This window comes from Epinephelus fuscoguttatus, linkage group LG10 (genome assembly GCF_011397635.1).
Source record: "Epinephelus fuscoguttatus linkage group LG10, E.fuscoguttatus.final_Chr_v1".
In the NCBI taxonomy this organism is placed as follows: Eukaryota; Metazoa; Chordata; class Actinopteri; order Perciformes; family Serranidae; genus Epinephelus; species Epinephelus fuscoguttatus.
In genome coordinates this window covers 7,400,430-7,544,608 of record NC_064761.1, presented here as the reverse complement: position 1 = coordinate 7,544,608, position 144,179 = coordinate 7,400,430, and the positions used below count along the sequence as shown (strand labels likewise).

General features: G+C 40.1%; 7 protein-coding genes across 9 annotated transcripts in view; 4 read left to right on the top strand and 3 right to left on the bottom strand.

Moving 5' to 3' along the window:
- Positions 1-26,995: 26,995 nt before the first annotated feature.
- On the top strand, positions 26,996-38,773 carry LOC125895342 (uncharacterized protein C1orf87). Its single transcript, XM_049587095.1, has 7 exons — positions 26,996-27,107; positions 27,223-27,349; positions 28,502-28,661; positions 31,461-31,580; positions 33,470-33,715; positions 37,883-37,954; positions 38,058-38,773. Exons 2-7 carry the CDS (start codon positions 27,249-27,251, stop codon positions 38,064-38,066), a joined length of 708 nt encoding a protein of 235 aa, XP_049443052.1. The 5' UTR covers positions 26,996-27,107; positions 27,223-27,248; the 3' UTR covers positions 38,067-38,773.
- Positions 38,774-38,909: 136 nt separating this feature from the next.
- Positions 38,910-63,326, bottom strand: tut4 (terminal uridylyl transferase 4). Of its 3 annotated transcripts, XM_049587062.1 has the most exons (31): positions 63,184-63,321; positions 62,930-63,091; positions 60,659-61,221; positions 60,427-60,569; positions 58,293-58,409; positions 57,991-58,168; positions 57,708-57,796; positions 57,520-57,571; positions 57,092-57,161; positions 56,430-56,556; positions 56,132-56,251; positions 51,631-51,813; positions 51,317-51,491; positions 50,707-51,224; positions 49,236-49,386; positions 48,623-48,709; positions 47,579-47,682; positions 47,365-47,422; positions 47,175-47,278; positions 46,981-47,070; positions 46,052-46,165; positions 45,858-45,935; positions 45,559-45,736; positions 45,413-45,460; positions 45,160-45,242; positions 44,935-45,050; positions 43,405-43,559; positions 42,462-42,559; positions 41,019-41,586; positions 39,376-39,546; positions 38,910-39,262 (listed from the first exon to the last, which is right to left on the bottom strand). In XM_049587062.1, the coding sequence occupies exons 3-31, from the start codon at positions 61,140-61,142 to the stop codon at positions 39,174-39,176; spliced, it is 4,548 nt and encodes a 1,515-aa protein (XP_049443019.1). In that variant the 5' UTR covers positions 61,143-61,221; positions 62,930-63,091; positions 63,184-63,321; the 3' UTR covers positions 38,910-39,173. The 3 variants fall into 3 exon arrangements, with proteins under 3 accessions (XP_049443019.1, XP_049443017.1, XP_049443018.1); XM_049587060.1 differs by having other exon boundaries at positions 62,930-63,326; XM_049587061.1 differs by lacking the exon at positions 62,930-63,091 and having other exon boundaries at positions 63,184-63,323.
- Positions 63,327-67,093: 3,767 nt separating this feature from the next.
- gpx7 (glutathione peroxidase 7) lies at positions 67,094-74,826 on the top strand. Its single transcript, XM_049587099.1, has 3 exons — positions 67,094-67,302; positions 71,673-71,934; positions 74,323-74,826. Exons 1-3 carry the CDS (start codon positions 67,171-67,173, stop codon positions 74,484-74,486), a joined length of 558 nt encoding a protein of 185 aa, XP_049443056.1. The 5' UTR covers positions 67,094-67,170; the 3' UTR covers positions 74,487-74,826.
- Positions 74,827-84,492: 9,666 nt separating this feature from the next.
- LOC125895344 (urokinase plasminogen activator surface receptor-like) lies at positions 84,493-86,784 on the top strand. Its single transcript, XM_049587098.1, has 5 exons — positions 84,493-84,573; positions 85,434-85,520; positions 85,649-85,801; positions 85,904-86,008; positions 86,141-86,784. Exons 1-5 carry the CDS (start codon positions 84,522-84,524, stop codon positions 86,347-86,349), a joined length of 606 nt encoding a protein of 201 aa, XP_049443055.1. The 5' UTR covers positions 84,493-84,521; the 3' UTR covers positions 86,350-86,784.
- Positions 86,785-89,707: 2,923 nt separating this feature from the next.
- Positions 89,708-92,519, bottom strand: LOC125895332 (interferon-induced protein with tetratricopeptide repeats 5-like). The gene is made up of 2 exons (XM_049587084.1): positions 92,392-92,519; positions 89,708-91,592 (listed from the first exon to the last, which is right to left on the bottom strand). The coding sequence occupies exons 1-2, from the start codon at positions 92,397-92,399 to the stop codon at positions 90,293-90,295; spliced, it is 1,308 nt and encodes a 435-aa protein (XP_049443041.1). The 5' UTR covers positions 92,400-92,519; the 3' UTR covers positions 89,708-90,292.
- A 1,960-nt stretch (positions 92,520-94,479) lies between these two features.
- pomgnt1 (protein O-linked mannose N-acetylglucosaminyltransferase 1 (beta 1,2-)) lies at positions 94,480-123,925 on the top strand. The gene is made up of 22 exons (XM_049587077.1): positions 94,480-94,606; positions 94,796-95,032; positions 96,168-96,270; positions 99,244-99,359; positions 99,442-99,507; positions 99,834-99,947; positions 100,060-100,177; positions 102,637-102,735; positions 102,886-103,013; positions 103,506-103,576; positions 103,918-103,993; positions 105,688-105,771; positions 106,809-106,850; positions 107,168-107,226; positions 112,275-112,347; positions 113,024-113,152; positions 113,580-113,705; positions 114,052-114,116; positions 114,238-114,282; positions 114,384-114,519; positions 117,550-117,659; positions 119,847-123,925. Exons 2-22 carry the CDS (start codon positions 94,913-94,915, stop codon positions 119,926-119,928), a joined length of 1,962 nt encoding a protein of 653 aa, XP_049443034.1. The 5' UTR covers positions 94,480-94,606; positions 94,796-94,912; the 3' UTR covers positions 119,929-123,925.
- A 13,821-nt stretch (positions 123,926-137,746) lies between these two features.
- Positions 137,747-144,179, bottom strand: part of LOC125895340 (tetraspanin-1) — a 24,428-nt gene continuing 17,995 nt past the window's right edge. Inside the window, exons 5-8 of the mRNA XM_049587093.1 lie at positions 142,254-142,352; positions 139,923-140,066; positions 138,215-138,298; positions 137,747-138,022 (exon numbers count right to left, since the gene is read on the bottom strand). Coding sequence (XP_049443050.1) covers positions 137,963-138,022; positions 138,215-138,298; positions 139,923-140,066; positions 142,254-142,352 — 387 coding nt within the window. The 3' untranslated portion in view covers positions 137,747-137,962. The remainder of the gene's footprint in view (positions 138,023-138,214; positions 138,299-139,922; positions 140,067-142,253; positions 142,353-144,179) is intronic.

Genomic DNA, 144,179 nt, shown 5'->3' with positions numbered 1-144,179 from the left:
AAAAGTCAGTGGCCTGGGCTGAATGAATTTAACCCAGCTGGACAGTAAATCAAGGGGGCTGGTCACGACACCTGTCACTCACGATGTGACAGTAATGATTGGAAGCTGATTCTAGGAGTGTGGGCTGTAAAAAATCAGCCCATTTAGATAAATCCTGTGTTTTTGTGACTATTTCAGTGCTGTTGCTGCTATAGGTTCCACCAAAAACAATCAGTTCTAAGGTTCAGTAACTAATATTTTAATATTTTCTGTAATTTAATAATTTTCTTGTCTTTATAGTAAAAGATAGGCAGGGCTTAGCCCTGCTCGCCCATTTATACCAGCTGTCTCTGGTTACTTCTATATGCTAAAAGAGGGACAAATTTGAGGGCTTTGTTATTATGTAATGGTTTTACTGGTCTGGCCCATTTGAGATCATATTGGAGGCCACGAACTAAAATGAGTTCGACACCCCTGGTCTACACTATTTACAGACACACAAATGTTAAGTGCATAATTGTATGCAGTCCTCTTCTACTGGGAAACAAACAGCAGATATTCCATGTTTTTAGTTTCAAAGCTTTTTTCCCCCTCAACTTATTTGAATTGATCTGCACATTGTTTGATTGGTGAACGTTTTTCACTAAAATTGAAACATTTTAAAATGTTGTCCAATTTCATGACCTCCTGAGGGAACCCATCTTTGGATCTTTCCGTTGACTTTGTATGAAGTGGCCTAAAAAGTGTACTTTGCATCAGTTTGAACTTACCTTGACAAAAAGGAGGTCGAAGTCTGCAGAAATATCTGTTTCCCTCATCTCCTTGTTTTGTTTTAAAGGGAACGCTGCTGTGAGTAAGAGGGAGGATATTGAGAGTGATGGAGTTCGCCGTCAGGGTTTGGCAGGGCCGGGGAGTCCTATCTCACTCTGACAAGGCCTTAAATGTCTGCTTGTCCAAAGGTTGTGGTTTCAATTTTCCTCCTCTCCAATCATACAGGGGACAAAGTACAGCCGCCACAGATTCCAATCTAAACTCTAATGAACTGAGGGACTCTAACCATCACTCTGTGTGTGTGTGTGTGTGTGTGTGTGTGTGTGTGTGTGTGTGTGTGTGTGTGCGCGCGCGCGCGTGCATGCATGCAAGCGTGCGTGTGTGTGTGAGGGAGAGTGGTAAGGGCTATGAATTTATAAAAAGTAAAACAAATAAAAACAACTGAAAATGTTGAGTCAAAAATAGACAGTCATGCTCTGTCTCATTTTTTCTTAAACCATTATGTGTATTATTATTCTAAAATTATTCTGATGGCAGGTTTTATCTTTTGAAAAATGAGACAATTCCAGTGAAAACTAGTGTGTTTTGATGGATTTGGTCTATAAAATGTTCTAAAACATAAACAAAATGCCCATCACATGTTCAGAGCCAAATGTGTTGTCTTCTGATTGTTTGATTTGTTCGAGTGTAATTAGTTTACAATGATATAAAACAGGGAAAGCAGTAAACGCCCATAATTTAACAGAAACAGCAACTGTTCAATTTAGAACCCACAGATGACTCAAATTAGGATCTGCTGATCTAACTTTTCTCCTGATACCTGAATTCATGGTATTTACTATTGCAGGATGATCACATCATGACATCAAGAGGTCATGACAGGCAAGCAATAAGCCATAAAAAAAAGCTAAGGTCATACAAAGGCAGAAATCTGCAAAGCTAGGTTAGGTAGAACAATAGGAAGGAGCAGGTAATTATACTGAGGGGTTGATGAATGGTTCAGGAGCAGGTGCACAGGTGGGTGTGGAGGTCAGGTGATGATGAGAGGCAGGAAACACTGAGGACAACAGCAGTGCAGGTAGGGAATAGCAGACTGTTGATGACAGCAGGGTTAACAGAGGTCAAAGGGGCAGAAAAACTGACTGTCCTGTGTGTAGGATTTAGGGGCATCTATTGGCAGAGATGGTTTATAATATTCATGATTTTTAATTTGTTTTTTATCATTTCAAAATAAGAATTGTTTTGTTTTCGTTATCTTATAGTCCACCATGTTATACAGTGGCCTAGAAAGGACACATCAAACACTGACTCTAGATAGATGTTTTCACAACAGCCACCATATTCTCCCACACACTTGGCACCAGTGTTGGGCAGTAACATGTTACAGTAATAATATTGTTTTTTTTTCAGTAATGGGTAGTATAACTAATTACTGATAAAATTTCAGTAGTCATATCACAGTTACCTCAAAACTAAACAACTCATTACAACGTTATTTTTATCACATCACTACTGACTTGAAATAGAACAATCACATCAGCGGATTTATTTTCGTAATTGCCGCACTGCACAGGCACGTTACAAAGCAGCAAGCTACTTGGAAATGCTTATTCAAGCAACACAAGTGGCTGGAATATTCCCATCGCTTTGATTTTGTTGGGAGGAAAGATGACAAGAACACTGTTGCTGCAAGTAGTCATACTAAAACTTTTTCCTCTGCAAAAAACACGTCTTCAAACCTCCGTTCTGAAACACCTCAGTGACTACAACCAACAACACAACAACATGAAGCGCCAGGAAATACACCCCATCAAAGGTGAGCCCTCCATGGCCGAGGAGGTCAGCTGTAGCCCTACACTGACTTAACAATCAAAACTGGACTTTAATCGTGGATGGCTGCAGGCTACAAGGAAGTATATCAATATCCAAAGTGTATCCAAAGTGTTTTTATTCAGTTTATGAATTTAAAAAGTTTAAAAAAAAATCAGCATTATTGACATATTTGCCATTAGAAAATGATAAAACTACAAGTCTTCAGCCATGTGAGCAGTTCTGTGGGGCTGTACTTAAGCACAGCCTTGAGCTGAATGTGTATGTCACTGTGCTAACCTGCTGATGTTTGGCAGGTGTAAAGTTTACCATGATTGCCAGCTTAGCTATGCATGTTCACATGCTAAGATAAACTAATTAGCACTAAGCACAAAGTATAGCTGAGGCTGATGGGAATGTCATTGGTTTTCCAGGTTCACAAATCAAAGTGTTAGAAAATTAAAGTTCTGTGCTGGCCTGATGGCGCTGGATGAAAAGGTAAGTGATCACCAGAGTTACAAGTCATCCTAAAGTGAATTTGAATTTATGAACAAAAGTTGATGCCAGTCCATCCAAAAGTTAGAGAATGGACATTACCATTCCTAGAGCCATACTGCCAGTGTTACAAACAATGACCTCCAAAACTTATAACATTATTACGATATTAAACCCTTAAAAAAAGACATTATGGCACCAAAATGAGTAATACTTCATCCACAGCCCCGATATTTTCACTATATAAAGTGTCACAATCCAATACTTGTGTATACTTACTTGTGTTTTTGTTATTTATGTAGAGAAATGTGGATATCGGAGGGGTAACACCAGATAAAAATGTGCTTCTGATGACTATCAGTTCTTCCAAGGAAGGCGAGCAATCTTGTCATACTGACAGTGTTGAAGGAGAAATAGAGGCGCAGCTCTTCCTGCCTTGCTCACAGCTCTGGAGTGCAGTAAAAGAGAGTTATAATGTTATTGAGGACCTCCACTCATGTGCTTCATTGACTCTCACCTCCAACGCAGTCGTAAAAGTCACTTCCGCTGAGGTAAATCACAAAGTGCCAAGGTGCAGAAGTGAACAAAATGTTATAAATGAATGTCTCTTTTACGTGATTATTCAGCCAGAGAACATCAGCGCATCAATTTCAGGAAATTGGTTTGGAAACAGACATTAAATAAGATGTCAAAGCACAAACAGACATCCACACACAGGTTTTCACATAAAAAATGAGCCATAAACTAACATCAGTTGTCTGTAAACAGGAACCGGACCCCCCAAAGTCACAAATATATTTGTTATCCCATGAGAATAAAATGTGAATATATGAACGCAAGATCTGTTGATAGTCGGAGCGTTCCCACAATATACAAGTCTTATCTCTATAAGATAAAAACTATACCCCACAAGTTACGATCTTATTTTCGCAAAATAAAAAAATAAAAAATAAAAAGACATCGGGACTTCAGTGGCCCCATAAAAAAAGAGCTAAACTGGGATAAAACAGAACTCCTCCAGCTCAATTAAAAAGTAAGCGATGTGACTCAGACATGAAAGGGCAAAGGAATATAGTGCGAAACAAAAACACAGATGTGGCTGAGTTCATCCATTTGATAGCAGCAAATTAAATGAAAAAGCTTTATTAGAAATGATCAGGTACTTTAAAGATCAAATAATTGTTTTTAATGGCATACTGAAAGTAAATTCTTTGGCTATGAACTCACTGGCTAACTTAATGTCTTCTTGCATAAGAGAAACACTGACATTCATCAATCAGTCCCACCAGAAAAGAGCATCATGGTCCTTATAGTGTTCCTTAAAAATGTATTCATAAGCTTTTTCCTGCAGAAATCACACCTAAATCCATTAATATTTGAAATCCTCTGTGTTTGTGCTTTGTATTTATGACATATGGGGACACAGTTTACACAGTCACTTTGTGGGGACATGCAGCTGGTACCTGCATGGCTGAACTTAAATTTTAACGTTAAAACTCAGTTTTAGAGATAGAATTACTGAAATCAGTCCTAAATATGGGCATGCAGTGGTTATTATTAAATTTAGGCTAAGGGTTTGGTCACACCAGCATTTATAACAGCAAAAAATCAGGCCACGCATGGGACACGATGGATATAAATGTAAATCAATACTATTTTCTCACCAAGGTAGTTGAGGTAAAAGGCAAAAATAACATTGTATGGATCTTCTGAGCTACATGGATATAACAACACTTGGAGGAAACTACTGGGACTCTTGTTTAAATTAAAAAAAAAAAAAAGGATTTAGGTCTAGATTGGGCAACTTCCCTGGTGTCACTAAAAGTCATACAGTATGTTATAATACAATACAACACTAACTGACAGGAGAAAGGCATGAGCTGGAGGTCTCATAGAGGGGTCTGGTGTCCAAAACTAGACTTAAATATTTCAGCTTGAATTGGCCTAACATTGTGCCATACCTACCAACATTTAGGTTTCAAAATGAGGGAGTTTTTTGATGGGAGTCTGTCAGCCCATTCTCATTCCAAACTTGTCAAATACCGCCGCTCTGTTAGTGATTTTGGCGTTAGCAACCAGTGCAAAAAAGCACTTTTCATGGCAGTATGATACACCGCCGGGTGGTGTCAGTTTGAAACATCACTGGTAACAATGTAATATAAAGACCTGGAAAGTCCCTATAAGGTGGGCACGAGGGGAGGTGGATAGGTGCAGCAAATGGGACTCTTACCCAGGAGGCTACTGTTCGCTTCTTGTGTGAATGTTGAGCAAATTCATGATGTTCTCTTCTTTATGTGACCAAATGCTTTTGTTCCCTAAACCTAACCACGTGCTTTTGTTGCACAAGGTAATAAACGTAAATACGAAGAGTTTTATCTTTGTAAGAATATTTTGAAAAAGACTGTATGCATCTAACAAGCAGAAACTGTACATTTCCAGTGAAAACTGAAGTGTATTTTGAAAAGACACAATGCATATAATAAGCATAAATTGACATAGCATCCTGGAAAATCAACAACAGATGCAGGATGATATCTGGTGCGTCAAATGTAGACATGAAAGTCTTTTGACTTAGTGGTGATATTTGATGAGTTGGGTTTGAGAATATGTTGATCTGTCCCTTAGTGATGAAGGTCAGTATTGCCAATGTAGCTTTTTGTGCCTCAATGGCATGCTTGTACCATTGAGAGCTGATATGTTGGTTTGCGTCATTACAATCAACCCAACACACTTTGCAAAAGGCATGGCCATTATCCTAGTGGCTAGCAGATGTAAACTAAAACTCGTCAGTCTGTATTTAGATTTTTTTAAGCAGAATGCTGTCCTGCTCTGACATTTTCACAACTGCTAAGCTCAGCTAAGTTAGGTTAGCTGGCTGTCTGCAGTGACAGATGGGTTGAAACTGTATGTAGTGTGTTGACTGTGTGTGTAGATCGTGTTTCATAGACAATGTGGCAACCTGGGTGACACTGACAAACATACAAAAGTATGGATCCATGGGAGTGCTGGGAGATGGCCTTGAAAAAGGGTGAAACCTGGGAATAAAGGGAGTGTTGGCAGGTGTGCATGGTAAACATGCCTGAATTAATGTATTAAATCAATACATGGAATGATTAACCGTCTTCTAGGATTGTCTCAGATAAAGTAAACAAGCATTTTTCTGTGTATGCATCTTGCTTGTGAATGCCATTTTTAATGTCATAAAAGAAATTGAATACAGTTTTTAACCAAGATAAGGTTAGGCTAGGAAAGTTAGGTAACGATTTGAGGTTAGCCGTGGAAAAAGTGATGTAAGCCTCCAGATAATTAATATGGGTCAACAGTGTCCTCAAAAGTACAGTGATGCTAATGTGTTGACAACGATAAGAGGTGTAAGGTATAAACTGCTCCTGTTCTTACTCTACTCGTGATGCAGCCCCCATTTTGATAACGTACATCAGACCTGAGTGTTATTAATCCATTTTTAAACTCACTGGTCCAATTAATAAATACATGACATCAGATCGCTGAAGTGATGAGTGGACTGACACTTATTGCGCTGATAACTGACAAAAGACAAGAATATATGTGGGATAGATGAGGACACAGCATCTGGCCCTTTCACGCCTCATTGAGTTGATGGAATACTAATAAAAGCCATATGACAACAGCATACTAAGTGTGCAATTAATATTCTAAAATATTCCTGCGCTGCATGTGGCAGAGACCTGTTCGAAGCTCCCTCGCAGGCAAAGTGACGGCGCTGTCTCTCCAGTAAAGAGGAGGTGACCTTATTAACCTCTTTCCCTGAGCTGTGCCTCCGACAAAACTGCAGGCTCTGCTGGATGCTCCGAGTACACACGGCTGCTGTTTGTTGTCCTGCCACCTGACAACCATGCTGACAGCAGATACATAATCTCTTCTGGAGCCTTTTCTTCTCTGGGCTAAATGGCCAGAGGGACCTAATTGATTGATTTGGAGATGAATCAAAGTCCAGAGTGGCAAGGTGTTGTTCCACAGCTAAACAAATATTAATTTTTTAACAACCTGGGTCTGAGGGTGAAGATGAGCTCTTGAAGTTTTATACACTTGTTTTGAGCGACAATCATTGAAGACAGAGCTGGATGTCAAGACTGTCCATCTCTGAACGTCATATGTTTGTGTTTGGTAAAAATGGAAGCAGCATGAGGTTCAAAGTTTAGGATGGACATACAGAATGACTGCAACACTGGAGACTGTGGTTTGTGCCTTATTTCAGTTATACATGATGTAATTATTTGATCACCTTTAATGAATGGTTTCAGTTGCCAAAATGTAATCTGACATTAACCACAGGAGTGGCAATGCAAAAAACAGATTACGTTATGCAGGTATGACAGATTGTTGGGTTCTTATTTTGAGGAAGATTAGAGAAGTTTCTTTTCTGGGTAGCGGCACTTAAACATCTCTAAATAAATTGAACTCTTTAAGAAAAAGTGCCATCCACCAGTCCAACCTCCTCTTTATGTGCTACATTGGTATACTGTTGCTTTTTAATTGTGAAAAGACATAGTTTAAAAAAAAATTGAATACTTGTTAATTGTTAAATGCAGACCACAGAAGCGCAAGGAGACGCAGTAAGGGGCGAAGCGCTTGTTTCAGCTGGGATGCTTTGGTTGCATCTGGTTGCGTTGATACAGAATACAGTAAATATACTGGCACAAGGTTGAGTAGCCTGCATGCTCTGAATGAAGGGAAGAGAGGACGGACCTGCCGATCTGTGTGGGTATTCATTCATTCAGTATTCATTTCTCCTCCATTGTTGTTGTTCAGCCATGTGATGGTTGGTCATTCTAGTAAGCTATTGGTTTGCCCCTTCTCCACTGTGATTAGACATTCATTCACGTAACCACTTATCCTCTTGAGGGTTGTGGGGTGGCTGGAGTCTATCCCAGCTGACATTGGGCAAGAGGTGGGGTACACCCAGGACAGGTCATCACAGGGCTAACACATAGAAACAGACAACCATTCACGCTCACATTCACACCTACGGACAATTTAGAGACACCAGTGAACCTAACCTGCATGTCTTTGGACTGTGGGAGGAAGCTGGAGTACCTACAGAAAACCCACACTGACAAGCGGAGAATATGCTAACTCCACACAGAGGGGCTCCCCTACCCTGGGTTCGAACCAGGAACCCTCTTACTGTGAGGTGACAATTCTAACCACTGCACCACCGTGCCGCATGTAATTAGACAGCTGGGTAGGAAGTGATAGTGAAGTGCGGCCCAATGACCAAAATTAAAAACAGGTAACGTGCAGAATAGACGCTCAGCGCCTTGTCATGCAGCTGGTGTTTGTTATTGTAAATACGCAATACTCCCATGCAAAAACATGAATGTAGTGGTGACTTGCATCCCCTGCAGTTGGATTGTATTGCAATATTGCCATCATCGGAAACAGTCCTAATTACAAGTGGACAGCTCTACGTCTGTCTGTTCACACCTGGCATCCACATGCATGTCGAGTGACCACTTACAATCGGATCTCACATTCCTCCTCTAATTGCAAATAAATATACATCATTTACATTTGCAAAGATGAAATGCATTGCTGTTTCTAACCAGTGGGAGGTTGTCAGCTATATGCACTCTTCAGAGCTAATTTACTAGTTTGCTTTTAGAGTATAGACTGTAGGAGATTGTGTTACTGCTGTGAGAGTGTGAGCTCTGTGCTGGGGAGTATTGGTGGGAGGCTGGTTATTGATGGGTTTACCAACAGAGTCGAGCCATTTTGGTGTCTGTGTGAGTTCCTTGGGACCATTCAACAGTTCCTGCTGCTGTGTTAGCTTGTGCTAACTGGGCAGTCATTGAACTGACTGTTTGTAGCGCTACGTTTAACCTGTGTAACAGCAGCAACAGAAAGTCTGCTTTATAGTGGGAGTCAAATAAGCAAAGATGTCAGCTGAGTAGGCCGTCCTTCAGTGTGGCCAGGATACATTAGTGTAAACACTGCTGAAAGAATGTGGCCATTTACTGCCCTGATCACCTCCAAATGTGGCCTGTGCAATCGAATTTGAAGATGCATTGAGGACAACTTGGGTCCATTCACACCATTACTTAGAGCAGTCCATTTGTGATTTGATCACCCAGGATGCATGTTAATACCAGGTGTAAACAGGGCACTCAAAGGCACTCCCCTTAAAAAGAAGATCCTTGTCCACCAAATCTAATTCATAACCATTTGCTTTACTTCTTGAAGTAACGTCTCTGACTCAAGTGGCCCTTAATCTTGTAATTCTCACTGACACGCCAATCAAGAACAAAATGTTTCTCACCAACTTTACTTTTGAGTCTCAGAATGAACAGGATAATAATGCAACCAGGTTTACTGTTTAACATTGTGGCCTGAACAAAGTCTTTGGAGGTGAAATTAATGTGAACTTTCTATTTATTGGCCAAGATTTCTTTAAAAACATTTGACCGACAAGGAAAATGGCAGAGCATCCTTTGTGGGCATCAGGAACTGAATGATGTCAAGAAACAATTAGCAATACATGAGCAGAAGATCACAATGACAGCGTCCTAACAGAGGACTGTGTCACGTTTCTGAATTCAGGCTTTCCCTCTTTTATAACTCTTCTCTGCAACATCTGAGTATAGAATATAGAAATAGTTTCTGGAGACACACACACACACACACACACACACACACACACACACACACACACACACACCCCACACTCACACATTTATTACGTGTCTGTCTCCTGGGTATCCTCCAGCAGACAGATAAGAGGCAGTGGAAGCCCAGAAAAGCCCTCTGCTGTAGATGATTGTCAGCTCCAGAAATTTAGAGCACATTTATGTCAGTGTGCTCTGGGCTCACCCCACTAATATGTTGTGTTAGTTTAATATCTCATTGTGCTAGCTGCACCGTATCCATCCGAGGAAGGTGACTTTATCAGTGCAGCAACTGGTGGAAAAATTAGTCTGCAGATATACAGTTTGATCCTGCACCTCATTACAGAATGCCTGGTAAGCTCTTAACACCGTGGAGTCTGGGGTCAGTTTGCAATTATTCTGTATGTTGATATGGAAATAAAACATCAGAAATCATACTATAAAAAACAAAAGGTGGAGTGTGCTTGAAAAAAGCAATTTTAAGGGGTAAAACAAATTTTTAATAGATCAAAACGTTTGTTAAACATATGCAAGATTTAACAACTTCATTTAAGGTTTCCAAAACTGCAAATCAAGGGAAAGTTTGAGCATTACAGTTACATTTAGCTTAGAATAAAGACAGGAAACATGGAAACAGCTAGCATGGCTCTCTTTAAACACAAAACAACTGCCATCACCTCTGAAGCTCACTAATTAACACGTTATTTCTTGTTTGTTTAATCCATGCATAAACCAAAGGCTAAAAACAACAGTTTTCCGTTTTACAGGGGACTATGTACAAAAATACAGTATTTCGTAGATCTGGACAGATGTCAGGCAAAACCTTTGGGAAATAACCTCTGTAAAAAACTGCAAATTGACATTTTCATATGTCAGTTTTCAAATGGATTGAAGAAGATATGATATGTACATTGGTGAGCTTTTCAGGTGCTTACAGATTACTTTTGTAGTCTTCGGACAGAGCCTGGCTAGCTGTTCCCCATTTCCAATATCTGTGCTAAGCTAAGCTAACCGGCTGCTGGCTGTAGCTTCATAATTACTGCAAAACTGGTGTCAATAATGAATATAACTATCAACAAGAAAGCGAAAAAATGTATTTCTCAAAATGTCGACCTTTTTGTTAGCAGTTTTATGAACTAACTATTTTACGAACTACACCCTCCAACTGTATCACTGCGCACCTGTGCACCTATTCATGGATGAGAGGCTTGTGCTAGTGACAGTGCAAGATATAAACAATCATGGCGTCCTCTTTGGCTGAGCTGTAGCTAGCTTTGTGGTGCTAGGTGAGCTAGCAGTAGATACACACTCCTTTTTGCATAGGTGTCGGTAAAATATTCTATGTGAAATCGCTCACAAAAAGTCTGTGGGTTATCTTGAATAACTGGGCCATCGTTTTCTGGAAAGAGACATTGCTGTTGGGTTTTTCAGATGTATACTTTGGCGTGTTAAGCACTACAAGCTGAGTCATGCCATGTAGTTCTATTGTACTGGAGAGAAGGCAGACATGGCCAATATCTCCAACAATGTCTGATAAATAGCACTACTAAAATGTTGTATTTTTTTATTTTATGGTGAACTGTCCCTTTAAGGATCCTCTAAGTGTTTTGTCTGCTATTGCTGAGGTTCACATTTGTTTATCTTTTTAAAAATGTTTTGATCACTAGTAATTGACTGTTCTGGGGCCAGCAGAGCGCTGAAGGGCCTCTCAGCAGGTCAACAAGACTACAAAACCTCCATATGAAAAGCTTTAATTACCTGCTTTCATCTCCTGTTTGTGAGACGCTCCTAGAATACCCAGCTTGTTTCCAGGCCTTTGATGATAAATCTATAAAAGTGGTTAAGAATGAGTAAAGATAAGCAATACAAACAAAGCAACCTTTGAACATCATCCATTAAAGGGGGACTATGCCCATTTTCAAAATGCATACATGTTCCTATGGTCTAAGACAGTCCAAAAACACTAGTAAACATGAACAACTGTCTACCAAATCCAAAAACTAGTGCGCTAAAAATCATGATGTCATCAAGTATAAAGTCTGCAGCTGTTTCGTAGACAATGCATTGGGAAAGAAGTATATGAATATGAATAACCCGATTTCTCTGGGTTCATGTAAACAAATCCTGCTTATGATTATAATGGCGATAAGCTTCATAATCGGGTTATTCGTGTCAACATCTGTTTCAGAACTGAGATCACTGCAGTAGAATACAATTCATTTGGGTATAAAAAAAGAAAACAAACATTCTGTGGGTTCACAAAATCAGGCTCTCATTCACTTTATACTTAATGACATCACAAGTTTGGGACTTACTTCTCTGGTTTATGGCTTTAAGAGAGAGTAGCTGATGTTAATAAGTATTGACTGAACTTTCAGAAGGAATGGAAACTGAACGTTTTAAAAATTCTTTGTTTTGTTGTGTTTGCAATTTATGCTTTATTTGATAGAGACAGGGAAAACATACCTTTCATACTGTGCTGCTGCTTATTATTATTAATATTGTTTATATAATTGATTTAGCCATGGAGAAATAGGGTGAGATGGGGGACCAGCAGACTGTTTATTATATTAAAAAATCCTAAGAAATGTGTTATAACTGTCAATTCATACTGTTGGACACAAAAATCAAAGAAAAGAAACAACAACAAAAAAACAAAGTAAGTGCCCTCTTTAGAAATCATCCTTGAGGGTCACAGGATGCTGGAGCCAATCCTGGCTGACATTGGGCAAGAGGCGGGGTACACCTTGGACAGGTCGCCAGTCAATCACAAGGCTGAGACAGACAGCCATTTATGCTCACATCACACTTCACCCATTAACCTAACCTGTGTGTGTCTGGACTGAAGGAGAAGCAGCAGTTCTTCATAGCTGCTTGTTAAATCTTAAAAAACATAATTAGAAGTTTCCATCAGTTGTTATAAGGAACAGAGAAGCCTTTCAACAGAAAGCTTTCTGATGACATTAAAACTGATTTGCTCCTTTTAAGAGACCCAGTAAACCATCAGTGAACCAGCAGGTGCAATAACAGAGCCGAAACATCCAGCGTGAGAAATAGGATTTTAAAACCTTTGATCATGAATGTAAGCAGAGTAACATTTATGACTTCACTCTGGTCTTTCAAGGATCAAATTTAATAATTTGACCCCATAAAGTTACTGACTGCATCCTGTTTCCATCCCATTATTTACAGCTTAAATTGCAATCATCACCTCAGGCTGCACAGGGCAACAGATATGCCATGTGGGATCATATTTTTGGCGTTTTTGTCTGGTTTGCCGGCTGCTCTGTTGCCATGGACGATATTATCTGCTAAGCTGCCTCGCCCTGTCAGCACCTGCCTGCCTGCTGCATCATAGTGTGCGGCCTTTTGAAGCAAAAAGCAGGTCACTTTGAAAGCTACAGACCCTCCCTGTCCACTGCAGAGGGGTCAGGAAAAAGCAATTTGCATCTTAACACAGGGAGCAGTGTGAGTGGAGTGTCGCTGCTGCTCGAGCTCCCTGAAGGGCGGAGCAGAGTCCTCCTATCACGTTTGACACCTCCTTAATAGAGAGGCATTGCCACGCTGCAGCCTGCCAACGAAAAACTAGATTTATAATCCTGCACTGATACATGCCTTTGATTTATTACATTTCACTGTTTATTTTTCTTTATCTTTAGGCTTTATCTGCCTGAATGTGGGGTCCATTCATTCTACTCAGTGAAAGTTCAGAATCTAGCTCCTGACATTTTAAAATTTTTAACTTAAATTTGACCAGAATATATCGGGGATATATTCCACTTTGACCTCCGGTGACATATAGCTCTCTGCAGCTCCACTGAAGGCTCAGTTCCTGCTGCATCAGAGGATTTGTGTCCAGGTCAGGAACGAGATTGTAATCGGATGACAACTGCCGCTTGCGAAGGGTGCACAAAATGTTGTTGAGGTTCAACCACCAGTGCCTTGATTCATGTTACCTGCAATAGCAAGGAACATCGTATTGTCTAGAACACAATCATTTTCATATATGAAACAATAATCGGAGGTATTTTTGTTATTTTCTTCATAATTTTAATGAGATTCTTGGAGATTGTCTGTGTCCAAGGATTGCAAAATCAGTCCAACATTCTTGTCTACAATAAAATATCTTGACAACTATTGGAAAGATTGCTGTGGGGTTTTGTGCAGACATTGATGTCCCCAACAAGAGGGATCCTTATGACTGTGGTAATACCCTCACTTTTCATCTAACACCACCAGCACTAGGCCAAACAAACAAAAATGCTCTCACACTGAATGTCTGCATGGCTCTTATGATTTAAGGTTTGCAAATTTTATTCAGACACCTAAACAGCAGGACACGACCTGCACCAATTTATATTACTCATTTAGGGATGAAAAGAAAAGCAGGTCATGCTCATTACGCAAATCAAAAATATAACAAAGCTTATCTGTCAGGTTTAGCGTAGAGTTTTGTGTATTTAGTGTCACAATGTTGTTGGGTTTTTTTTAGAATATTTTTCATTTTGTTTTTAGCTTTCAAAGGAGAACATGACAGAAAAGTTTTTTAAAGGTATACCATGCATGATTGTTGGTTACCGTTTGTAAATACGCTTGCCAGCTAAAGTGAAAGTAATAACCAACCCCAGATTCCAACACATTCTCACTCCAACCTCATTACATATTGACGTTTGGTCATGGACTTTCCACAATGAGATATGACGTGCAAGGTACCCTGAGTGCATTGGCTGCTGACATTCTGGGATACCATGTCAACTTCAGCCTGCTACATGCATTGTCTGTTTTCAAAATACACTGGACATGCACTACGTCGGTACAGCACTGCAAACTGACATACTTTCCTTCAACATGAAAATGCATGTGGTTATGTTTAGCCAACACACGTGGCTGGTTTTAGGAAAAAAGAACGGAGTTTGGCTTTACAGTCTTATGGGAAGCGAACACTCCCTGGTGAAAGTCATGGTGAAAGGACAATTTTTTTTGTTGGTGTCCGATGCAGGAAGTCATTGCCCAAGTGCCAGTATGTGACAACTTCGCAGTGAGACTGGGTTGCAGATTGACGCTTGTTTGGTATTTTTTGTATTTGAGTTTTTCTGGGCACTGTGTCTGTTGGATGCATGCTGCTTATGGTCTAGTACCTAGTCGCTTCCTTTTTATGAAGCCCCAGCCTAACCTGAGCGCTGTGGGGGTACACGCCATAAATGTCCAAAACACAGAAATTAAAAAAACAAAACAAGAAAACACAGGCAGAGGGCAGAGTCTCTGCAGTTAAATACACCACCACACACTGAGAGTGAGAGAGAGGAATAGGCCTTTCTCACAGCAGACATTTTGACTTGTTTTAGTAGGAAAAGCACAGGTGTTAGTAATACTCACAATGGCTCTATTCTATTCAGGTGTTCCAGTGAAGAGTGACAGTGAGCAAGGATGCATAAGACCAGGAACCTGGGGGGGAAAAGCAGCTAAATGGTATTCAGCCATATTAATTTCATCATTTACACCTGTGCTTGTCCTACCATGGCATGTCAAAATGCCCTCAGTGAAAAAGGCCTATTACTTGTCTATGAGCCTTTACATTGTTTTTTAGGAAAATCCTGCAAAATATTCCATGTTAATATGCAATCCATACACATGGTGCTTTGAGTGTCACTAATATAAATATCTACAACTTGATGAGTAAAATTTCTAAAAGCTCAGAGTTTAGTGCTCAAGCAAGTAAACGTTTTTGTTTTTTGAAACATAGATTTTTGTAAAAAAAAAAAAAACTGCTGCGTGATGAACAAGGTGATGTAATTTTTTAATAATTTTTTTTCAGTTGGTTTGCAAAATGTTTTCATGACGCATGCTAAACTAAGGACTGACATACCACGTCGTAGATAATATCTTGAGTTCCATATGAAGTAGGGCTGTAATGGTTTGTGCATTCATATCAATCCATCATGACACAGGGGGACGGGGTTTGATGCACGCAGCTTCACACAAAATACATCATATGTAGACTGATCCGAATGAACATATTAGCATTTTAGACAGCTAATAAATTAAAGATTTAAATGTCATGCTAGCGGGCGGCACGGTGGTGTGGTGGTTAGCACTCTCGCCTCACAGCAAGAGGGTTGCCGGTTCGATCCCGGGTGTGGGAGCCCTTCTGTGTGGAGTTTGCATGTTCTCCCCGTGTCAGCGTGGGTTCTCTCCGGGCACTCCGGCTTCCTCCCACAGTCCAAAGACATGCAGATTTGGGGACTAGGTTAATTGGAGACTCTAAATTGTCCGTAGGTGTGAATGTGAGCGTGAATGGTTGTTTGTCTCTATGTGTCAGCCCTGCGATAGTCTGGCGACCTGTCCAGGGTGTACCCTGCCTCTCGCCCGATGTCAGCTGGGATAGGCTCCAGCCCCCCCGCGACCCTCAAGAGGATGAAGCGGTTAGAAGATGAATGAATGAATGTCATGCTAGCATTCAAGAGTTAACATGCATGTATTGAAACTCAAAGTACACCTCAAATAATTTTTTACCACAGATTGTTTCTGTCCTTATTAGTGGTATAAATCACCAGTTTCATCACGATACAATATTATATCAATTCTTTGGGCAACAATACGATATCTGCTGATATCACAAAGATTTGATGCGATTTAGGGGTCTGGGATCGATATGAAACGATAGTTGGGTTGGAATGATGTTTGAACATGTTTGACTCAGCACTGCAGAAGTCGCTACTGCACAGACTCTGCCTCCAAATGACATCACCAGCGCAAGATGACAGCAAGCGTATCTGGGATATTTTTGGCTTAATTTTTGTAGTGGGAGGAAGTGGAGACACGCTTACCATTTTTATACGCATTCTGTGGTGTGCACCTGGATGGAGAGGAATGGCAGGTTAACAACGGTGATACGTTTTGGTCATTTTGCTAACAAGGGGGATGGCATCCCCTCTCACCCCCCTTAGACTGTCTACTGTTAACATCAGAGCTATAAGTATGTTTACATGCAAATATTAACAAGTATCAGCTCAAAGCATAGCTGAGCCTGAAAGAGTACAAGTTATACTCAGGTTCCACCATCAGGACAAGCTTTTTTCTTCGCCACCAGTGGTCATGATCTAAAGAAAACAAAGTTGTCTGTCTTTCTTTCATCCATCCAGCAAATGTGTTTTCTGAAGTGTAACAGCCTCAAAAGTTTGCAAGCGTGGCCGCAGACTTTCAGTGTTTTCTGTCCTTTGGCATCTCAAACATGTGACCATTGGACTGTTGAAGGACATTATAATGTCACATATTTCCTGTGCAGGTATGGCGAGCAGAGGGCATTTGTAAAAATGTTAAACGACACTGCCATCTGAGTCAGAGGAGGGACTGGTGATGGATGGCTCAGAGCACAGCAGGAGTGCTGGAGATCCTGGACGTGACGCTTTGATCAATGTGTCTCTCCACAAAGCCTGTCAGGAGATGTAGTGCCTGCCATGTTCAGACCCCATTGTTTAATCCAACACATCATTTGCACGCAGGCGAAGGTTAACGAGACAGAGATAACCCATTAAATGATCAATTTATCATCCTCAATTTTATCTCCAATTTTGTCCTTTTCTCACATCCACTCCTACACAGAGAAACACGGAGGTGCAGTCACCTACAAGCACATCCACAAACACAAAACTTCTGATAAAACCCTTTAGGAGCTGTTCTTTTTTTTTATTCCTTGTACTTTCCTCCTCTTGTAATTTGTCTGCTTTATCTCAGCTGAGGGATTGAGCTGGCTTTTGGGTGCATGTTTAGATAGCCCCGACATCCATTATCAGTCCGAGGCAAACCCGATTTAGAACCTTGGTAAAAGAATTACTCAGGGGGGAGAGGAGAGTGCCGTGATTCTGTCACCTTCTCTTCCAGCCTCGGCCCCCGTCGCTGCTCTTTAATTGGGCTGCTAATCAATTAAGGCCTGTGTGCGAAAAGATCGCCTCAGCCAAGTGCATAAATGAGGCTGACAGTCGGAGCTGTGAGACACACAGAGGTGACTAAACAGGACACGCTCTGCCTCACTGTTTCCTGCTCGTCAGAAGTTACACCAAACAAACACATGCACAGGCTTGAGTCTTTTCTAAATGACTGCAGAAGTTTATCTTGAACTTGTTTCACTGAGACCTTGGAGGTTTATACATGTAGGCCCAGGTTAATGATCTTGGATCACCACTGGGTCCACATACTGACACTAATGTGTTGTGGAAAATGAAGTGTGAAAAGACGTTTGATCTGTCTGTAGTGCACAATTTAGGTTAGTGACCTTGCCAGACTACATCTTATAAGTTCAGTGATCTCGTTAGAAGCTACTCATCACCTTCTCAAACTTCTTAACTTTCTTAAAATAAACTGTAATGAAGCATTACAGATATAAAATGTAGCATGAAGGTGGGGTGTTCTCACAACTAGTTTTGCAGCGTGACATCCAGGCATGTTGGAAAGCACAAATGTTTACAGCTGATCAGGATGGCCACACCAGAGATTCAGACCGAAAAATGAAAAGCAATGCATGGGGTGTTTTCTAAGGTACTGATGAGATGATGACACACAATCCAGGAAGTTCAGTCTGAGTAACATAATGTGTTTAATCCAGGCCCCCAGGAAGTGCACTAGGCTTTGAAGCCAGTTTCTTGTAGTGGCCAAAGAGTGAAATTACAACCTCTGAGTTTGTCACCTTGGGGACCCAAAAAAAGCCTTTTCCCCCTAGACTTACACGGCAAAATTGACATCAGATCAGTGGATACACTTCTTTGAGTGTCACACCCCCACAAAATCACTCCTGTCACTATCGCGACTTGATCAATTGACATTGACATTGGAAAGTCCACAAGAGCCACACAACTGAAAACTTTTATCCCTATTCAAGCTAGCAGAGGCTAAGTCAGAAGTAGTTCAGCCTGCGGAAGTATCTAGTGCACCTGCTCTATGGGCCCAATGATGCAGTAGCAGTGCAGGTCAGCTGGGTAATTCTATACGGGGCAGTTGAACATTTTTGGCTTCATGCACCACTGAGCAACTTTCATAGGAATGAATGGGATCCCGCCTCCAACGCTGTATCCAGGTCTCTTTGTACAACCATAGTTTCAACCTGCAGTAATATATATTTGTCTATTTATTGTCTATTGGCTCAGCTAGAGCTTTTCTCTGAATCAACGCTTTGAGAGTAAACCAAAACAGTGAAGTTGTGACCAGAAAGCTAAACAGTGTGTTGCAGCTCAAGTCAGTCTGAACACAATCCTGAGGTAAGTGAAAAGGGGGTTGTCATAGCCATTCAAATGGGGATAGCGGCGGACAGTCTCTCCTCATAGACTTAGCAAATGTAGCAAAGTGAAACCCTGCATACTTTCTTCCCTCTGATACAGCTGTAAACACTGGGCTAACAGGTTTCTGGGCCAGGGATGTAAATCCTAACCCATCACTCACATGATAGCACAAAAATATAAAACCCACTTACATTAAGTGGATCTCATCACATGCGCAGGGATGTTAACAGGCTTTCAATGCGGTCAGTCCACAGGACCCACAGGTGGTTATTTAAATGTGTGCTTTTTGACAAATAGTAGTGTTTAACTTGTGTTTGATGTTTGTAACATCTAGTCCCTGAGTATAGTTATGTTTTGCTGTCTTTGTGCATTTTTGGTTACTTCCTGTTTTATTTTGTATTTTCCTCTCATTCCAGATCCTCACCTCCTGTCCTCCTGTGTTTCCCGCCTTGTGTGATTACCTGCCCCGCCCTGATTAGTGTCACCTGTGTCTCATTATCCCACCTTCCCTTGTGTTTTTAGTCTGTGTGCATCCCTTTGTCTCTGCCAGTTCGTTTTTTCAGTTCTCTGTAAGCCTCCCAGCCTTTTTCCCAGTGTTAGTCTCGTGAGTGTATGATCTAGCTCTGTTTTTTGGACCCTGCCTCTGCCTTAGCGTTTTTTGGATACCTCTGCCTTGTCTGACTGCCTTTCTGTGTACCGAACCGGCCTTATTCATTAAAGACTTTTGATTTGAACTGAACCTGAGTTGAGTCCTGCTCTTGAGTCCTATCAGTTCAACTTTAACAATGTTGTATGGTAAGAAGTAGGGTTATATTGATAATGTATCATTAAATTAAACATAGAAAATCCCAAATCTGAAAACTTTATCTACAATACATTATACAAATGTCACATCTTGAGTATAGAGAGCACAAAATCTATCTACTCAGTATCAAGCAAATCAAATATAAGTGATAACAGAATTTATTCAAATTATATGAAACATACGAGACTTGATTAAGACAGTAGTAATAAGCTGTGATGCATTATGAGCGAGTCAGTGCTAACATTTAGCAGGAAGTCACTGTCCTATAGAGAATTATAAAACTATGAAGAGAAAAGTCTGAGTCATCCACCACAAAAATGATTCTTGTGTTTGAAGTTCTATGTTTATTTCAGTAGTTTTTAGGGGGTCACTTTCCCCTCTAGTCCCTCACATGTTTTTAACCAGATCAGAATATTAATAATTTTTTCAAAGAATAACTTTTTCTTGTGTTCAAATCAACAATTTGTATTGTAGATTTGTTTTTTTTCTCTCCAGAATCTAAATAGAACATTTTACACAATCCATAAAAATGTAAATGAGCTCCTGTACACACTTAATAGTTCAACACTTGAAATATGCTGATTGTCTTTCTTTATAGAAAAGGTTTTTACATTTTCCTTTAACTCTGTGAGAGTGTGACCATAATGGGATCTTGTCTTGGGTGAGATATATGCACCAACAATAAGAAAATATTTTTCACCTCTAAATAGTAAAGCATTATCAGGTCATGGACATGGGTCACTATAGCATCAATCAACATGGATGGATCCCATGGACACACTGATAGTGAGTTTACTGCATCTTTTCAGATTACAAGTCTGGAGATATGTGTTTTTTAACCTCATCTTAACAGAGAACAAGCTACATCATGAATACATTTGTCCACATACTTGCCTATGTATAACGTGTTACTGGAGGATTCCACTAGAGGGCACACCAGAGATTTCAGACTGTAATGAACTTCCAGATTTGCATGTAGCCTGTAGCCTAATCAGTAAACATGGCGACATTCAATAAGGTATTGTTAATTGTGAGATCATGGCAGCAGCAACAGTGACAGCACCATTGCCATCACAGATGGTACACACAAGCATATTTGTCACTGTGCAGCAGCAATGACACCTTGTACATAATTGCAGCCTTGGTCTATTAGCTTGTCTTCAAAACTTTCCACCACTGTTGTCACTCATGACATGCCTTCTGACCCCTGACCCCATCATATCACCATAATGCCCCTACACTGCCTCTACTGTTCATGTGAGTATTGCAGCTTTTAGACACGCAGTGTTAATTTCTGAAGACGTGCACACTCCAAATGGACACAGGATAAGTGAGGCAGCTTTATGTGTTAGAGAAGCAGGACATATACCTCACAACATCACTGTGTACATTTTTTAAAAAGGTTCATTGTAATTCTTGGTGCTCCTGCCTACCTGGACTGCTGTTAATATGACTGCACAGCATGTGAGCTCACACACAGTGACCATAATTTTACAGAAGCAGCAGATGGACCTTTGAGGATTCTTCTGTCAGCAAACTGCCTCTCTCCTCACAGCAGCAGACATCCCACAGCTGTTTTGTTGCTGCTCGTTTGATCATTAAGATCTAGACTCTGTGTTTGACTTTCACACTTCAGCCGCAGCAGGACATTTAAGCAGGTCTGTGACGTGGAGGGACTGACAATGCCATGAAGAATGAGCGGCCATTTCCACAGTTATTAAGACCGTTTAATAACTTAATTCTTGCAAATCAAAGGGAGAGAGGCTGAGCTCCAGTGGCTGTGCCTGGCAGTGTGCCAGCATCGGGCTAAAGCCGTACAGCGGTCCACCTCCTGCTTTATTCTATGAAAAGATTAGAGGGCTGCAGAACTTATTGACTCAGATTTCTCCTCCAGGTATAGAGTAATTAATGTAATTAGGCCCTCTATCTCTGCTCAGGCCTCTTATCAAAGCTGTTTCCTTATCGCTTCTGGAAATTTAATTAGAAAAATCTTTCCAATTAATGATTTTGCAAAATTAAAGTTAACTTCAACCAGTTGATTCCCTTGTTAATCGTTGGCTAGAGGCATATGAAGAGAAGAGTTGGACAGCTGGACAGAGCTAGAAAGGAACAACAGTATGTACATTACATAAGCTCCACTAATCAATATATTCTGCCCTGGTGGCCAGAACTGTATTAATGCAGCTTCATGTACAGCATTAAAGTTATCGTTCTTTTACTTGAGACTTTCCACCTTTGAAACAGAAATAGTTTACGTTTTACTAGAGGCCCAGAGTTTTGACCCAGGTCCAAAGGGGACACAGGAAAAAGCAACCTGAAACTGAGACCCTGAGTCCACTTGGTTACAGCTACAAAGAACTGTGTAAACAGTTAAAGACCTCCACTGTTAACTCCCCTTTTTGATGCCTGATGTTTTGAGTGACTTTCAGATTTTACATTCAGCATGAGATGGGCTCATAAATTATGGCTGTTGCCCAGTAAAAATCTATATTTTTAGCCATACTCTGCAGCATGGCCCTGTGGATGGCAACGTCGATTTGTCTGTCAGTGCACCGCTCTGGTCTTTTGAAATATATCAGCTACTGGATGGACTGCCATGAATTATGCTACAGATATTCAAGGTCCTTTAAAAATAAATAATTACAGCTTTTGAGATCTGCTGACTTTTCCTCTAGCACCACCGGCACGTCATAGTTTTAATTTGTCCAATACTTTAAAACAAACTAATGACATTCACATCGTCCTCAGCTGTACTTTGTGTGAAGCCCCTAATTGACCTATGGCTAAGCCACGCCCCCCTCCACTCACTGGGACAAAATATCAACATTCAGTGACCGGCGCTATGGCAGGTGTCACAGTACACGGCATTTCGCAGGATGGAATTTATGATTTTTGAGACATGGTGATCAAATTTTGGTGCATCAAAGTGCCACTGACGTTAAGGTTTTTGGCTCAGAGTATGAGAAAAGGATAACAGCCATTTTACCATCTTTACCAAGAGTGTCTCTCCGTTAGTTTGGTGCTACAGTATTTACACTGAATCATTCAGCATAACGTTTACCAACCTTTGTTATCTCTGCCATTACAGATAAGTTAATGAAGCTAAGTTTCAGAAGTTAACGTTAGCTTAACTAGAGCCCTTTGGACAACAGCTAACAATGATATACGATCACCAAAGTACAAAACTAGAACAACACAGGCTAATGAACTCCAGCAAACAAGGTGACATGATGAACAACGCAGCTAGGAGCTAACGTCAGGCTAACTTTAGCTAACGTTAGCTAGAGATGTTAAAGATAACTTTATATTTCTTTCCAGCAAAGTGACAATATGTTGCCTCAAACACGATGTTGACTTACCTTAGAACAGATGTAGACATCCTTGTTAATCTTATTCACGTTGAGTTGATGTGGTCTAGTACACTACTACACAACTTTATCCAAAGGAGACACTTTTCTTGGTTGAGATGTGGTTTAGGAGAGGGTAACAAATACACCCTTGTGTCAGAGTTGCATGTACCCCATGCACACCGTTTGATCATTTTTAAACTTCAAATCTCGGAAAAAGCTCATAAAACCAAACGAAACTGACTTTCTGTAATGCATTTCAATGGACGTCCAGGAGAATGTCCAAGTGTATGGGAATGGCCATATGCACTGTGATTGGCTCATCGCGTTTGAGGGCGGGGCTTAGCCATAGGTCAGTTGGTAAATGTAAGCATGCTAACATGCTAAACTAAGATAATGAGCATGGTAAACATTTTATCTGCAAAACATCAACATGCTAGCATTGTCATTGGTAGCAGGTTAGCAGAATGTAACTAAGTACATTATTTGAGTACTGTACTTACGTACAATTTTGACATATTTGTACTTTACTTGAGTATTTACATGACATGCTACTTCTTACTTCTACTCCATTATATCCCAGAGGCTACTTTTTATATCCACTATATTTGACACTTACAGTATAGTGACTTTTAAAATAAAAACACATGATCTTATGTGAAATGATGCAGTATTATACCGCTAATCTACCCTGTAGCATGCAAAAAATTTAAAACTGGCTCCACATCATGAACTACTGCGTTTACTCTTATAGCCTGTAATAACAGAATCATATAAATTTCTATAAGAACCTAAGGAGCTCATGTTACGATACCTGAAAGGAGCCGTTCTACATAAAGAGTACTTTTACTTTTGGAGCTTATGGCAAATTTTGCAGATAATACTTTGTTCTTTTACTTAAAGGTCCAGTGTAGGATTTAGGGGGATATTTTGTTAGAAACTGAATATAAGATGATAAGCATGTTTCTTTGGTGTATGATGACCTGGAAACCCTGTGTGTTTTATTGCCTTATAATCAGCCGTTTATATCTACATAGGGAGCAGATTCTCATCTGTGGAAGTCCCCATGTTGCACAGCCATGTTTCTACAATAGCCCAGAATGGACAAACCAAACACAGGCTCCAGATAGGACCCTCTACATTTTTGCATCGGCCACTGTAGTAAGAAGCATGAGTGATGAATGTGTCAGAAAACCCAGATTTTTAATGTAAAACTGTTTTATTAAGCGTTTTACAGATTTTAATCACCAGGTTCCTTTGTTTTGGAGAGAATGAGACTAATGTGGATAATTTGGTTCCTGGTAAAAACTTCCTCCACTTCCTCCTCCTATTTTTCTGCTCTCTATTATTGTTATGACCTGTAGGCATTTAAATTCAAGATACTCAGTCTGATTGTTGACTGATGACTGCAGGGGGAGTTGACAGTCTTTTAAAGTGCAAAAATGATGCAAAAAGGTACTTGAGTATTTCTATTTCATGCTACTCTCTGCTTTCTTCACTTCATCTCAGAGACAACAACTGTACTTTGTACTACACTAAATTTATCTGATAGCTATAGTTACTTTCAGATCGTTTACATACAAAATATATGCTTAGTTTATAAAATATTATATCATTATAAATTAATTATAGATCCAATGTTACAGATTAAACTACCCAACTGTATTTAAAAGTAAAATGTCAGACTGAAAGGGGTCTGCTGCCTAATGAGTAATTTTACATTTTGCTGCTAGTACTTCTTAACTAGTACTTAAGTAAGATTTTGAGTGCATTAATTTCACTTAAACTGGAGTAAATTTACTTTGAGGTACTGCTACTTTTATGATACATAAACGATCTGAATATTTCTACCAGCACTATATAATCTCATGAATTGTTAACCTTTAAGTATATACTGTTAACTGCCATCACTAATTAAAACTTTATTTTTTAAATATTGTATTTTGGAACAATCCCACTTTTTAACAGATTGCATTCCACTGAGTTCTATATGATTTTTTCCCTCTTTGTGGATAATTCGGTTCCTGGTAAAAACCTCCTGAATATCTGGATCTTGAGTTATCAAAGAAAAAAGGTGAGCACACATTAGCATGTGCTGAGCTAGCATCTCATCTCCATGCCAAACAGCGTCAGAAAACACTGATCTGTAACATAAAAATGCTTTCATTCATGTTTTTATGTTTATGTAAAGAGCCAAGTGTGACTGTAATCTGTGTGTTGATGTGAGACACCGGTACTTTTTTTCGTATGCCAAAGATGAATTTCTCTTGAGAGATAATAAAGATCAATCTTATCCTATCCATTTTTATCACCTGAGCCATTATTTTTTGAGAGGAGGGCCCTCTGCAGATAATTCTGCCCTCGGTAAAAACCTCCTGAACATCTGGATCACAAATAAGAAACTCTAATTTGTAATGTGAAACTGCTTTGTTCAGTGCTTTATAACCAGTTTTAATCTGGGTCCATTTGTTTTGGAGAGGAAGAGACCTCTGCAGATAATTGGGCTCTGGGTAAAACTTCCTGGACAATGAACACTGAAGGGATTCTTACCAGGACAAGTTACAGCTGGTTGCAATCTGCAATCCTTACTGCCACTAAATCCTCCTAAATCTCACACACCGTTCCTTTAATGTAACATTTTGAGTTTAGGACTTTTACTTGTAATAGAGTATTAAACTCTGGCATTTCTACTTTTAGTCAAATAAACTAGTACTAGTACTTCTTTCACCTCTGCATATTAGCATGCTGACGTTAGCATTTTAGAATTTAGATTAAAGCACTGCTGTACCACAAGTGCAGCCTCAAATAGCTGCTATCACGGCTGTAGTCTCGTTAAAATGTCAGCTGTTTAAAGTTTCTGTAAATCAGCCTTGTTTTAACTTTTAACAGACATTTATGTGAGGAGGTTTAGGAGTCTCCGCTCTGTTGGGGAGCATAAAGTCCTTCTGAATCCATAAAATCTGGGGTAGGAAACCCATTTACTCCTGTGTCAGGGATTTTCATTGTTGATGCATTAAGGTGATAATTTAGCACTGAGAGGGACCACTCTTCAAAATGAGTAGCTGCTACTTGGGTAGACTTACATTTTACTTTTGATATACTTAATAAATTAATACATTTTAATGCAGGGTTCCATTTTTCTGTTATGATAAAACTATGAGTACCATTACTTTAGATCAGTGGTTCCCAAATGGTCCAGCCACCAATTCCAGATTTCTCCTTCATCATTAGTTCAAGGTCCATGCAGTTAAATACATTTAGCGTCATACTTGTACTGGGCCATGTCATTGAGCTAGTTCGCCATCTCCGTCAAGTGTCTCTTAGCCACTCAATCTACAGTAGGAATCGGCACTTCAAAATAAAAGCTCTGTGCTGGAAATTCACTCTATTTTAAAATAATAATAATAGTGTGTTTTGAAAAACTTTAATTGTTTGCGAGTCACCTGTGGTCCATTCAGAATGGACCTGTGACCCACTTTTGGACCGCGACCCACCAGTTGGGAACCACTGCTTTAGATGATGGATTTTAAGTACCTCTCCTATCACTGCAGCCTGATAAATTCACACCAGACATAAACACATATGTACAACAGAGATAAAAAAGAAAAAGAGATAGCAATTGGTTATAAACTGAATGTCATATTTCTCCATCTGGCATTTTGTTTCACCTTTACCTGCTGGCCACTTCTCTGCATTTACAAGATTTTTTATAATGCCAGCTGACTCCAATGCAAAACACACACTCATAAATCACAAGTGTGTGTGCAAAAGTGACTCCCAGTCCTGTAAGGCAGAGCTGTAAGGTGTTGGGCATGGCATCTCAAGTGGGAACAGAGTGGTAGCCATGGTGCAGAATAAAGCAAACAAGAAGCCTGACACCTCAGGAAACTGGTTTTCAGACGAAAGAAACAAGATCCACTCGGCCATGGAGAAGTAAACTGGAAATGAGCAGAAACTGCAAAACGAAAATTGAATAACTTTACATGTAAGTAAAGGATCTTTGTCGCAAATTAAAGAGAATCTTTTTTTCATGCTATGCTTCTCTGTAATGGCCTCCATCAGCTGTGTGATTGATGCCTCTCTTGTGTGGTGTTCTCCAGGGAATCCCGATCACATCACCTGCATCATGTCTCAGAAAAAGCTGTCTGGAGCAAATTCAGCCCCCAGGCTTGTTGTCAAGATTATAGGCAGCAAACAAGTCAAGCAGTTTATTGAGGAGCCCAAAGAGTGAGTATAATTACAAGACTGGCTGTTTATTTAGCGTCTTTCAAAATGCTTAAGCTGCTGAACAAACATTGCCCAAATTATGATGCTTGCTTACAGTAGTTTTATTTTTGACCTTTTCTTCCTATTTTACCTTGTGTTTTCTATCATCTCCTATATGTCCATATTCTGCTCTGCTTGTTTGCTCTGTAAGGCTTTAGAGCTGTTGTTTTAAAGTTTCTTCTTCCTCCTCCTATTTTTCTGCTCTCTATTATTGTTATGACCTGTAGGCATTTAAATTCAAGATACTCAGTCTGATTGTTGACTGATGACTGCAGGGGGAGTTGACAGTCTTTTAAAGTGCAAAAATGATGCAAAAAGGTACTTGAGTATTTCTATTTCATGCTACTCTCTGCTTTCTTCACTTCATCTCAGAGACAACAACTGTACTTTGTACTACACTAAATTTGTACTATACTAAATTTATCTGATAGCTATAGTTACTTTCAGATTGTTTACATACAAAATATATGCTTAGTTTATAAAATATTATATCATTATAAATTAATTATAGATCCAATGTTACAGATTAAACTACCCAACTGTATTTAAAAGTAGTTTAAATTTGCTTACTTTTGACCAGCTACAACATGCTGCTTACACAATAATGCAGACATAGCATGAAGCAATAATATAATGTCAGACTGAAAAGGGTCTACTGCCTAATGAGTAATTTTACATTTTGCTGCTAGTACTTCTTAACTATTACTTAAGTAAGATTTTGAGTGCATTAATTTCACTTAAACTGGAGTAAATTTACTTTGAGGTACTGCTACTTTTACGATACATAAACGATCTGAATATTTCTACCAGCACTATATAATCTCATGAATTGTTAACCTTTAAGTATATACTGTTAACTGCCATCACTAATTAAAACTTTATTTTTTAAATATTGTATTTTGGAACAATCCCACTTTTTATGATTTTTTCCCTCTTTATCACATAATTATTATTATTTACTGTGTAGTTTTGTTGATTGTGTCATTGTGAAGCCCTTTGGTGCTTTATCTGTGATTGCTGGATGCGCAGATGGAGTTGACTTGATTTAATATGGCTTGCACTTCAGGATCATTTGTGTTTTTGTAAGTGCTTTACATGTTTTGTCCCAAACAGAGATTCTGGGGAGATGGCACAGAAAGAAACAAATCCTCCAGCTGAAGCTGCACTTGGTGATTTCAAGAAAACTCCAGAAAACCAAGATGTGACGGTGTCCAGGTCTCACAGGCAGGTGCAGCACCGAGTGGACTCCGCACTATGGGCTGTGATCAACCAGGTAGATGTGTGATAGTTCACTGATATCCACAGGAAGTAGAAATAATTATATAGCACCGTTCAAAACCTACAAAATAACAGTCATGAATTAATCATCTTGGGTCAAGCCCTGAGTGTTCATACATCCAAGTAATCTAGAGATGTGCATGCATATACCTGACCTGCGCGGGGCTACTGTGACTGGCTGCACAGGGCTACTGCAACTAGCCTCTAGCGTCATGTCAGTAGATTTGAGTTATTAAACATGATAACACAAAAAAGTAGAAGTAGTCATGTTTACTTATATTTTTAGACTGTCGTAGACTATGGGAATTGCAGGTATGAATTTTGTAGATGGGTGTAGTTCCCCTTTGATGGCAAATCCAGCTGTTGATTTTTTTTACTGTGAACCTCATCGTGGAATGAGAGGAAAAGTCATACAATCAACAAAGTCAGTAGGATTCATCTACAGGAGAACATGAATATCTGTACCAAATTTCAATCCGTCTTGGAATTGCTGAGATACAGTAAGTCATTTTGTACCACAGTGGTAGATATTGCCATCCTACAACTCATGCTACTAACATGGCTTTATAGAATGTAAATGGGTAAGTAATGTAAAAATTCACCCCTTGTGCAGTTGTCAATAATGTTGAAAGTAGCTGTGTGTGCTTTGTACCAGGGTGTAAACATGTTTATTTCTGCTTTCAAGTTGGGCATTTTAACATGGGGGTCTATGGAGACTGATTCACTTCTAGAGCCAGCCTCAAGTGGACATTAGAGGAACTGCAGTTTTCGGCACTTCCGTGTTGGCCTTATTTTTCAGCTTTTAGGTTGCTGCTTGATAAAAATGTAGCAACCAGGTTACACCTGTCCGACGTGCCACTTCATCAGTCACCTTTTACAGTACGTGCGTCTGCTGTTGACATTCTGGGATGCCAATGCCAGATTGTCAGTAACAGCTTATGGTTATGTTCAGGCAACAAAAGTCTGTGGTTCATTTTAGGCAATAAAAGCGCGTGGTTAGGTTGAGAAAAAAACATCATGGGTTGGCTCTTCATCATAACACTGGGAAGCAAACACTGGGCTCCTGGGTGAAAGGCCTATCCACCACCACTCCGGCTTGTCCTACTGCAACTTTCCAGCTCCTTATATTACATTTTAACCTGACAAACCACCATGACAGGTGCCGTCCGGCTGTCTCATAAACTGACACTGCCTGTCTGCATATCATATCATAACCTTGCGAAAGGTTACTGCCAACCACCTTACAAACTGATTCTGTGCGGCGGCGTATCATACAAAGATGGCTTTTGGCGTCAGGAGTCTGAAACTAAAATCACCAACAAACTGGCAGTTTTTGATGATTCAGGAATGAGAACAGGCTGCTCTGTCTCATCTCTGCTCTTTAGATGCAAGCTGCAGGTCTGTGTGTCTGTTCGATCAAGGGTGAGGTTGAGCTACACACACAGAACAGAGAAGCCAAGTGGACAGGATGAATCATGCACTTCAGCTGAATTCACACAAAATCTGGCGATGCAGTACCTTCCTGCAGGGTTGTGCGGAGATGTGGGTGTGCTCAGTTGTGCTATACAACATAACGGCCATGAAACAATCAGACAACAACTTTGTATTTCTCTGACGTACTGTTTTGTTCTTGTAAAGGGCGCTCCCTCACTCTTAAGCTCACTTGACTACCGCTGCATGCAATATTTCTGAGCTGAGGAGGAGGCACCAAGTTTGAATGTCGTGTTTACAAACAGTAAACAACAAATTCTATGTTGTAGGCCTTTAAATGGAGAACCCAGATGAAGCATCATATCGGACTACCGCCGCAAAAAGTATGAAAGCAGTGTGTTTGCCTAGAGCACCTATTTACTTTCTACCATTATTTTTGAGTGTCTTGTGCTCTATACAGTGCCTTCAAAAACCAGAGCCACCCCAAGAAATCTTTCATAGCGGTGGCCAGATGAGGTCACTGAAAATCTTGGGGTTGCACACCAAAAGACATAACTTTTTTTTGAGTTCCACAGCAATCATTTATTAATGTGTTAATGTATCTGTTTATGCATGTGTTAGGTGATTCATTGTGATTCAGGCTAGCTTTTCTTTTTCTGAAAAAGACAAATACACATTTTTAATTTGAAGGAATACATTGATTGTAAGAGACAAAACATTTACTGGTGAAAGCCTTCTTAACTTTAGGGGAGACACGTGGGTACCCATCAAACCCATTTTCACTCAGATGTCTTGAGGTGAGAGTTCAAGGGATCCCTCGTGGCTTTCAACAAGAAATTGAAATTTGGGTTACAAAAAAAGAAAAGCAAGTAGGAGAGAAAGGAAAAGAAAGCAAACTGACTTTGAAAAAATACAATTTAAACAGTGAGAGAGACATGGATCAAGAGAGGACTGACAGGGGGCCCGAAGAAAGCCTTAGCTTATGCATAATAATGGCCAGAATTTGGTGCTACACCCCTGCCTCAAGTAAATCCCTAGAATGCAGTGAAGAAAAAGTAGACAGTGTCACAAACTGAAATCCTTCACTAAAGCAGCAGAACTTCAAACACTCAATTAAAACACATTTTATTTGTTAATGGTGTAAATGTGGAACCTGGAGAATAAGCAGTAGGCTAACTCTAGCTGCCAGATGTAGTCTAGATCAAAGAAGTAAAAGTAAGGAAGAGCTTCTGAACTGTATATACAGAGTAACGGCACTTAATCTTGCCTGTGATGTTTTTAGGTCACTTCCAGGAGAGTAAACACAGCAGACATGTTCATGGAGGCTTTACTTCACTGGTGGTGGTGTTTTTTTCCTCCTCAGGTTCCTGACAGGCTGTGTGTAACAGCGCCCTCTGGTGATCGCTCCAGGTCCTACATTCACCCAAGGACTCCTCACAGCTCTGATCCCAGTGCAGCTGAAGGGCCGCAGACAACAGAACAGGTTCTCCTGTAAAATATAACCTTAAATACAGCTTTTAATAACACTTTCTTACAGTAAAATTGTCATGTATGACTCATGACTCATAACATGTAGAAATAAGCAGCCAGAAAGGCTCCTGTGTATATTTAAAACAAAGCACTGTTTTGCTGTTTTAATTAAAAAAGGGAGAATGTAAAAATATTTAAAAGGGATGGATGTGGAGTCTCTGCTAAAATGATAAAACAGAAAAAATGCAATCACATTATCAGAAAAAATATTGGTTTCGTACATTTCTGCAAATTACAGATATGCATGGTATTATGTAGTGGGTAAGTTACGCTGTGGTAAAAGAGCAGTGTGTGAGGATTGCGCACAAACTGAAACTTCTCATATTTAGAATTTCTTCAGTGTTAATTGTTCGAGAGGATTTTACCAGGAGCCAAATCATCCACAGAGGTCTCTTCTTCTTCAAATCAAATCAACCTGGTGGATTAAAACCGATGGAAAAAACTTAATAAAGCTGTTTCACATTACAAATCAGTGTTTCTCCTATAATAGCCCAGCACTTGCTAATGTGTGCTTACCTTTTTTTCTGATTGAGACAAAAGGAGGATTTTACCATGAACCGATTTCACATTAAAAGAATCTGCATTTTTATAACACTCTCGTCATGGAAGATCTCGAACTATGGTGGCCAACATGAAAAATGGAATGGCCCTATCTAGATCCAGTGTTTGGTTTGTCCGTTCCATGGTGGAGCAAAATTGCTCCAAAATGCCTATGTAGTAGATGTAAATGGATCATTCTATGCTAAGGAAAACAGAACAATCCTTCTTTTCAGATGACTATACACTGCAGAAAACATTCTTATTATATTTTGTTACTTTTCTCCCAGTTTATCCCAACAAATCCTACATCTGAACACTGGACATTTAATGTGTAGTTGCATTTAGGCACAAAAAACACTTGTTTAGGAAAAGATCATGTTTTGGTATAAAAGACAGTTTTAGGGGACAATCCCCACCACAAACACAGCAATGTCTCAGTAAAAAACAATGCTTTTCATGGCACTAAAACAGCCATGGGTCACTTAAAAACACCCACATTTGGGCGCTAAATAGCTGCAGGAAACACAGCAATGGGTACTAAAATACACCCATCATTAAAAAGACAATCAGTTTTGTTGTTGGTTGTTCTTTAACAATGGTCTGCAGCTTGGCAGGCGTATTATTGCCCAGGTGTCACACCATCCACTATCCCCTCCACCTCCAGATGACAAAGTCAGCTCATGCACTATGTCACTTTAGAAACGTTGATGATACATATGATACATATGAAACATGCAAATGTAATGTATTTGTGGTTTGCAGAAATGCAAAACGTCACCATTTTCTGGGCTGAAAAAATGGCGTACAGTGATAAAAAAGGATCTATGGGGGTATTAAATACTTGCCAGAAACAATCACTTGCAGAGAGGTTTTCATTTAAAATACTCAAAAATAGATTCCCTCCCTTAATATAAACCCATGCTTCCCTGAATCTTTTAATTTAATCCTTCATGTTGGATTTGATTGACAAGATTAGGGGCAGGCTGCTTAAATAAACTATGAATTAAGTTCTTAAAACTCTTTATGTAGAAGCTGATTGAGGAACACAGCCTCACTTTGGTGTGTTAGGGATTCATTGCAATTAAAGTTTACAATTCCAAGCACATCCCATCTTAATGAAAACTTTAAGAGGCTTTTAAGATATGAAATAAAGTGGTTGTTTCCTGATGAATGCTTCATCGGGTCTTCTGTGCTGCAGCGTTCAGCTCTGTGATCCACATCACAGATTCATAGTGTAGCGCTGCTGTTTAACTGGACCGTTGGCACCATGACTGAAGATAAACTCTCATATTTTTCTCCCAGACAGCTGCGTCTGAGGACAGAGATAAGGCTGAGCTTTCCTCGGCTGTCAGAGAGGAGCTGTCTGATTGGCGGCTCTCCTGTCTGAGATCAACAGAGGACGAAGTGGCAGCTCTTGATCTCACCTGCAGTGGGACGCTGAATCGATCTGAGATCACTCACCTGTTTCTGAGAAATGACATTCCGCTGAAATTACCAACGTTTTCTCTGCTTCTGCAAATGTTCTCTGATAAAAATGATACAGTCCAGGTAAGGCAGCACTAGCAATTAGACATGCATACAAAACTGTTCTTACAGTTGCTTTTTTGGTTTTAATTACTGACCCTATAAATGTTATATATTACTGGGTGGCTGTTGCAAATATGAACTCAGATGAACTCAGTGGATGGGAGAAAATCTTCTTTGCAACTGTTAAGATAGAAAAACAAAAAAAAATGCTGACTAACAAAAATGTCAACAGGAGGAGGGGTCCTCTGTGAATGTCAAACCATGGATGTATAAAAAGCTCAGGACAAAGCGTTGGTGGTGGTACCCCATTCATTCCTATGAAAGTTGCTCAGCGATGGGTGAGGCCAACAAAGTTTGACTTTCTGTGTATAATATTGCATAGACATAGTTGTAGTTACACAGTTTGACTGACTGCAGCACTCCTCAGCAGCAGTGACATCTGTGCTGCCACCAGTGTAAATTCATTATGGAAACGCATTGCATTCGAAAAAGAGATAACAATTTTTAGACATCTTAGTGCTTAATATTAAGTTACTATATCGCATAGCCGTTTCTAGCCCATTTTTGGGGGTGCTGAAGCACCCCTAAATTGAATCCCAGCACCCCCAAAATTTGAGAGATTTTTTAACAACAAAAACACAGCAGCAGTTAATATTAACACTATGGGCCCAAACAACGCATAGTGCGTCTAAATTCACACCTGTTCTTCTCTATAGTTTTTCTCCGCGACCGTGCGTCATAGCAAGAAGCCACGCATATCACACGAAACAGCAGAACTGTAGCTTTCCGAGGCTTAGTCTTAGGCTTGCGTGTGTTTCTTCCTGTTTATCCACATTTGTAGTCCGGCTTTCAAGATGCAAATATCTCCATATTGTCCAGTTGTCACTCCATCAAACTTTGTATGACAAGACCAGCCACTTCACCTTTGCGCACCCAGACAACTGTAGCCTAATTATGCATGCAGGACAGGGCCGTAGTCACCATATACACTGAGGGGGACACATACAGTGCCCTCCAAAAGTATTGGAACAGTGAGGTCAATTCCTTTATTTTTGTTGTAGACTGAAAATATTTGGGTTTGACATCAAAAGATGAATATGGGACAAGAGATCAACATTTCAGCTTTTATTTCCACATACACAACTTAGCTTAGATAGCACCTTTTGTTTGAACCCACCCATTTTTCATGAGAGCAAAAGTATTGGAACATGTCACTGACAGGTGTGTTTTGTTGCCCAGGTGTCTCCCAGTTACATTGATTATTCAAACAATAAATAGCACTGAATGTCTGAGCTCAGTTTGAGATTGGGTACGATAGATTTTGCCTGTGCAGACTGCATTTAGAGGTGGAACCAACATGAAAACCAGAGAGCTGTCTATGGGTGAAAAAGAAGCAATTGTGAATCTGAGAGAAGATGGACAATCAATCAGAGCCATTGCACAAACATTGGCCATAGCCAGTACAACCATTTGGAATGTCCTGAAGAAGAAAGAAACCACTGGTGTACTAAGCAACAGACGTCGAACAGGTAGACCAAGGAAAACATCAGCAGTTGATGACAGAAACATTGTGAGAGCTGTAAAGAAAGACCCTAAAACAACTGTTAGTGACATCAGCAACAACCTCCAGAGGGCAGGAGTGAAGGTATCACAATCTACTGTTCGCAGAAGACTTCATGAACAAAAGTACAGAGGCTACACCAGAAGATGCAAACCACTCATTAGCAAGAAGAATAGGAAGGCCAGGCTGGAATTTGCCAAAAGGTACAGAGATGAGCCTCAAAAATTCTGGGAAAACGTTTTATGGACTGATGAGACAAAGATGAACTTTTTCCAAAGTGACGGAAAGGCGAAAGTTTGGAGAAAGAAAGGATCTGCTCATGATCCCAAACATACAAGCTCATCTGTGAAACACGGTGGAGGTAATGTCATGGCTTGGGCTTGCATGGCTTCTTCTGGGACGGGCTCTTTCATCTTCATTGATGATGTAACACATGATGGCAGCAGCAAAATGAACTCAGAAGTCTACAGAAACATTTTGTCTGCTAATTTAAAGAAAGATGCAACCAAACTGATTGGGAGATCCTTCATCATGCAGCAAGATAATGACCCAAAACACACTGCCAAAACAACAAAGGAGTTCATCAGGGGCAAGAAGTGGAAGGTTTTAGACTGGCCAAGTCAGTCTCCAGACTTAAACCCAATAGAGCATGCATTTTACCTGCTGAAGAGCAGACTGAAGGGAGTAACCCCCCAAAACAAACAACAACTGAAAGAGGCTGCGGTGAAAGCCTAGAAAAGCATCACAAAAGAAGAATGCAAAAGTTTGGTGATGTCAGTGGGTCACAGGCTTGATGCAGTTATTGAAAGCAAAGGATTTGCAACTAAATATTAAGTCGCATTCACTTTAATCTATTTTAAGTTTATATGTTCCAATACTTTTGCTCACCTAAAAATTTTGTGTTCCATTACAAATAATGCTATCTTCTAAGTTGTGTATCAGATCCAGATGTAAATACCTGGAAATAAAAGCTGAAATGTTGATCTCTTGTCTCATATTCATCTTTGGATGTCAAACCCAAATGTTTTCAGTCTACAACAAAAGTAAACGAATTGGACTCACTGTTCCAATACTTTTGGAGGGCACTGTATGAGCTCAAAAGTAAAGGTAGGAAAAATACCCCCAAAAAGGCCTAGGGCCCATAGTGTGTGTGTGTGCACGTGTGTACAGACAGACAGACAGCCTCATCATAGATATAAGATTGTTTTTTCGAAAAAAAGAGCCAGGTTCAGGTAAGAGTGTAAGATCAAATGGTCTATCTATCTAGAATGATGTTGTAAGTTGGATCAGTGTATCAGTTTATTAGATATAAAAAGCATTGTTTGGTTATTTGCCTTTTTTGCCCCAGAAAGTGTTGTGCTTTTCTTTCACAAATGTGGGAATGAAATTGTGTTAAAATGTACAAAACAGTGAAATTTATCTTGCCTGGCCGGGCAGCTCTCTGGGTGCTCAGCACCCCTAAACCTCTGATCCTAGAATCGCCCCTGCTATATCGTAATTACAATAAAAGATGTAATTACTAGATCAGCGTCCTTTAATTATGAGAGAAAGTTCAGGTCAATCATTGCTAACCCATTGCTAGCCCAGTCTGACCTGCTGGAAGTTGCTTGCTTCCTGAAGGAGTAATTATACCAATATGGGATGCTTTAGGGATATAAATTGAAGCATTTTCTTTTTTGTCATGATTATGAGATCAGGATCTTGTGATTATATGGTATTTTCTGATCATTAGAGGATCCTGATCTCGTAGTTACTGTGACTTTCTCGTCTTTTCTTTTTTTTCTTTTTTGAATACAATGCTCTTCTGTAACACATTGCATTACAGATTAAAATGGTTGACTGTATTCATGCTAATATGCTAACATGCTAATCAAGTGCTAATGGTAAATAACTGGGCCTTTAACTGTCAACAAACTAATGTTAGCATTTTAAATTCTAAAAAGTACATTATTGTTAAAGTCACGTGAGCTTGTGAACATACCAACCTTCAGCTTTAAAGGGATAGTGCACCCAAAAATGACAATTCAGCCATTATCTACTCACCCATATGCCGACGGAGGCTCAGATGAAGTTTTAGCGTCCTCACATCACTTGCGGAGAGCCCAGGGGAGAGTGGGTAGCAGCACAACTCCACCTAATGCAGGCTGACGGCGCCCCAGATTCAAACGTCCAAAAACACATAACTGAAACCACAAAATATCTCCATACTGCTCGTCCATAGTGATCCAAGCAAGCATAAAAAATTCATTCTGCACAACTCAGCTCCACCTACTAGCTTTTCCCGGAGCCTTCAACCAAGTCTCAACATCTTTCTCAGCAGATCAAATTTGCCTTTGACCTTTGTAACTTGGGGCATGTGATTACAGATGGTTGTAAAGTGCCAGCATGTTAACGTCTTGTATTTAAGTTGGATTTTAACAGCCTTGAGCAGCTGGTGGACTGTAGGACTCCAAAGGCTTTATGTGATTGATTTTCAGAGTAACTGAACCTCAACCCTTGTGTGGGATGTGTCAGAAACCTATTCCCATAAACTGAAATAGTAACATCAAACAATATCTCATTACGTTTTGTTTTTAACTGTCGTACATGGCATTAATCTCAGTGTTTCTCTTTGTGTGTCGTTACAGATTCATTACAGAGATCTCCTGCAGTTCATAATAAGTTCTGCTTTCCCTGAGGAACTCCACAATGACAGTGAGGTAAGAGGCCGTTTCCGGGTGCAAAATGAACGTATCAGATTCTGTATCTGCTCTCCACAAACAAACTGAAGATGCAACATGTTCTCCTTTCACCTCTCTACAGCTTCAGTGAAGCTGAACCAGAGGGGCAAAGCTTCCTCACAACGCTGACATCACGAATCTGAGGCAACACACAGCCAGGAACCATCTGACCACGGCTCTGTGAAATGTCAACTGCAATTGACACCCACCATGTTGCAAAGCGTTGCGCTATTTCATGTGCAATAACTGACAACCATAGGGCAAACTAGATGTATCATACAGACTGAAGCAGTTAGTTCTGATCTGGGGAGCCAATGTAGTAAATGGGATTGGTAAGAAGGACAACCGTGGCCTGATTCAAGACCATCCACATCTCCGATTTGTTCGGCCACTCAAATAATGTTGTTAAACTAATTGCTGATCACACAATCAAAGCTTCACTTCATCGTCTTCCTATGAAGCTAGCTAGCTACCTCCCTACTTACATACATGCAAAATGGTGACAGGAAAATGCCATGCCGAGCATGAATGAGTTTGTTTAAGATGCACAGGTTGTGTAAAGCGGACATAACTCCCAAATCGGCACATATCTTCAGTCATCATGAAACATAAGTTCTATCTGTGCATGTATAATCAGACCTCAAGTAAGTGTCTATTTTAGCAGAATGAAAATTGCTAGACACACACACACACACACACACACACACACACACACACAAAACTGAAGAGATGAACCCACACGACACGTGAAGTTGTTTGCTTTTTTCTTTATTTTTTTTGTAGCGTTTTTTTTTATGTTTAAGATTTTTTCCCTTTTTTCTTGCTATCCCTGCTTTTGGCACTACTTACTTAGGGTGACATGTTAGATTGTTTTTAAAACAAACGCCTATTCAAAGCCTTCATCTTGTGGCAAGCAAAGTATGAATACAGCTAATAAAAATAAAGGTTTATATTTTTCCTCCTTACTTTACACATAAAATAAAAACACTTTTTTGGACCCCCTCAAAAATGGGGGTATTAAAATATTTGACATTTGTATCACAAATCAATGTAATGAGACAGAAAATAAAACATAAAAACTGTACAAAAATGAGAAAAAATTCTTTTTAAAAATTCTCGTGATCAAATGATGCAAAGAGTACATAAATTTGCTTTGTTATGTTACTGACCATAAATCTAATTAAAAGGAGATGCAAGTTCACTTCTTCTGTTGGATGAAATTCAGATTGACTTGATGTCGGACATGAGGGACCAGTGGGAAGTTCGGATTTGGATGCACCACAGACCCTGATGAAAGAAGAGAGAATTTAAAAGAAACAGAAATAAAGTCAGTACAAATGGAGATCTTGTGATCATATATTTTTATCAGAAGCATATACGAAATGTTTATAATGTCTGACCTTGGGCCACGAAGGGTTTGCCAGGCTGGTAGCCTCCGTTGCCCTGCTGGATGAAGTTCTGGGGCATCCGGTAGGGCCAGGATGGAGACAGTGTGTACTGCGGAGTTTTATTGTGCTCCCATAACCGAGAGCCTTGGCTCGCGTTTACAAACTGGGCTGGGTGGCCTGACTCTGTAGAGACAAGATCAGAACACACATAAATAAAATCTAATAATAAAAGGTCAGTAATATCCCAGTCTGTGTACACCCAACAGTGACACTTCACCAGTGATATAATCAACCATTATCCACATCCTAACCAACTACATTTAGCCCCATTTAACCCTTTACTGTACAAAATGATCGAGAAAATGAGCAACTTGACACCTGTTTTAGCTCGATAATGCACCTTTCACATATTCCAAATACGCATCAGAGCTGTCACTTTTTATGAGACAGTCAAACTACTGTTTGAATGTGTACTATGTAAAAGTGAAACAGACTGGGGGACTAGAGCTTCGGCACTGTATTTTCATTAAATGACTTAAAGTGCAAGTGTGCCTTGTAACGTTTAAGTCACTGCAAATGAACTGAGTCCAAAATCTTATCCAACATTGTTAGCTGAAACTGAGTCACAAAAAGCAAGTCGAGACAAAAGAGCTGAACAAGCTGAAAAAACACCATGTCTTAAAGAAATAAATAGGGATTTTTAGAATAAGAGAAAACCCAACTCAGCATTCAAGCCTGAGACGCAAACCCCTTCCCAGCTCTATATTCGTTACCCCACAACCTCTGACAATCTTGAACCCCTCACAGCTCTGACAGAGTGCTGCTCTGTTATCCCTCTTTCTTATCAGTTGCTACACTTGATGCATTTCAGCCTTGTATTTATTTCACAGTTTCAGTTTTCAGCTATCTACACTGATGCAAATGGCTCAGGTTTCACTCACATGTTACTGTGACCTACCCTCTGTCTGTCTTACGCTCAATCTCTTTCTCCAAATCTAACGTGTAACTACAACTGATAAAACACCTATCACTACAAGATCCATTTAGTAGCTGCTCTGAAGCTTTTGGTTGTATGTAGTTCACACAGTAGTCACGGAATTGTAAATGTTCAAATATCCATTTTTGGAGCACTTTAAAACTTGAGATTGAGCGCAGATTCATCTTGAAAGCAGCAGCTGCCAAATACAATTCTATAACTTCTGGATGACTGCAGGAGATGTATGTAATACTTTATATGTTAAGAAAAAAAGATCTCTCTTTCTCTTTCTCTCTTTCATTCTCTCTTTCTCTCTCTCTCTCTCTCTCTGTACGTGCTTATTCAATCATCTACATATGATTGAATATGTATCCATTCGGAGATGTGTGTAGGGACTGAATAGTTTAGTGGTTTTATAATGATGAGGATTTCTTTGTTTCTCTAACACCAAAGAGAATAAATACAACAATAACAAAAAAAAGAAATTTAAAAATGACAACATTGGCATTAACTATCGGCCAAATTGTTATTTCAAACATCAGTTTTGTACTTGCCTTAAATTTCACAATCATTGCGTCACTAATAATTTACTAAATTTGTAGTCAAAGATACAGGAGGAGGAAGACACAAAGACAGAATCACACACAGACAGTGCCACCAAAGTTCACCCAGTGAATACCTGACTTGACCACAGTGCCATTTCCCATGAGTGACCCAGGTTGTGCCAAGTGGTTGTGCCAGTGTCCTTCCCGTCCTGGCCCGCCCATGCCCAGCTGTCTCCCCGCCGGCTGGGCGAAGATGATGCTGGGGTCGTTCAGGTTCATGGGGTTGGGGTTGCCCCCTGACCCTGTGGGACTCCCGTTCCCTGACGCTGAACGCAGGGCAAATTTCAGGCCGGGCGGGGAGGGGGCACTGGGGGAGGACGTAGTGAGGACTGGTCCGTGTATGGGCCAGGACGTGGAAGGGATGTGGACTGGGTGATGAGGCTGCCCCTGGGACTGGTGTGACTGGTGCTGGTGAGAAGGAAGAAGCCCCAGTGCGGTCAGTGCCCCTGGGTGGTACTGGCCTGGATGGGAGGTAGGGAAGCTGAACAGAGACAAGGGGACCTGGGGGTGAACAGGCTGCTTCTGGGGACCAGTAGAACTGGTCTTAATATGGGAGGGCTGAGGGGAACTGGAGGACTGGGAGGAACTCTGAGGGACAGCTGTAGGCTGCGGGGAGTAGGGCGGAGTCTGCCGACTATCTGACTGTTGAGAAGAGGAAAGAAACAACGTATTAGATATCAGATAAAAGTCACACTTTCAGCTACATAATTACAAATGTATTCTTTCAGCTGGGAATTATGAGCACTTTTGCAGCATACAAAGAGATTTAAAAGTTGAGTTCACCTCAATAAGCTTTGATTTAAACAGCCCAAAGTTCAAGACTACTAAGGGACTATTAATTATGAAAAAGTAAGGTAAGTAAAATTTTAAAAAAGGAAGGAAACAAAAAAAAACTCAGTGCCAAGCACTTGTACTCACAATATCAGTAACAAATAATTGTCTGTGGACTGAAAGATAATAAATGAGGTGAGTAGAAGTGAATGACAGACTCTTCATAGACACTATGAAAAAATTAGGGCTGCATAATATGCAAAAAAAATAAAAATAAATAAAAAAAAAAAATCACATTGCGATAATTTTGAAAGATACTGCAATCGCAAATTATGGTTAAACAAGTGTGTTCCCGTACATCTGTATATGATCTGAAGGCTGTGGCATTTCTGTAGCACCACAATGCTTCATTTCTAACAGCCTGTTGTGGCATATTTTACCTTCATCAAAACATTGCGACTCCTGCAATCTGGATATTGCACTTGGCCATATTGCAATTTCAATAATAATTTGATTGATTAAGTGTGCAGCCCTTAAAAAAAAAAACAAAACAAAAACTAACAACTAAGAGTAACTCTCTTACCTTTTTAACGTTTTTTTTCTATTTTAATGGGCCTAACAAATTAAATGCCATTTATTTCCTTTGTATTTGGGCGGAGGCAGAAATTTCACAGGTGAGAAAATATTTTCATTCATTTTTTGTAATGTGGGTGAACTGACCTCAGAGTCTTCACTGTTGTACTTACACATTCAGAGGCCTGTCTGGTCCTTCCTGGACCATCTGCAGCTGTCTGAGGAATGGGGATGGACTGGGAGCTCACCACTGTTCGTACCATGTGAGCAGCTGTGGAAGAATAAGATGCCATATAAGCAGCTGTATTTTTATCCCCTACTGGTTTGATTATTAGCTGTCATATTTTATCTGACAGTTAATCTTAGTTTAACAAGCCCCTCTAAAATAGGGCCCTTACAGATCTACCTCATTTTGTCCCGACTTTTAGACTTTTTAGTTTGATCTGAACCAAAATTACAGGTGTGAAATCTTCCCTGGACAATGGTCCTGACCAAACAGCCAAACCTCGGTCTCCATCCGGATCCAACTGAACCATGCTTCAGTTAGTTTCTGGTGTGAAAACACTTTTTGGATGGTTCTGACTTTCAGACCAATTACAGGAAGTTTTGGCTGGCCATCACTGAGTTATAAAAAAGCAATGCAGCACCTCAGTGGGTAGTTTGTGTGTGTGGTTTAGCGACAAGAGAGTGACGGTAGCTGTGCTCAGAGCAGACAAGTGTTGGCAATCGTGCAGAGGAGACATTAGCAGTTAAGTTGTCAGGTGGTAGTAAATGTACAGTGTATGCTTCAGTTTGTCCGTGAACAACGCAGCATAACAAAATGAACACTGGTAGCAAATGGGGAGAGGAGATGACTTTATAAAGAGACTGTTGGTAAAACTGACAAATGCTGCAACACTTTTAATTATTTTCTGAGAGGATGAGAGAGGAAATGAGAGGATGGGAGAGCTTGTCTGCAAACCAATTAATGTCAAGTACAGGGAGACAGCTTATGTAGGTGATGAGGTATGACATGTATAGTTCTTTAGTGCGCTCGCATAATTACAATATGAATATCGTAAAGAAATATATTTTGTGTGGTTGTTGTCACTCTTGAGGTTAAGACTTTGTGGATACCTGGTGCTCCGGTGGTCCTCTGTTTGAGGTGGCGGTACTCAGGACAGTCTCTCCGTACGTGACCCATGTCTCCGCACTGGAAACAACGTCTGTCCTTGGGCTCTCGCTCCTCCTCTTTTATGTCCTCGTCTTTGTCGTTTTCCTTCTTCTTCATCCTGGCAGAGAAAGAAGTTCACACACAAGACGGGATGAATAAATCTCACACATTCATTACAAACACACATACATGTGCAGACACACACACAAACAAAATACAATTGTACAGCCTCTCCTAAAAACCAGTTAGACTTCCAATTCTACAATAATTACAAAATTCTTCCAACAAAAAAGATAATACGATTTTAACTAAAATGGAAATGGTTCCAACAAAATGTTTATACAACCAAGGATTTTCTTTAAGCACCCAACAGTTATATATTCACGGTCTTGGCAAACCTTGGGCTAGACTCAGTCAGTATTATCCTCTCCAGAAAGTTTAAAACAACACTTGAAGAAGAAAGTGTACTTTAACAAACACCACCTACTAAACAGCTTCACCTTACTGTATTAGCCTAACTTAACCTACCATTGTGTCACTCAGCTGGAGCATCTGGAAAAAGTCATTCCCTTGCTGTTGCTGCTCTGAAGTCTTTTCTCCTCCACTGCTCCTTTGTCTCTCCGATTAACTCTCCGCTGCCACCTGCTCTTCATTCTCACTGATTGCTACGAGATTATTTAAGTATACATATTGCTTTTTCCATATCTCATATATCTTTCTCAAGGTGTTGCTGATACCGAACAGCCTCTTTTATGCTAATCTCTATTTTTGGGTTGTTGTGTGGGTGTCTATCAGCAAGTAATAATGTTGACAGATTAAAATAAAAATCACCTGCTGATGTTCGAGGATGCTACTCTGGAAGATTGTACGTGCTTATTCAAAATAACACATTCTCTATTATGCCTAAGAGTGAAAGCCTAATTATGATTTTAAGGAAGAAGGGGAAATTAACTAAAGAGTAGTTTTCACCATCACTAACTGTGTTTCACTTCACAGCTACTGCATGATGGATATCAAAACACTTCATTGTCTCAGACCTGAAAAAATGACTGGAAATCTACCATGGTGCAGTATACTTTAAATAGAGATTATTAAATGGAAACTGTCTATTTCTTAAGTACCGCATTGGTGATTGGTGATGACACTTAATCTCCTCTTCACTCATAAAAACATCTATCTTAACATGACTTATATTTCTAGACATCAAAATGTCACTGTTGCTATAGCAGCCACACTTTTACCCTCTCATTTCTATGGCAAGATCGAAACTCTATTGCTGTGTATATGTTTGATGAATAAAACAGCAGTACTTTGGACAGTGAAGCTTAAAACATGTTTCATTTCAACTATACTTTTTTAAAAATTGTGAGAAAACATGAACTAGAAGTTAAATGACTTCATAACATGTTTATTACTTCTTGTAGTTTCTTTTAGTTTATCTTGGAACTATACTGCGAGGGAAACATTGCCATGAACAATGGCAGGGGGACAACCTGCGTCTCTTTGGACAGTCCTTCATGTAATGTCCGATCTTCCCGCAGATCCTGCAGCACCTGTCATTAGGCGCCAACTCGCCGTCTGTCAGGACCTTTGAGTCAAAGAAGTAATCCTGCAGCAGAACACAACGGTAACGACAGGTATTTTAGACAGATTCCTTAGGTTCACAGCAGACAGCACTCAAATTCTTATTTCCAATTTAGCAGTCATGTGTGATGTACCACTTCAGAGCCAGGGACGGGGTAGAATGGAGTCCCGAACAACTTTCTCCCATTTATGAAGGCCTTCATGATGAAGTTTGTCACTAGAGGAAGCAAGTTTCAAACAGTCATGAACTGGCAGAAAAGCTGAACTGACAGAGATCTGATGTCCGTGACAAGAGAACATATCAACAGTCCTAAACCTTTTTATGTTCTTTTGCAAAACATAACAAATTTCGAATTTAATACCAGAAATATCTGAATCATAACTTACTTTTGCGAGAAACTCCAGCACCAAGATTATGATTCAAATCAAAGGGATCTGAGGAGAAGAATAATAGAGTGAGTAGAAAAGAAGATCCTGTCTGTGATGTTAAGAAGAAGGTGAATACAGAGGGATATGCAGATCTGTGTGAGCACCTTCAATAGCTATGCATTTACTGGTCCACTGTTTTTCAAAGGTGGTGAGGCGTTTCCTTTGACGGATGCTGATGACATGCTCTTTGAAGTCAAATTCTTCAGTGTAGAAGCGCAGGAGTCCCAACCACAGCTCTCCCACTGACTCTGTGTTCGGCTGCAGCTCGGACAGAAGCCGACGCTGTGCAGAAAGAAGAAACACATGACATGAGATATGTGACAGGAGCAAAAGCAGATTTGGACTACATTTAGATAATGTCAAAAAATGAAATACCATCCCAAGTTTAAGAAGTTGAACTCACCAAATCCTCAAGGTCATCACAAAAGAAAGCATTCCAGCCATCTACCATCCGCTGGGGAACAGTCTTCCCATCAAAGATCTAAAAAGACATCAAAGAGATATTTATCTTGTATTCAAAGCTTAGCCCTTTATGTTTTTTGTATAGCTCATTTCTTCTGAGCTTTCAGAGTAAGGTCATTAATTAGTGACTAGTACCTCCTGCAGGACGGGAATGACTGGCGGCTGCCTTTGCTGCAGGAAGTAAAGCACCATCAAGATGTAAGCATAAGATGAGAGGCTTCCTCTGGACGCATCCCCAATGTCGCAGCGCTGTGAAAAAAAAGGGACATTAGTTACACAGCAAGAGCTGACATAGTAACACTTCAAGTGCTCCTCAGAAATATCCTTTCTGGCGGTTAGTAAATGAGATATCTGCTCATCATCAATTTTTATTAGAAAAAAGACTGCTGTTTGCATAAGTTGTTCTGAAAGGGAAAATGTAGATTTTCAACCAGCTCCGTGTCACTGCAGTGTGGGCGGTGTTTGGCTCCCCCCCTGTGCTGTGAGCGCCTGGAACTGCCAGCAGACTTTGATGATGCATTTTGTGTCAACCAATGGACCAATGGTCGGCAGAGAAACAGGGAGCCTGGTGCACATGTCACAGGAGAAATCCAAACACTGTTCATCTGCACACATTGCCCCGACTGCAATGACACAAAGCTGGTTGGAAATCTGCAAGTTTCCCTTTAAAGAGCAACTTAACACTTTGTTGCACCTGTTACCAAACCCAACAGTGATGTGATGGTGTTCTGGAGTATGCCTGTACATCACTGTAGCAAGGTGATAAGTTAAACCACTGGGGGTCAGCAAAGACCAGATTTTGGGGGTGTTAAGTTACTCTTCAAAGTTCAAACTCAGTCAAATTAGTGTTGATACCAGTCAGTGTTTGCAAACTGAAGATCAAACATTACATCAAAATGCTTTATACACACAAATACGTTCCTACATATCAAACATTATGTGCTACTAGACAACTATTCATATACTATTCACCATAACTACTCATGAGGGAGACAGATAGTGCAAACTGAACTGTCTAAAAGCAATCAGTTCACAGCTACTGTATCAGTTCAACTTTGACATACCTTTGCAAAAACCTTCATTGTGTATCCCAGGTATTGGACACGTGGATCCAGGGCTGCATACGTCGCTAGCATCCTGGTGTTGTGTTGAGCCTACAGGGATGACCCGTCCAAATTGATTCATACAGCACTTTCAATACATAAAGCCATGAATAAGCAGTTTATATACCAGTGAAAGATAGTTCTGGTTCACTCACCAAGGTGTTATAAAGGCTAATATCTCCCTCCAAACCACTCTGTCTGTGTTCGAACTTCACAATAGGCACTTTAGCTGTTGTGATAGGCAAAATGTTCCTCAAACCTGTGATGTCAGAAAAATGAGTACGATTCAGTGCTTGACAAATACAAATATCACAGACTTATAAAGAGATAATTAGGAAAATTCACCTGTATGCTTCTTTAGCACCTTTGCAAGGCCTTCAATGATCTCCTTGCAATTCAGCCTCTGTTGAGACAGATCAGAATTCAAATGTAACAGTGAGAGAATATAAGGGTCACAACTGTAATCCCACTGAGGAAGCGTGAGCTGCATTAAATGGCTGTGTGTGTGTGTGTGTGTGTGTGTGTGTGTGTGTGTGTGTGTGTGTGTGTGTCCGCCTACCTCTGCAGTCTCATGGCCCTCCAGAGTCATGCAGATGTCAAGGTCACTGTCGCGGAAGCCAAAGCCGTTCTTAGAGGAGCCGAACAAGCAGAGCTGAGCTTTATCTGTGGATTCACACACAGGAAGAGATGCTAGTTTCTATCCAAATGTAAAAGACACACTATGTATCATTATCAGAAATTCTCACATAAAAACAGGTTTCTCAAATTATAGCCAGTCTGATTAAAATCTCTTTTCACAGATATACGATTCTCACCATCTGATGTATTAATTCAGATTGATTCTATTCTATTGATTTACTAAACTCTTACAGTGTTAAGCTGTTGTTACTGAACCTCTCACCTACTTTACATTTTTTCCAATTTCCTACCTCAAGACCTAGTAACACTTAAGGGAAAATGCCTGAATGGCTGTGTTGTGACTGACAGCAGTACAAGAACACCAGCACAGGACAAAAATCAGCTCCTTGCTGCCATGTTACCGAAGGTATTAGAGGACATCTTCCCCCACATACAGGTACACCCAACTATGCCCCATCTTCTCCCTCTGTTGAGTTTTATGACTGTTGGCATCCATAAGTGTTGCGTTACCGCCATCTGCTGGACTGTGCCTTGCCCCATCTATTCTGACATTGCCATGGCATGTGTGAAAAGGTGCAAGATGGAAATGTTCCTCAATTTTGTGCATGTGTGAGTAGTGAAAACTAGGCGTGCCTAAAAGTTATCCCAGTAACAGGAACTATGAGTGAAAGAGGCTTTAGTCTCATCAACAGCTGAAAGGCCTTTTAACTTGAAATGTACAGAGGAAGCATCAAGTTTGCAGTTACAAGCAACAAAAGCAAACTAAAATGGCAAGAAGAGAGGAAACAGTAAAGCTTACCAATAAAATATGTAAAAAAAAAAAACCCCAAATAAACAAACAAAAAACAAATACATAAACTGTGGACATTAGAGAAAAGGCCTGCTCTTCTCTTCACTGGAAAAATATACATAAAGACTCTGGTCAATACTTGAGAATTTGTTACTTGTGGTGGTTTATACTCACCATTGTACTCCTTCCTTATAAACCTCTCCAAGCTGCCGAGGATTTGCTCCCTCTTCTGCTGTTCAGCATGTGTGGGTGAAAGTTCATCTACAAAGCAGCAGAAATTTAATCACACCAAGCTGCGGCAACAAATTGATGTAGTTGCTCAAAATAAAATTAATCTGCAACTTTTTAAGATGGATTCATTGTTTAAATCATTTTTCAAGCAAACATGCCAAAAATGGTTCCAGGTTCAGAAATGTTTGAGTTTGCTACTTTTGTTGGTCTTTCCTCTTCTCAACTATAGCAAATTGAATATTCAGGGATTTTGGAAAATTGGTCACACAAAAACATTTTTAATGTCAGTAAGAAAAACAATAACTAGTAAGCCATATACTCATATAATAGTGATTATGCAATACTGATCCACTGATGTAGAACAGGTTTACTAGTGGTGGGTAAGATTACACCTATTAAATCCTATTTCCCATCATATTATGGTTGGGGGTAAATGTAATGGAGTTTCTTTCTTTAAAGGGTTCAACTCTTCACTATCTGTGATACCTTCATGTAACTACCCTAAACAAAAGACTTAAGTGAAAGAAAAGTTGGCAGTACACCATTGCATACATACAGTAGCACAATTTGCAGAGCCCATCGAGGATATCTCTGAAGCGGTCGTTCATGGGAGGCAGAGGCTTCAGCTCAATCTTCTTAAAGTCTTCAGGACACTCGTCCTTCAGGTGACCATCTCGCTTGCAGATGCTGCACACAACTGTTGGAGGCTGGAACAAAAAAAGTTTAAAGACCATAAATGAAATGGCTTGTTACACACGATGGCCTTTAACAACACAAAGTGAATGCAAGATAATGGCATGAATTCCAAAATGTGTAACCATCCTGCACTTGTTACATATAATCATTTTAACTGTGAGGGGCGATGTCCCATGTTGCAGAGCTTGAAATTAAAATGTCTTAAGCGTTGCATAATGCTCTAAAACAACCTCTGGAACTAGTGTTTGGACTGTGTCACACATACAATCAGTATTTATGGGAACACCAAAAAAAACATCAAATCCTTTCATGCCAAGACGGAACAAAGCATTCACTACCATGCTGAAGAGTTGCTGTGTTGCTTTCTGCACTTCAAATGAACTTAAGAGTTAAAGAGTATTTTTCAACCTGGACCCTATTTTCCTATTTTCAAGGCCAAGTGTCCAAGTGAGTAATGAAGACAACACTTTCTGAAAGTGGTCCAGTATTGATAGAGAGCAGCAGCCAGGCTGCAATATAAACACACTCAGGGCATGTTCACACTGTCAATTTAAGTCCACACGTTTGTGTTTGCCACTGACAGGATTAGCTTGTTATTATGTGTCGGACAAAATTATTAAAAAGTATCCCAACAGAGATAGACCGTTTTGTTAAAGAGTAAGATCCCATTTGTTTAATCAGAAACAGCCCCAAAATCACTATCATCAAACCCACAAGACTCAATTGAATTGAACAGTAATTTTGTCACTGTCAAACTCACTTCATTCACAGTCAACAGAAACAAAGTAAAATGCACAGAAAACATCTTGGTTTGTCTTTCCGTTTTAACAATCTCTAACTCTGGTCTGATTGAAATAAATCCTTAATTTACCCAGTTAGATGTGAAAATATGGCAGCCTTATTGACGCTAAAATGAAGTCTAGTGGGTTGTGATGGTGATTACAGGGCTGTTTCTAGCTGAACACTTTATCCAAAAAGTGTTTGAAAGTGATTGTTTGGCCACTGGAAGAAAGTTGTGAGCCTCCAAGGACCTGAGGTTCTTGAGGCTGCTAATCCCTGCGTGATAACGTTAAAGCACATCATCAAATCCAAAGCTAATGGTGTCTCTTTTTTCAAATTAGCTCTATCACAAAGAGTTCAGGAGCAATATAGAATAGGATTACATGTAGTATTTAGTGTTTTGTCAGTACAAAGTTAAGATATTTTACCATTGTAAAAGTAAAAATACAATATATATCCATATATATCTCATTCACATTGACTCTTGATTGTATGCTATGAACTTTATAAGAACACGTGTACAAAGAGTGAGTGGTGTTCATCATAAATACCTTCCCACCAGTGAAAATCATCTTATCAAACACATAGTGAAGATCCTCTGGTGTAACAGGTCCATCCTTATCTGAAGCACTGCTTTCTTCCTCCTCTTCCTCCTCCTCCTCCTCCTCCCCCTCCTTGTCACTGTCCAGCAGGCCGTTAGGGGAGAAGGGGGTTTTGTTCCCCTCATTAAGAACCATGTCCATGAGGCTGGCATCTATAGTCTTCTCATCTTTCTTTTGGGACGGATCCGATCCATCTTCATCATCGCTGTCAGGCTCTTCGTCGTCCTTAAACCTCTGGTGCCCCCTCTGAGCACTCAGACTTTTTTCGCCTTTCCCGTTGTCTTCTTCCTTCTTCTCAACCTTCTCACCTTGCTTGCTTGCCTTCTTGCTCCTCTGGCGCCCCCCTGTGCCCCTTCTCTGAGGGCAAGCAAAGTATTTGTACGCCGTACGGAAGCGCTCCTGGATGTACTCAAACACCATTTGACTGTTCAAACTTCGTGCAACATTCCTCTTCAAGGCAAAAGGATCTATAAAATAAAAAGAATAAAAAAACACACAGTGAACTTCTGTTGTTTCTCCAGACCTGTAAGATGAGTTTTTCAATAGAGTGGTCTCTCACCTTCAATAGCAAGCCTGCGTCGAGGCCAGTTCTTTACTTCCCTGGAGAGGAGCTCCTTTAGGCGAATGCTTATGATGTATTCTTCAAGAGCAAACTCCAGTGTGTAGAAATGTAAGAGCTCCAACCACAACTGGCCCAGCGACACGCTTTTACCCTGGTCCAAGGTTAAGCGGACCTTTAAGGGACATCAATAGAGGGATGAGCAGGGTGACAAAGCAACAACATCAACACTGCCCTCCATAAAAGCACAGTTTGAAGTCTGAATCAAATTCAGTCTCTCTTATAATATGAATGTGTGCTGTAGTGAGACTCACTATGCCTTCTGAGTAATGAGCATCATCAGGTTTTTTCTGCTCTGGTTTGGGTCTGCTTTCTCCTCTGGTCTCGTTTCGGTTGTCCGTGGAGCTCGGAGGTCTGCGCTCCCACCGGACAAACATGTCCAACGTGATTCCAGTTAGATGATACTCGTCCACACGTTTCACATCAAAGCCTTCAATCTGAAAGAGGACAATAAGGTCAAACACAGAAGAAAACTAGCATTAAGAAAAAATGTGACTTTTTAAAAAGCTCCTCTGTGGCAGAGAAGTTTTTATGTTGTATCATCATTTTATTGGTGATGACTTGGGGGAGGTGCGACACCACCCTCCTTGTAGTCATCTCACAGCATGTATCAGCATTTTACTTGGTAAGTAAATGATTTCATAGCCAATTTTATTACAGTTAGTTCCAGGTACATTGAACAAAAATATGAATGTTGTGAAGTAAGATTAAACTTTGAGATAAATCATTTATAACGCCCTTACATGAGGAATATTCGCCTCAGTATATACTTAAACTACTTCCACATGAATTTCCAAACTTATTACATTTACAAATGTGCAGTCCAAGGACATCATCAATCACAGCAGAATCTAGACTACAAATTCCCATGTTTGTTCTCATCTTAACACAGTGGTGGACAGTAATGAAGTACATTTACTTAAGTACTGTACTTATGTACAGTTTTTGAGTATCTGTACTTTACTTGAGTAGTATTGTTCTTTTTGGAAACGTATTACTTTGACTCCACTACATTTGAAAGACAAATATTGTACTTCTGACTGGACTACATTTTTATGAAGGCTCTATTACTTGTTACATTTGCTTTAAAGTCAGCAGATGAACTTTCTGTCTTTTCTAAAATGTGAAAGTCCATAAACTGTGTTCATGCCATTCTGCATGTGGTTTGTGTATCAAAAACCCCTTTTCCGCCAATGCAGTTCCAGTGCTGGTGCTGAGCTGGTGCTGGTTCTCATTTGGTTCAACTTGCGAACCAGCTGAGAACCAATTTGCTTTTCCACGGCTCGAGGTGGTTAGGGTGTCACGTCATTGCGTCACTGTATACGTCAGTTATGTTGTTGCTTTCCCACTGGCGCCAAGCTCAAAGGAACAACAACGATGGCACACCATGTATTTGTGCAGCTGACACATGCCGACGACCATAAGGCAACGAGACAGCTTGTTTCCTCAATGGACCACTGTTGCTTCGATGTGTCCATGGCCTCACTCTTCGCTGTTTTTTTAAAAATGGCGTTTCGCGCAGTCTCATTTATCGTTGTTGGTCTCAATAACCCCACCCCCTTCCCTGTGACGTATGTGGTTCGTTCTTCTAGTCCAGCAAAGAACTGGTGCCACTCTGGAACTGTTTTTTCTGGCCCAGAGCCAGTTCTTTTGTCTGTCGAAAGAGGAAAACCGGTTCCAAATTAAGCACTGGCCCTGAACCAGCACTGGAACTGCTTAGGTGGAAAAGGGGTAAAAGTGGTGTTCCTGTACCTCTACCTCGCACATTTTGGTTGGTTGTACTTGGTTATGCGGTATTACTATGGCTACTGAAACTTTGAAGTTTAAGAGATGAAGAATGAATGTATCGGTTCAAATGTTTACTTTGTTAACTGCGCACAAACGTCATTACGGCCTACAAGAATTCAGAAAGCATGTCGAGGTATCTTAACATTTGTTTAAAATGTTCATCTGGAATTGAGCAAAGTTGTCTTTGCTGTAGTAGTTGCAGCTGTTGTGCAGTGTTTGGTGAACTGACTATTTATCGATTTGCTGGCGAAGCTGTTGTACACTGAAATATTTTCACTCAGTGCTTTCACTTTAGTCATGGATTAACAAAGGACCCAGTGTTGTGTGTGTGTGTTTGCACTGAGATTAAAAAAAGCACCAGTACTTTAACTCAAGTAATTTGGGAAAGCAGTGCAGCTCTGTGCCTTTAGCTGTGACTTCTGGGGCTCTGGTTTATACTTTGTCAATTGTTTTAAAGCTTATGATTCAAACTAACTATCACAGTATAGGTGTGGGAATTTTTTTTTATATATAAACCTGTCGATGTCACAGTTGGGTGTGGTTACAGGTGCAAGAGCACATACCACACCCAGGGTGTGGAATGTACTGAATGAAGGCTTGAAACTTTCAAATAGGTGGAGCAGCAAAACACCTTTTTCAGCCTGGTGTTAAAGTTACTCTTAAACTTGCAGCTTCAGAAAACCTTTGTTAATTCTAATGACATTTTTAAGCATCCCACAATCATGATCATCCCTCTATGAGCACCTCATGGCACAAATAGATTGATGATCTGCAGACAAAGCATGCTCACCCCAAGGAGAACTAAAAGAAGAAAAGGTTTCCACCTACACTTATTTTAATATTACAGAGGAGTTCTTCCTGGAGATAAATGGTGAAAATAAAACTTGTACTTCATCTGACAACAACAGAGATGCAAGAAATGATAAATGCAACCATAGTTCAATGGGTCGTTTTATATTTTTAACATAATTACAAATAATAATTTTACATGTTGAAGAAATTAATGATTTTTAGCAGCATCAAATTGGTTTTCCTCAATTTTATGCAAATGTGCGCAGCATAGTGGGAGGATGATTTTTCAGCCATGTATTTCTCATGGGGTAAATCTGCCTGCTCAAAATAACACAGACACATTTTTATTACATCAACATCTAGTGTTCAACCTGTGTTTCCAAACACAGAGACAGTAGATGTATACAAGAACTGGATCCAATACTGCTCAGCCTTGCTTACAATTTGTGACATCATCACAATGTAAAGTCCATGAGCCGAGCAGGACCTCCCACGCGAGGCAAGCAGGAGAAAAACTACTACTGCATATATTCAGCAGGCTGCATACCCCATGAAAGTAAACCCGGAAGCCAGATACTTTTTTGGCATATGTGCCAGGCGAGCACTTCTCATTGGACTAAAGAGCCGCCATCTTGGGGTCCGGTATCCAGATCTAATAATACATCCATGCCTGAGTCATTCCACAAAACATGACACAAGACGCAGACGAAGAATGTGGGTCATCCTGTGCAGACTCTGTCTACGTTACACCAGGCTGTGACACCTACACAATTAATTGGGCTCTCTGAGACATGTTTAAGCAATATCACACTCGAGCTCGTGATGTTATACTCGTATATCGTCACGGCTGTGATTCGGGCAAAGACAATCCCGCTCGAGAGCTCGCGTGTGATATTGCTTTTATACAACAGTTCAACAGTTAAATAAGCAAGGCTGATTAAGAAATGTTTAAAAATGAGGACAAAATAGATAATTTAAGCATTTTATTTGTCTTCCGCCAACAAAAATAGTTCCGTCAGGACTCCGCTGTTACCGTTGCTATGTAACGCAGACATGGTGCACCAGGCACTTACTCTTTATACACATTTATCTGCACATGTCCATTAATTGTGCAGCCGGTGAAATAAGTCTGTGGTGACTGCATGGTGGACTGTCGCTTCACAGGCACAGCCGACTCTGCCTTCTGATCTGACAGTATGTTGCTTTTCTCCAAGTCATTGAGCTCCGCTGATGAAACACTGACAAACCTGGATGTGTGCTCAGATGGATTCAGCTTCTCCTCTCCCTCATCTTCCTCTGATGACCATTCATAGTTCAATTTAAAACTTATTTTAGGAAATAAATCCATATTTTTGGCTGTTTGACAGTGGATGAATTAATTAGCCTACAACGCAACTGCTGACCTAACTGACACTAACAGTCAGTTTTGATTTGATTGTTGATTGCAATCAGCTGTGAGGCGGAGTGATACATACACAGTGAAATAACCGTGATGTTGTACTCCAACATCATCACGGTTTTACTGTCTCTCGACCAATCAGATTGCAGGGCTGGAACTAACTGTTGTATAATCTAAATTAAATAATAATGGGGAGTAGGATGGCACTGACTGACTGAATTTTTTCTGCATTTTATCGACAGAATAATTTCTCATTCAAAAGGAAAATGTTATTTGTACAAAAACATGTAAGTATACTACAAAATCAAAGATATAATAATTGAGCAAGTCTTTAGTTATAAAAGACGTGAGCAGTTTGTATGCTAGGGTTCAGGTGTGTTTGTCTGAAAGCAACTGGATCCTGACAAAGGTTCAAGTGTACAGATTACATGTGTAGCCATTTCAATTATAACAGCTGTCTTCAATCAAAGAATACGTTTAAAACAGATCTCGGTTGTTTGTGTATTTAGAAAAGCACTGACAAGGAGGCACTCTTGGTGGTGTTGGGGTTAAGGCCCCTTAAATTGATTTGCATCCAGCGGGGACCTTTGCTACATGTTATTCCCCATCTCTCTCTGTCTCCCCTCATTTCCTGCAACATCTCTACTGTCACCTACCCAACAAAAGGCACAGAATGCCCCCAAAAATAATTTAAAAAAAAAGGAACAAAATTTTGTTCAAGGGAGAGCGGACATTGAGCAACACTTTTCCAGTGACAGTGGAAACACTTCACCTACCCAGCGGCCCAGGTAGACGGGAAGGATGGGCTCTTTCCTCTGCTGCAGGAAGAAGATGACCATGAGGGCAAAGGAGTACGAGGGAATGCCACCTTCAGCCTGGCAGTCAATGTGACACAGCTGCCGAGATAAACACAGAGGGAAAGGATTGCTTTTAGTTAGTCTGCAGACAAAAAAAAATATCAGTATGTGAAGGAACATGCATGGAAATAAAAACAACTTAACACACTGAAACTCAGTAGAGGCTATGTATCCTTTCTTCTTTGAGCTGAGGAGTCAGTGTCATTTGCAGCCTTACCCTTGCCCAGTAGCGGAAGGCCAGCACCAGGGGAATCAATCTGGGTTCCAGTTTAGACAGAGCTGCCAGGTGATTGGTGGTGAGACAAGCAACGTCATTCCCTGCACTGACTTTACACATCAGGCCGCTGCAAAGGAACCAAAGTGAGGGAAGACAACAATAATCAAGTTCTTGAATTGACTCAATCAGTCTTAGTCTAACTGTTGTGTTGCTGCAATGAAGGATACCATGTTAAATATGTTGTTGAAAAACAGAACTATGAAACACTGAAGGCTTTACGTGTGATGTACTGCACTTTCTTTTTAGAAGAGATTTTTTTGGAGGCACCAAAGTTGGTGCCAGACTGTAAATTAGTGTTGGAACTGCAGACCTCAAAGGTCAGGCAAGTGGGAGTTGATATCTACTGTAACAATGCGCAGTTACATAAGTACACTGAAATTAGACCATCGAACACAGTAGGCTGCAGTCACATAAAGATTTCCTTCTTCTCGTCATCAATGTAACATCCTGTAAACTATTACTAAAGTCACCTTAAACTCCCTTTCTAGACATGTATGACAAATAACTTAAACATTAATAGGAGTTAACTGGCATAAATACACACACAAAGATATTACAAAAGGCCAAAAAAGCTGTCATCAACCGGTTAAAGCAACACTCACCTGCTAACATCCCGACAAAACACGGCAGGAACTTTGGCATGAAAATCTGACTCAACCTCAGAAAATTCAGCTACAGAAGAGAGACAGAGGTAAAAAAAAAACATTGAAAGATCTTGTAGAGATTTGCACAATTACAAATTCACTGCAGGACTTTTACATAAAAGCGGGACTACACAAAGTATAAGCATTAACCATCCAAACCACTTGGACGAGGTCCTTAGGAAGGAACATTTCATCCAAATTCAAGAGCAAAGCAGATAAGAACTTTCCAAACAATGTACTCCTTGATAATGTTCTGCTAAGTCTAATTTGCAAAAGCTATGAGACATACGAGCCAACATGACAAAGCAAATAATTTCAGAAAACCAGAACAGTAGGTTAATACAGTTTAGTAACAATCCATTAAGCATGTACTGAGCTAAACTTACAGCTGTTCTTAAGAATTTCCAGCACTTGAATCAAGACCTCAGGTTGTGTCATCTGAACAGACAAAAGCAAAGAGAGAAAGTGAGACCATCAACTATGACACCACATGTCACTGCTGATCTATAATGTCCTCTTTTTGTTATTACAGAAAATGCGTCACTATTTTGGGAGACAGCAGAAACACACTTACTGAGGAGGGGTGGGTGACATCAATGTTGATATCACTCGTCTTGAAGGCAAATCGGGTAAGACATGAACCATAGAGACGGAGAGCACAAGCTGGAAAACCAAAGAAAGGAAATTGGAAAATATATACGGTGTAATAAACACGGGAAAAAAGTACACAGTGAGGACCAGCAAGGTTGAATTTCACTAAGACCTGAAATCTAAATGTTTCTCAAAGCATTTCCTCCTTTTACACAACTTGCTGCAGGAAATACAGAGCATTGCAAAGTGACATCCCAGCATACAACCTGTGAGGTGCTTCTTTATGATCTCTTCCATCCTGATGACCACTGCCTTCCGAACCTCAAAGTCCTCTTCTGAGATCCCATGCCGCCTGGCTGTTTCTTGGACCGCTGCGTCCACAGCCCTCAGCTGGGCAGCAGTGGCTGGTGGCAGGGCACGCAGCTCATTCTCCTCCTGTTTTTCCTGATACACCAAAACCAGAGCATGTAAAACAAAACCTTTGTTCTAATCCCGTACATTATACCCATTCAGATGAGCACTAATAAAATCCTGGGATGAGTGACAATACAAACTTGAGTTTCCATACCATTATGTTCTTCTTGTGTCTCTTTTCCTTGATGTGTTTGTGTGCTCCTTGAATGTTCTCGATGTGCACAGAACAGAGCTTGCATAAGTATTGATAGTTTGGGTACTCAGGGGACTGCTGTGAAAACAAACAGAGGCAAAGGCAATCACTTTATCCATGGTCTCTCACTGTTTTTCAGTTAGAAACTTGGGGATTTGTCACTTTGTCATAATCATAATCATTAATTCCATCTGGTCATGCTAGGTGGAGATAAAAACAAATCCCTAGTACAGGAAAAAAATACAGTCTGATCATGACTCTATAAGACAAAGCGAAAGAGAAAGAATGGACAGACTGGTTTCCACTAATATCCTCTCTTATCAAACAGGCTTTTCGCACAGCATTTTCTTAGCCCAGGGCTTTCTTTAGCCCCATGTCACACACACACACGGTTAACCCCGGATTAACCTTGGCTCAGGGCTTTAGAATTTACACTGCATTTCTATTAGCCCTGGGTTTCATGTCAGTTGAAACATTATGTTAACATTCTAAAATTCTATTGTTTACTTATCCCCGTTTCTCAATGGCAACTTTTGGCACTGGTTTCGGCCCATTTTCAGGGGCTAACCTGGCAAACTTGGGGCTATTATTGCTCTGAGGCAGGGATAGCATGCCCTAGGCTAAAGTTGGAGGTAGCTCACTTAGAATGTGTCAGGATTGTGCTAGTGTGAACACTTTCTTAGCCCCAGGCTAACAGCTCCCATAGGCCCTGATCACACAGAAAGCGTTTCAGCTGCTGGAGGGGGCTTTTTGTATTGTTTTTACTGAGAATGAAGCATTTGCTCTGTGTTTTTGCACTGCTACATGTCACACGTTTCTGCCCTCTAGGTACAGAGTGTTTTAGCTGGAACACTCTGAAATCCTCGAGTTCAAAAAACTTCAACTTAAGAGTAGAATAGTCATGTATGCTTTTTTTTCCATTGTCCAATTGGATGATTTGAGAGGCGGGACTTCTGTGGTGGTCACAACAAGAAGTTTAGAGTTGGTAAACAATGAAGGAGAAATTGGTGGTGCACAGTCGCTCAGCAGGACCACTGGACTCCCTGTAGTTAGCATTCATTTTTGTTATGCTAGGCCCAACGACAGTCATTATATGCTTATAATGTCTATAATGCCTACAATGGCCATCTTGGAGGCGAAGCTCCTGGACCAACTGGTGGTACTCCCCGTGATCTTCCCTCTTTTTTAGAGCCTCATGTACCAACACAGATCTCCAATTCCCTGTGCCCAACACAGTATTTGCTGACAGCCTCTCACCCTAAACCAGAGCTACAGCAGGCACCCTCCTCCTGAACATTTTAGTAACCTGCTACTGATTATTGTGAAATAAATAAAACAAAATAAAAAACAAGTAAACGATAGATTGATTACACAGGAAGGTTAAGGTAAGGTGGCAACCTGCAAAATGCTGGAGCACTATGCAGTGTGAAAGTCAAAAATAGGCTAAACTTTTCCAGTGCATAAGCCTTTTATTTTGTCATACCATAAACCATTTCTGCTCTTCATTCAGCACCCAGTCCTACATAGTGGACTGCTGTCAGTATTTTAAACGTAATTTCTTAGTCTCAACTAAATACCAAAAACATAAGTAGCTGTTAGCTATTGTGTGCAGCAATTTTTTCCCTTAATCATGTTAGAGCTCAGGTCTGGGCTAAGCTTTTTAGCAAATTCCATTTTTCCCACTGGAAAACAAGAATGTGTTGTTAATCAGTAACTGATATAATTAACTCTATGAAAGTTTAAAGATGCCCTCCAGACATGTTTTTAGGCCATATAAAAATAGTCCGCTGGAAATAACAATTCATGTCTGATGTGGTTTTTTCCACAAGTTCAATCATCTCTTAAAATATTCTGAAAATTACATGTACTCCTTCTCCCTCATAAAAAACTCCAGAACATGTCTATGATCAAGAAAACTGATGATGTTTGATCAGAGAGTTTGAAATTTTCATTTAATTCCATCAATCTATTTATCAATCTGTCAAAAATATCGAGCTATTGTACATGTACACTGGCTGGACCCAAAATGTACTATCTGAAAAGAGCTGAGTGATACATTCACTGTATATCAGGCCTGACTTGATTGTTTCCTTACTTTCAACAGTCGGTGGATGTAGTCTCTATAGAGGCGCTCCTCTGCCTGTCGGAGGCCCAGCTGTTGCTCTGTCAGGGGCCCTTCCTCCACAGTGGGCCTCACCTCTTCAATAGACTGATGCATCAATGCAGCAGTTTTCACCCCTGCAAACAACAACGACAAAACAGTTTACCAGAGATACATTTGGTGAAGGAGACATAATCATCTCAGGAAAAACACTGTGCAAACCCACCATGGGACTTCTCCTTTGCTGGAGCTACAGTGGAGCTCTTGGCCTGCACTTTGAGGCCTTTCTCAGGTGTACCAGGCACTACAGGAGAGCTGGTCTCTCTGTTTGCTGACGGGCTGCTGTCTGCAGAAAAAGACACCCTAGAGTCAGGAGCCTGTGCCACCAGCTGCTGTTGTGAGCCTGCCACTTTTCCTTTCCCCCTCTCCCCAGAACTCGTTCTTCCAGTCAGTCTAGTCAGCCTGGGGGTCCTTCCTCTTCTCTTGTCCTGGGGTATGTCTGTGAAAGTCTTGCCTGGCCCGCGACTTCCCTGACCGCCTATATTATGTTCATCCTTAGCAGCAGTGAGGTGTTCTTTGCTGCGGGTTGTAGACTTGGTACCCTCTTTCAGCACAGGAGCCTCTTTATTTGACTTCTCACTGGACAAAGCTTTAGGTCCTCTGGGTTGAGACTGTTTGACTGGTTTTACTGGACTTATGGACTCATCCATCCCTCCTGCCCTGCTGCTCTTGTCCCTGGTGGAGTCAACACCACGCTGAGGATGACCAGGGAGGCAGGCCACCTAAACTCTAGGGGGAAAAAGAGAAGAAATCACAGCTTTAAGTATAACTAGCAAGACTACACCACATTGTGATGGCCTGTTGAGTCTTGTTTTACCAATTCAGATGAAGCAAACAGACCTTATACATGTGTAAACTTACTTTGCATGTGACTTAATGGGGCTTATATACATGTATTTACCACAGAATTGTGCAGAAATTAATCTACAAAGAGGTCACTCAAGAAGAAAATTGAGACATGGGCCTCACATTGCAAATACTATGGTCAACTGACATGTCATCAGTTCTGATTGCCACTGTACTAGCAATTTTACAAAGGTTACAGTATTGCTGCAACTTCTAAATTATTATTCAAATGAGGAAAATATCTTGGAATTCAACTATTTTGCATTGAAAACATCATCATGTCAAATAAACACAAGAATTACAGGTAACTTTTTTTAATCACACGGTGCGCTAAAAAATAAAATAAAACATAGCAGAGATGACAAGAGGTGTTGATGTTGTCTTTAACTATGAAGCCACTGTAGTAAAGGCTTTAACTTTTGTTTTATAGCAAAGCCATTTGCCTTGATTTTTAGAGAATTTTCTTGTGGACAAAATACAAAAGAATTTCACCTCCACAGTATAACCAAGTGTATCTGCCAAAAAAAGTTAATCGCTCAAAAGTATCTTGCTGTGGACACACTGAAAGAAGCAGGGATGGTTTCCTTGATCATTCCTAAAAAGGTAAAATCACAAATGTAATCTTTATCTATTTAAAATCTTTTAAGTGCACCTCTCACAGAATAAATTCTGTGTAGTATGAGGCTGGGAATAGAGATTCATTTCATTCAATTTAGTTATTTTCTCCATTATAACTCCATAGAATTTAACAGTGCTTATCACAAATTTCACAGAGCTTAAATGCCACTGAATGTCATTGAAAAGAGGGTCTTTTATCGGACCTTCCCTAAACACAAACACATCTTTAATGCAGTGGTGGAATGTAACCAAGTACATTTACTCAAGTACTGCACATAAGTGAGAGTTTCCATTTTATGTTACTTTCTACTTTGTGGCAAATATTGTACTTTTTACTCCAATACATTTATTTGATAATCACACTTGCTCATTATTTTGCAGAACAAGATTATTAGTGCAAAATACAAATCAACTGATATATGGTGCTGTAATATTATAGATGACGCCACCCAGCAGTTTACAGAGTAGTGAAACTTTGCTGCAAATTTACTGGCTGCAACATTTAAGTATTGTACACAATAATGAGTATTTTAATATTGCTAATACTTTTGTACTTTTTGGACTTTTACTTGTAACAGAGTATTTTTACACTGTGGTATTGCTACTTTTAAAACAAGTAAAAGATGTGAGTGCCTCTTCCACCACTGCTCATATGAAGAGAGCCAGAGACCGAGCAGTGATGCGGCCAATGTTGTGTCAAAGTCTGTTTCCCTTTCTGTATATTCCATACCGCCACTTCACACAGTCAGTGTTAACAATTAATTTGTGGTGATGTTGGGTTATGGTTAGGCACCGCAGACATTACTGTTTAGAATGTGGGCTAACGTTTGTTTCAGGTAGGAGAGAAACGAAACTGATGGGTTAACAGACTTCCACACAACACTGGGACTTAACGTTAGCTCAACTTCACAACAGAAACGAAAGAAAGAGGTCATCACAAACGCAGATATTACCGACTGAACGAAATGCTCACCATTAAAACCAAAATGTGTTTCCTGTGCTGTAGGGACGATTCACGTTGTCTTCCTCAGGACTCTTTGCTCAGCCGACTCCTAGCTGTCTTCGTAAGCTAACTAACGTTAGCTGCTGTGCCCCCGGTCGTCCGGCTGAGCTAGCTAACGGGAAATAAATAATACTGGCACCCAGTTGCCACACAGCAGCAAGTCATTAAAAACAGCTAAACACGACCTCGACCTGGACAACACAGAAGAGCGCGTAATAACTTACTTTTGAGCTCTAAAGTTGATTTCGGATTATTGTTTAGCTGTCTCCATGGTTGTGTTCTACATAATGTTTTTCAAATCCCACGGCCCTGGTCAAAACAGCAGCCATTGACGCCATGTTAATACATTAGCTACCCCGCTGCATTGTGGGAGTGCCAGTGATGATGAAGAGGGGCGTGAAATGTGTTGCGTTCAAATGCCGCTCGGAAACTATTTACGGTAACTACAGTTTTTTCTTTTCTTTTCTTTTCTTTGAAAAACAAAAATTACAACAGCAAATTAACACAAAACACAGACTAGAACAGAACAGAATTCAAACCCTTTCTTGTCATTATACAACGAAATTAGGAGTGCTACTCACAATTAACTGCACCATGGGCACTTTAGGGACACTATGGACACTATAAACACCACTATAAGCATTGCTATCCCCCTTGATGTTGTTTATTTGCGCTTACAATATTCTCTTTTCACTAAATATGCTCACTTTAATCCACTGCTCATTATTATTAGTAGTAGTAGTAGTAGTAGGCTATCTATTGCTGTTTCTTGTAATTTTTGTACTTTTTGCATGCCTAGTTTTTTTTTTTTTTTTAAGTTTTTAAATATTGAAATCTTTAATCTAGAGCGGCACGGTGGTGTGGTGGTTAGCATTGTCGCCTCACAGCAAGAGGAGTGTGGGAGCCCTTCTGTGTGGAGTTTGCATGTTCTCCCCGTGTCAGTGTGGGTTCTCTCCGGGCACTCCGGCTTCCTCCCACAGTCCAAAGACATGCAGATTGGGGACTAGGTTAATTGGAGACTCTAAATTGTCCGTAGGTGTGAATGTGAGCGTGAATGGTTGTTTGTCTCTATGTGTCAGCCCTGCGATAGTCTGGCGACCTGTCCAGGGTGTACCCTGCCTCTTGCCCGATGTCAGCTGGGATAGGCTCCAGCCCCCCCGCGACCCCCAAGAGGATGAAGCGGTTAGAAGATGAATGGATGGAAATCTTTAATCTGACTCTTTCCCCTTGACTGCTGTAACACTGGAATTTCTCAGTTGTGAGCTCAATAAAGGTCAAGAAAGGTGTATCTTATCTCTTATCTTACTCCTGCTCGGTGCAGTTAAAGCAAGCAATAAGACAGATTGCAGACAGACAACGAGCACTAATTCAATAAGATTCAAAAGGATGGATATGCATTAAAAAGGATGGATTTTGCACATACAACATGTGAATTGCTCTTAAAATATAGTAGCCTATATTGCATTAAGTATTGAAAGTTAAAGTCTCTATGACTCTATGTGTTGGAGTTCTGGTGTCCCAAGGAAAGAAACTGTTCTTGAGCTCAAGGAATTAAAAAAAAAGTTATTTACGAGGGGGGAGGTGTTGGTGAGACAGTAAAAAGGAAGGGGGGGTGGGGGGGGGGTGGCGTAGAAGAATTTTACTGCCCTTTTTTTAAAAAAAAAAAAAATGCGATAGGAAGGCTTGTTTTCTTCAGAAATCACCAGCATTACACCATTTATCATAGTCAGAAATTGCATTAACAGAAATTATGGTTGGACTTTAAATTTCCGACGGTCCTTGGACACATCATGTGCGACGAACTTTTCATCAGAAAAAAAAACAAATCTGATCTTAAAATAGTTATATTTCATCAAAATGACTTTATTCTACATCTCATTTAAAAATAAACCATTTGTATAAATCATCCAGCATGCACGACAAGAGCGAAAACCCGAGGCTTTTTTCATCTCCAGGATTTTGTCTTCAACCTTTAACTTTTAACTGTAAAAAAAATAAAGGGTACGTTTTAAATGGTGGAAAGAGATTCATGCTTTTTCCGCCAGTCACACTGAGAGGCTTGAGGAAAAATATTTGTTGCTTCGTGGAGGGTCACACAAAATAAAAAAATAAATAAATAAAAAAAAAAAAAACTGAAGTCACACTCCAGCCACCCCCCTTTATCTATCCCCTCAGATAAAGAATGGTATCATAAATTAATGAATAGAGGTACATAATGTAAAATTAAGAATGCTATCAAATAAAAACAGTACAAGAGCAAAATTGCAAAAAATCCCAAAATAACAATGCAAGCAGTACAAACAATATAAGCCACACATACATAGAAAAATGGATACAAAATAAAATAGTATGATGTCGCTACAGTTGTGTAACAAACAAGCAGGCCTTGTACACATTTTAAGAAATAAAACATTTTTGTGCATATAATATTAGCCAAAACTAGAAAATATCCAAAAGCAGAACAAAAGGATTTTCCAGACTTACTGGGAATTTTCTTTGTCCCATGATAACTTTATTCCTAAATATATTGTGAAATCCACACCCAAAGGTTGTGAAAAACAAGGCAGTTACAAATGCCTGTACAGAGGCTGATACAGAGCTGTCATCTAAATGTTTAGTTTAGACACATCACATTTTCTATCTTTCATTCCTTGATGATGTTGATCTTGATGTTTCTGTCAAAAAAGCGTCCCTCCCCTTCACTCACCTGTAGGTAATGATTAACACAGCTGTTAATAAAAAGATTCCCCTGTTTACATATTGCATTTTGATGTAGTATTTTTTTTTTTTTTTTTGTTAGAAAAAATAATCTGGATGCTGTGGTGCAATGCAATTGAATGCAAAAAAGACAATCTTTGAGCCACTTCCTAATGTTATTCATTTATTTATTTTGACACAGTATTTAGGCCATTCTGTCAAACTAAGCTCAAACTTCAGACCACAGGATATAACCAAAATATCCCCCAGTCCCACACTATGTGTAATTATCCCCTGGTTAGGAATGTGACATAGCCTGAATTCCCCCACAGATGAGACCCAGTTTGTGAAAACTTCTCTTACACATGAACAAGCCTGTAATTAATATGCAGAGAGGTAAGGTTTTGTTCTCTGCGTGTGTTTTTTTAAGTAGGCCATGGTGTGCATGCTTTCATTTGCCTAATGAGCTGAAAGTGAGAGGCGGAAAGTTTTTGTTCCAGAGCTTCATTACGCCTTCAAAATAAAAGCTTTGAGGCTCCACTATGATAGAATACATGGTAAGTCCAGCAAAATTAATGCCCCTCTCTGGTTGTGATGAAAATGTCTTTCACAGACTTGTACAGGCTTTTGAATTATATCTTTCTGTTAGCTTTCAAGTTAGATATAAAGTCAGTTTTGACTGACATTCAAAGTTAAACAGCAGTCACCGTCCCACAAATGAAAAGCCATGGCCTTTTAAGACAACTGGATTATCATTATCCTTGACAAACAAACTACAAAAATAAACTACTTTTTACTAAAAAACAAAAAGAATTCATCTTGATGGAAAGTCTGAATCATAAAAATACTCATAGTTGGTCAAAATTTTGAAACAATTGGTTGAAAATGTGATTTTCAGAGACACAACATGGTAGCCTAATTCATAATTTTGATAAAAAGAAACTGTTAACATCTAGACAAAACCTAAATGTGCAGAAACACTTCAAAAATCTAAATAACAATGACAATTCACAAAAATAAATAAATAAATATAAAAAAAATAGGTAAGTAAATATAAAATCTGTATGGTATTTGGATCCTAACAATAAAAAATATTAAAAATAATAATAATTTGTAGTGCTTAACCTACTTTATTTACAAATCTTGAGGTGGCTGAAATTAAAATTTTGCTTTCCTAGGTCATGATTTTCGTCTGTTGGTCTATAGGTCAAATTTTGGAATTGTTAAGTTGTAGATTTTACTTTGAAAGTCACTTTATCATTTACTATCACTATTTCAGAGTAAAATACTATATATTAATTATCTCATAATTTTGACATAAGTTACCGAAGTTACCTTTTTATATTTGTTTTGGCGTTCTGACTGCAACTCTTGGCTGCAACACAGCTTTATCAACACGGCTTTTATTTTGTAAATGACGGCCGGTGCCGGAAGTGCTGTCCTCCGGGCCGGAGGAGATCCGCAAGAGTTTGAACAAGTTTCTTCTCTGTTGCGTTGGCAGTTTGACTGTGAAGATGCTTCCCGGAGCGCTGGCCGTGTTGCTGACTTTATTCAGCCTCACTGAGAGCAAAGAGAAAGACTTTTATACTTTCAAAGTAGTGAACAGCAGGGGGAAGTTAGTGTCCCTGGAAAAGTACCGGGGCTCGGTAAGTCTGGGTCTGAACAGATGAATATTACAGTAGGCTATAGTGGTGATGCTGGAGTCTTCACAGTAACCGGTCTCTCTGCATGTCGGCCGGCTGCATGACTGAATGTTGCATGGGAATGTTTATTTATTTCTTCTCTCACTTGTTGTTGTTAGTAGATGTGACTAACACAGCTCTGCAGAGGATCAGTGTGACTGTAGCCTGCTCGGGATGTCCCATCATGTACCCCCGCTAGCCTACGTGGCAACAGGCCTGCAGAGCCGCTGTAGCTGCAGGAGAGTTTTCATTCAAATCAGGTACCGATAAGTAGACAGGATTAGCCTCAGTCTACATTTAATGGACTGATTTAGTACTCTACATGAAACTTCTGCAGATTCTATTTAAGTTTACCAGAGTCATTAAATGAGTCTTAACATACGGGATTTTGTTCGCAGGTAAATTTCCAGGTATGGTGTTTGTTTTTTTGTTTTTTGCTGTTAGCCAGTCAGGTTTTGTTTAACACTGTTCATATCAAGAGATAACAAATGTAAGCAAAGTGGAGCTGAATGAAGGAAGCTTGAGGTGCGTTCATGTGTGGGCAGCACAGTATTAATGTTGTAGGAAAATGTATTTTATATGATAAAGCCTACATATTTACACCTGACCTCTTTTTTCAGTTAATGTGAGGATCTTTTTCAAAAAGAAGTAAATATGCATGAATAAAAATAAACATGACACCATGTGTAATTTGTAGGGCTGACTCGAAAGCTTCAAAGCTGCAATCATTGCCATGGTAATCTATATCCAAATCCATTTTCTATAGCAGTGGTTCCCAGCTGGTGGGTTGCAGTCTAAAGGTGGGTCACGGCTTCATTCTGAGTGGACCGCAAGTGACTCACAAACATGTCAAGTTTGTAAAATAACACACTTTATTTTGGAGTGCAGTGAATTTCCAGCACAGAGCTTTTATTTTGAAGTGCTGTTTCCTACTGCAGAGTGTGTGACTAATGGACAGCTTCTTGACAGAGATGGCAAACTAGCTCAGTTACGTGCAAATGCAAGTATGATGCTCAATATATTAAACTGCATTGACCTTGAAGTAATGACTGCGGAGAAGTCTGGACGCCATGGCTGGAGCATTTGGGAACCACTGTTCTATACCATCCCAGCTGGCCACCAACGTTCTTAGACTCTCTGTACGTTTACATGCATGGTTACAGCTTATCTAGGCCATTTAATTGGACTACTGTCCTTGTCCCAGTATACAAGCACGGGAGAGGAATTGATTTATTGACCAAAGTATGTCCAGCTCTGCTATGATGAGTGGCGACATGCCTCCAGCTTGTTAGTATTGGACCTTTTTCCAGTTGACCTATTACATCACTGACCAAACAATCGACAAACAAGTTAGCTATGGTTAACTAGTGGCAAACTGGTCCCGTGATGGACAACTTTACAGCTCTGTGCATTTCATACTCCCAAAAATGCATGGCTCTGGATGTAGATTTCGCCATGTTGTTACTGGCCTCTTCCTCTGTTACACATTTAATGCTTTCGACTTCCAGATCAAAGCCCAGGGTGGACACTGTGGAGCATACTCAGAGCATCCAGGCCAGTTTGGGTTTCAGTGACTGAAAACACGTAGGAGTAATTCGACTCCCAATAGCATTATCTGGGTGTGTTAGTCCAGCTTTGAGAAATTAGATTTAGTGCCATTTCAGTCAGACTAACATTTTTACTTGTATTTTAAAAGCCCGATTTCAGTCAGACTAACACTATAAATCTATTTTCACTAATGTCATATAAACGTACTGATTGATATCAGGTTGAATTTAGGTTGTGATGTTGGGTGACCAAAATCAATGGCAGGACATCTACTGCTAAAGTCAATTTGACGTAGAACTCTGATGACAGATGATGTTGATATTTTGTAGGTTTTAAGTTGTGTTGTTAAGTAACAAAAATCCAATGTCATCTTGACGTAGAATAATGACATTTTGTTGTCAGGTATAGAGCAAAACATCACAGTGTTAATGTCCACACAGTGTGAAATTCTAACATTGATAGACATTTAAAATATTGTTAATGTGATTTTCATTCCGAGCAATATTTGACGTCTGTCTAACATAAAGAGTCAAATGTCTTTCTGACGTCATGTTGATGTCAGATGCCAGCTGGCGTTATCCCAAATAGCCCATAAATTAAGAAATGGTAATCCAACATAATTCATTATACATCAACATTAGTTATTAGTTATTCTCAGACAAGGACATTTAAACTTAGTGATCGGCCTAGCTTTGTGACCCAGATAGTTTGACCACCTGTGACAGGCTTGCAGATTAGTAGGCAAGATGTTGTAAAAGTCAAGTGTTTGGAATAGTTAAAAAAAAAAAAAACAATAAATAAACAAAAACATTAACAAAGATCACCCCCCAAAATATAAAATATGTATCCTGCCCAATGTCTCGGGTTAAAAGGTGTCTTTCACAGATGCTTCCAAATTCTTATAGTTATCATAGCTAGTTACTCATAATATTTGAAACATTTTAGTGTACTGTTGTTTTAAGTAAGTTGCCATGTTATGAAGGATTTGGTTCATGGGGTTTTCAGATACAACACACGTGGAATTGCTTCATTGTGACACTAGATGTCAGCACTAGATGATGGGATCATCACACTGTCAGTCTGTCCTCCAAATTAAAGAATGCATGTGCTCACTTTCCCAGCGATGAGCTGCTCTGCCATCCTCTGCAGAAACTCCTCCTTACTGACTGTGAGCTGAGGCATGAAGCTGTAACATGTATTAACCTGCACTAACATGCTCAACTGTTTCTGTGCCGTGTATCTGCACAGGTCCATCCATGAAAACCTCACTAATACTTAATGTGAAAAGGTAAACAGCAAAGGCATTGATTTGATCAAACATGTTGTTTGACTTTCTGCCTGAATCACAGTGTACACAGTTACATGCGATCTATTGCTGAATTGATGAACATAGTTTTTAGCCACTAATGTCAATTCATATATTGTAAAACAGTCTTGCAATGTATTTCATAGCTGTAGACATATTACATACCTGTCTGTGAGGAGTTTTGAGTTCTCTCCATCTTTGGAATCACTGTTGGCTCATGTTTTTTGTTCCTCTGGCAATTCTTTTCTTTTTCTCTTTGCTGATCCTGCCCCAGTATCAGCCAAGCCACAAAATATAAAATGTCAAAAATAAAATTCTCCAAAGAGACAATCTTATCCTGCTTACTTTTAACTGGCTGCCATACTACTCACGGCCAAATTTCACCTTGGAAAATGTAAACAAAAGTGCTTTCGGTCTGCTCACGTAAATCATTTGGCATGATTTTACAGGGTATTGGACCTGGTGACAGGCACTAAGAATAACTGTATACAAATAAGCAATCTTATCGCTGATGGTCTTGTTTGTATATGTAGGTCATATAGAGGGATCAGCTTTAAGCTGAGATTTTGACCCTTTTCTATCAAAATTAGTGTGTACGCAGGTTTTTAAATGTGCGAAAACTCGTCTAAAATAGGCATTAGACTGATTTCCCATTACCAGTACACCAGAGTCACATGGCTCTACAGTAGATGAGTATTCCTCTCTGTTTTTTTTTTTTCATTCATTTTTTTTTAACCAGTGTGTCACGTTCAACGTCAGGGACAGGCCAGAAAACAGGTTAGTAAACAATAGAAAGCAGCATGGAGGCCAGTGAAAATGTTACAAAGTGTTACCTCTTTTTTTAATATATCTCTTAGTTATTCAGTCTCTCTCTCAAACTTGGTGCCGACTAAATTTTGAACGATATTTAAGCGCTGCTTTTATAGAGACAGTACCAGTGACTACTGCAGAGTCATTTGTCCCGGGGCTGAATGCAGATTGTAACATTTCCCATGTTAGCCAGATGTTAGCGAGTGGTAGTGTTTTTTTTTCTTTGTTTGTTTTTTTGTTTATTTTTTTGTTTAGTGGGAAAGGAGCTTTGCATAACCCGTTAAGAATACCTTGTAGTTGCTTGAAGTTGCTCTTAAATAGAACTGATAAAATAGATTATAGTGTTTCATGTAGTAAAAAAAATTCATCACAGAAAAAAATGAGGCTGAGGCTTTGAGGCTCCATCAATTGTGTACTAGTTGTTACACTTAGATTGACCCTGATATGAAACTAAAGATATATTCTGTCTCTTCTCTCACATACTGACACATCTGAGATAAACACAAGCTAACAAAACTAACAGATGATGTGCACAGAGCATGTCCTGTCCATCTGCTCTCATTCAGGTATATGAACAGCTGTTTATAGTCTCTCAGCTGCTGCTGACGGTTGTTTAGTGACAGTCAGGATTGTTAATCAGAGTTTTTACTGAGTGTTCCTGTGGCTTTAGGTGTCCCTGGTGGTGAATGTAGCCAGTGAATGTGGCTTCACTGAGGAACACTACAAAGACCTGCAGCAGCTCCAGCGGGACTTTGGGCCGTATCACTTCAACGTGCTGGCCTTCCCCTGCAACCAGTTTGGGCAGCAAGAGCCCGGCAGCGACAAGGAGATTGACAGCTTTGTGCGCAGAGTCTACGGAGTCTCCTTCCCCCTGTTCAGTAAAATTGCGGTCGTCGGAACTGGAGCAAACAATGTCTACAAGTACCTTGTTGGTGAGTGAGATGTGATGGTGTTGGTGTGAGTTTTGTGCTTGCATCACATTAAGATGTTTTCTTTATTCAGTAACTGAGCCTGAAGATGACCAGGTTTCTAATTAACACAGCGGAACGTGGTGGATCATGTCATTATAAAGAAAATGTTTGATTTCAGAAATGACAAATGACTAATATAACATGGATGGTACATGCAGTATTCCTGTTAGAAAGCTGACGGCCTGTCCACAGGCCCTTCTAAGGTGTTCTTAGATGATTATGATATGTAAACAACCGCTGTATTTTTTGTTATTTAAGTGGTTTACTCATACGACATATCTTTTGAAAGCTACGCTCCTTGCAGTTGTTTGATGCGGACCATTGCAAGATACATCCACACAGCAGGATCAATCAGTGCGTTTGTCAGACAAAAACAAACAGCATAATTTTATTCCACAGACTGATATTATCCAGACAAAAACGCTGCTTACACAGTTCACAATGCCATTAGTCCAGATGATCTAAAACCAGCGTTTAGTCCAAACACATTATTACATCCATAGATATCAATGAACTGCCTTCGCATCATTTCAAATATTTATATTTCTCCACACATCATCCATAATTTCTCCTGTTTTGCATGGAAGGGAAATGACAGGCCAGATGCCAAAATGGAGGCGAACTCCTGGCCTTTTCATTGACACCTCACTTGAGTCAATAGGAGCTTCCAATGCTGTTGCTATGGCCTTGATAGGCAACGAGAGCCTGTGTTGAAGGAATGTACTTCATTCATATTTCTGGGGATCTAGCCAATCAAAGAGCAAATAATTGGCCCCATGGCTTATGGGTCTTATAGTCAGTGACACTCTGGAGCTCCAAAGGAGATATGAACACCTTACAAGCCCCACAGGCTGTTAAAAATGTACAGAGATGATAAACAAATGGCTCATATGTTGTGTTAGGGGAAACAACAGTCTCTCTTACCAATTTAGGCTTTTTAGAGGTGCTCCTAAATAGATGCCTGTGTCTGTGCTGATTTGTTTTTCACTCACAATCACATTTGTTTAACAATCATTTTTTGGGGGGGGGGGGGGTGCCTGAACAAAAAAGAAAACCATGTGTAAAATGTTTATTTTCTGTGATAATGTTATCTCCTTTGAATTTGGATGGTGTGATGCTTCATGATTTGGTCCCATTGTGTTTTCCAGCAAATACCTCCCAGTTCTAGTCATCTGCAGCATCTTTTTTCAAAAAAATATTCAGGGGAAGATATAAAATATTTTATTTAAGTGTGTTGAAACTTATAAAACTCAATGAGAAGCACTTACAGTAATTCTGACTGTTGGGGAAAAAACTCACATCATTACCTTTCAAATGAGACCATGTACATCAGGGGGCGATTGCTCTGAGACAACAAGGGAGGCTGAACTTCCTCTAATATGCACTATTGAATTTACATTAAAATAAGAATTTACATTGGATTAAACATGCGCTAGGATGCGTTTCACATTATGACTATGATGTTCAAACGTCAGCTGTTTATCACCAGTTTTCAAACGCAACCTCCCTGTCATACATTCTTGTGTCAGCACGGTGGACGCAGAGCCTCCAAGCATTCCTGTGAGACAGCCCTAAGCAGGTTTTTTTCATGCAGCAAAGCGAGACGCTCATTGGATAAATGCGACAAAATCGTCACTTCCAGGGAGGCTCAGCTTCCCTGGGACCTAATGGAGTGGTAGGCGGGAGAGGACGCTCGGTGTATGCATGATGATTGGAGGAATTGTCTAAAAGTCTGAACCCCTTTGTGATTGACAGCACTTTTGAAATGCACACCGGCATCATTGCATTTCAATCTCAGTCCCATGCAGATATTTACAAGTGGAGTTGTCTGACAGAGTGCCGTCCGGAGTTCCTTATTTCCATAAGCGATATAGCTCATTTTCAAACCCATCTGAAAATCTTTGAGGTGTGTTTTGCTGTGGTTCTATGGCATGAGTGTGATTGAAAAACGGCTTCAATTAAATGTTCCTTTAATAAGTTACTGCCTCGCTACAAAATGACAAATTTTATGATGTAAATTTAAAGTGAGCTTCCCGCTTGAAAGACCAGCAGCTGCCACTGATGTACGTGTGCTAAAAATGGAACAGAACAGTTTCCACTTTACTTTGGGTATGCCTTGGATAGGCGTTGCAGGTGAATTCAAGCGAATTTTGCAGGATGCTTAAAATATTTGACACTGAAATCCCATATACAGATATATTTCACTGTTAATTAATTACATGATGATTTTATTTGTGCTGGTCAACTTAGTGGGGTCAGGTGAAACTGAACATTTGTCCACTGTTGTTTGACATAATGTTTTTAAATTGTGCAGGCTTTCACTTCTTTTTCTTCTCTCATTGTCTGCAGAGTCTTCTGGAAGTGAGCCTGACTGGAATTTCTGGAAGTATCTCATCGATGTAAATGGCAAAGTGGTTGGTGCATGGGGACCAAAAGTTTCTGTCAAAGAAATCCGACCCAAAATAGCTGAAATGGTGCGGCAGATAATCCTAAAGAAGAAAGAAGAGCTATAACCTCCTGTTAAAAGACCCCGTAGTGTTTGGATTAGATTTAAATTCATTGCTACATGAACCGAAGAGATAAACTGAACACATTTATTTTGCTTGTACAATCAGACATTGTTCAGTAAACCATTCAATTCAAATCACACAGCGAAAGCAAGTGTTACTAGCTTTCTGAAAGCACTGATGAAACGCCACTATGTTTTTAAATTTAATGTTAAGTTTTATACCAGGTGAATGACATTTGAAGCTGCAGCTTGAAGCCAAAGAGCTCCTGTTCTCCTATTTGTTAGTCTTGTGGATTATGTGTTTGGTTTTGTATTCACTCTGATTTGTGGAATAAACATTTACTACAAGGGAGATGCCTTGCTACTGAGTTTGTTACGCAGTCCTATTTCAAAACATTTTAACATTTCTTTGTGCATGATATCACCACATTGGGTTGTAAGCTGTAAGCACATATTAAGTCTTTTGTAGTGTCTACAGTAGTAGTTGTCAGTAACTTCAAACTTGATGTTGGTAAAACAGAATGAATAACAGCTGAAACAATGTACAGTACAGTGCATCTTCACAGGAGAAGTTAGAATTGTTGATTGTGGTTATGCACCATTAACTTAATGTCAACACTTAAAGCGACACTTACCTTTCCGGGAATTTTGTGCTTTTCTTTGTGTAGGTTAAAATGCTATTAATAAGCTGATGGCACACTAAAATGTAAGTGAATTCCACCAGAGATAAAAACTCATAATTACACTATTCTCATACGGTTCTAAGAAAACTCCGACCAATCATTGCATTTGGACTGAATGCAAAGATTGGCCGAGCGTCCTGTCTGTCTTCCCCACATGGAGGTCTCCTACTGGCGTAACCGCTCGCGTATCAAAATCATTATTTTTACAAGTTAGACAGTGTGCGAGAGTTTTTCTATATGAAGGGCTGATTAGACCTTAAACTCTGAGACCTCCTTCTTTCTCTGTTGCTTTAATAGCACGTGGACTGATTTCTGTGTAAAGCAGGTGTATTCAAATTACCCTATGCTAAGCCCCGCCCCTTTGTGATGGTTGGTCAAGCTGTCACAGTTAGCATGGATCCCACAAGAAACCCTGTTTCCACTGTGCAGTCTGGTACACTACAGTTGTTTGCTAAGCATTTTTTTTACGTTTCCACTGTAAAAAGTTGTGGATGGTCCCAGTGGATGGTACCTTACCGCTACCATTTTTGGTACCCCCTCTGCTGCGATGTGAATACATTAGCACACCTTAATTGTCTCTGTTGGTTGACATACATACACTTATAGTAATGAGTGGATCTTCAAACGTTTAAACATTTTGACCTGATTATGTGAACTGCATATATTCTTATCCTCACTTGGAGAACAAAAGCATTGCAGAGCCTCATTCCTGTGGATTATGGCAACACTTGACAACACACCCCAGCACTTGCTGAAGATGGACTAAATGCTCAGACCTGCTATTTTTTAAATATCCCATCTCCACTCTTGCTGGTCTATATTGTTCTGAAATGTTGGCGTGCAGCCTAGTTCTGTGGATGATAAATGAGGTGCACACTTACCTCTGTGTCACTGGTGATGAGGAAATGCAGCGATCGCTGGATGGAGCAAAGTGATAGCAACCCTGCCACATGTAAGAGTGCTGTTTGTGGTGGAAATGCAAGGGTCTAGGTACCATGTCTGAAGGGTTACTTTTGGTTCCAAAGGTACTATACTGAAAGCGTTTGGGGGAAACGGGGCTTAGCTAACTGCACTCCCTGAAGCGATATCAAATTTTTCGAAAAACTAAGAAGCAGACAGAAGGGTCTACACAATGTGTTTTAAAGACATATCCAGAATGTAAAACTCACACAGCAGAAAGAACAAGTTAAAAAGATAGTTGAAAGATGAAGGCTGTAGTTGAAAGATAGTTGAAAGCTAAAGGCTATAGATCACAGTATAAAAGTGAATCACTACATCACTGGCGATCAGGAAAGAAGACAATAAATATAAAGGGAAATTTTGATGATATTCAACCAGCTGTGCATCAGCGTGTGCAGAGGAATGGTGTGCGGCCTCCCCCTGTGCCGCCAGCTGCAGGACCTCTACCAGCAGGCAGTCGGGAAGCTGCAGGGGAGGCCAAACACTGTCCATCTGCACACACTGCAATGACTCACAGCTGGTTCAATATCGACAGTTTCCCTGCTTCCCTGTAGAACAGGTTAGGCCTTTATTCACTGTTATCATCATTAATATGCAAAAGTAGCATGTGTTTACATTCAATAGGCTATATCTTCAGAAGCTAGCTAGTTAACCCTACACTTTTCAGGTTCTTTTTGGTTTTGGAATGGTGAAGAAACCTATATCTCCTTCCAACCTCATGAGTATCATTATTACATTTTCCCCAGGCACAAAGTTTAGCTCAAAATCCACAAAACCAGCCTGAAAATAAAGGAAAACTGAAACGATCACATAAGAGTCTATGAAGCACAACTGTGTTGCTGTCAGACCCTTGTTGGAGCTGGCCGATACTACACTATGATCAGTCTGCAATACGAGGAATGAGACTTAGAAAAGGTTCAGTTGGCAGCCCACAGGCCACATCCAGCCCAGAAGCCATCTCTTAGTCATCTCTTAGGGATGAGTACCAAACTAAAGAGCCCCAGGGCAAAAGTATTAAAGACTGTAGTATCACTAAGCTCAGACGTTATCAGTTCTTTTATCAGTACTTTAAAAAAAAAAAATGGTTTCATTTATTGTAATGGTGCAGCCTCTCTCTTGTTGTTTGCATGTTGTGGCAGACCACATAAAACACACACACACACACACACACACACACACACACACACTATGAAACTCGGCGTGTTTATGTAAGTGCAATTATACCTTTGCCAATACTTTATCAATACACACACATACAAAAGGTTACACAAGATGAAAATAATACCAGTCATTGCAACCTTGTCATGTCTGGTAACTATTTGTAGGCAGACTATCCAAATGAAGTGTTTTCATTCCATTCCAATTTTTGTGTGGACTTACCATCATACAGTAAATGGTTTCTACCAGGAGAGGGCACTTCTGTGCCTTGTTACCAGTTCCTGTCACTGGTTAAAGCAGCAGTGCAAATATATTATCACCTAGTTTTGAATTTTGGCTGTCAAGGTACTGGGTCCACTTGATGTGTGAAACAAATTATTTTTTTTTTTGTTATTATTATTTTTTTTTTCCTAAAATGAAGTATTGCATTTGTACAATTTGCAACAAAAGTTCAACTAAAAAACAATGTGAAGCATTTTTACAGCTTCTATCATAAGTAATGATGAACTGCCATAAGCAGGAGGCATCCTGTACCATAATGTTTGTGATTGTAAGAGTGGGATTGTTGTGTATGTGGAGTGGAAGGAAAACATTTGCATGTGCATCGCTTGTATGTTTGAGTGAAGTCCTTCATCCTTATATTGAAGGGGAATCAACAGTGATTTCCAGCAGGTGTTTTGAAAAAGGTAACATTAACCTGGACACTGCACCTTTGTTACAAGTGGAGACTGTGTTTAGACTCATTTTTGCATTTTAGTGTGATAAAGATATTTTGTGGGAAAAAAGAAGGGAAAAAAAGCAGGTCGTGTGGACATTTTATCTAAATATCAAAAATATCTGTAAACATGTAGACAGGCACTGGGTGAGGTCTGTCTGTTGTCTGGACATAAACCAGCAGGTGACATTATTATTTGGAATTAGGCAAAGTAAGTGTCACGAACATTCAAATGCAGGGCTAAGTTTAGTTTCTGTGGTACGGGAGATATGATCGTTTTGCATCATGTTATAGGTCATTTGGCCACCTTAACAAAACACACATTTCTGCACACAGATATGTAGATTTGAATTTGTGTGCAGTACATTATGAGCTTTTTGGAGATTTGTAATCATTTGAGGAACACAAAAAGAAAATAGCTCCGTTATTTATTATTATTATTTATTTTATTATTATTGTGAAATTGACGCTCTATTTTTAGAACTGCATTTTTGCAGTTGTGTGGGCAAAAATACTATTGATATAACTGTACTGTCTGTATCTTGTTGTAAAGGTAAATAGTGCCGGTGTGCCATATGGAAAAATGGAAGGGATGTAACAGCGGAACATGTATTGAATAAGAGTTCCTCTCTGAGAGAAATAGAGAAGGTTTAGTATCATTCAGAGCAGAGAAGATGTCAAACCAGTTTTTGTTTAGATTAACGGCACAGAATGAGCTGTGGAAACATTGCACAACAAACTGGTAAAAAATATTGTACATGAATGTGCTGAATTTTTGAGACACATAAAGTTTTTGATACCATAAAATTTACCAACAGGTGCATAGGACAGAAAAAAAGTTTCTAGCTTACTGATTTTACGTCATTAAAATATTAGCTCCTCAGTCGTGTTATTCTTTATGTGAGTAACAGGACTGCGTTTTTAGCATAGAATTAGCAAATACACAAAGTATAGCCACATAGCGTCTGTGCTAACAGCATGCAGTCACAGAGCACAATGTTGTGATTAACTAAAAAAATAGTACTTCTAAAATAAACAAATAGCAATTAAAAAAGAATTCAGGTAACAGGACTGAACGCCATTAATGACCCATTCACTCAGAGCAAGAATATCATCAAATATACAGAAAAGTAAATGAGAGAACTTACTTTTGGTCTTCCCATGGCCTTAAGAAGATTCAAATAAAGCAACTTCCTGTTGAACATGTGACTTAAGTAATGTTCCATTTTTTCCAGAAGGGACAAGGTGTTAGGATAACAGGACTGAGTGAAAACACGACACGACTAAAAGGTATAATTTAACTAAAATATTATGGACTTTTTACAAATAAAATGTATGCAAAACAGAGTTGGATATGGAGTAATAATAATGAAAAAAAAATTCTGAAGGATTTTAATGATTATATTTCATAGTGAAGTGTAGAGTTAGAGGCTGGGGACATGCCAGAAATGCTATTTTCCAGTGTTCTAGGTAATTTATTTTAAAGTTTTAAATTATATTTCCAAAATATGCATTTGGGGCAATGTGCAGGACATTTTGTTTAATAATAAAATGTATTTCACAGTTAATTTTCATGCATATTTATACATGTAATGTCCTGGGGATGGAAATGGCACTCATTTGGACAGTGTGCACTATTTGTAATTTCAATCATACAATTTACTGACTGAACATTTCTCTGTGTTCTTTGTTTTGTTGACTGCAGCATGTGTTATAGAGTGATTACGGCAGTGAGCAATCATTTATGTGAATCAGAATGTGGTTAACTGGTTACCTCCAAGAGCTATTCTCTCTTAAAGACAGCATGAGAGTTCCTCTTTTTACACTTGTAAGTTGGAGTTAACAGCCGCCACAGTTTTACCACTTGATGCCTGAAACACCTTCAATAGTGTCAGTTTGAATTCTTGTTTGGAGCCAGACTAGTCTTTAGAATACAAATTTGGCTGTGGGGATATTGTAAAAAAGACATCATGGGCCCTATTAAAACAATCCATTGTGCATGATGCTCCTCCTGCGTAAATGTGCACAGCATCTCTCCTCATGGGGAGTCGGACAACTGCTCTGCTCTCTGCTATATTTGAGTGAATGTTGAGGATTCAAGATTCATTTACAATGTAACTGATATTTTCCTCAATAGTGATGTATTATTTCACCCACCCACAACCCATCCGCGTGTCCCTGTTTGTGTAACAAGCATAGTGTACTCACATGATGAACTTGCCTACGCAGTTGCATCTTACTATCTGAATAATGCATCCTTTAAAGGTGCAGTGTGCAGGAGCTGTTTAGAATCTATATAAGGAGCAGGTCCTCAGCTACGGAGATTGTCATGTTGTGCTACCATGTTTCTACAGTAGCCCAGAACAGACAAACGAAACGCTGGCTCTATACAGGGCCATTAGGGTTTTCACATTGGCCACTGTAGTTAGCAGCCCCTGATGATGACAGCACTGGAAAAACAGTGATTTTTTTTTTTAACATGAAACTTCTTTACTCAGTGTTTTCACCAGTTTAAATCACCTGATCCATTTGTTTGTGGAAGGAAAAGACCTCCGCAGTTAATGTGGCTCCTGGTAATAACCTCCTGAACATCTAGATCTTAAGTTATCAGAGAAATAAGGTGAGCACAGATTAGCTGGTGCTGCTAGCAGCCTGTCTCCTAAATGCCAAACACCGTCGGACAAACAGTGATTTGTAACTAGTTTATTCAGTGATTTTACTGGTTTTGATCACTTAGTCCATTTATTTGGAGAGGGAGAGACCTCTGTGGATAATCTGGCTCCCAGTAAAAATCTCCTGAACAAAGAACACTGATGGAATTCTAACAAGGAGAAGGTTCAGCTGGTTGCGATCTGCAATCATCACTGCTAGGCACTGCTTAATCTCCTAAATCTTACACTCTGCACCTTCTTAAATAGCAGAAAAATACTGTGTCATTGACTTCAGACCAGGTTTTTGTGGCTCAATGGCACAATTGCTTCCTGCTGCCTCAAAATAGCAATAGATTAACAAAGCACCTGACCAAACCTCATTTTACGACCAACAAGCCCATGGGCACACAGATGGATGAAAGTACATTTACTACTTACGCAGCATGGGTGCTGGCCATGAAAATAAAAACTGCTTTTGTGTGAAACTAGCATCGCAGTTGCACTGCCCTGTGAGACAGAGCCGTATATCACCTATGGCCACCATCAAATCCCCTACCAGCACAGTTCCACAGTACAGAGGGGCCTGAAAGAAGGATGAACCTTCTCTCTCCCTATTTTCCATATTCACTGAATTGAGAAGTGCTTGCATTTATTGGGAGCCAGACAACCAGCATAAAATACAGGATGAGAATACATTCTACTGCTGAAAACCACTGATTTTCCATGTGCTCCCCCATGATATAAACATGTACGCACATCAGTATAGGATACCATTCTATAAAGTAGACCTTAAGGTCCTTGATAGGTTCTGTCCTTACAGGAGGATATTTATTTTTTCACTGCAGTATGAAAATCAACAGGATTGATGGGAGGCCTGCTGACCACACTGCCTTGTTACTGCAGTGCACAGTGGCTCTATTGTGTAAACATCAGTAGTCTGAATTTATGCAAGAGGAACTTGAAATAGCCATGGTGAAATACATTATGAGGAACTCAGTTGATATTTGTGCTCAGATATTCAGCTTTGTCAAGAGGTTTCTTATAAATGACTTGTAGTGTTACAGAAAAAGTGGAGGAAGTGAATGTAGGACAATCACTGTGGTGTCACCTGTGGCCTGAATGAATAAACATTCTACTGAACTCAAATGACAACTGAAAATGCATGGAATGGCAATGCATAAGTGTTGCCTACACACTGGGCAGCTTGACACTTGGCTCCTGCAGCTCAATGATCTGTAGTCACAGGCACCTTAATGTACTGGCTTACCAGGGCTAAATTCCTCTAACTGAGTACCAGGGGCCTTAAAAGAGATGAGTTTAAAAAATTGTTTAAATGTATATACTATAAATTATATTATTATGTTGTAGCATTGTGGAGTAGCTAGGTGAATGGAAAAGGAATGATGAGGGGACAATGTGCGTCTGCTAGCCCAACAGACCTCAGGTTTATTCCCTTGCCGCAGCAAAGCTAACCCGACATTAAAGTGTCCTTCAAAGGTAGGGTGGGTAACCTGGTGCTTCTCTCAACTTACAGTCAGGTCCAAAATTATTTGGACAATGATATAGTTGTCGTCATTTTGGCTCTGTACACCACCACAGTGGGTTTTAAATTAAACAATGAATACCTGCTTAAAGTGCAGACTCTCAGCTTTCATTTAAGGCTTTTTTCAAAAATGTAGTATGAACCGTGTAGGAATTACAACCATTTCTTCACACAGTCCCCCAACTCTAAGGGCTCATAAGTATTTGGACAAACTAACATGATCATCAGTTTAACAGTCAGTTTTAATACTTGGTTGCAAATCCTTTACAGTCAATGACTGCCTGAAGTGTTGGACACATAGGCATCATCAGATGCTGGGTTTCTTCCCTGGTGATGCTCTGCCAGCCCTTTACTGCAGCCGTCTGCACTTCCTGCTTGTGTTTTGGGTGTTTTGCCCTCAGTTTTGGCTTCAGCAAGAGAAACACATGCTCAGTTGGATTCAGGTCAGATGATATGACTTGGCCATTACAGAACATTCCACTTCTTTGCCTTAAAAATGTCTTTGGTTGCTTTTGCAGTATGCTTCAGGTCAATGTCCATCTGCACTGTGAAGCATCGTCCAATGAGTTTTGAAGCATTTAGTTGAATCTGAGCAGATAATGGTGCCCCAAACACTTCAGCTTTCATCCTGCTGCTCTTGTAAGCAAGACAAGACTTCACTAGAATAAATACAGAGGGTTTATCACAAGATGCAAACCATTGGTTAGCCTTAAAAATGGAAGGCCAGATTAGAGTTTGTCAAAAACCATCTAAAAAGCCTGTACAGTTGTGGAACAGCATACTATGGACAGATAAAACAAAGATCAACTACCAGAATGATGGGAAGACAAGAGAAGGAAGAAGGGAAGGAACTGCTCATGATCCAAAGCACACCACCTCATCAGTGAAGCATGGTGGAGGTACTGTTATGTCATGGCCATGTATGGCTGCCAGTGGAACTGGTTCTCTTGTATTTATTGATGATGTGACTGCTGACAAGAGCAGCAGGATGAAAGCTGAAGTGTTTGGGGCACCATTATCTGCTCAGATTCAACTAAATGCTTCAAAACTCATTGGACGATGCTTCACAGTGCAGATGGACATTGACCTGAAGCATACTGCAAAAGCAACCAAAGACATTTTTAAGGCAAAGAAGTGGAATGTTGATAATATATTTGCACTGCTGCTTTAAACAATATTTGGCCAGGGAAGTCACAGAGGTTTCCTGTGAAAGCTGTGATCATCAACTTACTGTAATGTAGAACAAAATATATATTCACATTTCGAAATTCCTGGAGACTGACAAATCTGGTAGTTGTAGCATTGAGCAGCAACAGTGGCATCAGTGGCATGTGGGAAAAGTGGAGCATAGGGACCTGGTGGAGGCCTTCAGTGACTGGAGCGATAAGAACTGCCTCCTCCTGAACTCCACCAAGTCAGTAACAAACATACTCATTTTGAACCAAACCATAATGCTTTTTTAAAAAAAACATAACCACATATTTTGTTGCCTAAACCTAATGAAGTAAACCTAAAACAGAAGTTTATTTTAGAAAGAGACTGTATGTATTTAAGAAGTGGACACTGTACATTTCCTGTAAAAACAAAACTTGATTTTGTAAAGAGACAATGCATGTATGGAGGATAAATTGACATGCTGTCCCTGAGCGTCCAAAACTGACACAGGAGAGGTACCTAGAGTGTCATAATTTGATTGGAGTACCACTGACCAAGCATCAGTATTTGAGAGAATGTGTTGATAAAACACTTATAGATTCTCTTCACTGGATGTTGTGAACATGTCATAGTCTAGCTCTTGACTATAACAAGACCCCCACTTTTTCAAATGTCATTCAGGCCAGTATTAGTAAAGACCTCACCCATGGCTTGGAAGAAGATCATTGGACACTTTGCCAAATATAACCTACATGTCTCACCTGTGAAAGTCCTTTACTTTTTAACCTTTAACAGGAGTAGGTAACTCAACTTCTTTAAGCACTATCTGGACTAATGACTGTCAGTCACACATAAAAGAAGACACTCAGGTGAGCATGTGTCCTATTTGTACCAATTTTTCTCTGTGACCAAACAGAGCCAAACTGTTTTATGGGTTTTCTGTACCTTAGAAAAGAGTATACAAGGAGTAGAGCATGTTTAGCAGATCAGTGCAAATTGTTGCAGAAAATGTCATGTCATGTCATTCAGAGGGTCCCTGCTTTGAATGTCAAAGTGCTGTGTACAGTTCCTGTGTTTTTTTCCATCTATGTATGGTGTATTCCTCTTTTTAACCACAGGTTCTCTATAGTATATAAGGTGACAGACAGACCAGCAGTCTGCACACTTACTCATCATGATGAAGCTGATTCTGTCTCTCGCTCTACTCTGCATGCTCTGCAACACAGGTAACTCTACACACTCCTAAACTGTATTTATACGGGCATTAGAATCTAATATAAACGTTTTAAGAGGTTACCTGGAATGTAATTTCAAAGTGAATCAAAGTGGTTTAGGGTAAGCTTTTTATTTTAAATAAACATGAGCGTGAAATGCCTCTATGCAGAAAACATGTTATAACATAAAGTGAGTACAGAAATAGGCAGGGCCCGGTAAGTTTGTAGAATAAACATTTAGATGAGGAGGTGAAGGGAGAGCTAAATAGTGTATTTGTCACAAGGAGGACACCTGTAGACAAAAACTGCAGCCATTTAAACTGATGCCTCAGCCTGTTAACTTCTTTTGCTGGACAATATTCATCACAATTATTCAAGAAATAATTGTGATGAATGACATTATTGTCATTTTAAGACCTTTTTTTGGCCACTGATATAATGATGACATAACAGCGTAACAACTGAAGGACAAAAAGCAATGAGCAATAAACTTTAAATTCCTAAGAATATTAAGACATTGGAATTTGAATGGCTGGTTCATATTAACGGGTTGTCCTCTGTCATTCTGCTTTAAAGATCAGAACAACTCTGCTGTTTATTCTGCCATCATGTTGGCTAAAATGTTGGTGATATTCTTATGTAAACAAACACACGTAAACACAGCAAGCCATATCGTGGTAAGCAAAAATGATCAAGGTTATGTCCATATATCTTACGATAAGTCGATAATGTCATTACTGCGACAGACCTAGAGTTGCCCCTTAAATGCCAGTAAGTAAGCTGAGGTAGTATTTTATTGTGAAATTGTGTATCTGTGGTTTTGTGGTTAAATCATTTATCAATTTAACAATTAAATATGTTTGTTGGTGCAGCTGGAGCTCTTACGTGTGAGGATAGTCAAAAAAACACCACCCATAGCTGTGCACCCAATGAATACTGTGCAGCAGCTGTCTCACAAGGTAAGTGTAAGAATCAATCTGTTGTTTCCTCATGTCATTTACCTTTTTTAAACAAGATTTCTTCATTACAGTGTTTGCTCTGCACATCTTTTTCATTAACATTTACAAACTGTACTTTGATTTCACAGGCAGCCCAGGAAATCAGCAGTCCAAATCATGTGTGGCATCCTCCATCTGCAATTCAGTCAATCAGGTGTTTTCGTTCAACTTTGGCTTCTATAACCTCACTGCCTCGGTTAAGTGCTGCAAAACAAACAGCTGCAACAGTGATGATGTGACCTGTAAGTGAAGTAAAAAGAATCTGTGTTGCTGCTGTCAAATGTCAGACTGCTGTGATGAGGAAAATGGGAAGTGTTTTTGGCATGTCTTTTGTTCTGTTTCAGACCCTGATAAACAAGAAAAAAATGACCTAAAGTGTTTCATCTGTGACAACTGTACCAAGACTGTACAGTGTGTGGGAGACCAGGACCACTGCCTCAGTGGGAGTGGTGAGCTCTAATGCTGCAAATCAAAGATAGTCTGTCAACATGTGTCACTTACTGCTGCCTTCCTTGTTATTTCTTCTTTGTGAGATTTGTAAAAACTGTGGTTTAATATAACAGTGATTTTGTCATCCACAGTGGCGACAAACAACACCGCCGAAAAAGTCTTTGGCTGTGCCTCGGAAAACCTGTGTGAAGCTTCCTCCAAGCTGAATTTCCTGTCTGACTATCTCAACTTCACCAGTGGACCAAACTGTTGTGTTTCCAGTCTTTGTAATTCTGCCTCGACTGTCAAACTGAGCGTTGCTCCTTTCCTGCTTGGACTCATAATGCTTGCTGCCTGTTAAAACAAAGAGCCTAATGTAGCTGTAAAGTGAACTGGAAAAAAATGATCAGAACATTAGGAGTTACCTATTATCACTACTTTTTGTGATATGTTTGTTATAATTTAAAATTTGAATCTTAACAAAATTGAATTAATATGGGTCAAATGCATATCTCCTCTTAGTCCAATATTTACTATTCTTTTAGCTCTGCTTTGGTCTCCACCACCTCCATATGAAAATATCTATCAGTAATATTTTTGTTTATTTGCCACTTATATTTACGTACATATAGACTGAGTGTTATGTCATGTAACCAACCATACTACTAATCAAATCTTTAAAATCAAAATGATTTAATTGGCTCTCTTGTTTTGTTTCTGTTGTAATATTTGAAATATAAATGAATGACTTCTGTAATACGTACTTACCACCTAATAAAACTTCTGATATGTTAAATGGTTCCTGGTTTATTTGTGTTGCGCAGAGCATTGAACTAAAAAGAATAATTAATGTGTTTAGAAAATCATGTTAGACTGGATGTAGAAATGGTTTATTAATATTTATACAACAGCTAGTTCTGACCAAGTAATTTGATTGGACAAGAGACCTTTCATGAGTGCTAATATAGAGTTCAGCATCACTGGGACTTTTGAATATACATGTTTCACTCTGCTTTATAGGTGTTCCAAACCGTTCATTACATTTACTGTTAATTTGCCTTCATTAATGGTCGTGGTGATGAAGTTTGCATTGCAAAGATGAACATATTTCCACAAATAACATTTGAATTAAATTATGAATGGTCATCAGAAGAAGACAAAGGTAAGGAAAGAAGCCTGGATACTTCACTGCAATCCTCCAGGTTTGCTCATAGAAGTCACAATGGTGTTGTCTTATCAAGCTGTTAACTCATCAAATCCACACATGCCACCAAAGCAACTGCCAACAGACTTTAATTTCACTGACTGCACAATAAATGGAAACATACATATACATGTACATAACACTTGTGTAGACGTACACAAAGTAGCAAACTAGTGTGCAGGAACGTCTAGTTGTGTGTTGCTTGGAGACAGTCCAGCCCTGGTCCAGTCAAATAAATGATTAAATAAACAAACAAATCGTAATCAGTTGTCACTTATTACTGTAAACTAATAAATGGAGCTTGTACAACTGTTGTATAAAAGCAGTATCACATGAAAGAGAATGCTGTTATACTGAATATCTGAAGTGTAGACTTGAGTTTGACAAGTCAAAAATTTCATGACTTTAGTCACGACTTGACAAGATCAAAAAAGGCTCGCAACTTGACTGGAACTTTAACAACAATGACTCATGACTTCACTTGGACTTGAACCTTTTGACTTGAATATAGCTGATAACTTCCCCCACACCCAGACACTAAAAAGTGTCTTATTTTAAAAATGGGCCACAATTCTATTCACTTTCCCCTAATTTCCTGAACCAACTAACGTTAGTGCTATTTAGTCCCAGCAAGGTGACACCTAATTCCCCCACGTCCACTTAGTTTGAATCAGTCCAACAGCATCCAGGCAAGTTGCAGGATAGAACAATGAAGGATTAATGTTACCTGTCTGAGCATTAGATAGAAAAAATGATACCAAAGATAATTTCTTTCACATACAAAAAAGTAAGTCTCAAGTCAAGGCAGGCAAGTCCGAAGTCTTAAACGTTAAGTTTCAATTCCTAAACAAGTCATAATATGCTCTTCACCAAATGTAATGTCATTTTAACAACAGAGTAATCAACTATTACATTTACAGAAATTATGAATGCTTTATAAATTTAAACTTGTTTTGTTAAAACAAGTTTTTCGGAAGTTGTTGCAACTCCATCTGTAATTTTCAACAGGCACGCTGTGCATACTGCAATTCATTTTTTTTTTTTTGGTTGATAAAAAAAAATGAGACTTACTTGTGACTGGCAAAACAATGACTTGGTCCCACCTCTGCTAAATATCAGTACGGTTGTGGTTATCAGCAGCTTCGTGCCTACAACCGAATCAAAGCTGCATGCACTGATATTCAGTACAACAGTGCTCCCTGTAGTGCGATATAGGCCTTTTTCACAGCAGACATTTTGACATGTCATGGTAGGAAAAGCACTGGTGAAACTGATAACATTAATGCTCGCTCAGTTCCATTAGGTGTCCCAGTAAACTATTCCAGTGATCCAGCATGCACAATGCCAGGACCTTCACTAAGTGAAATGCAGCCATCATTAATGTTAATAAATACACCCAGGCCTTTTGTATTATGACGTGTCAAAATGTCTGCCATGAAAAAGGTCTATTGCCTAAATCCAGGCCGATTCGGATTGACAACCAATGATGTCACCACTGTTCATATTTGGTTAACCCACAATCACACAATGTAGGGGGCCTATAGCTGCTAGATGCTCCACTTTTTTCATCTGCCAATCTTTAACTGGTTTAGAACCACATTTTAAGTGAGAGGATGATGATAAAATATGCTTAACAGTTTCAAGATATCTCTATTTCATTTTTCATTTCCAAAGTATTTGATATTACACACAAACTGAATTTGCACAGGCCTAATGTTTTGGATTTGTTTGTAGTAACTGGTGGAGTTAGACAGATAAAGGCTGGTTGTCATCCAACTCAGAGGATAAAAGAAATTGAAAAATATTGGCCACTTTGTGGTGGATAAGAGGGAAGTTTTACTGTGCTGTACTGTTGTCTATCTCTGTGATATAAAACGGCAGAACCTGCACATATTTAGTATGAAATTATAAATGTCAACGAATGCCATTACAAACACTGAAGAGAAAGACTTCAATGGCTTACAAGTCAAAACTTGTCCCTGAAGCCCTGAAGCTCCCTTGCAATTTTTTAAAGGTATTTTAGACATTCATATGGGTTAGTTTAAGGACCAAACCATTACTTGCCATGCTTTAGCCCATAAAATACAGCTGTATTTATTTGTCTCTTTCAGTACACTTTCAAAGTAGACCATGAAGTCTGACTGATTTCCTTCTTTCCAGGCAGCCATGGGTTTCAACACATTTGACTGTAGGATGAAAATCAACAGGTTCAGTCAACAGAAGCTTTTTGATGTCAGTTTTGAACCACTAAGTCCTCTGCATTTTTTCTGATACGTCAGTAGCTCACAAACAATGCAGGAGTTTATGTGTTCAGTCCACAACCTAGCCAGTTCCGTTAATGCTGACAGGTGCAAGTGTCTACTCAAAACTTCAGATATGAGGACAAACAAATAGCAACCACAAGCTCCATTTATGTTAAGTGCATTTTCACTTTATTACACTTGTTTTTAATTGAAATTTGATTTTACTGAAGAAGAGGTGGAAGTGCGGAAGATAGAAAATTATTATGCTTTGACTGCCCTCTGCACACTACCTGCTTACTATCAACAGTAGACAAGGAGTTCATTTGAAGTTATATTTTATCCAACTGAAAAATGCAGACCCAATATTCACTCTACGTTAAACTCTCCTGCAACTCCTGGGAAAATATACATCATTCTGTGCTAAATTTCATGTAGAAACAGATTGATCATATGGTGCAACAGAAAGAAAAACATGTTTTAAAGTACATTTGTGATTGTTATACGTTATTTTGTAGAAGCCAAGTTGCTCTCACAAACACCAGTAAGAGTTAATGTAAAGTTGAGATGTATTACACATTCAGTACATTCATACATTCAGTACTCTGACATAATATCAACTTCACCTGTATGTGTTAATTACAGACGTAAATACCTTCAAATAAATGCATAATTTTTTGTGTTTGTATAGAATACAAAAAGCTGAAGATAGTGTGTATTTACTAGATGTGCAGCTATCTTGCTGGTTGTAGCACTTGTGATAATGTGAGAGGAGTTTTCTCTCTCGTAAAGCTGATCCAGCAGAGAAGGTATCAATTATTGATCTTCTGGATTTAGACTCCACTGGACAGTATAGTAGTTTATTTCAGTCTCAGTTTATTCAGAAACTCCTCTATTTCTCCACACATTCGGTTCCTGTTTCTTTCTCTAATCCTCTCCAGAGTTCGAATGCTGTTCTTACGATAGGAAGATTGTTGTGGTATAGCTGCCGCCCTCATGTGATACTCTATCGACTTGTAGCTCTCCTTTCGAATGAAGTGTACATATTTTGCATAGTAGTTGTAAAGCATCTGTTCCCCTTCAGGATCCAGATCACTTTCCAGCAGTTCCTCATATATCTGGTCAGCATTAACTTGCTGATGGGACTCTGCGTATATGTTTGCAAGAGATATTTTTCTTTTCAGTGAAGAAAGAGGGTAAAGAGTAATCACTTCCCTATAGAGACTGATAGCTCTGTTGATCATGCTGTGCTCCAGGGGATTGTCCCTGTGTAAAAAGATTCTCTTCTTGTAGCAGATTGCAGCACACCTCTTCAGATAACGCTCATCTGGATGTCTTTCCAGAGCCTCCTCTGCCAAATCAATGGCCTCATCCATAGATACATAGATTCTGTATAGCCTTAGTAATGGCTTTAGACCACTGTAGCTGCTGATGGGCTTTCTTAAAACCCTTCTGGTTAACTCACGTGCTTCACTTTCAATTTTTTTCCCTTTCTTAGCACATTGCTCAAGGTACAAAGCAGCAAGGTACAAGTTCTCTGGATCGTGTTCCTTGGCGATCTTCATTTTCTCCAAGATGTCAGCCCCCAGCTCTTTGTTGCTGTGACTAAGAGCATTCTCTAACCCTATGACATGGCTGGTGTGCCACTCCACCATGTCTGGCTGCATCCTAATGGCTCTCTGGAAGTAATCTGTAGCCAGCTGCTTTTGTTCTGCGCTGAACTTCATCAGGGTCCAGGCTTTTTCAGCACACATCTCTGGATGGAGCTCATCCTGGGATGGAGATGGATATTCATTCATCAGGGCATCAACCTTTGACAGGTAAGCCTGACTCTCTGCTTGTTCTCCCAGGTGGTGGTGCAGCCAGGCCAGGTTCCCATAATTCACCACTAACCAGGGACCTTCATCTGAGACGGTGTTTCTCATCTGGCGGAAAGCCTCTGCAGCCCTGCCAAAGAAACGCTGAGCGTCATCGGTGAACCCCAGCTGGTAGTGGATGTACCCTTGCAGGTTGTAAATGTGACCCAGCCAGCTGTATCCCTCCTCAGTGCCAATGTCCTCTAGCTTGTCCTTGAGGCGGAAAAGTTTGGACCTGGTGGGGTCCAGATCCCAGGTGAAGTGGCACTGCAGGGCCTCCAGTGTTCTTTGACTCTGAGCAGCACTGGCAGAGATTAGAAATGAGAAATGCCAAATTACATATGCAGTATGGTCATATAATGTGCTCTGTGGTGTGCTATGTAACTGATGATCACTGTAATAACCCTTGTGCAAAGGAAATAAGGAAGGAACAATGAATGAAGGAATATGTGTGTCAGAGATTAAGGAAGGATTAAGACAAAACAAGAAAAAGAAGGAAATAAAGACAAAAAAGTCATGAATTAATGAGTGGAAAGGACATAAGGAAGGCGTTAATAGGGGAGGAAGCAGATGAAGAAAGAAGGGGAAAGAAATACAAACGCAGAAAACGCAGTGAGGACTAAAATGTAGGTAGGAAAGAAGAAACAGTAAGCGACAATTAATGGATGAAAGAGAAATAAGAAGTGAATGAAGCACAAATGTATCAGAAGGGGCAAAGGAAAAAATCATGGATGAAAAGAAAGAAGGGGATGTGGAAGGAGAGGAGAAAATGGGGGAAGAACTGAAGAGAATCAGGAAATAAAGAAGGAAGAAAGGAAGGAAAGGAGGGCAAAAGACGGAAACAGTGAGTCACAATGAATGGACAAATTAATAGGAAATAAAGGAGAGTATGAGAAGAATCAGACAGAAGACAGAAAAAGAAAGAGGAAGGAAGGGAATAAATGGGAATGAGGGGGAAACAGCTGAAAGGAACGAAAGACAGTAGAAAGGAAAGAAGAGAAACAAAACAGGCAAGAAACTAAAGAAAATAAAGGAATAAAAGGCACGAGGAAAAATAAAGATAGGAAAGCAGAGAAGAATAACATGCAATAGCAGATACTCACTTCATCATCCAGCTGTAGTTTGCTAAATATGAGTCTCTGGTTTCTGATCTTTACACTAAGTACACCGCTGCTTTGGGTGCAGCACCATAAAATCAGTAATGGTTAACTTGTTTTATGCTGTAAATGATGTAACGTTGAACACTATGGACTCGGTGGACTTCCTTTTCCCAGGAATAGAAACCTAGGCTAATTAGCTGGACAAATCAGTCAAATTACTCAGTCTAACATCAGAATGAACAACGTGTCTATACAACGAAGCTGAGGGACTCATGCACATTATATTTCACTGTGTGTCACCATATGATGTTCATTTACAACACAGCAATTATCAAGAATAACGGAGAGAGCATTTGGTAACATGACTCACCAGCTAGCAGTTCTCAATAGAGCTCGAAAGTTGCATGTTTCCGTTTCCGGTACTTGGGACCTTAAACATTGATTTCTCATAATGTATTTCAATGATTAGATGAAAATTATTTTCTGGTCCCGTTTGAATTGTGCCATGTATTTCACATATGTGAAGGCTCTGATTGGAGGTATTATTATTTAGTATTTATGTATTATGTAGTATTTGTTCAACAGCATTTTAAATATTGATTATCTGATATGAATTGTATACCTGCATGATGTCTGAAGTGTGGCAGAATAAAATTTTCCTCTTCACATCTGACCTGTTTGATCCCATTTATACTGGTGAGGACAGACTAAATGACAAACTGCTGTCAGTATAATCCAGTACAGTTCAGCAGCACCACAATCTACAACTCAACACTAAAGTAAAATGTTAGACTTAATACAACATTAAACAGCTTTTGTTTTTTTTTCTAGGTGTACCGAGTAAACTGTCAAGTCTCCATAAAAATGTAGACAGAAAGCATAATGATGAGACAAATGCAGTGATGGACAGTAACTAAGTATATTTACTCAAGTAGCTACTGTGCTTAAGTACAAATTTAATGTACTTGTACTTTGGGTATTTCCATTTTGTGCTGCTTTATACTGAGAGGGAAATACTGTACATTCTATTTATTTATTTGATAGCTATAGTTACTTTTAGTTTGTTTTATACCTTGTAAGTTTCATATTTACAAGTTGCTGTGCGTTGTTATAGATTAGACTAGTATCCTAGTGAAAGGTGTTAAAATTAGGCCTATATGTCTATGGATGGAACGGGCAGAGCAAGTTCACATCCGGGCATTTGGACTGTACTTGGCTGGATGCGGACTTTGAATTGGAACAGCACTTGGGCTGCGACCAAGTTCACAAGTCCGCAAGAACACAAGTACAGGCAAGAACACAGAAGCGTGAGCCCCGTGGAGTAATGCAAATGACGTCCCCCGGAAAACAAAGGATATGCCATTCACTACAGTTCACCACAATAAATTAAAAAATATGTATATAAATGAATGCCAAAATTTTATTGGTTACATTTCCATAAACATTTTCCTCCGAACAAACGAGTTAATTTCCACAAAACATAATTTTACAAACAAGACACAATAATAACACAGGTATAATGTGATCCTGAAAGTGTGCAGGAACATACTATTTAACAGAGGAAAATGATACAACCCTGTTTTGCTAATTAAACTCTTTCATTGGAGACAGCTGTGCATTGTGTCAAGACAATATGTGCACAATAGCGTGCACTAGGGCCCTTCGCAATAGTGTGCACTGGGGCCCGTCATCCTTACGCCACCACTAAAGTTAAAAGTATAATCAAATCAGAAATGATTAAGAAATGGCAGGAGGAATGGAACAAGGAAACTGAAGGTAGGCTCTACTTTACTACAGTATCCAAAAGAAAATAAGAGAAATGAGAGAAACCAGCACAACTGAACAGGAAGATATAATTTTGAGGATAACATTTGGACACACTGGTCTTAATAATAACCTTGGGTTTATTGGTAAACAGGAAACTGGGAGAAGAGAAATATTACATTTTCACATTTTGGGAAAAGACAGGGATTAGCAGAAGAATACGAGCATAAGGCCGCTCCGATCCACACTCCAGTTCAGACGGTGGCGGTAGTGCGCATAAAAGCTGTTTGCCAACCGCCATTAAACATCAGAGGGAAATAATGGTGACGTCAATTATTCTGCGACACAAGTACCGTGCATGTAGCATGTAGCAGCTGCAGATTCAAGCGACTTTTCTGGATCTTGCTGCTTGCAACGAGATTAAAACGATAATGCGACGTTCACTGACGACCCTGTGAGTAGTAACGGTAATATCTCAGCAGAAAAGAGCCGTCTGGAGTGTAATAAAACGAGCCAAAGGGCCAGAAACACCTAGTAACTTCGCTTGTGTTAAAGATAGTCAGCATGCTATCGTTAGCTGGAATTTGTGATTGTTTAACTTTATTTCTGACCCGTGTCGTGCTTTACTCGTGTTTCTTTTCAGATGACGATGTGACAGCCAGCCGTGTCTCGGTGGTGTTGTTGCGGAGCAGTGCATGTCCCATCCGCAGGAGGTGGAGGAGGGCAGGCGGAGGGTCTGAGCTCTGTGTCGGTGTCCGGGATGGAGACCTGGACCCCCAATCCCCGAGCTAAGCCTTTTATCCCCCGCCAGCAAAGAAGCCTGTACCTCACCTGGAAGTACAAATTAACCAACAAGAGGACGATCCGTCGGTTCTGTCAGGTCAGTAAGAAAAACAACTACTTGTCTTATGAAGATGAAGTGGTTGTGGATGTGTGGTGCAGCAGCAGCACAGAAAAGTCCCATTGACTTATGCACACCCTGCGCTTCAAACTAAATTTAAAACTCTTTATCTAAAGTTTACACAACTGTGACACTGTAGTTACTGTTTTTACCCATGTCTTGTATTCACCAAACAGTTGTAGCTCACATTACTAAGGTTTCAATTGCCCAAAATGGAAACTCTCCTTAGGAAATGTTGCCTTCTCTGTTCAAAGTAAAAGTTGCAAGACGTATTGCTTCTTCCAACCTAAGGGACTGTTTGTTATTTATGAGGATGGAGGGAGATGGTGCAAAAAAGAGGGAGGCTTGTCACATCATTTACTAAGCACCGGGGAAGGACGTACATTTTTTTTAATTTTGGCTTTGGGAAGGGACTCACAACTTTAAATGGGTCCGTCTTGTATTGATTAGGCCTAGACGTTAATTTTTAAAGAAAACATGCAGGTTTGGAAGGCATGTATTCTTTAAACTATTGCCAAAATTACACAGTTTATCATAACTATCAAAATAAGAAATTACCGTTGGTTTTTCAAATATCATATCATCTTTGAACACATCATGTGCAACAAATGCTTCCGTCAGGAAAAAAACAACACCAAAGCTGAGCTCAAAATAGTGATGGCCTCTTTCACCAAAATCACTTTATTCTACATCTCGTGTAAAATTTGGCCAAAAATAAACCATCTACACAAACTCTCCAGCACGAACAACAAGAGTGATAAGCCGAGAGGTTTTTAAACTCCAGGATTTTGTCTTCAGCTTGTAACTTTCAGTCATCAAAGGGTACGTTTCAAAATGGAATAACTATTTTATGGTGCTGAGAGGGCCATGCATTTTCCCCCAGTTACTCAGGGAAGCTCGAGGCAAAATATTACACTCCAGCCCACCTCCTTCCTCTGATAAGTAAAGAACAGTCCCTAATTAATCTTTTTTTAAATTCAGCTTCTGTTCAGTAATCTTTCTTGTGGGAGTAATTATTGTAATGCTTTGAAACCCACATGTCAAACAGAACTAAGAAAGGCCTAATTAGAAATGAAGTAAGGTCAGATTTCAGTGTATTTTTTTTCTTCCACAGGCTGGCGCTGTGTTGTTTCTGCTGATAACAGTCATAGTCAACATTAAACTCATCTTGGATACAAGAAGAGTAGCGAACGAGGATGCAGCAGCTCAAGAATATGGTGAGAAACATGTCCAGTGCTCTTTCTGTTCACATTGTTTCTTTTACATTTAGACTAGCACAACCACTGTAAGCTGGGCAAAATATTCAGGATGTTTAACAGGATGTAATAGAGGCTAACACTAGGCTAAAATATGACTATGACATTCTATAATGATCACATAACATAAGTGTTGTGAAAATAGTGACTGATGGTGACCTTAAACTGCTGAATAATTAAAGGTCCAGTGTGTAGGATTTGCGGGGGATATATTGGCAGAAATTGATATATTGTAGTAAGTATGTTGTCATCAGCGTATAATCACCTGAAAATAAGAAGTTGTGTTTGTTACCCCAGAATGAGCTGTTTATACCTACATAGGGAGCGTGTCATTGTCCACAGAGATTGCCATGTTGCACTGTGATGTTTCTACAGTAGCCCAGAACAGACAAATTACTGGCTCTAGATAGGGCCGCTCATGTTTTCATGTCGGCTACTGCAGTTAGCAGTCCCTCCGTGACAAGCATCCTCAGATTTTTTTTTTTTTTTTTGATTTTTTTTTTTAAAACTGCTTTATTCAGTGTTTTTACTGGTTTAAATCACCGGGCCCAGGGTCACCAGGTTCGTTTTGGAGAGGAAGGAAAAGTCAGCTCCTGGTAAAAAACCTGAGGGGTATTCCAGGTAGGAGGTTCAACAAACTCTGAGTCTATCCCTGAACTCTGAGTTGACTTACTCTGAGATGGGGAAACTCTGAGTTACCGGTTCCAGAACAGCTGATCTGAGTTAGTTCAGTCAACTCTGAGTATGTTCACTCTGAGTTAAACCGACAATAAAAAGCCATCATCAATGGAGCTCCGACTCCACGATTCACCATGGCAACAGGTAAATAAAAGACAGCGCCTCCATTTTAATCCAGTGGATGTAGAGATATTAATGCATGTGTAGCAGACGGTGCACGTTTATCTTTAAAAGAAGAGCCTGAGTCAGATTGAGGAAAGTGTAAATAAGGTAACCATAAAGTTAATAAAAAAGTTTTATTCAGTGTTGTCCGTGTATTCATCATATCAGACTTACATTTCCTTAATGAAGATAAAGTGGTGGAATCTGACTGTGTATCAGGCTGTAGATACATTAGGCTACATTATATTAATTATATACAATAATATATTTGTTCAGATTTAATCTGATGGGGAAAAACACAGGAGGCAGCAACTGAAAAACAGGAAGATTTAAAACATATAGGCTAGGCTATAGATCAAAGACATGAAGACATGACTGTAAACTCACAGTCTGACCCAGTAATAATATGTTTGGTGGTTTGCAGTTGAAAAGACATTGAGGTTAAAATACAGTAGATTTTAAAATGCTGGACATCTATTTGTATCTTGACTCAACAGCATTCAGTGACTTTATTTCAGCTACAAATGTAGTAAATTTAAAGACATTGAAATGCTGCTCCATTGCTCACTCAGAAATATGAACATATAATCCCCAATATTAGGCTATAGGAATTATGTTCCATCAGTGCGACCAGTGACATCAGTGATAGAGATCATTAGTCATTGATACTATGTGTCTAAAGCTTCATACCGATTTTTAAAATTTAAATAATTAGACCTACACATTATGTGCAATAAACATTTGGGAGCTGCTCTAACAGACTGACAGTCTGATCCTTGTGCACAGTGTTATAAAAAATAATAAATATAAAAAGGACAGAGGTTTGATTCTGAGCTGAGGATGAATTCTCGCTGTGTAATATTTGAATATAAAGACAAAAACCGATGTCCAAAGAAATGAATGATGTACATAAATTCAGTAACTTAAGACAGTCCTGAGTAACAAACTAATATCCAGCAGGATTTAGACTGTGACAGACGGTAAATCTCCGCTAATTAATGCGCTTCGATACAAGCTTTGACACGGACTGAATGAATGAGGAAATGAAACAGCGTGTAAGAGGGAGGAGACAGAGAAAAACTCAGGGTTTATTGAAGAAAACCTGTCAGCGAGCAGGTTAGGTTCACAGACTCAGTTGCCATGGTGATTGACTCAGAGTTTGATTTACCTCTCTTTCTGGAACTGGAAACCCAGAGTTTCCCTCATTTCAGGGTTAACATACTCAGAGTTTTCACTAAACCTGCTTTTTGGAATACCCCCCTGAACATCTGAAACTTAGTTATCAACAAAAAAAGATGAGAACACATTAGCGGGCGCTGGGCGCTGGGCTAGCAGACTGTCTGCAATGTGGCAAACAGCTCAAGAGAAGCACTGATTTTTAATGTGAAAGTGCTTTATTCAGTGTTTTTGCCAGTTTATAATCACCGGGTGTGTTTGTTTTGGAGAGGAAGAGACCTCTGTGGATAATTCGGCTTCTGGTAAAAATCTCTTGAATAATGAACTGTAGGAATTCTAACCAGGAGAAGTTTCAGCTGGTTGCAATCTGCAATCCTCACCACTAAATGCCACTAAATTTCCCTAAATCTTACACACTGTTCCTTTAAATAGGGTGACATTGTGTTTTGATAGCAGACATTGGTGGCACATAGTTTATAGGCATGTTTCAGAATTGACTTTTCATGAGGCTTTTGTCCACAGTTGACCTTTCAGGGTCACAGAATTTGATTGGCCGTAGAAATCAGAGCAGCAGTTGGTATACCGATAAGATCTGTAGGGAAAAATACTGTAGTAATACTACAGAAGTGCTACAGCTGCGCAGGAGTATTGTAGTTGGGTAAGGTTTCTCCGAGCAAAGTTTGACAATCATAAGGCCCGACAAAAAACTACAAATGTGAATGTGCAATAGACATCATAGCATAACAGCCTGTCACAGGTTACAGCGTGATGATTAGAGGAGAAATGGCAGAGCATCAAGGTCCAGGTGGAAAAAAAAAAAATCAATTGTTTAGGATTTTGCTAAAGGAAAGAAATCACCTGTCGATGTATATATGTAGATCAGATACAGAATCTGAATCTCACATTTCTCCTTTTTAGAGGACACAATACCCAACATGGAGACACCACGCAGGCCGGCTAATGGACGCAAGGTCCTGGACATTGAAGTGTACTCCAGCCGCTCCAAGGTCTACGTGGCAGTGGACGGCACCACTGTGAGTTAAGATGAAATAATGTTTCTTTAGGCATAACAAAATGTCCAACAGATCATATCTTTATTTTGTTTATCTCCTGCAGGTGTTGGAGGACGATATGCGGGAGCAGGGCAGAGGCATTCATGTGATTGTTCTCAACCAGGCAACTGTAAGAACTGACTGTATATTCTTTATCAAGTTAACAAATAACTTTTCTTTGATTTCTGTTTTATAGCTTTTATTTTTTTGTACCTGTAGTCGATACTTCTTAACCCATTCCTCCCACTGATGGGCTGTGCTCATAATATTCCTGATGGTGCTGCAAAATCCAACAAACAGCAGGCACTGAATTAATGACGTGTGTTTCTGTCTTGTGCGACTGAAGGGAATTTTTTTCTTTAATGAGAGAAAATTATAAACACAGAGCCAAATCTCTTTTTAAATGACATGAGGTCAGATCACTCAGATAAATCCCTTACTGTGTGTTTGTCTCAGGGTCATGTCATGGCCAAGAGGATATTTGACACCTACTCTCCCCACGAGGACGAAGCCATGATCCTCTTCCTCAACATGGTGACCCGGGGCCGAGTCCTCATCTTCACCATAAAGGTTAGACACTGCCGCTGTCTCAATGCTGGATCAGATATCAGTTATTCATATGATATTCATGCATTATTCAGACAGGCAACAAATTAAAAGACGATGTGTTTGTGTCCTGCAGGATGAGGGCACGTTCCACCTGAAGGATGCTGCTAAGAACCTGCTGAAGAGTCTGGGCAGCCAGGTGTCCCTGAACCTCAGCTGGAGGGACATGTGGACTCTGGTGGTGAAGAAAGGAGGTAGAGGAGCAAACTTTCATCCAAGATTATTTACTATGCAGTAACAATTATTATTATTAGTTCTAGGGATGCACCGATTTATCGGCTGACTGACTGTCATCCGCCCATCAGCATATTAGACAACATTCAGCGATAGCAGTGGCTAATGTTTTTCATTGTGTCACATCAATTTTGTGTATGTTTAAAAGCAGGGCTTCCGACTCACAGCCTAAAACTCAACTTAATGAGCAGATACAAGAGGAATACAATGACTGTTTTGGCAAAGGGCTCTGTGATCTCACTGTTGTGTGACAAGATGGCTAGTAGCAGCTGGCATACCGTCCTCCGGGAGACAATGGAAAATGTATTTGGGATGAACAGAGGTCTTCCCCGGGGCGCCTTTGAAACAAAAGGACGCAGTAAATTCACTAATGTCACGTCAGAGGACGCACCGCATTTCTTCCCTGATAATGCTACATTGTGAACAACAAATCTGTGCTAAAATCAGCAGGGGGGAGAGCTAATTTATGTTAGCTGTTAGCAGCTGGTGGCCGCAACTAACAGCTCATGGCGGTTGCATTGAGTTACATTATGATGCATTCAACCTCTATTCAGTAAAAGTGAGTATTTGGTGAAGGTAAATTCTAACATTCTTAGGTGTTTTGGGGGGCATCGTTTGGGTCTTTTCCGATACTGGTGCTGAAACAGTACCTTTTATGTGGAGCAGGTGTCAAAACAGTGCTTCAACCGATCATTTAAACAACAGTGAACAATGTGGATAGTTAACAGTGATTATTCACACTTTTTTATCACAGGTTTAAAATTGCATTATTTTGCATTTCAAAACAGCTAATGATAGAGAGAGCAGGTCAACAGTATATGCCACATAGAAGTGGTATACATCATCTGAAAGATGGAAATCTGAAGATTAATTTGAGATGCAGCTCAGCACTGTGTGTCAAGGTTTTCTAGTCATAAATCTGTATTAAAGCAACTCTTACCTTTGTTGCATTTCACAGAGCACTTAGAAAAAATTTGAACATCCACAACTCCCCCCTCCTCCATTACATCCTCATTACGTCTATGATAGACGTAGGCGTTGGCAAGGTAACGTTAGATATACAGAAGAGGAGAGCGAGTGTACGTAACTTCACAAACACAACCCCGGAGGTTGATACCAACAGAACCCATTTTCATGCAGTTATCTTGAGGTGAGAAGTTAAGGGACCTCTTTGAAAGTGCCTAACAACACCAACTGCTGTTTCCAGCTGGGGAAATAAACACTTTAGTGGACACACAGCCTTATTAAAGAAAAGTGAAGTAGCAAATCACCTGAATACTGTGACTAACTGTGTAGCCGTCTTGCAAATAATTCCTTTTTTTCTAGCTATTATGGATAATGTGTCTAAGTGCCTAATTGTCTCTGTGCTGAAACTTTAATGCCCAAAAAGTAGTATTCTGGACAGCCCTTATGTCTGTTCAGATACTCCACAGACATCAGTGAAGAGCTTTCTTAATCCACACAGACGATTTAAAACCAGGCTGAGTTTGTTCTAAGTGCCCTGCATGCTTAGTTTTTTCTAATTTATGGTTTTCAGAAAAGCCTATAATCTTCAGGCTATTATGTTTCATTTTAAAATTTAGTGTCTGAAAACCTAACGCAGCAAGAGCAGGATTTATTTATTTTATTTTTTTAAAAAAAATATTTTTCTGGGCATTTTTTGCCTTTAATTGATAGGGAAGTGAAGTGTGAAGGGGGGAGAGAGAGAGGGAGTGACATGCAGCAAAGGGCCACAGGCTGGAGTCGAACCCGGGCCGCTGCGGCAACAGCCTTGTACATGGGGCGCCGCTCTACTACAAAGCCACTGACGCCCCAAAAGCAGGAATTTTGAGGGACAGTATATGTCATATAATACAAGTCATATTTACTTGTGGTTCAGATATGTCTCACTGCAGTTGTGTTTCAGTAAAGCTTCTCATGTTAGTTATTGATAATTAACTTGAAAATGATGAAACTCATGATGCTATTACTCAGACGAAAGTGTCTGGATTGTATTTCATTATCTTGCTGGTGCTAGTAGCAACAAACCCACACCATCGCAGACACTGTATTCATTTATTTATTTATTTATTTATTTATTTACATGCTGTGCTGTTTTTGGCCAAAAAGCCCATTTTGGCCACAGAACAAGACACGCTCTCCCCTCCAGTTTACCAGTACACTTTACATTGGAGTCTGTTTGCATTGTTCACATGTAGTCAGTGAGAAAAAGGGAGAAATAAGAGCTCAGTTAAGGGAGTAAGGTGAGGATTAAGAGAGAATTTACAGTAAGTTTAATCAACTAATGATGCTTGCTTTATGTCAGTACCTGTTTTGACCTGCTGTGTGTGTGTGTGTGTGTGTGCGTGCGTGTGCGTGCGTGTGCACGTGCGTGTGCACGTGCGTGCGTGCGTGCGTGCGTGCATGCGTGTCGTTCCAGGTCAGGTGTATGGAGAAAAGCACTCAAAGTCTCCAGCTCTGTCCACCTGGGGAGACCCGGTGTTGCTGAAGACTGAGGTGCAGCTCACTGCCTCTGAAGGTAACAAACAGTCCCAGCATGCTTGTAAAAGTGTAAACCATGTCTAATTGCTCATATTGTGATGCACCTTGATGGCCAAAAGCTAACATAACCTTAAATCCAAAGCACTTAAGATGTCTAACAAACTGAATGTGATCGTGTATCCTGCAGAGGCAGAGTGCCACTGGGCAGACACCGAGCTCAACAGGAGGAGAAAGCTCTTCTGCAGCAAAGTGGAAGGATACGGCAGCATCTGCAGCTGCAAAGACCCGGCGCCCATCGAGTTCAACCCTGACCCTGTAAGACACACAGCAGGACTGTTTACTTAACTGTTAGATGTTTTTTTCATTGAGCTGCACATGATAGAGAGGGGAGCCAAGCTGGACTTAGCTTCGATTTTTGAGTTTTACGCAACCACATGAAAAGCATTTTTGGTGGAACCCTTTTAAATTAATTTACTCTTTGCAGGGTATTTCATAGCTGCTCAACAAACTGTTAAAGGTTTAGCTCAGAATTTTTTGGAATGTGCCTATTTGCTTCCTAATGGAGTGCTAGCAGACAGTATTTTTGAACAGAGCAAAAACTGTGGATTTTATCCACCATGAGTTGTACCCTTTTTCCACCAAAATTAGCATGCTGAGTTTTTGAAGGCTGGAAAACGCACTAAAAATAAGCAAGAGACTCCTCTCCCATTGCCAGCAGACAAGTGTGCCTTTTTCTTTTTCTAGTGTCTCATGTTTGGCGTCATGAACACAGTGACTGACAGTGACTCAACATTTTTTTCTCTCCAGCTGCCCAACAATAATGTTATCAATGTCCCAGTGGCTGTCATAGCAGGGAACAGACCCAACTATCTCTACAGGTAAGATCTGAAAACTAATGATGTAACTGATCAAGATGATTATTAAGCTTTTTTTGTTTTGTTTTTTCTAAGAAAGAAAGCAGCAGCAGCAATGGCAGAAATTGTTCCAAAGAGTCAAGATGTTTTTAAATTTATCATGCAGTACTCAGTAAAGTACAGTAAAGTGGAGGTTACACAGATAAACTGCATTTCAACATCTCTGCCTTTTATCCATGAAGAAATTAGGCTTACAGACAGGAAATATTTCCATACATAAAATACTTAGCACCACCTTTTGTTAAATTAGAAAAAGTAAATTGCACTCATTCCTCTCTTTACGCCTGCTTTTCATGTGTTTCCAGGATGCTGAGGTCGCTTCTTTCAGCTCACGGCGTCAACCCGCAGATGATCACTGTCTTCATCGATGGATATTATGAGGTACCAGAATTTTGTTTCCTCTCTCTCGCATCATATCTGTCCATGGTGCCCCTCAATACACAATATAAGTACAAACACCATGGCACTATGGCTGTAAATCCTCCGTTCTTTATTGAAGATGGTCAGAAGTGTTCAGAAGAGCTTTTGTTGCTCTGAATACTTCAAGAGGCCTACTATGCTCCTTTTTGGGTTCATAGTTGTATTTAAGGTTTCTGCTGGAACATGTTTACATGCTTTAATGTTCAAAAACACTTTATTTTCCTCATACTGTCTGTGCTGGAACACTTGTATTTATCTCTTTCAGAGAAGGCTCCATTTTACTGCATATGCCTTTAAGCCATGTGATTGCAAACATGAAATGGCTGTAATGGCAATTGCAGCACTTTCTACCATGAAAAATTGTCAGTGAAAGTTTCTGAACAAAACCAGACATGTTTCAGCAGGAATATAATCTGAAATCAAGGAGAAATCTACATAATCAGCAACCAAGATTACATGTTTCCCTGAAGTTAGCATGTAACTACATGTACACTAGAAGTGTCCTTGCAGTAGGGGAATGACTATGACAGAATAGCAGCCCTTTGTACCATAATAAAATCACCAATACAAGCTTCAGAACAGCCGGACATGTTCCAGGAATTTGATATGATGGGATGTACAACATTGACAACCAAGTTTCCATTGTTATCCTAGTGTTATCTTGTAGCTTCCTGTAACAGTGCAGGCTATGTAATGTAAACACTTGGAGTTGCGTGCCAAGATGACTATATCAAGAAATCGGGCATACTGTTGCCAGCGTAAAAAAACTGTTGGAAATGGAATGTTCAGAATCATAGAAAATGTGAGATTTTTGCTCACAGAGATTACTACTACACACATTTACCTCATTATTTGAAACTTGGGCCATATTTAATATGAACATCCTTCATTGTTCCACAATTTAAAAGACACAAAGTATCTGATTTAATTCTGTAGACAATGTTAAACATCAACACTTTTGAAATAATTTATCTAATCTATATAGCAAAAAGTGTGTAAATGCCTTTGTCCATATACGTTTGTATACTTTGTTACTATGTTCTGGGGCTGTTTGGATGACTGCACCTGTGGACCTAACGAGACATTACTTGACCTGTATGAATCTAGTTCATCTTAAGGGGAGAAAGAGGGGGATTGTTATTTCACATGCCAAGGCCATTAGGGTGAGTTTCAGAACAGATAAAAAAAATTATGCTTTATTTGATACCTTACTTCAAGAAATAAAACCTCTTTTTTGTTGTTTGTTTTTTCAATTAAAAATAAATTTCTCAACTGTTAAATGTCTGAAATACAAGCAGACATACAGGAATGTCAAATCAAGTCAAGAAGTGGCAGAATTTTGATTTACATCAGGACAGTCAATGCTAAATTTAGTAGTTGACTATGTTTTATAGTCTGTGCTACAGACACATTTCTGTTGCCTCCAAACAGAGGTTCAGTAGTTAGCAATAGCCATGTGAGGCTATGTTGTTATATGAGGCTATGTCAGTGTGACCCCTGTGATCAGAAGAGATGAGATGAGTTCAGGCTCTGATAACACTCTAATCAGTTTATTATCATTATCTAGTACTATTTTGTTGTTTGCCTTCCTGTGACACTATATCCCCGAGTGGCTCTACCTACCACTCATACATTTTTGTGTGTTTTCAATCCAGGAGCCTATGGATGTCGTAGAGCTGTTTGGACTGAAGGGAGTTCAGCACACACCAATCAGCATCAAGAATGCCAGAGTGTCCCAGGTAAACAGCTGTTAGCTCCTCATTTAAGGGCCAGAATTCACCTCACTGAAAGAAAAACTGATTTATAAAAGTAGACAAATCACAAGCCATTGTCACCTGGATTTTATGTTTCCACTGTGTGTATCACTCAGAACTGTCACATCCATGAAAATGTTTGGAGGTTCAGCCCTATTCAAGTCACTGAAGGGATACTTTGCTGATTTTCAACCAGCTTTGTATTAAAACAGTGTGGGTAGTATATGTAAATGAACATGGTCAGCTTCCCTCCATCTGAACAGTGCCCAGATATCCCACCTCGCTGGGGATGACGTAAATTATGACATCCGGCAGAGTTTCGCTGGCTCCTGGGCTGTTGCTCGAACTACAGGCTGTACTTATGCACGCCACCCATGCCTCCACTGTGGACACAAAGAGTATAGAAGCAGGTTGAGAGACAGACCTGCCACCCTCCCTCTCTGTCAAACTCTGACTGAAATCCGATCAAATGGTAGAACGAAGCAGTGCTGGTCAAATGTATATCAAGATTATGTTACTACACTGCCTATTTGTTGCTTAAAATGTTTCTAGAAACATATTTTAGTGTTTTGTTTCGCTGTAATCCTGAGATTTTGTAAAAAGGAAGGAGGTGCCATACTGTTTCCTGCACAGTGAGAACAGAGGCTGGAAAAAAAGATCAAATGGTAGAACTAGGCAGCGGTGATCAAATATAAACCCAAGATTCTGTCACTGAGTTGCATATTTCTAGCCTTAAAGGGATAGTGCACCCTAAAATGAAAATTCAGCCATTATCTACTCACCCATATGCCGAGGGAGGCTCAGGTGAAGTTTCAGAGTCCTCACATCCCCTGTGGAGATTCCAGGGGAGAGTGGGTAGCAGCACAACTCCACCTAATGGAGGCTGACGGCACAGTTTTATTTAAAGGCCATCTTTCCAGCAGTGAAGTACCTCTTTAAAGGAACTAGTACCTCTAGCCGTTTTGCTTTTTTACATTTTTTTTTTCTTTCTGTTGGAAAAAAGTCTTTGTTCTCTGTCGCAGCACTACAAGGCGAGTCTGACTGCAACCTTCAACCTTCATCCAGTGAGTACTTCAGTTTCCTTTTGTCAAGACAAACAAGAAAAGTTATTATTTTATGTAGCTGATGAATGAGCAGAGATGTGTGGAGTTCAAGTGATACTCAAACCTTAAATATGTTCAGTATCAAGCACTCAGACTCTGAAGGAGGCTGTAAAACGAGGGTGGCATTTTTTAAATTTGTCTTTTTTAATGAAGAATAACAGATTATTGACTTTATATATATTGTGTTATCCTTAGTCAGTTTTTGCATTGATTGTAACTCTCAGATAACACTCAACTTAGTCACAATGGCACTGACCCAGCATGCATTATTTTTTCAGGAGGCCAATTTTGCCATCGTCCTTGAAGAAGACCTGGATATCTCCATTGACTTCTTCAGGTACGTCTTAACAGCATGCACAAACACTCCTAAAGGTAACTAAGTAATTATTATATATGTTATTAGACTTGAAATAAGTCAACTTATAAATGAGTTGATGCGCAACATTAATTAGCGGCTATTTTAATGATCTGTTTATTGTTTCAGTCATCAAGCAAAAATGCCAAATATTTGCAAATAAGATTATTTAAGTTTTTACTCTTCTGACTTTTTATAGAAAAAAAGCACATTGGAAAAAAATCAGTCGTCAATGGATAATAAAAATAATTAGTTGCAGCCTGATATGGATTCTCTACGTGTTACCTTGCAAAGATTTTTGTCACTTTGTAAAAACTGAAATAAATGCCAAGACTATTTGTGAATATACCTTAGCAGATGTGTCATTTAATTATTCACTGAAAACAGATTTTGTTTTCAGTGTTGACGTGTAGACAGAGAAAAGAGTTTTTTGGACATATATTAGAGACGTCAGAGTGCGCCATTATGTCCTTAGCGAGGTGTGACAAATGAGGCAACATTATGTGCAATAACGGACGTGACCAAAATAGTGCTGGCTCTAAACTTCAGGACTGTATACATGTTTACACATGTGCAGTTCCTTTTCCACTAATGAGGAACAGAGATGTCAGAATGCGTGACGGAGGCCATTGTTACAGGTTGCCTTCTGGTAATAGTTTTTTTTTTCTCAGGCGTCTGATTGGCCAACATCTTGTTCCTTTTCTTTGAGTGGTTTTAGAGTTAAGGTTGGTATGGCATGCACCTGGCAGCTCTTCAGTTGTGTTTTGCATTTTCATTTGGACAGAGATTTTTTATGAAATTGTCACTGTGGACAGGAAAGTTTTTTTTTTTTTTTTTTTTTTTTTTGAGAACGGAGGGGAAAACCTGTTCTCAAAAATCCCATGTGTGCGTGGCCGAGGTCTATGTAACTTAAATGAAGGCATTTATTCTCATATTGGGTTCTATACCTGCACCATCGCCAAATTAAATGGGAAACTGAAATAAAAAAATTGGTCACAAGCCAAGTTATCAATGATCCAATCTGAACATTAAAGTAATGATCAAAGCAAAATTAACTGACTGTACAGAATCAAGCAGCTGTTCACTCTGCAACTCTTTAAAATGATTTTATTAGAGACATTAGAGGAAATTTATACATTTTTTTTTATTATCATTTATGGGGACATAAGCTATAATAAAAAGTTTATGTTGTGTTATATCGAGCCCAGTGCTGCCATGTTAAAGAACATGTTCTGGACTTCACAACCTCAGATTTAAGCATCAGAAGGGGTACAAACTTGTCATAATTTGGCATAAAGTGACCCCTGAGGATGGCTCAGGATTTCATTTCAATATTGCAGCATCACCCAAAAAGAGTGGTCAGGGGATGACGTTCTTCTCTAGGCTGATGTGGAAGTTAGCATCGCACAGGTTCCCACGTCAAAAAGCCTAAGGGATTTCTCCTGTGGATTTTGGATTATTGTTGAAAATGAGCTCTGTGGCAAACAAATGTTTATGATACTTAAACATTTTGTATCTTCACAATGAACACTGCTTTTATGATGACTGAAGCCTAAATGTAAAAAGCTAACATTAACATCACCACCATAACATGACTGTAAAGCTGTGTTCAGCGCGACTCAGCGTGTCCTGTAGTCCCATCAGCCACTTGTTTGCAACCACCTTTTTTAAGACACAAACAAGCTTCAGAATTCACAAGTGGGGTATTTACTGACATATTTTATGTTGTAGAACAAAACGTGAAAGTCTCTTAAGCTTGTGTTAAACACAAACCTTGTTTCAAGGCGTTAAACCGAAAACCCATTTCAAAGATCCATTGACTTTGAGACGAGGGAACCGTGAGTGGTAAAATGCTAACTCTTTTCTCGGTCTTAGGACTCATTCCTGGGGAACTCTTTATATCGGTTAGCGGAGCGAGACAAAAACACACTGGAAGATGAGTCCTTCTGATGAGTGTTATTTATTTTTATTAATTATTGACAATATGGCAGTATTTGAGTGCCTAAACTGTTACAGTCAGGTCCATAATTATTTGGACAATGATACAGTTGTCGTCATTTTGGCTCTGTACACCACCACAATGGGTTTTAAATGAATGCTTCAAAACTCATTGGATGATGCTTCACAGTGCAGATGGACATTGACCTGAAGCATACTGCAAAAGCAACCAAAGACATTTTTAAGGCAAAGAAGTGGAATGTTCTGCAATGGCCAAGTCATATCATCTGACCTGAATCCAACTGAGCATGCGTTTCTCTTGCTGAAGCCAAAACTGAAGGCAAAACACCCAAAACACAAGCAGGAAGACGGCTGCAGTAAAGGGCTGGCAGAGCATCACCAGGGAAGAAACCCAGCATCTGATGATGCCTATGTGTCCAACACTTCAGGCAGTCATTGACTGTAAAGGATTTGCAACCAAGTATTAAAACTGACTGTTTAATTGATGATTATGTTAGTTTGTCCAAATACTTATGAGCCCTTAAGGTCGGGGGACTGTGTGAAGAAATGGTTGTAATTCCTACACAGTTCATACTACATTTTTGAAAAAAGCCTTAAATGAAAGCTGAGAGTCTGCACTTTAAGCAGGTATTCATTGTTTCATTTAAAACCCACTGTGGTGGTGTACAGAGCCAAAATGACGACAACTGTATCATTGTCCAAATAATTTTGGACCTGACTGTAAGTTGAGAGAAGCACCAGGTTACCCACCCTACCTTTGAAGGACACTTTAATGTCGGGTTAGCTTTGCTGCGGCAAGGGAATAAACCTGAGGTCTGTTGGGCTAGCAGACGCACATTGTCCCCTCATCATTCCTTTTCCAAATAATTATGGACCTGACTGTACATTAAGAAATATGGCTCATAAGCCACTGTAGACAACAAGCCAAAATGGACCTGCCTTATAATGATGTAGTGAAATGGAGCGCTTGATACAGTAGCCTGATTATGTCACCTGAGATGGAGGCAGATGCCAAGTTCACTGAAAATGGCAGAAGTTGAATTAATGTTACCTTGTGACAGTTTTTCTTTTAGTTGTAATGCTTGTGAAATCAATAAATAACCTCATGTCTAAGCCCTGTTTTTTAATTGTAGTGGTAGGATTACATTAATTCTAGGTTGAGTTTTTCCCTGTAACTTAATGCTGAAATCGCCTGGAAATCCACATTTAAAAAAAAAAATCTTCCTAGTGGAGCATAAGGCTGAACCCCTAGGGATTCACATCATTGTCACCCTTTTCACACCTGGTGAGTTTGCACTCCTGATCAGAAGGTCCGTGATCCCTGTCAGCTGCAGAATCTCCACTAGGTGGCAGTAGATCCACAGTAATAAAACTGCCATCAGCGCTGTTAGAAACTCCAGTTTTTCCTTTGTTGGACAGACTCAGCTTTGAACTGTGCGTTTGCAGCTGTAAAAGCTCCAGCTTCCCTCCTGGGCTGACCGGCCCGTTTGAAGCGTCAACATCAAATAGTTCAGAAGCACTCACAACCACCAGCTCACTCAGCTTTAGTGCCTGTTTGCTCCCTGAGAGAGCTGCAGGCTCTCAGTTTGAGAGCAGTGAAAACCAGAACCTGCCCTCCTGTCAACAGAGACAAGCCTGTTATCATTTGATGTTTACTCCTATAAACTCAGCTCTTCCAGGGTGTTTGGGAGTCTTTACAAAGTCCTGAATTCAATTTTACAAATATCAGACTGTAGGAATACTTTCAGACACTTGAATTCATGACTGATTCATGATTTCTTTCTCTTTTTTTGTCAGAATTGGTAGATTTCTTCAGCCAGTGTAATGCTTCTCTCTATTACAAAAAATAAATGCACAGACTTTATACTGACCTGCTGCACGTACTGTATCTGCAGGGTCCAGGTTAACCTGATTTCTAATGAGAACAGAGGAAACCTGTTCCCAGTATAAGTAAATCTTAAAGCTACACTAACAGTGATATTGCCCCTGTGCACAAAGCAAGCTCCCAGTTTGCTGTTGAAGAACTTGACTGGTCTGAACAAAGCCCTGACCTCAAACCCATCCAACACCTATGGGAGGAAAACTAACTGAGTGACAGATTGATCACCCAACGTCAGTGTGGGACCTCACTAATGCTCTTGTATCTGAACAGGAGCAAGTCCATTTATTTCAGGCCACATAGTTTAGATATACATGTGTGATTGTAAGTTTGCCCCTCTCAGCAAACTGTAACTTTTCTGTGCTTTAGGTGTAAAAAATGTCTCTTTGCCAGCTGTTCACAGGAACCTTCTGGCTTGATTGGTCCAGAAACTTAAATTTGTCTTGTTGTCTTAAAAAGGTCTCTATAAAGTATTAAATAATCGTCCCTGATGTTTGCTGTCACTGACTACACTTAGATACATGAAATATTTCAGGTTATACCCATATTCTGAAAAAGATTTAAAAGAATATTCCCACCAAGCTGATTACAAGGCTAATGGAAATGAACGTTTCACTAATAGTCCCATGTACATGCAGCAATGCGTACTCCCATGAACATAAAACACCTGTCAAAATATGGAAGTGGAACGAATGTAGCCACTTGTGACATTTTGCTTCTTCGCGTCAAAATAGGAATTTCTCCACTGGTGCTGGACTTGTCAGACCACACGAACACACCCTCCCTATTTCATTCCTTCAACCACCTTCTTGAAAAAATCAGTGTTGCAATTTTTGTGCATATCCAAAACCTGTTGATTTTTCACTTTGTTAATGTGCTGTATACATGTACAAAGAATGCTCCCGAAATAAACCTGAAAAATGGGTATACCCTGATGTCTTCATCAGAAAATGCTACATTTGGAATAAGGTCTAACGCAGAATATCCAAACGTAATATGCTGTTTACAAGACCCCTATCAAATTTGGAATATTGTCATATTTGGGATAATAGTGCAGTATCAGTGTACGTCTAAGTATAGTCACTGTCAGTTCACTGTCGCCCAGCGCAACATGGCAGTTTTTATAACTCCATAATACTAATGTACAGCTTGTGTATGTACTAATGTTGCTGTTGCTTCTCTTCTCCTGCAGTTTTCTGAGTCAAACCATCCACCTGTTGGATGAGGATGACAGCCTGTACTGTATCTCAGCCTGGAATGACCAGGTGAGTGCCGACTTCTTCATCTGCTCACACTGTACCTGCCCTTTGTTATAAAGATCCCACTCTCCTTCTGTCCTCCTCTTCTTTTTCTCTCTCCGTGAGATCTATATTTGGCTTATCTGTTTAAAAGTCTAAAAGGGCTTTTTTATCAGCATTTATCTGCTTTTGTCCACTCTTTACTTGTTATACTCCTCCTCTTTTCATCCTACAGTCCTCTCTTTTACAGACAAGCAAGCGACAAGCAACAAGCATGACGTCCTACAGGAAACGATTATCCCTGACCCCTTGCAGTGTAGATGCAGGAGTGTGTGTCTTTCAGCAGCTAACGGTTGCATAACTGACGTCTGTCTGTCTTGGCATATCTGGAGGGTTTTAGGATTGTTTGACCTCAACAATAGAACATGTTATGAGGTGATCTATCAGTTTTCTTTTAACCTGAGGGTGTAACTCAACAACATCCGCAGAGCGAGACACCAGAGGATCTCGTTTTGTTCCATGTTCCTAAACATAGAACAGCTGAAATAGTCTGCCACACTCTTTGTTTTTTCTCCTCATTTTATTTCCCCCCTGTCCTGATGTGGCCTTATTCGTTCTCTACTCACTGATTGACCTACAGGAACACTTGAGGTACACAGAAAAGTTTCATGTGTCACTGACAGCTGTTGTTGTTGTCGTACAGGGCTATGAGCACACAGCAGAAGACCCAGCCCTGCTGTACAGGGTAGAGAGTATGCCCGGCCTGGGCTGGGTGCTAAAGAAGAGCCTCTACAAGGATGAGCTGGAGCCAAAGTGGCCAACACCTGAGAAGGTGCAGGATTTAAGAACCCTAACCAGTGCTTTGGATGTTTTTCTACACCTGTTACCAGCTGTTCATTTTTATACATCCCTGCTGATTATTTTACTAATCAAAACATATTAAGTCCAACTTGATATTCCACCACTTAACTGGTTTCACTTCATTTCTTTATATGACTAGGTAGTTCATCACCCTCATTTAATCACGTTTATATGATTTATTTATATTTTGGCGTTTACAGAAAAAGTTAGAGACTAGCTGGTGAAGAAAGTGGAACATCTAGCAGCTTAAAGAGACATGATATATTTCTGTGGAGTTAGTGAAGACCAAACTAGAGTGAAAATGTGCAGTAATTTGTACAGAGAGTATGCATAAAGGGTGTGTGTGTGTTGAAGATGTCACAAACTGTGGATGAACTCTGTGTGTGTTTACCTTGTAGCTGTGGGACTGGGACATGTGGATGCGAATGCCGGAGCAGAGGAAAGGCAGAGAGTGCATCATCCCCGACGTGTCCCGCTCGTACCACTTCGGCATCATCGGCCTCAACATGAATGGATACTTCCATGTGAGAGCTGAACTTTTTTTTTTAAAAAAGTCATTCTTAAAAAGGCTCTACTGTACGTGCTACAACTGTAGCCCGAAGTGACACAATTCAGCAACAAAACTTTCTGTCAAGATCTGAAAAAACACTTACGTTGAAGCCTTAATAATTAAACATGATATGCTTTAAAACCATAAAGTTGTGGTACAGTCTACAGCTAAATAAGTTTATCAACCTAAATCCAATTTAGTTAAATGTAACAAAGGAGCTTCGTGATGTATGCTTCCTTTTAATCTTTAAGATGAAACACTATCTGATACACGATATAGTGTAAAGCTTATATGTGTAACTGAGCTCTTTTGTCTCATAGGAGGTATATTTCAAGAAACACAAGTTCAACACTGTTCCAAATGTGCAGCTGAAAAGCGTCGACAGGTGTGTAGACTCAGGCTATGTGCTTTCTGTTCACTGCTGTGCTGGTTTTCAAATCATGACTTCTTTAACTTTTTGTAAAAATAATATGGCATCACAGTGACAGTCTTGATGTTCTTCACAGTTTAAAGAAAGACGCTTATGAAGTGGAGATCCAGAACCTGCTGAAGTGAGTGAGATACAAAAACCGTGCTGAGCCTGGAGATGATTTATATTACATTAGAAGGCTGAAATACATTTACATTATTTATGGTGTGTTTTTGATCTCAGGGAAGCAGAGGTGCTGGACCACACTAAGAACCCATGTGAGGACTCGTTCCTGCCAGACTCTGAGGGGAAGACCTATGTCATGTTCATTAAGATGGAGACAGAGACAGACACATCCACCTGGACAGAGCTCGCCAAGGTATTTAGTCAGTGCAGGAACACTGGTTGGTAGTGTTGCACGGTATACAGACAGTAAGAAGGGTATTGCCATACCGTGCTGTTAAGAACAGTGAAATACCCCATCTTTAAGAATGACAGTGTTTTAATAAGAGCAGTATTTTCCTATGAGTTGCGTCAATGTGCGACAGCAGGACAGTGTGCATGTGTGCCTCATTCACAGGGCTCCACATTAACTAGCATTCGAGCAGGTGGGTTGTCAATACAGTTTTCCAATTGGGCAAGTGAAATAATAATACTAATAAGTGAATAAATGCGATGTCTAATATAATGTTATCTGAAAATAAAGTGCGTACTCTGTCACCAAATCTGAGCTTTTTCAGTGGAGCTGCGTGCACGAGTCTGTCTCACTGCCAAGTGTTGAAAAGGACTGCTGAGAAAAATCTGACATACTGGACACAATACACGTTAACTGTTGGGTCAATGATGTCGAACAGACACAACATTACTAACATTAAATGTCTCTGGAACGCTGCATATATGAGGCTTTTTTTTCCCAGAAGCCACCGCTAACCATCATACCGTTTTGAGGGCTACGGTGCGATCATTTCTCTTTTACAAGCTTTGTAATAAACTCCTGTGTTTTTTTTAAACTTTTGTAAAATAATTCCATAATGATAAGTCCAAGACTGAACACCTTCTGTGATTATTTATCAGTTTTCAGTGTTGAAAACAGCTGTTGTTGTTGTTGTTGTTGTTAGGTGTCTGCTAGGAGTTTATGATGCCTTGGACTGTCTGTCAACCAATCAGAGACTGTGTTTCTGACCATGTGGGTGGTGTTTGGCAGTTTCTTTCTGTTCCATGACTTTTCCTACTGTTTTTAGGTTTTTCAGTGTGGTATCATTTCAGTATCAAGATATTAAGGCAGGTATCTTATTGAAAATGTGATTTTGGTATTGTGACAACACCACTGGTTGGTGGACTTTGAAGAAGTCATTGACAGTGGCTGTGTATATAAACACAACACTTTTGTTTTTGCTCCCATTTTTCATGAGCTGAACTCAAAGATCTAAAACATTTTCTATACACACAAAAGACCATTTCCCTCAAATATTGTTCACAAATCTGTCTAAATCTGTGTTAGTGAGCACTTCTCCTTTGCCGAGATAATCCATCCCACCTCACAGGTGTGGCATATCAAGATGCTGATTAGACAGCATGATTATTGCACAGGTGTGCCTTAGGCTAGCCACAATAAAAGGCCACTCTGAAATGTTCAGTTTTATCACACAGCACAATGCCACAGATGTCGCAAGTTTTGAGGGAGCGTGCAATTGGCATGCTGACTGCAGGAATGTCCACCAGAGCTGTTGCCCGTGAATTGAATGTTCATTTCTCTATCATAAGCCGTCTCCAAAGGCGTTTCAGACAGTTTGGCAGTACATCCAACCGGCCTCATGACGGCAGACCACGTGTAACCATACCAGCCCAGGACCTCCACATCCAGCATGTTCACCTCCAAGATCGTCTGAGACCAGCCACCCGGACAGCTGCTGCAACAATCGGTTTGCATAACCAAAGAATTTCTGCACAAACTGTCAGAAACCGTCTCAGGGAAGCTCATCTGCATGCTCGTCGCCCTCATCGGGGTCTCGACCTGACTGCAGTTCGTCGTCATAACCGACTTGAGTGGGCAAATGCTCACATTCGATGGCGTCTGGCACGTTGGAGAGGCGTTGTCTTCACGGATGAATCTCGTTTTTCACTGTTCAGGGCAGGTGGCAGACAGCGTGTGTGGTGTCGTGTGGGTGAGCGATTTGCTGATGTCGACGTTGTGGATCGAGTGGCCCATGGTGGCGGTGGGGTTATGGTATGGGCAGGCATATGTTATGGACAACGAACACGGGTGCGTTTTCTTGATGGCATTTTGAATGCACAGAGATACTGTGACGAGATCCTGAGGCCCATTGTTGTGCCATTCATCCACGACCATCACCTCATGTTGCAGCATGATGATGCACGGCCCCATGTTGCAAGGGTCTGTACACAGTTTCTGGAAGCTCAAAACATCCCAGTTCTTGCATGGCCAGCATACTCACCGGACATGTCACCCATTGAGCATGTTTGGGATGCTCTGGATTGACGTATACGACAGCATGTTCCAGTTCCTGCCAATATCCAGCAACTTGGCACTGCCATTGAAGAGGGGTGGACCAACATTCCACAGGCCACAATCAACAACCTGATCAACTCTATGCAAAGGAGATGTGTTGCACTGCGTGAGGCAAATGGTGGTCACACCAGATACTGACTGGTTTTCTGACCCCTCAGACCCCCCAGTAAAGCAAAACTGCACATTTCAGAGTGGCCTTTTATTGTGGCCAGCCTAAGGCACACCTGTGCAATATTCATGCTGTCTAATCAGCATCTTGATATGCCACACCTGTGAGGTGGGATGGATTATCTTGGCAAAGGAGAAGTACTCACTAACACAGATTTAGACAGATTTGTGAACAATATTTGAGGGAAATTGTCTTTTGTGTGTATAGAAAATGTTTTAGAGCTTTGAGTTCAGCTCATGAAAAATGGGAGCAAAAACAGAAGTGCTGCATTTATATTTTTGTTCAGTGTATTAGCACATCAACTTCTCATGGAAAAGATTGCCAACTGTTTCCCAGATTATACCATCAGTTTTTGGATTACCTCTCAAGTAGCCATTTAGTTCACTTAATTTCAATGAGAGCATGCTGTTGATTGATAATCCTTCACTGTCAACATGTAGTTGGTTTCATATTTTATCATAGTTACAGTGTGGTCGTGAAGTCCTGCAGTTTAATGTAGAGCTGTCTCATAAACTCCTTGTTGGTCCATTCATCACTGCATATTTATTATGACCTTACTGTCATGACGAGGAGTGCTTTAACTTTCATTTCTTTTTTGTTCTCATCTTTGTCACAGACAAAATTAATCATTGAGATGTATGTTTTATATTTTTTGCTAATGAAATGAGCCCTGCTATAAGGATTCTTGTCTCTCTCTGTCCTCTGCTCAGTGCCTCCATGTTTGGGACCTGGATGTTCGGGGATACCACAGAGGCCTGTGGCGGCTCTTCAGAAAACGTAATCATGTCCTGGTGGTGGCTGTGCCAATCTCCCCATACTCGTAAGTGAAGCTCAAATTACAGTTTGTGCTGCTGTAAAGATGTCGAGGCCCTTGTGAAGTACATCTTCCCATGTTTGTGTGCAGCCCAAAAATTTGACTCGCAGGCTGCATCTTTATCAACACATACAGCTACGCAGACATCCAGTATACTATAAACAGAAGTATACATGCTTGCTGTTTGCCATCCACTTTGAAGCACATAACGGCTTTCACACTTCCACCTCTATACACACACAGAGGTGGAATAGCTTTTTGTATGTTTCTAAGAGTATCTGTGGCTATCATTAGCTTTACAGATTGATCTACAGTATTGAGTTACGAGGGGTTTTGATAGTACAGCTTCTGGCCTCCCAAGGCAATTTGGTTGCAAGCAAGGAGCCAGGCTTACACCTTGTTTACACCCTCTGCATAATGAAAGCAGCCCTGAAGCGAAATTCTCCCAAAAATCTGAGTACTGAATACTGAGGAAAAGGCGAGTCTCATTTTCATGCTGCGCCAAAGTTTCTTCTAGGCACTTGCGTAACAGACGGCTATATTGATTAAATTTCAAGTGCATCTGCTCACTCAGACACTTGTAAAATGGAAAAATGAAAAAAAGCATCAGCCCCAGAGGCATTCCATAAGAATAATAACAATAACTCTGTGCATCTGTGGTTTTGGGAGAGCACATCCCAGATTAGGGAATAGGGAAATCGTGGTTTTATCATTGGACGAGGGGTGTAGCTCACAGGTGGTAGTGTCTCCAGAATGACACCAAGTGATTGCAAGCCTTAAAGTCATACGTGATTTTTTTTTTTTTTTATGTATGTGGAGGAAGACCAACACAAAAAGCAATGACCTAACATCAAACAAGACCAACATGCAATCCTCCTGTCTCCAGTTTTCAACTTGGCCTTTACACTTGCATCGCTGTTACGACATACAGTATATATGATACTATTCAAAAACAGGAAAGTCACCTAATGTTGCTGTTATTTAGTACGCCACATCCTCATTTCATACAGACCTCACTGATGCAGGTTAAAGGAACAGTGTGTAAGATTTAGGATGATTTATTGGTATCTAGAGGTGAGGATTTCTGCATCTACATTAAAGCAATGAATTTGAGGGTGCAAAAAAACACAACATGTGTACGCCGCTTAAATGTGTGCTCACCTTATTTCTGATCCAGGCGTTGAGGTTCTTACCGTTTCCTGAATTATTGGCAGAGGTCTGTTCCTCTCCAAAAAAACGGACCTGGTGATTTAAACTGGTAAAAACACTGAATAAAGCTGTTTCATGTTGAAAAAAATGTTTTTCTGAAGATGCTCGTCATGGAGCGGTTGCCGTGGCCGACACGAAAACACAGTGGTCCTTTCTAGCTAGTGTTTGGTTTATCCACTCTGGGCTACTGCAGAAACATGATCGTGCAACATGGCAGTTTCTGTAGATGAGGACCTGTGTAGCTATAAACGGGCCATTCTAAGGTAACAAAAACACAACAATTAAAAAAAGTTCATCCTGTCCATATTACATTACTTTTCTGCCAAGTAATCCTTCTAAATTCTACACACTGGACCTTTAAGTAGCCACTAGCATTTGCGCTCAGTTGACTGTTCACTTCAGTTTTAACAGGGCTGCTTGAAATATGCTCCTCCTTATTTGCACTTCTCTTGCTAATAGTTCCTTTTTGGAGCCATTGCAGTTCAGCTTGTAATTAATGATGGACGTATGTGCGTGCTACGTTCATGAATGTGACTGCTGTGGTCAGTTGATATTAACACAAAGACATGTAGACTGTAAATCCAGAACGTAGTTTAAATTACATTTCAGGGATCTCATAGGTAATGTATTTTCATTCAGAAGTTTGTAATATTTTGATGTAACTCTTTCATGTACAGCTGCACAGCTCATGTGTAGCTGTGTAGCTACACATGAGCTGTGTAGCTGTACATGAAAGAGTTACAGCTACACAGCTCATGTGCCAGCAGTGGCATTCATACAACAGTTTGAGACAGTTTGAGAACCAGTGTTGCAGGTGAAAAATAACACATCTCAGAACATCTTTTATTTACAAAAAGAACAGAGATGACAATCCCCATACCCAGCGGCAAACACAACAAATGTGTCACTATCCGTCCCTTTCTGATCTCTTACCACTCTCTGTCTCTGTCCTCCTGTCTGTCCATGTCTTTGTTTCATTACCAGTGTGAAGAAACCAGCCAGTGTCACTCCCATTCACTTAGAGCCTCCGCCCAAAGAAGAGGGAGCACCGGTGGAGCAGTTATAGACATGATGTCACACGCACACACACGCACACACAAACATACTTCAACCAGTCCAGGCCTTTACTCGTCTTCACCAACAACCACTAATAATCCAGCCTGGGACTCACAACTACAAAACTGACTTTTCTCAAAGGTTGAACTTGTGTACGAGAGGGTACCTGGGAAATGGAGTCAAATTTTTGTCTTTCTTACTTTTAAACAAAAGAGGGATTAACACTACAAACTGCACTACTAAATCCGTCCAAAAGCTTGAGGAGGAACTGTGATGCTAAACCCTGTTTTGAACAATCAAAACAGTATATGACTGTCAACAGCTGTCTGTTTCTGTTTCCGTGACAACTGTGGGCTGAACCTACGGTTGGTTACATTTCAATTCAAGCTGAGACTTTTCGGCAAGAATGGTACAAACACTACAAACGCACACTCACCTATTTCAGCCAGTTTTTCCCTTTAGTTTGTCGTGTTTTTTGACTACTGAGTGAGTTGTTCATTTTGTATATACATTTTAACTTATCTCTATTTATTTTACATCTGTCAATCAAAAAGGACTTTGTTTGGGGTTTGTTGCATTTTTTTTTAGATCCACTTTTATCAAGATCAGTGCATTTTTTAAGAGCCTAACGTTTACAGATAATGAAATAATAATGTATATACATGCCTATATATTTTTTGATGAAAAATTAAAAGGGTCAGCATATTTTTCAGCGTTAAATATTGAGTTTGAGTGAAAGAGTTGATAACAGCCCTGTGGGTTTTTGCTATTATTGACTGCTTGGGTCAGTTGCTTCGGATCAGGTTTCATGAGAGGATCTCAGTGGTGGCTGAAAGAAACAAAAAATGAAAATATGAACAGGACTTCACAGTGCACACTGCATTTAGAAGCAATCTAATACAATATTCCTATTTTGATTGTGCCACAGTGATGCTTACAAACAGAAACAGAAAAAAGACCTCTTTGTTTTCAGTTCTTAATTTTAAATTCTAAAAACAAAAATCCAGTTTTTGATGTGACAAAGGCAAAATATCGTGTCAAAAAATGTACTAAAGTTGGTTACCATGGTAAGTATTGTGTTGGTGCTGGATTTAAAAGTTTGTGTTAGCACCAGCATAGAAAATGTTCAAACAATACTAAGCCCTTTACTCAGACATTTACACTACAAATTGAAAGTGGAAAATCTAAAAAAATCTAAACAAAAATGATGATAATAAAAAAAGTATATTAAATTCTGTTGATAATTTTAGTTCCCCGGTGAAATTTTAGTTACATTTTCTTGCTTCATTAATTGCCTTTTTGATTTAGAAATGCTTATTCGTATAGGAAGCGATAAAAAAATGTACTTGTCAGTCTCGCAAGATACTGTTCATTTTAATTGCGTGTCGAGCTGTCTGTTTTTTATTTGCATGATGTTCCTCAATGCAGCGTATGTTTCAAATCAATGAAAAATTACCTTGTTCTCCCAGTGTGCAGAATTTTGGCCTCTCTCAGCCACCATCGCAGCTGGAGGCTCCAATGCTTGAACAGAAAGTAGCAGTTCATACACTCTTCATCTAGACAGAATACAGAAAGCCCATCTGCATATTTAAAGGCTACAGGTAATGGGTTATAAATATTGAAATATGAAGGAGCAACATCACAGAGGAGACAGGCAGATATTTAAGGGGTCCGAATGTATTTACCTTTTTTTTTTTTTTTGCGTCCTACAAATGGAGTGGGAATGTTGGGAGGTATGATCTAAAATATCATCAGCCATTTGTAAACAACCAAATCTATATTAGAGATGTGACTTTAAAACTATAAAAATCTTTACACAGAAGATGAGGGAGAATGTATTTTTTTTTTTTTTTTTACCTCATTGCGACATCTGATTTTTATGAGATAAATTATGATTATGTGGCTCTCTTGAGATTTGGCTCTTGTATTATGAGACCCTAAGTCATAGTTGATTGACAACGCCTCCAGTGTTCTTTGATGAATGCAATATGTTCTGTACAATTAAGATCAACAACGCTAAAATTATGTTGTACAACATGGACTAATTATTTCTCTCTGCAGTTTATCAAGAAAGCAGAGTCAGTATTATTAACAAAATACTAAGCCATTTATAAACACCTAATAAGCAGTTTATAACACTATAATGTAGCTATAAGCAAACAAAAATTAGTGTACCAGTGTGTCAGCAATTAAACCCCCCCCCCCTTATGAAGCATCACTAACGGTCAGCGATACTGTGCAATTGTAGCCCAGGAGACTATGTGCAGAGGGTCTGAGTACCAAGCTGCGCACCTCAAGATTTTGTGACAGTACAGGCGGCAGTTCAGTTGGTTAGATGCATGAGAAAAAGGTCTTTGGTAAACAAAAGCTTAACAGACTTTCATGTTTTGTTCTACGACATAAAATACGTCAGTAAATATCCTCTATCTTGGATTTTGAAACTTCTTTAAAAAGGCAATTGCCAACAATTCATCACATGGAACATGACTTTGTTGTAGTTGTTGTTGTAGTTCGTTCATAGCCAAATAATATCTTTGTACTTCTGGCGATTGCACTTAAACCTAAAAAAATCAAAAGTGCTGTTAATTTGTATAGATTATCTTGGTGAACAAAGCGTGTAAGTATCCCAAACTTTTGTTTGCCACAGAGTTTATTTTTTGCAGTAATCCAAACCCCAGTTGAAAAATCTCAAAGACTTTTTGGCGAGGGAACCAGAGTGATTCTAACTTGCATGTTGACCTACTAACAAAATTGTCAATCCTGTAGCAACATCAACTGTATATAAAGATGGACATGGACTTGGAATTTTGAGTTTGGCCCATGTCCTGTCCGCTAACATCGTGGGGGCGAAGTGTTTGACGTATACGGCAGCCAGCCACCAGGGGGACATATTTTAGCTTCACTTTTGGGGAGTTCTCACATCGTCCATCTTTATATACAGTCTATGTGCAGCACTATATACGCTGATGCAAATACTCTTTCTTAGGAATGCAGTGCTAATGTTAGGAAGCATCTAAGTAAGTAAGTAGGAAAGAAGTAACTAGCTTTTACATTCTGAGTGGACATCAGCTAGCCTAGTTTGCTAGCTTCCAGCTACTTGACAAATAAAAAAAACAAAATTAGCAGCATGGTGGTCTTCTTGACTAATGAATGTTATAAAGGGGACAGAGCTCTGGAACTGCTAAGGTACATAATCAAGGTAATTTAAGCCAAGTAGGGAAAAAAAACTATATCAGTGTTTATAGGCTGCCTGAGGTTATGACAGTTTCAGCCGGTAACACACCACAGAAGCTGACATCTTTAAACTCTCACTGACACACTTATTTCTGCTTATAACTACATAATAGTGTTATTTTCTTAATATACTATTTATGAATTTTATTCTTTCAGTGCTCATCCCAATTGTGTTCTGACCAGTTTTTTTTCTTTTCTCTGGCTTTTAAGTGATTTTAAGCTGGTGTAACACTGTACCGACTAAACGAATGAGTGTATCACGTTTCAACGCATCGATCAGTATTTGCAGAGTGGTTTGATTTTAATGTGTGTATTGTGTGTTCAGAAAACCACATATTTACTATCTGCAGTAAGAGAATCCTGTTAGACAGAACCATTTATTCAGCAGTATTACAACCTGTGTCGTGACTCAGTTAATGTCCATGTGTGTCCTGGAAATTTCATTTTGGTTTCAAGAAAATGAACAAGTAGAATCTGCCCACTTTCTAATATACTTTTTTCATTTTTGTCTTTTCATTTAACTGGTTTTTATAGTGGTGCGTATGCTTCCCTTTCATGAATGGAGGGGATCCAACTAAATCAGTCTCCTCAGCAATACTGTTGATTTTGTGTGATGCTGTGGGATGATTTGGAAAAACTGGAAGGTACTTTGTATGTGTGATGTTGAGGATCCATGGACGTACTGTAAGTTTCTGATGCATTTGACATATGTATGAGTTCCTTTATCTTTTATCATGGAAATAAATAAAGATGTTTTTTACCGAGGTTTCTTAGTGGTGCTCCTTTTTTTTCTTTTTGGGGTCACACCGTACTCTGTGTTGTTGAAATAATTCATACAGAAGAATGTATTATTAGTGTGTATTATTCATGCAATAAACTTGGAGCTATTGTTATTCTTAGCTCAGATTTTTGTACTTTTTGCGGCACCGTGCTGCCTGCAGATTTCCCCAGAGACCTCCAGGCAGAGCAACGGTGAGAGGAAACGCATACGGCGAGGGAAATATATGCAAATCCTTGCAGCTTGGTGGAGTTCTGCAGCTGCTGCGGTCTGCCAAGGACAAATGTGGCTTCCTGCTCTTTGAGCTCTGACTTTCCCACCTGTGATGATTTGACTCCTACCAGGAGCTACTTTACATCGTCACAGTCCCAAGTATTGGAAAAAAAAAAACATTGGTTCTATTACATATTGAATCTCTTCAAAGTCTGACATTTGAGTTTTGCATTTTCAAGGTGATTATCCCACTTTCAAAGCAGCCTTTGTTTGACAACTTTGTAAAAATTCTGCACACTTGAAACTCAGTGGAGTTTTGCAGTCCATCACACATCATCATATCAGCCTTTACCACTGCCAAGCTTACAGTATTGCTTCGCAGAGGTGTAGACTCAAGTCAGCTGACCTGGATTTGAGTCAGACTAGAGTCACAAATTTGATGACTTTAGACTTGACAATTAAAAAAAGATTTTAACACCAATGACTTGTGACTTCACTTGGACTTGAGCCTTTTGACTTGAAAATACTTGATACCTTTCCCCAGGTCTAAATAAAAGATTAAGTGTTCTGTAAAATAGTGCCATGATATCAGTTCATTTTCACCTAATTTCCTGAATCATATAACATTAACAATATTAGTTGACATTAGCTTAAAAGCTGAGGAAGTTTTTAACAAATGCATGCACATTTTGAAAAGCATTCATGGTTTTTGATGACTACGTATTTTTAAAATTTATATTGGCATTACATTTGTGGAAGAGTGGATGGTCAGTCTTCACTTGGAACTTAACTTGGGACTTGAATGTAAAGACTTCGAACTTGATTGTGACTTGCAAAAAAAAGGACTCTGCTCACCTCTGATGTCACCTCTGTTGGGCTGCAAAGGGCCCACCAGCCCCCAGGACGACCCGCTGGTGTGTCTCTTGTTTGGACAGTTGGAGCTTTTCTCTCAGGGAAAGCTGTCTTTTTGGTTAAGCAAATCCAAATTTAAAGTAATTTAAGATGAGTCCAAAGTCAAAATACAAATTACAAAATACAAGTCCTTTACATACTGAGGTCTAATAATTAGATATTCAAGCTATACATGGCCTGTCAGTCACTAACTTCTTATTTTAGTTTTCAGGGTTTCTGGAGGCCGGAGAATGAAATGGTTTTGCTCTCAAGACCCAAGAATTTTAGGAGTCAAATCTAATCTAAGTCAAGTTTTAACACAGGTTTCTTTTTTCTCGTTGACGTGAAAAATAGTTGCAATACCCTCCACAGTTCTAACTGTCAAGCCTGAAACAATGACCCTGATATTGTCTTAGTGACAGAGACGGCTGGTATAAATGGGCTAGCAGGGCTATCTTTTAGATAGACGAGAAAATTATTAAATTACAGAAAATATTAAAATATTAGTTATTGAACCTTGGAACTGATTGTTTTTGGTGGAACCTATAGCAGCAACAGCACTGAAATAGTCACAAAAACGTAGGAGTATGGGCTGATATTTTACAGCCCATACTCGTAGAATCAGCTTCCAATCATTGTTGTCACATTGTGAGTGACAGGTGTCGTGACCAGCCCCCTTGATTTACTGTCCAGTTTTGGCCAATGACAGTGCGTGGAAGTACAGTGAGGGCCTGCCCACTGTTACTGTAGTGGGAGAGTGAGCATTGAATCTTGCCAATTGCGTTAGCATCATGCTGAACGAGGTGGATTATTTAAAATGACTTGGTGATTGACCTGTTTGCATCCCAGAAAGGCCGTCGATGTGAGCTTCTCTTCAAATAAGGTAGGCCCAAGTAGGGCTGGGCGGTATTCGCGGTGACGGTATCTTACCGCAGTAAACATGAGCCGCGGTACTGCTTTCGTGGTTACCTTCATACCGCAGTACTCCGGCTACGGCGGCAGAACGGGGCCCGGCCGGCCTGTCTCACTCACCTCCCTCGCTAAGTGATGGAGGTGGCCTGGCCGACCGCATCAAACCCAGGCCTGCAGGAGAAGGGGGCCCGGGTGCCGCCGGCCCTCCCTCTTCCCGCTAATGTTTACATACTACATAATGTTTTCTACACAATAATGGATTAGCAACCATTTTACTTCTGACGATGAATAGTTTCCGTCCTAGACTTGTATGGCTTTTTAAATTGTTTTATTCAAGGTTTAAAAAAAGAGAGAAGACGATACCGCAATATCATGCTGTCACCGCATCCCCCCAAAATAATACTGTGATATTGATTTTAGGCCACACCGCCCAGCCCTAGGCCCAGGCCCGAACCTCTTATTAAAGGAGCATTACTCCTTTCCTTTCTTTACCTTTACTGTCTGTGTGTACAGCAGAAAATAGTCAGTGTGTGTATGTGTGTGTGTGCGCGCGCGTGTGTGTGCGTGAGAGAGAGACAGAGAGAGAGCTTTTGGCATCAGAACATTTTTGTAGTTAGCCTAATTCTCTAGTTTTGCTGTAGTACATTGTTGCTGTAACCTGGTACTGTATCTCAGTGTGATGTTACTGTTACTGCAGCTGAACTATTGATCAGTATAGGCCATAGGCCTAATGCGTTAGCCCTCCCACCCAATTTCACCACGAGCTGCTACTGCTTAGTGATGTATCCCAGCTTGGATTTGAAGACTCCAAATTTATATCAGAAAGTCTGCCTTACAAACTGGGAGTGTGAAGTTAAAAATGTGCGGGTGCTTACTAAGCATTGAGCATCTAACCAAGATTCACTCTGAATTTGCATCAAAGGAAGTGATTCATGGTTTTTAGATCTCCATGTATACTAGGAACTAAAAGTAATGATGTCATGCCTCTGCCAAATTGATTTGACCTTTTGTTTCCATATCTGTTTTCGTATTTTCGTCAAAGTAAATTCCAATGCTAAATCACTGTAGTTGTCTTTTAAGTCTGCCCTAAGACCACGATTCACGTCTACAGATCCAGGATGAGCTACCTGATATATTTTGTTCCCTTGATGCGCCAAGGAGGCTCAGTAGCGCTCCCTAGAAAATGTCATTGAAGCAGCCCCCGCAGTACATTTTGCTGAGAAGTATGTCAATTGGTAGGCATATGTAACATCCCAAGATGTACAAAAAAGCCTCTGGAGCCATGCCCCAAACCCAACAGGAAGTCAGCCATTTTGAATTTAATGTTTCAATTACATGCATTGTTTTTTGGCCATTTCCAGGGGAAGTACTTTAACAAACTCCTCCTACAGACTTGATCCGATTGACTTCAGATTTTGTCTGTACCATCTTAAGACCTTTGACATCAAAAGTTGCTAAAAGCTTGAGTTTTCATCAAACTGTGTGACTGTGGTGTGGTGTCATATTTCCATATTTCGCCACCAAACAGGACATGGTTTGTAACTCTAACATAAATGGTCTAATCTGTCCCAAACTTAACATTTTTTTGGGGCTCCAGGCCCGAGGCTATCTTCATGCACAATAGGTGTCATGGTGATTGTACCACCTTCTGGTAACAGGCAGTACATTTTGTCAGACACTTATTTTTTGATTTACATGACATTTACATGGTGGGGACTACAATTGTAGCACAGCAACATGACGTATGATTATTGTCCTCTCCAGCGCCACATAGTGGAAACAGGAAGTAGTAAAAATCATGAAATAGGTCATTTCAGCACCCACACTGCATGGAGAATATGCCATCTCACTCCTGCATGCAATGTCTGACTTTCACAGACATGAACTTCCGCGTCAGTCAGCGTCCAGCAACCCCCACATTGCGTAAAGGTGCGAGGGCCTGTTCATCACTGCTTGCAGCTTTAATTTCGTTTGTAACTGTTGTATAATTGTATTTTACACTTGAGTGGATGCTTTACTGTGACTATTGGCACAACAGTGTGTCAGGGCCCAGGTGCTTGCACACACTCTAGTGTAATGTTTAGGTTTAAGGTTTTGTTTTTGTTTAAAGTAATGCGAAGCAAAGTGGTTGTAATGGATTAATGTCTGCTTGTGACACTAGCAGCACAAATGCAAACTAGATCAAACAAACTAACCTGTTCGTTATATAGATATAAATGGCTCATTCTGTAGGATTTAGCGTCATCTATTGGCAGAAATGTAAAATATTCATAGCTATGTTTTTATTATTGTATAATGACCTGGAAATAAGAAACAGTGTTGTTTCGTAACTTAAGGATTAGTTTACATGTGCGATGTGCGGTTGGTTGTGTGTGGTTTCCTTTGTATACTGAAATTGCTACATTGTGCTACAGTTCCTAATTGCAGCACTCAATCATATCAACCTTGAAGGCAGAAATCTGATGAGCAATGTATGACCATATCCACCACCTGGCTCTACATTTCAGACAAATGCAGTATTCTACTTCCAAAGAGTGGTTTAACTGCAGTATTAATGCTGGCATCTACTTGAAAATGACATGGTGTGTAAATGTCTCCACCATTCAAATAACCCACAGGTTTAGACAGGATTCTGTCCACTTTTAGGCATTACGGCAAATTGACAAGCCCACCTCATATTTGAACATTGCAATATGTGTGCGATTTAATACAGGCTAGTTCATGCAGTGCTTAATAAAAGTCTTAAAACATACATTGTAAAGTTTTGATTGATTTTATTTTATTTTTTCCAATTAACCTAATCTTATATTATAATCTGTAGGAGAAACCAGGGCACCCAGGGAAAGCCTCATATGGGAAGAACATGAAGTCCTCACAGAAAAGTCTGGTGTGAACCAGATCTTCCCAGAGACATCAGTGCTCACCACTGAAAATAAAAATAAACGACTCACTCACAAATCAAAAAGCCCGAATGGTAAAACTCAAATTTGTTATGTCAGAGGGTGTAAAGTCTGGAGCTGGCCTAGATAATAATTGGGAAAGATGTCCCAGTAACATTGAGAGCACCCAGGGAAACAGATACATTTTCTGTTTCAAATCAGATCAAGCTCAATTGGATTTAAAAAAAAAAATCAGGCTCCATTCATTGTCTGCATAGCAGCTCCAGACTTTACACCCTATGGCATCACAAATTTGAGACTTTCTTCTCTGGTTTCTGGTTTTTAGAGAGAGTAGCTCATGTTCACAAATACTGATTAGATTTTCCAACGCCATGGAAATAACATATCAGAATTCTTAATTTAGGTGGTGTTCCTCTTTAAGGCCAACTGAGCTGCAGTGGGTTGTGTTCTATGTGCTGTTTTAGGGCCCTGGCTTGAGCATTGCCATATTTAGTCAATGATACCTCCATCTCCACAGGGAAACAACGTCGTCCTGCAGGTTCTGTCTTTGTGGAAATGGGGGGTAGACAGATTAGCTGAAGATCAAGCTCACGGTTGTCTTTGTCACGTAGCTGCAGTGGGTTGTGTTCAGTTTGCTTTTTGAGGGCCCTAGCTCGTGCATAGCCATATTTGGGTAATGATTCCTCTGTACCCATGGTCCCCACAGCCCCAGTGGGGAGTCGGAGTCGCCTTACACACGTCTGTCCCCTTGAAGTCAAAGCCTGGGAATTTCTGGGAGGTGGTGGAATTGGTTTCAGCTCTCTTGCCTACTTAAAACAGTGGTCTGCATAATAATGATTGAGGATGAATGATGATCCATGACTTATACTGTAGCTGGAACAGATATTAGCTCAATGAAATAATAATGGATCTGACATCCGCTAAAATCTCAAAAGCATAACATGTTTAATGACTGCTATTTCCCTGCTAAAACAGGCAGTTGGTGACATCACCGTGACATCACATCACAGTTCATGCCTTTATGACTCAGAGACACAAAAGCCTACACATGATGACATCATGACATTCCCTATGGTATCACATGCCTTTATTGAAACACACACAAACATTCTAAAGGCATTTTGAAAAAAAAAAAAATAGGATCAAATAATCAATCAAAAATGTATTTGTCAAATATAATAATAAAATGTGATTTCAGTGAAATGCAGAAAACAGTTCCATTAAGTTGTATATTCAAAATAGTGTATTATACTACCAAATAAATGTGTGTGTGCGTGTGTGTGTGTGTGTGTGTGCGCGCGCGCAGGCGGGGCCACCCAAACCCACACCTCAGTCCTGGCACAAAATCAACCCCAGCCTTACCTTGCCCTCAGATGGCATGGGAGGCTCTGGGGGCAGATCCCTTGGTTGTTTGGTTGTTTCAACAATGACCCAGGGGTATCATTTACAGTTCCAAAGCGCTTCTCCTCTGACGAGGGTGGCTGCATTTTCCATTATTGTAGACCACCAGCACAGGGAGGTCTTCACTCTCACGGCAAAGTCAGCTATCAGGGAAGTGAAGAAAGAAGATCAGCAGGCAGGGTTTTATTTCCGCTACTTTCTTGTTGGATCACATTCAGGGTCTGGGGCTTCACATCACTGAGAAAAATTGCAGTCTCCAGCCTGCACAAGCCACCCAGTTTCTAGACATGTGGCTGGATGCCAGAGCTGGGTTGGTGATGCTGTCACAGGAGAGGCAGGTTTCAATCAGGACGTGCCTCTCTCATTTTCAGCTTGGTCCCAGGGTCACGTGGCGGCTGTCTGCCATTTAGGTCTTATGGCAACCTCAGGACAAGTGGTGCCATTGGCTCTTCTACACATGCGTCCAGTCCAGAGGCATCTCTTCAGCCTGGGGCTCTGTCCATAGAGACAGCTGCAGTGCTCATCACCGTGCAGCTTCATGTGGACCTCAGGTGGTGGCAGGACACAGCCAACATCTTGAGGGGGACTATGCTTGGTCCAGTACTGTGTCGGCAGGTACTCTCTACGGCTGCCACCCTGGAGGATTGGGGCGAACTCCACGAAGGCAGGGGCACCATTGGGGTCTGGCGCGCCTGCTTGAAGGGCCAGCATATCAGTGCTCTAGAACTGAGAGCCATTCACCTAGCCCTACAGCATTTTCTCCCAAGTCTGCAAGGCTGTCACGTTCTGGACCTACTCTCCAGGGAAGGCCCAAGTCCAAGGGAGTGGAGGCTGCACTCGGAGGTGGTCGGAGAGATCTGACAGTGACAATGCCCTTTGCCCACTGGTATGTGTTTCCCCCATTCACTCTTCTCCCAAATTTGCTGCAGAGAGTTCGGAAGGAGAAAGTGCAGCTAACCCTGGTGGCCCCGACCTGGCCCCACATAACATGGTTTTCGGAGGTGGTGTCTCTCCTGGCCGGGAGGTCATGGAAGCTCCCTGTCTGGTGGGACCCTCCGAGTTATGCACAGGGGGCTCTACTCCATTCCTTTCTACAGGGGCTCAAACCTTGGACCTGGCCCCTGAGCGGGCCAGTCTGCTAGGCTTGGGACTTGCACAGTCAGCAGTTCAGACCATGCAGAGTGCTAGGGCACCGTCTACGAGGGTTGCATACTCGCTGGATAAGAGCTGTTGTCGTTTCCTGCTGGATGATGCTAGTGTCATGTTGTGTCCAAGCCCTGCATTCCTGCCAAAAGTAATCACAGACTTTCATTGGAATCAATCGGAGTTGCAACCCTACAACCCCTCCAAGGAGGGTAGTGAGGGTCAAAAAGACTCAAATCTCTGTCCTGTTAGAGCCCTGAAGGTCTATGTCCGGCGCACTGCAGCGTTTAGAAAGACAGACCAACTCTTTGTTTGCTTTAAGGCCCAGTGCCAGGGCCAGCAGCTGTCAAAGGCTAGGCTGTCTTATTGGGTCATGGCGACAATTGTTGTAGCGGTATTGCTGTTTTCCCAGATCTGATCAGTTAACACTGAAACAATGGACAAAACAACAAACAGAATAACCAAGTCATAATAAAGCAGAATCTTCCTTTAAACGTGGGTTTTACTAGGTCAAAGTCCATTCTGACTGAAAACAGCTGAGAGTGAATAAACACCAGCCTGGGTGGGGATCCATCCTCTCTAGGTCCCCACTAGTGTTAATGCAGTCTGTCATGTGTGTTTCTGAGCTGATGTGACTGTTTGTGTTTATGAACCCGTCAGCTGGAAAACATTTGCATCAAGTCTAATTTAGATGGATTTTCTGACTGAATGTAAACTGATAGCAAGAGTTTGTTTTACTGTGTGTGTGTGTGTGTGTGTGTGTGTGTGTGTGTGTGAGTGTCTGTGTCTGTGTCTGTGTGTGGGTGTTATACACAATAGACAGTGCCAACAGTGTCATGTTGCATTTTTTTCCATTAGGCATTTGTTTCATGGTTTACACACACACACACACACACACACACACACACACACACACACTGTCTTCACCAGCTCCAAACATGGCCATTTGTGCCTGTCAGTCAGAAGTTGCTGGTTCGTATCGGTGTGTGCGTTTATGTGTGTGTCTGTCTGTGTGCTTGCCACCTTTTAAATGTCATTTTTGACCTATTGAGCATTCTGATGAGCCGAGCTCAGAGGCTGTTGGCTGAGATGTAGATGGAATATTGATTTTGCGTGTGTGTGCATGTGTGTGTGTGTGTGTGTGTGTGTGTGTGTGTGTGTGTGTGTGTGTGTGAGCTGGCGGTTATTACTAAACATGAAGCTCAGCAGCACTGAGATGATGACAGATTTAACTCTAAATACCTCGCAGGTGTATAATTGGATGGAAGACCGAACATGGTTTGTCTTCTTGCTCCCTTTCTCCATTTCAAATAGCCTTATTACCATTACACACACTGTTTAGCAGCAGCAGAATTTACAAAACAGCAAAGATTATTTTGTATTATTGTTTAATTAAAGACAAATAAAGACAGAACAATAATTAAATAAGATAGAAGTAAATGAGATGAAACAAAGGAACTCATCTTGCCTTCATTTCTCATTATTAGCATCATTTTATTACTTTTTTATGAACCTATATCATTATCTGTCCTCTTAGAATACATTTTTCGCATCCTTCTTTTCTGTAACATATTTATTTTTCCCTTCATTGTGTCATACCCCAACACATGCACATAAACACATTACCTACCCCTTCCCCCATATACATAATAAAATAAAACCCAACACTTGTTTTTGCTTCCAGGTTTAAGTTATAGCACTAAGACTTTTTTTTTTTTTTTTTTTATAAAATTTTAGTCATAAATCTGTTCAAATCCCTGTTAGTGAGCAATTTTCCTTTTTTCAAGATAACCCATCCACCTGAGCTTACTAAACAGTATCATCACCCATCGGTTTGCGGACTTTGGAATTTTGACCTTCGCCATCTCTGATTTTTGGAGCCAGAAGTGACCATAGTTGAATGAGAGGATGGAGCTGTGGGGGACCAAGGAGTGGATCTGACTCATAAGCCCTGTTTCCACCAAACACTTCTGATATGGTACCTTTTGAATCAAAAATAACCCTTCAAACATGGTACCTAGATCCGTGACACGTTTACCATTTCCTCCGCCGACAGTACTCTTAAAGCCACAGTGTGTGGGAATTTCTCCCATCTAACGCTGAAATCACATATTGCATTCAAACTGATAGCGCACTCTAGCGCCTCACTGTTTCAAACACGTATTGCAACAACTGTAGCCGCTGTGTACCAAAAACCTATGATAACACTGATGAAACCATGTCATCCGATACTACATGGAGTATTCATTCAGGCTCATGACACACGCAACACGAGTTGACAAACCCCCTCCTCACCATGCTGGCTGTGTTTACAACGTAGGACTGTTGGGGTGGATGTAAATTGAAACAAACCAATCACGTCTTGTCCTTTGACAACTGACAAGTGGCTCAACCTCACACACCTCATCCCTCTCCTCGCATTACTGCGCCGCTAACAACTGTTAGTGGCCAGCGGCACCACTGCCGCATAACAAAGTCCCACTCTTTGAGCATAATGCAGGATCATGTATTATGCAGCATCACGGGAGACGGAATCCTCGTCGCCAAGAAAGTGCAAAAGGGAATCAAAAAGGCAGCGTGACCGGTGAATTAAAAAAACAAGGGTCAGCATTGGGGTTGCCTTTCCCAGGTGGAGAGAGCTGCTGAAGGAGAAAGGTAATACAATCACAGGCCAGCGCTAACAGTGGCTAACAGCGGCTAACAGCTAACAGCGGCGCAGTGATGCGAGGAGAGGGATGAGGCTGTTAGCGACAGGCCGCAGCGGCGCTGGCCTGTGATTGCGTTACCATTCTCCCTCAGCAGCTCTCTCTACCTGGGAAAGGCTACCTTCGTTTTTTTTTCGCCGGTCACGCTGCCTTTTCTATTCCCTTTTGCACTTTCTTGGCGACAAGGATTCCGTCTCCCATTATGCTGCATATGCATGATCCTGCATTATGCTCAAAGAGTGAGACTTTGTTTCAGATTTGCCAGGGTAGTAGCGAAGCGCCTCTTGCTCCTCTCCTTCGGCTCCTTAGTCACGCAGTGCTGACTCTCAACGAAAACGCCGAAGGCGGTGCTGTATGTCCCTTGCTGGCGGGTGTATTCTCAAGATGGCGAAACGTAATGGAACCCCACAGACGACTTACCCGCACAATGTACAAACAAATCCGAAATTCTCCTTTTACAAGAATGAGTCAGATTATTGGTGGAGGTAATAGTACACCAGTGATGACATATTTATGAATGCAGACATAAATTTTTGCCAATAAACAACTGAAAATGTTACACAATGTCCCTTTAAATGTGGCTGGGTTGTTGTCACTCACTGCTCCGTTCACAGAACGAGGTTGCACACCAACATTTTCAGAACTAAAAAAGAACAGGCTGCAGTGAGAGTCTCTTTCGATGGGATATTTAAAGATATCAAGTTTATGCATTTAGTTCTTCTCAGACAAGCTCCACCGGCCGCAGCCCACAGGAGTGATGCCCTGTGATGCTTTTTTTTTTCTCCAAGTGAGGATTAGAATATATGCAGTTCATAATCCAGTCAAAGCAACGTACCGTTTATTTGTAGTGTTTGTAATCACCAGATGAATGTCCCTTTAGCTCTATTTTCCTCTCCAACAACTCCTGACAAAAATATCTGTCTGTTTTGCTTCTAGATGCTCCACTTATGTCTAGTACCATGGGTATAACAGAGTTTATTTGCTGAAAATGAAAACAGTGGGAATGAGAGAGGTGAGACCTGGGGCCTGTATCACGAAGTGAGATCAACCTTTCCTGGGTTACCCAGACCTAACAATGGCAATCAGGATAATTGGTATCACGACGCTGGATATCAACTCGGTAACTCAACCCAGAGTTGCTTTATCAAGAACCATGAACGCGCACGCAGCACGAGCGTCCTCACAGAGCCCCGTATGTGAGGGGAAAAAAGTATTTCTCGTGAGGATCAGAGATTAATTCTACTAAAATATGAGGAGGAGAAAAGCAACATTACAGAAAAGGCCAACACCGTGGCAGCTGCAGGAGGAGGAAACATGCGTGGCAACGCATAACGGGATGAATAATGTTTAGTTTTAGTTTAGATTAGTTTATTTGCACATAATGTTAAAAACAGACAGTATAAAATTTACAAGATCAAAAAAAAAGAAAAGTGCCAGAGAGGTTAGAAGCCACTAAAAGCTTATCAAAGAAATTCCCCTGTCGAAACATCAATGAAATCACATAATAGACAAGAAAAAAAAAATGGGTCAGGAAAGAAGAAATAGAGGAGGAGAGAGGGAAAAATCAAGACAAAACAAGGTAGCAAATAAAATGATGTGTAGGTTAAATTACTCATCACTGGTTCAAGTAGCTACAGTACCTGTACCTGTACATCTGACACTGATCACACCCTTGAATCCCATGAAATCAATGCTGCGCAGATGAATTCCGTGTATTACAATTATCGTCTAACATCATTGTGTCTGATAAATTGGTCTTCTTTGTCATAACGTTATATATGCTACAGTAAAGCTTAAAGCTGACGCCACAATTAAATCATATCAACACCAAGTTGATAGTCTGAATAAAATCATCCTGATATTGAGCTGTGTTAGAAATTAACAGCTGCACAAAAATATACCTAGTCTCCCTCTTTAAAAAACAAAAAGGAAAATCCCTCAAACACCATGAAGTGTAGACATGATAGGCTACTTTCCACATTCACAGCAGCAAAGCTGTCAATTAGGCCCATTATCTTTAACAGGGATCATTTCCTCCAACAAAACAAAATGTTGGCACTAATTAATGGTGCTATTAAGTGTCCGCAAATGATCAGTTTCTTTCTTATGAAGGGGTGGGATGAAATTTTGACTTCTTTCCACTCCTTTTTGAACAATCTTTTCATTGTCTGTTGTTGTTGCTTTCTTTTGTTTTTTAATGTTCAAAATAAACTTTCAAATCAAATGAATCAAACTTCCCGTCATGACTGGGCTGCATTTCTGTCAGCGGAGTCATTTTTTTCCCAACAGCTGATTGGCCAGTGGGTGGTGCTTTTTATAGGATCAGATTCAACCCTGAACTTACCCTGCCCTACCTACCTACCCCCATGTATGGCTTGTGATGTAGCGGAAGCAGGATTTCAATACATGTTTTTCAGTAAAGAAGGGCAATAAAGTTATCTTAGTGTTGAAAACAAACAGAAATTGTGGTCTTTGGAAATCTCAGTCTTCAAACAATTATGGGCCACTGGGCCCAGAAGACATTTTGGTCTTTACCATGGTCATTTTTCATCTCTTTGTGGTCATTTTTCATCTCTTTGTGGTCATTTTGCATCTCTGATATCGCTTGGCACTGCTTTGTGGTCATTTTGTGTTTTGTGTCTCTTTGACATCTCTAATGTCACTTGGCAAAGCTTTGATGTCGTTTTGCGATGCTATGTGGTCCTTTGACATTGCTTTGTGGGTTCTTTGTGACTATTTATTATCGTTTTAGATCTCTTTGATGTTATTTGGCTTTGCTTTGTGGTCGTTTTACATTTCTTTGTAATTGTTTTGTGTCTCTTTGATATCACTTGGCATGGCTTTGAGGTAATTTTGTGATTGTTTTATGATTGCTTTTTGTCTCTTAGTTGTGGTTTTGCATCTCTAATCTCACCTGGTATCACTTGTGGTTGCTTTGCATCTGTTTGTAATCCTTTTGCATGTCTTTGATATCGGTTGGCGTGGCTTTGTGGTCGTTTTGCATCACTTTGTGGTTGTTTTGGTCTTTGTGATTATTTAGGTCTTTGTAATCCTTTTGCATGTCTTTGATATCGGTTGGCGTGGCTTTGTGGTTGTTTTGCATCACTTTGTGGTTGTTTTGGTCTTTGTGATTATTTAGGTCTTTGTAATTGTTTTGCATGTCTTTGATGTCGCTTGGCATCATTTTGCGGTAATTTTGTGTTACTTTGTGGTCATTTGGGTCTTTGTGGTATTTTTGTGTTTCTTTTTGGTGGCTTTGTGCTAATCAGCTAGTCTCTTACCGTGTCTCTGCTGTTTAGTGCTGGGCAAGTAGTATATATTGGGTTTATCACAGCTTGTTAGATGAAAACAGCCGCATGCTGCTTAGGCAAACCCTGAGACTGTACCAGAGAGGACCAAAACTAGCAGCTAAAAGCAGCTAAAAAGCTCAAGCTCAATTTTCTGGAGGTTCAGAACTACCAGCAACATCTTTGACAGTAATTTGATCCATTGTGGCACCTTACTGTTGATGAAAAGGTTGAATAGTCTAAGGATCAATGAAAGAAATGCACAAGGAACAATCAGATAAATGCAGTGAGCAATGAGTCAATGCTATTTGATATATTTTATTGGCAAATGTGAAATATTTACACCCTGTGTATGTGCGTGTGCTTAGAAATCTTTTCTCTTTATATAAAATACAATTGCTGGATTCATTTCACCATAAACATGACTTAATAGTAAAGCTAGACATCTTTCTGAAAAATAGGGAACCAGAAGAAAAAGAAATATCCTAAGAGACAGATTGTTAAATAATGCAGATTAAAAAACAAGCCCATATGTGATCTGTCTGTTTCATTCCTATCGTTTTTTTCTCCTGAAGGTGTCTCAGCTGATTCTGTTGTCCAGGTGGCAGTACAAGTACATGGACACTATCATGGCAGCAATCTGAGGAAAGACCATAATACAAATGTTAATCTGTTTTTGCCTTATATTCACTAAAACCAGAGTGACTGTTTGGTTAGTCTAGTCGCTATTCAGTCAGTCAGTTTGCCAATAGAAATGAAAAAATAAAAGACTAGAAAACTAATTTGAACAAATTTTGGAAAATCTTGCCTTTCTCATTTTATGCCATTTTACCTCTAAGACTCCTATTCCTGCTGCGATGCCTCCCACGATGTTGGCGTGCTCTTTGAGTGTCTCCAGGATATTTTTGAAGCAGCCCTAAAGGGGAAAATAATCATCAATGCTTGACAAATCGACATGAGGCACAAAAAAACCCCAAAAGGAACTAATGGCCAATAAAAAAAAGACATTCACTATATTTCAATGTAATACACGTTCTCGGTGTAAGGAAATTAGGGCTTGATGCATCTTATGTACAGTAAGTAGCTAATATGGCTAACTATATATTGAGTACTTTTTGGATTAATCAGTCAGCCAAATAAAATCTGTTAAAAAAACTAAAAAACAATGAAAAATCACCAGTGAGTAGGCTCAAAATCACATCAATGTCACTGAATTTTTAGTTCATCTGACGAACAGTCCGAAACCTAACTGGTATTTCTTAGCCACACTAGCTACGGGTTAACCAATTATAGCAATTGGTTGGTCAGTCAACCAACACTGCCAGAGTGACCAGAGTGAAATATTTCAGCAACTGCTGGATGAATTGCCCAGAAATCAGACATTTACACCCACTTCATGCGTCTCCCAGAAGTTGTGTTTATATGTCACTAAACTGCTTTCTCAATCACGTTGTTGTGGCAACATGATCACTGCCTGGATTGTGCTGTTTCGTTCAGGTAACGAAACACTATTCATGGACCACATAGGCTTTGGAACAAGGTGGCTTTGGAAGATGGCAGACCTACAAATTGCAAAGCGTTGACACCAGAACTTTGGGTTTGCATCTTGACATCTTAGGTTTAGGCAACAAAAACACTTTACCTAAGGTAAAGATCGTGATTTTTGGTGGATTAAAAAGGTAATGAAAATATAATGCTGCCACTTTTGTCAGACTTGCCAGATACATTAATTAGCAATATTTCCTCATGTTAATAGAGAACATAATCTGTTGGCATTAAGTTTCCTTCAAAATGTATTGTGTAGGCCTATGTAATTTCTAGGAGACAGGGCTGGATAGAGGTGCATGGGTTTGAACTCTGCAGGTCTCTTTCTCCATTTTTGACATAACTATTTGTCACTTTTCCATCGTACAAACAAGTGCAACATTGTGAATGTCTTCCAGGAGAGACTGTGTAAAAATGTGAGCTGTTGTCCTCGTATGTCAAAGATAACGTCCCCTTCCATTTTTTGGCATGGTCAGAAAAACAACCTTGTTTTGATAAATGTAGAGAGAGTTTATATACCTGCTTAACATCAGCATGTTAGCATCGCCATTCTGAGCATGTTAGCATGCTAAAATTAGCCTTTAGCTCAAAGCACTGCTGAGCCGAAGCACGGTTTCTCTGAACGTCTCTTATGACTGTAAACTCTTTGTGCTGGTCCTGAATATATGACTTAAAACAAGAGTAGCACTTCTGACATTTACATTCAGTTACCAGTTTATTAGGTACACCTGGGTAAAACTTGACAGTCTGTTACAACAGCCCTGCGGTAAATCCCACATTTACAATGCTCAGTTTCTGTTGAAACTGTTTAGAGGGATGTTGATTCAACTTAATGGTGATTTTGAAGGCCTTGATTTGTGATGATGTTGGATTGTATTCCATTAAGAGATGTGTGTATCCTGCTCACCCCATGGTACACTATAAAGGCTTTCCTCCTCTGCCTATACTTTGGATGTATGTTTCTTATATTAAATTAGTGGTGTTTTCCTTCTCACCGGCACAGTGCTGCGTTCGGCCTCGTCTGGGCTGCAGGGGGCACTGTAGGTCCAGCAGCAGGTGGGCGGCAGGCTGCCTCCGTTCTCCTGTACAAACTTAGAGTCCACAAAGTCTGTGTAGTTGGTGAAACCGCAGCACTTCAGCTGTAAGAGGAAGAAAAACCCAGCAGAACACTTGAGGAGAGTGTTTTGTGGATAAAGATATAGTTTTCTACCCTTAAGCAATATCCATCTACACTGTGCGAGCTGGTGAATAAATGTTTTTCAGTCAATTTGTAGTAGGAGCTTTGCTGCTGTGTAGGTTCAGGTTGTCAGTTCAGCTCTGTGTTATTGTGCGTTTACATTCAGAACAGATGAGTATTTTTCTTTTTTTTTAACTGTTGCATTTACAGAAAGTTTTCAACCATTGAAAACTGTTAACAGTGAAGTGTGTGAGTTATCTCAAGTTTCACTGACATTGTTTCGTCTACAAATGTCACTTTAAGAGGCTTTAAATTCCACAAACTAAATTCTTTTCATCTAAAATCACAAAAGTTTCATTTTCTGATGAAAATGATGTTTTGGTTTCACAAAACATCTTTTAACTCGATACAAGCAGGAAAATATGTTTTATATTTTATTTTATTTTTTTATGTCAAGGTCTACACTGCTCTGCTGTGTCCTTCATTGAGCTGACAAACTACCTGTGGCTAAAGGCACTCTCAAAGCTAACATTTCTGAATTGAAATGAAATAAAAGCAAACAATATCTGTCTGCTTTTGTTAATTTTACCTCAGCTCAACTGTACACAGTAGCCCTTGTCAAGGTAACTGAGGGAGTAAGTGGACAAATAGACAGCATTTATATTACGCTTTTCTAGTCTTAGCGACACAAGGTGTTTCACAGCACATTCACACACACATTCATAGCCGAGGCTACCATACAAGGTGCCACTAACTCATCAGGTAAACACTCACTCACACATTGGTGGCACAGCCATCAGGAGCATTTGGGTTCAGTATCTTGCTCAAGGACACTTCGACAATTGAACCACTGTACCTACTGAGCCACTGCTGCCCAAACTGTAAAATGAGCGATATATCAGCACACATACTAAAATATAATGGTGGACTAGCAACTGGGACACCGCAGTATGGCCCCACACCTTCAGGGCCCCAAATTCCCGGGTTCACTCTGTGTTTAGTCTGTGTTTATTTATTTATTTATTTATTCTATTGATTGCAACTCACTTTCTGAGTATATGCACTATAATATCCTCTGTGTTAGGAATTATCTGTAATTTTTAATTATCATTTTTAGTTGCTACTCGTACTTTTTAAAGCATGTAAATTAGCAGGAGTTTTCATTGTCGAAAATGTTATGTGATTTCCTGTTAGTACAAAATAATGAAATAATTCCTGCGCACTAGGGCTGTCAAAAGCACCATGAAATTGAGTTAGAATATTTTCGAATTAATTTAGTAGAGTTCGAATAATATTCAAATTTATATATATATATATATATATATATATATATAATTTTTTTTTTCCCAAAAAAACCCACAAAAAATAAGATGCTTAGTGCTGATGCAATATGAACGTGACACTCGGATGAAAACACCTGTTCTGACCTCACTGAAGTGCCAGGTATGACCAACTTCTGCCTCGCTATCTGAGAAATGTTTGGATGCTTCAGTGCGTAGTTTTCCACCACAAGAGTGGATCCTAGTCGGCTCGTAGTGGTGTCTCATTCTAGTAATGTTTCATCTCTTCTTCAAAAAGGGTAGGCAGGGAGGCAGCACGTGCAACACTCTCCCTGTGCAGTGGGTGGTGTTGGTGCAGCAGGCTCCTCCATTGGCGCCTCTTCCTCCATCGATGCATCTCTCTCTGGCCCGGCTTGTGCGCAAGCCATCTCCACCCAAACGGGATTCGCAGTGATATACAACATTATTAATAGTATTAATTAATTAATGATATTCGAATTATCAAATTTAGGTTCGAATTTATAAAAAATATATATATTGGAATATATTTCGAACTTCGAATTTTATTGACAGCCCTACTGCGCACAACACTTGCAACATAACATGCCAGTAAATAAACTTTAACATAAATAAAGTAAAGCAAGTTGATTTTCATGGGGAGAAAATGTAAACAGTGTCTTAAACAAGGTGGGAAAATTCATTTAAAACCTCATCACGTGATTTGGAAAACGATCATCAGGTATATTGAACATTCATATGCATCTGCAGATTGTAGTTTAGAGCTAAGACCTGCAAAACCAGGACATTCCTTTAAATTCTGAACATGAACATGTTGAAAACAACTGGTGCAGGATGTCAAGATACTCTACCTCTGTCATGGTGGTGTTCCAGATCTTAGTGACCACAGGATCACTGCCGTAATCTTTCTGTAAAGCAGGGGTCGCCCACGCTCTGAGTATCCCCTCAGCCTGAGGAAAACACACATACACAGAAATGTGAGGACTCTCACTGACAGCCTCTAACCTTAACTTAAGCCCTACCCTGACTTTGGTCCCAAACCAAGTCTCCATCCCCTTAAACACATTTAAAACAATAAGAACAGGGTAAAATGTCCTCACTTTCCAAAAATATCCTCCCTAAAAAGACCTACATGAAGGATGAAGAAGACCTGACCCAATAGTGTCAGGACAACAACCTGCTCCTGAACCTCAACAAGACTAAGAAGATGATAGTGGACTTTGTGGAGAATCAGAGAAGGGGCTACGCCCCCCCTTAATATCAACAGGTATCTTTTTTGTCATTTTCCCAAGAAAAAGTAGATACTATCCACAGAGACCTGGCCTCTACTCAATCTCCATCCCTTACCCTGTCTACCTCTGTCTCAGTTCTCCCAAATCTCCCCAACAGACTTACCTGTTCTCATAGCAGTTTCTATCAAAACTACTGGATCATGCTGTTGCTTCACAACTCAAAGCCCACCTCTCTGTCAGTAACCTCTATGACCCACCATAGCACTGAATCTGCCCTCCTCAAAGTCACAAACAACCTTCTCCTCTTCTCTGATGCCGGCCACCTCAATATACTCATTCTACTCGACCTGAGTGCAGCATTCGACACCATCAACCACTCCATCCTTGTCTCCTGCCTTGAAACTGCTTGCAGCATCACCAGCACTGCTCTCTCCTGGCTCAAAACTCTCTGACAGATATCAGTTCATCAACATCAACAACTGCCATTCCCCCACTGCTCCCCTCTGCCAAGGTGTTTCCTGAAGGTTTGGTTCTCAGCCCCCTCCTCTTCATCCTGTACATTCTCCCCCTTGGTCAAATAATCCATCATCATGGACTTCAGTTCCACTGCTTCGCCAACGATATTCAGCTCCACATCTCCACCAAAGCCATCACTCCTGCCACTCACTCTACCCTCACGAACTGCACCACTGAAATAACATCCTGGCTGCAAACCAATTTTCTCAAACTTAACTGTGACAAGTCAGAAGTCATCATCATTGGTCCCAAATCTCTCATCAAATCCACCCATAACTTCTCCCTATCCATCAGTGGCTCCACTGTGCTCACCTCCCCCCATGTCCATAACCTTGGTGTCATCTTCGATCAAACCCTCTCCTTTGACCAGCACATCAAACACATCACCAAACAGCCTTCTTCCACCTCAGGAGCATCCCCTGCCTCGACAGAATGCATCCTGACCAGGAACATCACCGTCTGGTACAGAAATGACACCCAACAGGTGCACAAGGCTCTGCAAAGGGTGGCTCATTCATTTGAACACACTATAGAGAGGATCTTTATGCTACTGCAAGAATAAGGCCAGGAGAATCATTAAAGATCCCAGCCACCTGGATAACTGCCTTTTCACCCTGTTGAGGTCAGGATGAAGGTACCAGGGACACTAGAGAGGCTGAGAGGCTCCGAGAGGGCTTCTACCCTCCACAGTGATCCTAAATGAAAACCCTGCCTAAGACCACCCAGTCAACATAATCATTATTACAGTCTATTTTAAAGCACATTTAAGGAACTGATGGGATTACACTTCACTAGAATTGTATCTTATGATTTCATGGGACAAATAAATTGATTGATATGATTGACATAGAACAAAAATGTTGCAACTTTCTAAAATATTATCACATTTTAAAAAATGTCCCATCACACCCAATGGACAAAACAGGAAATGTCTAAATCTTTGCCCGATGTTGGTCTCATTGCAACTTATCTCCCACTACTCCTGCCCATATGTTCTGGTCCTGTGCTAAGCTTCATGAATTTTGGTCT

What these genes read in the sequence shown, in the direction of transcription:
- pomgnt1 (XM_049587077.1), top strand. Translation starts at nt 94,913, where the DNA reads ATGGAGACCTGGACCCCCAATCCCCGAGCTAAGCCTTTTATCCCCCGC. An exon ending in CGATCCGTCGGTTCTGTCAG is followed by an intron (nt 95,033 to 96,167) that starts GTCAGTAAGAAA and finishes TTTCTTCCACAG; the next exon opens with GCTGGCGCTGTGTTGTTTCT. An exon ending in TGGCAGTGGACGGCACCACT is followed by an intron (nt 99,360 to 99,441) that starts GTGAGTTAAGAT and finishes TATCTCCTGCAG; the next exon opens with GTGTTGGAGGACGATATGCG.
- gpx7 (XM_049587099.1), top strand. Translation starts at nt 67,171, where the DNA reads ATGCTTCCCGGAGCGCTGGCCGTGTTGCTGACTTTATTCAGCCTCACT. An exon ending in TGGAAAAGTACCGGGGCTCG is followed by an intron (nt 67,303 to 71,672) that starts GTAAGTCTGGGT and finishes CTGTGGCTTTAG; the next exon opens with GTGTCCCTGGTGGTGAATGT. An exon ending in TGTCTACAAGTACCTTGTTG is followed by an intron (nt 71,935 to 74,322) that starts GTGAGTGAGATG and finishes CATTGTCTGCAG; the next exon opens with AGTCTTCTGGAAGTGAGCCT.
- tut4 (XM_049587060.1), bottom strand. Translation starts at nt 61,142, where the DNA reads ATGGATGAGTCCATAAGTCCAGTAAAACCAGTCAAACAGTCTCAACCC. An exon ending in GACTGTCCAAAGAGACGCAG is followed by an intron (nt 43,560 to 44,934) that starts GTTGTCCCCCTG and finishes TTTCTCTGCCAG; the next exon opens with GATGAAGAAGAAGGAAAACG. An exon ending in TGGCACTGTGGTCAAGTCAG is followed by an intron (nt 39,547 to 41,018) that starts GTATTCACTGGG and finishes TTGTCTCTACAG; the next exon opens with AGTCAGGCCACCCAGCCCAG.
- LOC125895344 (XM_049587098.1), top strand. Translation starts at nt 84,522, where the DNA reads ATGATGAAGCTGATTCTGTCTCTCGCTCTACTCTGCATGCTCTGCAAC. An exon ending in CTGCATGCTCTGCAACACAG is followed by an intron (nt 84,574 to 85,433) that starts GTAACTCTACAC and finishes TTGTTGGTGCAG; the next exon opens with CTGGAGCTCTTACGTGTGAG. An exon ending in TGCAGCAGCTGTCTCACAAG is followed by an intron (nt 85,521 to 85,648) that starts GTAAGTGTAAGA and finishes TTGATTTCACAG; the next exon opens with GCAGCCCAGGAAATCAGCAG.
- LOC125895342 (XM_049587095.1), top strand. Translation starts at nt 27,249, where the DNA reads ATGTCTCAGAAAAAGCTGTCTGGAGCAAATTCAGCCCCCAGGCTTGTT. An exon ending in TATGGGCTGTGATCAACCAG is followed by an intron (nt 28,662 to 31,460) that starts GTAGATGTGTGA and finishes TTTCCTCCTCAG; the next exon opens with GTTCCTGACAGGCTGTGTGT. An exon ending in GGCCGCAGACAACAGAACAG is followed by an intron (nt 31,581 to 33,469) that starts GTTCTCCTGTAA and finishes TTTTTCTCCCAG; the next exon opens with ACAGCTGCGTCTGAGGACAG.